Source organism: Gymnoscopelus microlampas (genome assembly GCF_963454915.1).
Source record: "Gymnoscopelus microlampas genome assembly, chromosome: 4".
Classification (NCBI taxonomy): Eukaryota; Metazoa; Chordata; class Actinopteri; order Myctophiformes; family Myctophidae; genus Gymnoscopelus; species Gymnoscopelus microlampas.
In genome coordinates, this window is record NC_139941.1 from 2,008,145 (window position 1) to 2,152,323 (window position 144,179).

Sequence of the window (144,179 nt, forward strand, 5' to 3'; positions counted from 1 at the left end):
GTTATGTTATCAATAAAGTCTTTAGTGTTTTGCTAATTATTTGTGGGTCCCAATTTGAATACACTCATGGCCCACCAGTGGACCCCAGCCCACAGGTTGTGGAATTGCTGATCTAGCAGGTTCCATAGGACTACATTGTAATATTTGACGTGGAGTATCTATAGGCCAGGGGTCTTCAACAGGCCCTCTGGGCCCTTAGAGTTACTACAGGGGGGGCCGATTTTTTTGTGTGTCATATAAACAGTTTTTTTTTTTACTTTAACTAGGCCTCCTTGAATCGTAGCATCCCTATTCTGAGGGGAACATTAGGCGAAAATAGCAGATCTACAAGAGGTTTGGTGTAGAGGGGAAAAAAGGGCAGACCAAGTACAAGTTTTGAGGGTTTAAGTGGTTAACTGTCTGAAAATACACATTAACATGAATCCAACACAACGCTTATGACAGTGTTGTCAAACATGTCTATGAAGCTATCTATGAAATCTATGAGAATGTTTAATCTGCAATACAATTTTATACAATATGTAGTGGGGGGTCCCTGCTTCATCTCTCTCTCAGCTATATACGTTAACTCAAGTAATGGGTAATTTGTTGTACCATTCTATTTCCCATCTTTTCTACCTTAATTGAAGCCAGGCCCCATGCCTGTTGCAAAGGAATTTGTCAAAAGGTGTTACACCACATTTGATTACCTATCGAATTCTGTTTATGTCCGTTGCGTTGCGTCCTGCCATCACTGCAATGACGGCAGGTCACAGAATTGGACGTACACATGCAGTCTATCACCGTACCATCTCCGCGGCCATAACAAAATAATATATACTGGACCACATTTTCGGGCTATACGCATATATGTGCGCGTGAGCGCGTGTGCGTGCATGCGTGGCTCTGCCTGTGTCCGTAAATTTAAACTACATTTAGGAGAGCACGCCACATGCCTTTCTATTAGTAAAGCGGATTTGGGGAGAGCTAATTCATTCACTTCACCTAATGTATGGGGGCCCAGTATTATGTGCAGACTATAGGCTACTTGATTTGATAGGCAATTAAATGTAACTGTCAAATCTTTTGTACCAGTCCAGCCTTTCTGAAAGACAGTCAGTCCCTGACAACACTGGCCACCTTACAGATTGCTACGAAACCTGCATAGCCACTCATTTTGGGGCTATACAATAACTTGAAGGATAAATATAGGTCTGATAATGATGCACTGTACCATGCATGTTAAAATCATGGATACTTTGTAAACAAATGCATATTTAACATTGAGCTGTTCACAATGTGTGTGTGTGTGTGTGTGTGTGTGTGTGTGTGTGTGTGTGTGTGTGTGTGTGTGTGTGTGTGTGTGTGTGTGTGTGTGTGTGTGTGTGTGTGTGTGCGTGTGCGTGCATGCTTGAGTGTGTGTTTTGTCTCTGCGTCAAAAGTGGAGAAAATAACAGATGTACAAGTTCCTGGTTTTCAGGGCCTCAGGGCCATTTCAGCATTTATCGTTTTGGAAGAAACCAGGTCCCTAATATGAAATTGTTTACCTGAGTGTGAATGGTTGAAAGGTTTTCGTTTTTTAATATAAAGTTGCATTGTTGTCAGTTGCCACATTTATATCATAGTTGGCAGAAGGAACCCGATTCAGAAAATGTGAAGGAGTGGGAGAAGGCAAATCTGTCTCCAAATAATCCCCTCAATGTCTGTTCCTACAGGCGAATAATTGGAAACAACAGGTTATTCTAAAATCAGGTTCCTTTGGTTTTCTTCTGCTGAGACAGAAGTGATATGTTGTGGAACCGGCTAGCTGCCTCACTGGTCCACTCCGGGCTAAAGGGGTTACTGTAACCCATTTAGCCTAAAGCGGCCTTATTACAGTCCCGGTTCAGACACATCTGTCTAATATGGTTAAATAATAAAACAGGAATACTCTTTTTGAGAGGTGTAGGGTGCTGTATCATCATTCACTTCCATATAACAATAGGGATATAGGATATACAGTGGACAAAGTAATCAACCCCATTACTTCAAGTCAAAGTATAGATACTCCTGGACAAATATTACTCCACTACAAGTAAAATACAAAAAATGATTTTTTGACAGAATCTGAAGGAAGTAGGAGCAAAAAATGTCATCCTCCTGGTGGCGTTCTAAAAGGCAGATGTGAAGATTTTTTCCTTGGCCTCTAGGGAGTGTGCGTGCAAAGTTTCACGCAGATCAGTGCAGTTAGGTAACAACACGAATCGGCCTGTTATAGCGCCACCTTGAGGCTGATTTGAAAATGTTCAAGTGACATTTCTTCTAGTGGGAATGTGCATTCACAATTTCACGGAATTGCACGCTGCGTTCATGATTTGAGGCATTTTGTCGAACCAATCCTGCAAACTTTGGAAAAAAAAATTGCTGATCTGAAGACGTGTCACACGCGTTGTGAGCTTGTAGATCATTTTCAAAATAATGAAATAGTTAAGACGTACTAATGTTTAAACTGTTCCTCATTTTGTTGGGGACCCCCTGGAACCCACACAATGACCCCCTGGGGGTCCTCGGACCCCACTTAGAGAACCACTGTTCTAATGTTGTGTTGAAATACATTGTGTGAAGAATAATGAACAAAACAATAATTAGAATTTAAAGCTATGTTTTAAATTAGGCTACTCCTGATAAAACAACTTGACCCAAATAAAAGAACTTAATGGATGTACCCTCCAGTCAGTAACTTTATCACAAGTAAGACGTGCAAGCGCGGGAGGCGAACGCAAAAAAAAAAATCGCACCCTGTGTGAAGGAAGCGGTGCCTTTGATGAGTGGCCTCCTGGTGGCGCTATAATAGGGCGGGGCGGGGCTTCAGCAATTAATGCTCGTCCCTATTGGTGGTGTAAGTCCACATACCAAAGTTGGACTTGGTGGCATGCTGCAAACTGGAGTTATAGCTGTTTAAAGCCAGTGGCCTCCTGGTGGCGCTATAATAGGGTGGGGCGGGGCTTCAGCAGTCAATGCTCGTCCCTATTGGTGGTGTAAGTCCACATACCAAATTTGGACTTGCTGGCATGCTGCGATCTGGAGTTATAGCTGTTTAAAGCCCGTGCTCAAACGGACATAACGGACAAACGGACAAACGGACAAACGGACATACGGACATACGGACGGACATAGTCAAGTGTAGAGCGGCTGGCACCGCTAAAAATGAATGAAAAAAAATATATTAAAAAAAAGTAACCAATTAAAAAAAAAAAAAATACAAAGAAATTCCGCGTTAAAAGGAGCATCTTAGAAAAATACAAATTCACAAAAAAAAAACTTTGAATGTTTTTGAACAATTCAACAAAGTGTTTGAGGTGACTGTTTCACCCACTTCCGGGGGGCGGAGCCAAAATCCGAGCCCGAAGTATTTGTTCGTAGACCCCCACTTAGGGGGGGTAGAAAAAGTTTGGGAGCGATTCGGGCACTTTTCATTTAACATGGGGTTTCAATGGGGAGTTTTTAGGAGCCTTCTCCGGGGCGTGGCTTCCGGGGGAAGGGGCGGGCTTAAACACAACCTTGACAGGTGTGTTCAGTTTTCAAAGACCTTTCATTTGATGTATGGTACGTCTATATTGGACATACTTGACTGCACACAGGCAGTGCACACAATAGTGCACACAGAGACACACACAAGCCGAGCACGGTGTCATAGTAAGCAATAAACAGTATGTCCTTTAACCGGTTGTGTGTAGTCCTTTATGCATGTAGTATGTAGTTTGCTGAAAATAAATATAAACTAAATTAATAAACCAAAAAAGACAAGTTTCCGCCATGTTTTACAAACTTTGTGTGGCTGCTGGTGTGGCCATCAACGTCCTTTACCATTGTGGGAAGGGACATTGAGGGGAAAATGTGAAAGCTGAATTAATAATAAACTAGACCATACCTGTCGGGGGATATGAGAACCCAAAGCGTGCAGTTATGCGCTGTGCACACTCACAGACAGTATATCAGGGATGGAAAGTGAGTTTGTACTCTGTACTGTGTACTACAACACACGCATCCCGTCGCCGCGTTGTGGAGCCATAGAGAACACACACAAACACCCGCGCATAAACAGTTCCAACAGTTCACAGTTAGACAGTGTTTCCAAAAAAGGCTAATAAACAGCTTGAATTTGGGTAAAGTGAAAAACAGGCTTCCTCACGGTGGGCATTTGCTAATGTGCAAGTGCAGAGCAACTGCTTCAGCCACTGAGGAAAACCAAGCACTTAGTTTAGTTTAGTTTAGTTTATTGCACATTTAAAAATGACATATGATCAAAACAAAACAAATGGAAAAAAACTATAGTTTTTATATGAAAAGGAAAATAATTAAAATCAAAACATGATGTGCCGGAGAGGCCAAAAAACCCTACAGCAGAGTGGTTAAGATGTGCTACTTACAGTTTTTCACAATTGTTAACACACGTTTCTCAAAACAATAACGGCTTTCTCAAAGCTGCACACACAAAACTGCAAACCTCACACACAAAATGCTAAACCCTACACTCCCTTTGCAAGATGACTCTTTGCCATCAAATCTTTTAACTGTTCACAAAATGGAACTTGTGTTTTCATTTGGTACACACAGCTATTTTCAAATGACACACACATACCATTCATTGACTACACACAACTAAGCATGTGCTGCACACTACCAAACATTTACAGCACACTGCAGGGCAAAATTGAAAACACAATCATAGAAATGGAACACACCATATGAATGACATTGATAATTTCTTTTGTAAAATGACTCAGTGTAGGCCTACTTTTTTCATAGTGAAACATAAAACAAAACACAAATATGCAGCCAAAAAAGTTTTATTTCTCTAAATGATTTAGGCATCATGCCTCCGGTTCATGTCTGGCAAGAGGGCCATCCTGACTTTACTAATCGAGAATCATTTGTTTTGAAAAAAGCGGAAAAGAATCGGAATCGTGACCCCAACAATCGGAATCGAATCGAATCGTGAGATAGCAGAAGATTCACACCCTAACAGTGACGTCGCCAAAAGCCTCCTCCATGGCCTGGAGAAGTGGGACCCGGCTTTGTGGGTTCCGTTCATTTACCTTCCACCTCCAAGCTCAAAAGAACTCCTCAATGGGATTCAGGAAAGGAGAATAAGGTCGAAGGTACAGAACGGAAAAATGTGGGTGGTCCTGGAACCACTCATACACTGGAGCACCGGTGGTGCAAACTGCTCACCAGACCTGAATGTTTAGAGATTTGACTATTTGTGTGTTTTAGGTTGATGCTTTGAGATTTTACGTGAGAAGTGTGTGCAACAACTGAACATGTGTGTAGGGTTTGTACAACAAGGTGTGTTGTAGATTGATGCTTTGAGATTTTATGTGAAAAGTGTGTGCAACAACTGAACATTGTGTGTAGTGTTTGGACAACAAGGTGATAATGTAATTGACATCAGAGTGTAAAGAAGGAAAGTCAGAGTCTAATGCAGATAAGGGAGAGTGAAGTAGTGCCAAATTGGGTGGAGCGATTAGTACATGAAGTTAAGGTTGTGAAAATTGTGCCGAATTTTTGCTTTTTGTGTGTTAACAATTGTGAAAAACTGTAAGTTGGATAATAATAGCTGCAGTGTTTGTCTTATCTCTTGAAAGAGCTAAAGCTAGCACAGTCTCTAATATGAGGCGGCAAGCAATTCCAAAAGTGGGGTCCTCTAAATTTTATGGAGAATTGGGCAGTTGTTGTTCAGAAAAACGTGGAAAGAAGATCATCGGCTGACCTAGTGTTATGACTATGAATTTCATTATTAATGAATTAGGAGTGGAACTGGTGAATTTGTTAGAGAAAGTACTCATTTTGCTAAAACGTTTTTGAAGCAGAAAAATACAATTGAGATTGGTTTTGAAATTGCTTGCCCAAACTATATTGCAATATGAGATGTAAGGATAAATCATTGTATAATATAAATTAATTAGGATTTGTCTTGCCACTAAGTGTCGTATTCTTGTGATGACTCCAATATTTTTCCCTATTTTATTAGAAATGAGTGCTATATGATTTTTCCAGGTGAGTTTTTCATCTATGATTACTCCAAGAAATTTGGTAACAGCAACTCTTTCTAGAATATTATTATCTATTTTTATATTGGGAAGAGTACTTGATTGATGATTATGAGGCATAAACATCATGTATGCGCTTTTCTTTACATTCAAGGATCATTTGTTAGCCTTGAACTTAGGACAGACAGACAGACTGAAATGCCTTAAATTATATGTAGGATAGCCTAAATGAAAACATTTATGCGCATTTGAGCTGACGGAACACTTTCTAGAGGTCCCGGAGCTCCGGCACAAATGAAGCCCATTGGCTTTCAAAAGAATGCTGCATGCTGCAGTTCCCCCTTTGACTTCTATAGAGATCCACACCCAGGGTCATACAGTATAGAAATAAAATAGCTTCATATTCATGCTTGGGAGTGATGTTACATTCATTGGGAACAGAGTAGTTACTACTGCACACCGTAATCACATGCCAAAACACAGTTTTCAAAATACGAATGAAGCATTCTACTTCAAACTGATGGTTCTCTCTTATTATTGACCCCCTCTCTTTGAAAAATGGCTGAGGTACAGCTCAGACTACATATTTTTTAGAAAAGTTGTTAAAATTTGAATAGAAATAGAAATAGAAATTATATATATATTACAGGCAGTGACAACATAGTGACTATAGTACATGAGATTTGTTTTCATGAAAGATGTAACACAAAGGTTTCCTCTGTAAATAACCTAAAGATTTAAAACCACCGTAGAACATAAATTCTAAGGAAATGTTTTATGAAATTCAATAAACGAAATATAGTGCAAGTGTGTAATAAAATGCATAAGATAACTTTCTGTTTACCATTACATACATGAATATCACCATATCATCATTTGACGCTTCTCCGTTCAAAACTAAACCTGGAAACGTTGTTTCCTATGAAGTTGTTGTTGTGCTTTGTATTCACTAGAAGCTCGGCCCTGCTACGCAGGGCCTCGCGTCTAGCCCGCCGCCACGCCCACGTAGCGCCCGCGGCCACTTGGCAGCGCATATAAGTGGCATAGCGTCATGAGGGCCAGTGGGGCCGTGGCTCGGTCAGTGAAGACCCTGTAGCGCGGATGATATGTGGCATAGCGGGGCAGATTTTAAATCTCCAGAGGAAACATCCGTGGGCTACCATTGGTTCAGCGATGTGTGCGGGCGCCCTGCGGGCCCTCCTCCTCCACCAATGTGCAGTATTGAGAGCCCTGACGTCACAACATTTGGAGCGATGGGCACTGCACTCTGGTTGGTTAGGGTACACCTAGGGCCCAGGTAGAACCCAGTTAAAGCCTGCATGGGCAAACCCAGTTAGGACCCGCCTTGGTCCCACATAAACGTGGCTAGTTGGGGCCCACCTAAGGGCCAGGTAGAAGCGACTTATAGCCCGCATGGGCATCGCAGTTAAGACCCACCTCGGCCCCACATAGAATTGCCTAGGTGGGGCCCACCTAAGGGCCAGGTAGAGTCGGTGGGGACCCCCCACAGGGCAATGTGAAAATGGTAGCACTTGTTCCTCAACATAGTGTGAATGTGCGTGCAAAGTTGACCACAATCGGACGCTGCATTCATGATTTGCGGCATTTTGTGCAAACTTTAGATGTGAATCTTAGCCAATCGGGATGGAATATGAAAGATTAAACAGATCCGTCTTGATCACATGACTATAGAGATCATGTGTACCGATTTCCGTGAAATGTAGATAAAATCGGAAGGAGTAATGTAAAGAAATATGTTGTACATAAGGCGGCCTCCTGGTGGAGCTATAAAAGGTAGATGTGAGAAATGCTGGGGAAAGGTTTTTCCTTGACCTCTAGAGAGTGCACATACAAAGTTTTACACAGATTGGTGCAGGTATAGGTAAAAACACAAATCGGACTGTTATAGCGCCACCATGAGGCTGATTAGAAAAATCTCAAGTGGAATTTCTTGCTCGGCATAGTGGGAATGTGGGTGCAAAGTGGCACGGAAAGTGCATGCTGTGTTCATAATTTGAGGCATTTTGGTCAGAACGGAGCAGTCCTGGAAACTTTGGAAGCCATTTTTAGTCAATCAGGATGGAAAATGAAAAATCTGAAAGACCGTGTTTTTTTTAATGACTATAGAAATGCTGTGTATCGATTTGCGTGATGTTAGGACAAAATATGTAGCAGTACTGTGAGAAAATGTGTTTTGCAAAAAGCGGCCTCCTGGTGGCACTATAACAGGGCCATGTGAAAGAAATGGGGCAGAGGTTCTGAATTGGCATCCAGGGAGTGTGTGTGCACAGTTGCGCTGCGATCAAGCCAACGATGCGGGAGATTAACTATCCACAGACCGTCGGACGGACAGGGGGTAAAACATACTCTCGCGCCATCCCTTTCGGCCTGGCGGAGACAATAAAAAAGCTAAAGTAAAGGAAAAGACCATTACTGCAACAAAAGTAGTCAACAAACTATACTATAAAACATTGGCCACATTGTCAAATAATTTTAGAAAGAGGCAAACATGTTGAAAATAGCCGATCTACAAGCTTACAACGCCTCTCAACGTGAGGCGTTGTGAGCTTGTAGATCTGCTATTTTCACAATATTGACTTGTGGAACGGAGTCAAACAAAATTGGGGGGGTCCCCAGTTCAAATATGATTATTTGGGGGGGGGGGTGGGGGGGGGCCCTAATCGGACCGAAATGATCTGAAATTACTACATGACCATAATGCAGCCTAAACGTGCGTTGCACGGGGCGGTCCTGCCATTACGTTAGTTACTGGAGTTGCTGTGGAGCTACACCAGAAGACACACACAACATACACCATCTACAATGGACTAACGGAGCAGCAATAATAACAGTTACCGCACGAACGTGCATTGTTGACAAAGTGATTGCACAGCCGCTGCAGGCATGACAACCACGTTAGCGTTAGCTACATGCCAACTATCACAGCACCCTGTTCGTCGTCGCTGCGACTGACTCTGATGGCTACAGCCATAGATATATAAACAGTACAGCAAGCTCTCTGAGATGCCATTGTCTGGGAACTGCTCTTAGCGTGACACGACCAATGAGAGTGAGCGCTTTCGTTGTTGCTAAGATACGGTGCATGGCACACGGCGTCTCTGCCCCATAGCTTGTAGATCTCTCACACATGATTGGCGTAGGCTGCGTTGCCGTCGACGCTGATTGGCTGCATGTTGCTGTGACGTTGAAATGGGGTGCCAGGTCTGCTTTGTGTGTAAGCGATTTTGGGCTCATTTGGGCGCGCTTTTGGGCTGTTTTCCATAGAGCACGGCAGGGCTTGTTTCTGTCCCGTGACGGATGTGGCAAAGAAGGTGCAAAACGAACCATCCGGAAGTAAAGTGCGAGATGAAATATATAGCACTTTTTGATTATTAGAGAAGGAGACAGATGTGAAGGTGGAAAATGGAATGTAGGAGATTATATAGTTTTTCATGAGCGATTTTTGTAGCAAGTTGTGAGTGAATTGGGCCACTCCTGTGGGCGGGGGGCTGATTAGAACCATTGGGGTTTGGGAAGGAGACGCTCTCTGTTTGAGTGGTAGGATATGGGAACCTAGGACAATTTTAGCTTGGTTGCCAAAACTCTGGTAATTTGCATAATCCGAAATGGCCACTGAACGCCATGGCGAAAATGTACCTTTTGGACCGCTTGTCCTAGAATGATGTGTAATACCTCTTTTTTTCCCCATTTTCATATGTGTAGAATCCATGCCTAAAGCTATTTATATAGTCAAGGTTAAATTTGACCTCCGGGAGAACAACAAATAGAAACAACTTGATAGCATGGGTGCCAGCCTGCTTCGCTACGTTCGGCGGATTTTTTTTTCTCTCTGCGCTTATCAGTCTGGAATGCCCCCGATTGACTCGTCTTGTAGAACTACACTGGAACTACATATGTTACGTTAGGCAACGTCGTTGCTGATTGGATGTTGTTCAAACGAATGACGAATCAAAACGATCACACCGTTTTTTTTGTCCCGCCCCGCACCACAGACCAATCAGAAGCCACGGTAGGTTTCGAACCTTGGCTGCTGTGTCCCGCCCCCTGGAGATAGGAGGCATTCCAGACTGAGAAGCGCAGAGAGAAAAAAAAATCCGCCGAACGTAGCGAAGCAGGCTGGCACCCAGGCTAACAACTTGATGCATGTTGAGTATAACATATATTGGCCTACTGTAAATACAGGTACAAGATGTGCACACAATCTTCTCTGTGAACTGCACAGGACTGTCCCATCCCAATGCTCCATCTCTACTTTACACCGTAGGTCTACCTGATACACCCCAATTCACCATTCAGGACAAGCACATCAGTTTCATCGCTGAGCATGTGTATCACACCCTTTCCAGAGATGCCACCAGGACATATGAAATCATGGTGATGTCTGACCAAATGCAGTATCCACCGTCAACATTAGGTGTACAACATGCTCACCCGCCTCTGCTAAATGTTCTTGCTATTCAGGAGGACAGAGTGGGGGCAATTTAGCTAATGATAGGATTGTTGAGATGAGGGCGGTGGGTGATCTTTCAGTGGGTGAGGAATGAGGATACATCCCAATCTTTTACGACCAAGACACGTGTTTCAACTTCCCCTGTCTCTGCACATTTTGGGGAAGGCGTCAGTCCACTCACTCGCAAGCTCAGCAGACACTGTCTTTTCTGACAGTCTGCTCCCCAAACTGGTGAGTAGAGACGGTGTTGCTTAGCCTTTATGGCATGGAGCACATGCATCTTCAGCAGGTACTGGGTTAGATATCAAGCATACTGCACATGGCCAGCAAGGAAGAAAAACTTCATTATGCTCCATGAGAAGGTGACATGTCACCTTGTCTCTTTGAACATTCAAACTGGTGGATGTGACGTGTAGGAAGAATGACGTTGTCTACACTGTCAGCCAGTAGGATGGCGATGTGCAGTGTACTGCTCTATGTGTTCAACTGCCTTTGGCCCAGTTGACAGAAACCACTTTACAGAGGCTGCTGATACACTCCGAATGGACCTCTTGACTTCACTCAGGACTTACAGTTACCACTGAAGTTGCCTGTCAGCCCCCAATATGCTGCAAACACATGCATTTCCAATGCTGAACCTTACATCTGTTTTTGCAGTGCAGCTGAGGAATGACTGTATAACATGCATCCCAGCGTGATGCACAATGACATTATAGAACTGTATACCGGCTGGTTCCAGCATACCTGCTACACTGTAGGTTACAACAGCTGCATGTCAATGGTGAGGTGAATACTGTACATGTCATTCCCATGTCAACTGGTGATCATCTGCTGCCTGCTTGGACGCCTGCTTGGATGAGGAGGTGCGAGAGAGACCTTGACCTGACCTTTAGCACATAAGATTGACCTGCATAAGAGGAAATGGATTCTATGTGACAGTTGTGTTCATTTTCAAAAAAAAATGTTAATTTGTTGTTTTTGCATAATTTAGTACAATGGAACATCACCTTGGGATGGACGCCATCCTGGATCTGGCAATGAATAATTACATTATTATTCCTTGGGCTCTTAAACCTAGGGTTAGACACCAAAATCACCTTCATAGGTTAAAAATGTATAGTATTATATAGCCATTTTAAGCTTAAGGTTAAGTCGTTTTTTTTTCATATATTGACCCATCTAATTTTCGGGTATTGTTATAAAATAAAATGAATGATAGCACCCATAAATCTACCACTGGTGCAAGACTATCACATATTTTCTAACTCAGTAGCCTAGACATGAATACCTTGACAAAAATAACTATGAGCATTATTCCCCTCACATGATACCAACCAACCCCCCTGGCTCATGGACTATCTGTTGCCAACAAATGTAACATCACTCAATGCATAAATATTAATCCATTTTGGCTGCAGGCCTGGGTTCTCTATAGAAGTCAAATGGGGAATCGCAGCATGTACAGAGGGACACTAGAGGCCGCCGGCCGCCTGGGGACACCAAAAGCGATGAAAATCCACATATTTTGATTTTGAGAAAACATCTGTATCTGCTGTATTAATGTAACTCATGTGTTAAAGATGTTTAAAGAGCTAGTGCCATGTTTTTGCACTTTTTCTGTTTTTCATGTGTCTATGAGGTTGATAGAACTTCATTAAGGCCCCCGCTGGTGGTTTTATGGTGTTTCATGTCTTCTCTGACTATTTGGAGTTTTTTCCTGGAGGCTGAAATCTTGAGGGTCAAACGTGCCAATAGAGAAACAGCCCTTTAGTGACATCACAGAGCCCCCAAAAAACATACCCTCCCCCTCATTATCATAACACAACAGGTGTGGGCATGAGGAGGAGGAGGGACTAGGACAGGTGGGTGGTGCTAAGGTGGTGGAGGAGGTGCTAAGGTGAGAACCAGGCATACTTAATGAACTGGAGGCGTGTCCACATAAACATTTTTTTTTAAACAATTTCTGTACACTTTTTTTTTTTTTTTTAAATCCTTACATAATAATAATACCTTATGATCAGGTTTTAGGGTTGAAAAATATCATGGCACTCCATCTTTAAAGTCAGAATGTGGGGTAGATTGTTAAGCTTATACTGCCACCTTGTGGTCATTTACATTATAGTTTTAAGGGTCTACAGCAGTGTTCCATTGTACTCTGTATATTATTTTTTAACTAGGATGATTATCTTAATATTGATTAATATATTATTCATATTATTCATATCCTTATCATATATGTCAGCATTTATTTTCATTGTTTAAGCCTAACACTTGGCATAAATCAATTACATTTGTATCTGTGATCCTGATTTGTGTTGTCAGAGAGTAGCTCTAGAGAGCTAATCCCATAGCTAACAAACATTGGCCAAATTTTCAAATATTATAAGAAAGAGGCAAACATTGTGAAAATATCCAATTTAAAAGCTCACAACGCCTCACGTGTCTTGCAAAGGTTTGGACATTTCTGTATCATGAAAGCCCACACCTTTTCCTGTAGAATACAAACATTTACAAATCCATATCCATATATTGCAACAGTGGAAAAAATATCTATAAGTGAAAAGAAAAACATGATTAGCCGACTGTAATCTGAATAGATGTACATACACAGGTAGCTTCAATCATGGGCAAAACAAAAAAAAGTTACAAAAAGTGATTGATTGGGAAGTCCTCATTCATGCCTTTAATAGTATGTACAGGTATGTATAGACGCACTGATAAGAGCCAGTATGCACACGCAGAAACCCCCCCCCCCCGACCGCATATGTAATGGAAAAGTGGAGGAAGGAGGCAAAGAGTATAGCCTATTTATTTCAAGAGCACATTAAAATGTGATCGCCCCTCTTGAAATAAATAGGCTATACTCTTTGTTTTGTGTTGTGTGTTAACAATAATATAGGCTCTATGCACAGCTGCCATATTGGGAATGAATTGGGCCCCTTCCTTCCTTCCTTCACAGGTGTTACCAATGATACTAATTAAGGCTCTGTTCCATTTAGTGTGGCATAGTGGTTGTCTTATTTTGATGGACCCCCATAACTCACTCAGAGTTACACACTCACCATAAGGGGCCATTTGGGAACGAAAATGGAGTGTTTCTAGTGAGCCAACATGCACAATATCAGTTCGCTGACCAGAATGGAACGGCGCCTTCATTAGCATCATTGTAACACCTGTAAGAAGTAAGAAGAGGCCCAATTTCTTCCCAATATGGCTGCTATGCATAGAGCCTATTCTCTAGCCAAATTCCAATACCGAAAATCTCGGCCACTCGCTCACTCCCACTTGGTCACTCCGACTTCGAACCGGAAGTAGTCGCGGTCCAATTGTTCATGTGCTTCTTGGAGGAGGCGAGTGGAGTCGAGTGGAGGAGGCGAGGAGGCTCTCCACTTCCGCATTGAGCGAGTGTACATCGAGTGTATGCTCGACCACTCTCAACAGCTCCTCCGTGGCAGACTTCCGCATCACGTGTACACTTTTTTTTGTTTTTTTCCCCTTCTCCCGTGACGTATACATGGTCCTCCTCCTCCACATGTGCCGAAAACACCGGCCCTGTCTGCTCGGCCTGATTTCAATCAGCTGCAGCCCCGATCAAGTCAAATTTGTGCTCCGTCGCGCAAAGGTGTCGGCCGAGAATAGCAGACCTCCAAGCTCACAATGGTTGCATCAGTGACGCTTTGTGAGCTTGTATGTCAGTTATCCTCGTGCGACGAAATATGACTCGCTAGGGTGCGCCTGCGTCCAGCCAAAACAACAGATGTGGGGATCTGTTGGGAATTAATTACATGAAACCGGCACCTGCACGACACGTGCAGTCTTTGTAATGTTTGTAAACAAATAATCTCTCAAAAAATAGGTCTATATTGTCCTCTCTTAAATGTGATGTGTTTCATGTAGGACTTCATGAAGTGTCATTTATATCAGTGGTTCTCAAAGTGGGGTCCTTGGGGGAATAACCCTGGGAATAACCCTGATTCTACAAGCTCACAACACGTTAAATTGCAACGTGCTGGGAGCTTGTAGATCTGCTATTTTTCAAATAAAGTAAATAAGAGTAAAACTTATGTTGGTTTTGCTTCCCTCAGACAATGCAGCAGCATAAGTAATAACAATAGAATAATGATAGAAAACGTAAAAAGATTTTAAGAAAGAGTGCAAAAAGAGAAAAAAAAGAGCATCATCAAATCAATGTACATGTGCATAAAAATAAAGAAAAAACTTGGTATGTTGCATACACCACCAGCATTTTTTCTTTAGTAGCTGCCACCTAACTTTGTGTAAACAACTTCACAGTATATTCTGTGAACATGTGCGAACATATATATACTATTAAATTATGAAATTATTATGAAAATCATGATTAAACAGTGGCTAACCACTGTAAAGATATTCACTGAAATGTCTCTGTTTCATTTAAAGCCATCAGTATTAATTGTGCCCAATTACATCCAGAAGAGGCGATAGACAGAACGTACTTAAAGCAGAGACGGTGGATTTACAACCTCTACAATTTTATTCAACAATTTTTTTATTTTAAGAAGAGTGCCATGGACTTTCTTCATCGTTACTGCATTTCCCCCATAAATTCCCCAAAGAGTATCTTAACATGACATGAACTATTAAATGATATAAATTCAATATGAACTGAAACATATTTGTATTAAAGATTTTATTATAGATCAGATCCAGAATGCCCCTCACATGAAGCACCACAATAAAAGTATGAAAAACAACCTCAAGCCCATCATGATAATGCCAGATAATGAATATCCTGGGCAGAAAACAAATATATACTGGATAAGAACAAGTTGAATTATCTTGGAAATGAAAAGAGGAACATGCCAATGATGTATAAGAACCCTGAAAGAATCATGGCCATACATTATATTGTATTAATACAATGTTTGGCCTAAAATGAATTTAAATCACAATTACAGGTTCTTCAGCTCCTTGAGAAGAAACATCTCATGTTCCTCCAGACCTTGGAGGAAAGCATCTTTGGCATCGTTGGTTTGCAGGTGTTTATATAATTCCCTCATCATGTCGAATTCAGTGGTGTGAGCCCTCACTTTATCGTAGGCCTCCTGAGTGATGGCTCCCTCAGCAACGAGCATATCCAGGATACCAGAAACATTCTTCACTCTCTTTTTCAGTTGAACCTGGTGTTTGTCGACAAAGTGTTTTGCTGAAGAAAAAGGGAATGACATTTTTGTTGTAGGTGAAACATTTCCTGAACATTAAATGTTTTAGTGGAAAGTGGAAAGCCTATGCATACTATCTCAGTTTGGGGAATGTGATAAGCTATAGACCTTTAGCAGCCCTAATTGAAAAGCCTTCCAGTGTAAAAAAATCGCACCCTGTGTGAAGGAAGCGGTGCCTTTGGTGAGTGGCCTCCTGGTGGCGCCATAATAGGGCGGGGCGGGGCTTCAGCAATTAATGCTCGTCCCTATTGGTGGTCTAAGTCCACATACCAAATTTGGACTTGGTGGCATGCTGCAAACTGGAGTTGTAGCTGTTTAAAGCCAGTGGCCTCTTGGTGGCGCTATAATAGGGCGGGGCGGGGCTTCAGCAGTCAATGCTCGTCCCTATTGGTGGTCTAAGTCCACATACCAAATTTGGACTTGCTGGCATGCTGCGAACTGGAGTTATAGCTGTTTAAAGCCCGTGCTCAAACGGACATCCAGGCTCAAACGGACAAACGGACATCCAGGCTCAAACGGACATACGGACGGACATAGTCAAGTGTAGAGCGGCTGGCACCGCTAAAAAATCGCACCCTGTGTGAAGGAAGCGGTGCCTTTGGTGAGTGGCCTCCTGGTGGCGCTATAATAGGGCGGGGCGGGGCTTCAGCAATTAATGCTCGTCCCTATTGGTGGTTTAAGTCCACATACCAAATTTGGACTTGGTGGCATGCTGCAAACTGGAGTTATAGCTGTTTAAAGGCAGTGGCCTCCTGGTGGCGCTATAATAGGGCGGGGCGGGGCTTCAGCAGTCAATGCTCGTCCCTATTGGTGGTCTAAGTCCACATACCAAATTTGGACTTGCTGGCATGCTGCGAACTGGAGTTATAGCTGTTTAAAGCCCGTGCTCAAACGGACATCCAGGCTCAAACGGACAAACGGACATACGGACGGACATAGAAAGCCAGTGGCCTCCTGGTGGCGCTATAATAGGGGGGGCGGGGCTTCAGCAAGCAATGCTCGTCCCCATTGGTGGTCTAAGTCCACATACCAAATTTGGACTTGCTGGCATGCTGCGAACTGGAGTTATAGCTGTTTAAAGCCCGTGCTCAAACGGACATCCGGGCTCAAACGGACAAACGGACATACGGACGGACATAGTCAAGTGTAGAGCGGCTGGCACCGCTAATAAATTGATGCCATTTGGTAATATATATAAGTAATATAAAAATGGAATCTTAAATGTATTGGAGTAGTAAGCTGTAAGACAGTACATACCATGTTTTTGAATATGAACTAATCTAGTTACAGTCAATATGTGAAACACTTGATTAACTGATATTAAGCAACAGCTTATAAATCAATAAAACATACAAAGGAGACTATGATGGAGAATGGATAACCAACTTTGAACAGTACTCATGTGCGACAGATGCAGCCGTTCCTTCGTATAAAACAGAAAAAAAGATCAAATAAATAAAACAATGTTCAAATGAACTATGTGACATCATGCTATATAAGAGCATTTCTTATAACCCATCTAGGGGTGGTTCAATAGTATTTGCCTTATATGCAATTCTTTACACTTCTCTGTTTCCGGCAGAACAATTTTGTCGCGGGGGGGGGCGCCTAGGTTAACATTTCCAGCGCCGAGGCTAGTGTTTTCATCACACACGTGTCCAGTGCACCCTCACAGGTGGAGAGTGTGTTGCGTGCACCAGGGCTTTAAAGTCAATATCAAAATATTAGATTAGATTGTTTTAACCATTTCGCAAAATGTAACAATATATAATCTACAGTATATTGTTACATTTTGCGCCTATCTACGCTACACTGCGCTCCATGCAGCATCAGCCTCCCCCCCCCCCCCCCCCCTCTTTTTTACCTTGGTGGAAAGCCTAGTGATGTGAGGCTAGACTTCAGCAAAAAGCAGCCAGTGCCATGTACCTCACGATAATAGCTTGTTTTAAAGAAATAGTTCACCCAAAAAACTACTTATTTTCTATCAATTACACACCCCATGAAGCCTTGAATTCATGGAGATGTTTTAGTTTTGTCACATTCCTAAGCCAATGCACAAATCTACCGTATGTGCATTGGCTTATATATCGCTTTGGATAAAAGCGCTATATAAATGCACCATTTACCATTTTACCATTTTCCAATAATTTGATGACCGTGTGTATTTCCGGTAGCCAAGTTCCTGTTTCTACACAAAAAAGGTGGTGGTGCCCCCAGAGGCAAAAACAAAGGGGGAAAAGCCAATCAAGTCAACCAATAGGGAGTTGTAGTTTTCTTTCAGAGAGCCAACAATGTAAGTCAGACGAACTACACACCAGAAAACTAACACTCAAGCTGCCACTGCCCACCACTTGCAAGACATTATGGGACATTGACACAGCTGAAGTCTCAGCTTGCATGGGCAACAACGCGTAGGCTATGAAGCTTTGTTAAAAATGGTAATACAGAACACAAAACATTAACACATTTTCTCTGCGTTTCCTAGGTGCCTCAGTGGCCATTTGATCATTGTCTGTTTTGCAAAAATTGGAACACTGGTATCTCTCAAACGAAACATGTCTTTCAGATTTTTCAGATTCCATCCTGATTGTTGTGGCCTCCAAGTGCTCCATTTTGAACATAGAGACATAATCTCTATAATCAAGTGATCAAGACTGATCCATCTGATTTTTGATATTCCATCCTTATTGCCGAATTCCCAACATTGCTGGCCCACAATAACCTACCTGACCTGGCGGATACCGAAGCACTTTTCTAGTTGATTGATGTTTAATTTTTTTAATTGCCACTAAAACTATGATGGAGAATTGAATGAAAACAACGTTAAATGGCATTTGACAGTAAGTAACGCTAGTAAGTCTTCTATGGGCATTAATTTAAGCCCAATAGTCTCAACTGAAATTAATTGGATCTACTGTTTAGTCATCTTACTCACTTGGATCAGATGCAGCCGCTCCTTTGGGTGGAGCTGCAAGAAATAAACCAATGTTCAAATGAATTTAACATGAAAACATGTGAGTTAATATGGACTTTTAAAGATGGAAACAATCTGTCAAGTCAACCTTACTTAGCACTCACCTGAGACAGTTGCAGCTGCTCCTTTGGATTGTACTGCAATAAATAACAGTGTGCAAATGAATTTAACAAGCAAACATGTGAGATAATAGTAAAGGTGGAAATGAACTGTTAAAGGTCGGGTGCAATAGCTTTTTTGGTCTCAACCAATCAGAAGGTCCCATCCCTTCAGGCTATGGGACGCTGGAATCTCAATCACTGCAGCCGTGTCCAGCAGGGCGAGTATTTGTTTACAAGGGAGAGAGACAGCCAGCTCAGCATGTTTGCGTGGCTTATTTCTAACCTTAGTAACCTATAATGTCATCTTGAATGAGATTCAAAACAGAGTTAGCTCTGTAATTAAAATCAGCTGTGTTTGGAGGAACGTGCAGCTATGGGAATCAAACAGGTGAATGAAATCAAGAATAATTTATATTCATGAAAGTGTATCTATGTTTTCGTTTACAGGAAGTAATTAAGATTGGCTTTTTAGGGACTTTTGATTGGGACAAAAGTTGTTTTTTTTAAACATTCTTTTTTTTACATCTATTGTTGGGCATGCCCATATGATGACCATGGCTATGCTTTAAAAGTGTGAAAAACATATTTTTCATTTCACCAGACCTTTAAGTGACAGTCATGATAGCTAAAAGCATCAAAAAAGTGTTTTATTTTTTTTCTTCTTTTTCGCCAAAAATTAAAGTATGTTGAAAATGTACACATATAGCCTATTTATATGTATGTTGAACATTCTCCAGCCTACTTTTCTTTACCTAGGCCAAGGCCCATAGAATATAGCCTATATGATAATAAATCCCATGCTCTACAGTACAAATGTGTAATCAATTGAATGTTTCTAAGTCATCAACTTAGCTGAAACATAGTTGCCTGGTTCTTTAGATCCAAAACGTTAATGGACGTCATGCCTCTTTCATTTAATAAATGAAGTATATTTACAGTTCAAATTGAACAGACAGTCATACCAGACATACACACAAAAACTGTACACTCTCTATATGTACCGTATGTCCTCTGCTCTGTCTAATTCATTCCTAAACTATGATAATGTTTGCCTGCATTGTGTCAGTGCTACAGTTAACTAGTCTTAATAGAAAGTCAACCAGTTTCAATAATTAAAATACATTATTTTCTTATTGTCAACAGAGTTCTTCAGAAGAGTGATACTGACTGTGAAATTAAGTTACAAAAAGGAACACTTGGATGTACGACTAGGAATCTATTGTAGGCTAATTAATTAGACGTTTGAGTTCATCTGCAGTTTGCAACTAATGATTTTGCCATGTTAAATGATCACTTCGTCAAGACAAGTAGATCGGAGGGGCTTATTGTCGCTATCAGGCCAATGAGGTTGCCTATCCCCCTTTAAATGTGCTAGACCCCTTTGAGATTGCTGTGTTGGAGCACAACACCTACCATCAGCTCCTACATGTCTTAGTTACCCACACCTTTGTACTCATACACTGAGTTGGTGGTGCCCAGAATCAAACCCAATAGTGATTCAAAGGCGAGCAGTCTACCGACTGAGCTACCCAGACATAACTGCACTAAATATAGTTCATTAAAGTTATCAGACATTTCCATATGACAACACTTCTCTCAAGAAGGTTTAACTATTACGACTGTTTTGTCATTATGTATTGTATAATTATTAAAATAATGCACAAAACCATCAGGTTTTATACTATTTACACTGTTAAAGGAGTTGTGAACACATCACACGATGACAAAGGCTGCACTAGACCTATTAACCCCCACCACACGACACCGGGAGCTGCCAGTGAAGCAGCAAGTGTCAGGTGTCTATGGGGTATGTGTTGTACCCCAGATACCCCATGTACCCCCAGATTACCATGTCTAGTGGTGTAATGGTGATTTTTTTGAATGGTATTTTAATGACGTCACATGCCCGCGAGCGCACGTTGCGCACACGTGCATGCACTTTGGTGGAGGCATTCCCGTTGAGTGTAGACAGGATACCACAACAGCAGAACTGAAGTAATGCTGTGTTGCTTTTATACCGTGTATGAGGACTCTCACCGCCACCGGTAAACCTGTTATGCATACAGTAGTAGCCATTTGGGTAGCCTACTTGGCTGGTGATTGAATCTAGGGGGGGTGCGTTCTAGCCCCCCATGCGCATGCACAAGGTACTTGTTGGTGGGCGTGTAAAATTTACCGGTGGAACGCCGTGGTACTCCGTGTGGCCCCCATGACACCACTGACCATGACGGAAGCTCAAAACAGTCCTTTCTATATTAGTAATATGTAAACATTAAACCCTCCTTTCACTTACTGTTTTGAAATGGCTTCTGTAGATCTTTCCTGTCAATCTCCCCGAGAATATTCACCATGATCTGATATACATGATTGGGATATGCCTGCAGAATCAGATCGATGGTGTCGTTGGTGTCTGCGTTCTTCACTGCAGCCTTTCCAAGTGACTGTTGTCCATCAAGGTTGTCAGCAACTAGCAGTTCCCTCTTGAAGTTCTTGAACTCGTTGTCATCCAGATCCTTAAGAGCGGCTTTCATCATAGTACGCTGCATGGTTTATGTCTGGAACAGAGAGAAGTTAACGTGTCAACTTCATTCTTTTAATGTTTTGCGTGTGAAGAGACTGAATATAAGCTCTAGTCACATTATATACATCAGGAAATACATTAATGAAGATTTCTATATTCTATTAGTTTTGTACCACTATTTTGGATTAATTAAACTATCCTACTATAATTCTAGTAACCTCTGTAGTGGTAGGTGAAGCTACCCGGTTCTCCTCAGTGGCTGGACCAATTGCTCTGATTTTGCACACAGCCATTGACCATTACCATCTGAACTTAACTGTGAAGCCCGTTTTTCAATTTCATCAAATCTCAGCTTCTTATTAGCGTTTATGTGTCAAACAATGTTGCCTCCCGGGTTGCCAGATCATGTGCGCATATCCCCCACGGATGCGTCGACCGGGTATGGTCTAGTTCATATAATTCATATGACTTTCTCTGACACACAGGTCAGTGAAAGCAAATCTATATAGTTTAAACACTGTTACTGTATGTGTGTAGAATGATACAATAGGTGGGACATACACGCTAAAATTGAAGATGGGTTATACAATCATGTATGGCAACATCCTAATGTAGCATCCTAATGTAGTAACATCCTAATGTAGCATTAGTAGTTACTTTGTAGATTCTGATTATTATTACAAAACATAAATTACCCACTTCAGCCCTATATACATTCCGGCCATTTGAAAATAGCAGATCTACAAGCTTACAATGCGTCGCGATGCTACGCATTGTAAGCTTGTAGATCTGCTATTTTCAAAAGATATATATACTTTTTTTTTTACAATTTATAGATTTGAAAACTTGTGAAATGGGACATGAGTACTTTCTACTTTGGTACTTAAGTACATTTACCAGTACTTTTGTACTTTTACTGAAGTACATTTTTAATTCCGGACTTTTACTTATAACAGAGTATTTTTACATCGTAGTATTGATACTTTTAGTCAAGTCAATAAAATGTAGTACTTTTTCCACTACTGCGGTCTGCAGTGGACCATGCACCAACGCATGGCTGCATAGTGGAGTGTGAGTGTTCAGGGTTCACACTTCACAGTCCATCATATTTATATATTCATATTCAAATGCTAAAAAATAGTTGATGCTCGACTCTTCAGCAACACTTTTAAGCTGTTAGTAGCCAAATCTCCTCCAGCATTGAGTGTTGTTTGCATGCATACCTGCTGTTGCACAACTTTTAAAAGAAACACATTCCATATGCATGTTTGGGGTATGATCTATGACACAATTAGAACATTAACCCATAATATAAAATGATAATAATGTGTAACTGAGGGGGTGCCGATGACCTAGCGGTTAAGGCGCAACCACATATACTAGGCTCTAATGCCTATATGACAGCGTCATGATGCAGGTTCGATTCCCGATGACCTTTGCTGCGTGTCATTCCCTCTCTCTCTCTCTCTCCCTGATCCTGTCACTCTCCCCTACTACTATTCAAATAAAGGCAGAAAAGCCCAAAACAAATCTTTAAAAGAAGATAATAATAATATTATCTTCTTGAGATGTGAGGGCCGCTTCGCTCCGAGGTTGGTCCAGACAGCACTGGCCTAGTCACTCTGCACACACGTCATGCGTGTAACTCTAATGCAGCCTGACAGTGTGTCGCATGTTCGATTCCCGAGCCCGATGACCTTTGCTGCGTGTCATAATAAAGGGGTTACAGGAAGGAGTGCCACTCCTTCCTGTAACCCCTTTAGCCAGAACTGGCAGCTAGCCAGTTCGACAACATATCACATCTGTCTCAGCAGAAGAAAACCAAAGGAACATGATTTCAGAATAACCTGTTGTTTCCAATTATTCGCCTGTAGGAACAGACATTGAGGGGATTATTTGGAGACAGATTTGCCTTCTCCCACTCCTTCTCATTTTCTGAATCAGGTTCCTTCTGGCAACTATGATATAAATGTGGCAACTGACAACAATGCAACTTTATATTAAAAACAAAACACTTTCAACCATCCACACTTTCATATTAGGGACCTACTGTATTAGGCTATTAGGTTTCTTCCAAAACGATAAATGCTGAATTGTCCCTGAGGCCCTGAAAACCAGGATCTTTGAACACACGTCACGACACGTTGTGACAACTAGCTTGTACATCTGTTATTTTCTCCACTTTTGACACAGAGACAAACCCCCCACCCACACACACACACGCACACGCACACGCACACGCACGCACACACACACACACACACACACACACACACACACACACACACACACACACACACACACACACACACACACACACACACACACGAGAGGGAGACAGTGAGACATCTGAGGGAGATAGAAAGAGAGGGTAAGACAAGCACGCACGCACGCACACACACTCACTATAGCATATTATTTCTATGCTTGTGGCCCTGCCCATTTTCTCATGGGCCCATTTCTCCCACCAACCCCCAAGCCCCGTTCTTTTGACTAGCATTGACAACCCCCTTCCTTTGACTCTCACCCCCGCCCCCCCCCCCCCCCCCAATTGTTTTTCTGACTCTGTACATATAGTGTTTCTTCTGTATTTTGGGATGATATTGAACTGTTTGGTGCTTCTTTATATGTGTATATGAATATATGAATGAATACCAAGGACCTCAATGGAAACCAGACCGCAAGGACTTTTTTGGACAGACGTTTTAGACAAAGTGTTTTAACTGTAGGCTACTTGTGCTGTTTTTACATTTCTGCCTAATAAAATATTCAATCAATCAATGTATTAAAGGTGCTTATTGATTGATTGAATACTTTATTAGACAGAAATAATGTAAACAGCATGAGGTACAGTCAGACATTTGATCTAAAAGGATAACACAAACAAACCAATTCTTGTCCTATATTATAAAATAAGTGTTAAATAGCTCTGTAGTTTCTCTGTGATTGTAATCATTGCTATAGAGTATAGAGTGTTTGTTCAGTAACAGTGTTAGATAGCTCTATATTGTGATAGTAATCATTGCTATATAGTGTTTTTCAGTAACAGGGGTAAACAGAATATACATTTTCAGGTCAGATATCAAAATGAATAAATGAGCAGACAAAATTGGAACTAGAACACTGTAAAATTGAAGCTGATGAATGGACTCTCTCCTGATTGTATGAAACTGCAACCCACCTGACGATGTATTTTCAGTTTATGTATGATATTATCATAATTTGACAAAGACTCAAACTAAGGACATTTTCTCTGTGATTTTTGCTACTTTTGAAAAGGCAAATACAGTTTCAGTTACAGTAGTTACTGTGTTTTGTTTTTGTAAAGCCTGGTTTTGCTTTTTATTTAAAGGAATTTCACTTTAAAAAAAATAATTGGGTCATTTTATCGTCTACTCAGGCTTTTGGGAGCACCTAGGACAGTTTTCAAGTTGCTTAATTTGGTATTTAGATATTTGATATTCATTTTATCAGAAACGCACCCTTCCTATACAAACCCATTATAACTTCAAACTCCATTTTAACCATGTTAGATTCATTAAAAACACCTGTCCTTGGTTCTGGTGACTCATCCTGCCCTCCTTAAAGGTGAGGGGGTCGTCTTTTTTCGATTGCTTTTTTCATTTATTTTATAAATTTGAATAGTTTCCCCAACAATATATTTATAAAAAATGTAAAATGAAAAAATACCGTCTCCTTGCGTACTAAAAGGACAATATCAGTCACCAGAACATGTTAAAAATGGAGTTTGAAGTTATAATGGGTTTGTATCGGAAGGGTGCGTGTCTGATAAAATGAATTTCAAATATCTAAATAATGAATCAAGCAACTTAAAACTGTGTGTGTGTGTGTGTGGGGGGGGGTCACAAAAGCCTGAGTTTTTAAAGGGAAATATCCCTTTAAGTTAACTAAAACAACCTTGCTGCTGATCCATATTTCCCAATTAATAATAACTCCCTCTAAATGACTAAATAGAACCTCAAGTCTTACCTGTGTTTTAGTGGGTGCAGTCTGAATGCTCTGTGCAGGTATGGTCCAGTTTGGTCAAGTATGGTCCAGTAGTTGACAAGTGGGAACCTGCTGTCTTTATATGCTGTAGCTCTGAGAGGAGTCCCTGTCAAAAAAAGACAGCATATTCTCAGATTGTGATTGGCTCAGAGCAATGGTGAGGTGTGTCAAAAGCATTCGGGTATTCATGATGTAGAGAAAACCTGTTTTAAAAAAACCTTGAGGCAAGGAGCGAGTATTGGGGAGGTGGTCTTGAGGCGAGGCATCAAAACATATACTTGCAGTATCAAAGTAAATGTACTCAAATTCTTCAAAATGTGTCAAACTCTTTTTCAAAAATAGCTTGAGCTTGAATGTCAAAAATCGACCTACAAGCTCACTTGCAGATCGACTATTTTTAAATAGCCCAAGTATAAAATAGGGCTTAAGTGATTAATGTTGGTACAGTACAGTTACAAGCTCATAACATGTATTTTTTTTAAATGTTTTTACCTATACTGTATGTCTTTGATTTATTATTATCTTTAAAGAAATTATGAAATCCTATTGAAAATGTTCTGATATATATATATATTTATTTAAGTAAATTATTTTGGTATTTTTACTTTTTCAGTAGGCCTATTTACAATTTTCAATACTTTTACTTCTACCCCACTACATCTCAGACGAAAATATTGTACTTTTACTCCACAAAAATTATTTGAAAACTTTACTTACTAGTTACTTTGTAGATTTTGATTATTATTATATAACACACTAACCACTTCAGCCCTATATATTCTCGTCATTTGAAAATAGCAGATCTACAAGCTCACAATACGACATATTGTGAGTTTCGAGATCGGCTATTTTCTAAATATTGTTTACACATTTTCAACTTTGAAATGGGAGACTCTGCACAGTGAGCACCGATACTTTTGTACTTTTACTCAAGTACATTTTTAATACGGGACATCTACTTGTAACTGAGTATATCTACATTGCAGTATTGATACTTTTACTTAAGTAAAACATGTGAGCACTTCTTCCATTACTGGGTATTGACCTGCACTTTTTCTGGAAACGCTGTTGTAAAGGTGCTATAATATAAATGCACCGTTTGCCATTTTGTGTGAAGAGAGAGAGGTCGTGGGTCAAACTGGACAAACTGGTCGGATGTTCTTTCTTTTTTTTATCTCGTCTTACTCACCTTTACACGCTCTAACACTGTAGAGTGGAGACAACCCAAACCTGAGGACACTGTCACATTTCACATTCTCTATCGAACAGGTTAGGGCGTGTGTGTGTGTGTGTGCGTGCGTGCGTGCGTGCGTGCGTGCGTGCGTGCGTGTGTGTGTCGTTCTACAGGAAAGTCTGTTCATTCAGTTGTTGGTTTCAGTGAGTTACAACATTAGTTCTCAACCTTTTATGGAGCAGGGCTCACACAATATCAACAGTCTAAATACTGAATTAAGCAACTTAAAAACTGTCTGGGGGGCTCACAAAAGCCTGAGTAGACGATAAAATGACCCAATTTTCTTTTTTTAAAGTGAAATATCCCTTTAAGATGGCCTATCGGCTGCCATGTTAAAGGGATTTCACCATCAAACATGTTTGGGGTCATTTTAACGTCTACTCAGGCTTTTGTGAGCATAGACGTTTTTAAGTTGCTTGATTTAGTATTTAGATATTTGATATAAATGTTATCTGACACGCCCCCTTCCTATATAAACCCATTGTAACTTCAAACTACATTTTGTAGTCATTGAATACACCCGTCCTTGATTGGTTCTGGTGACTGATATTGTCCTTCTAATGCGTGAGAGGAGCCCTGTTTTTCAATTACTTTATCCATTTATTTTTGAGCGGTGCAACCGCTCCTACTGTATAAGAGGGTTTAGGACCCATCCGTGGTGAAAGTTTTTCTTTCCGTCGTGAAAATGTGTCGTTTCGCTGTGACGCCATGCTGTGGAAAACACGCCCATAGGCTAAGCCTCGCAGGACGTACTGTGATTGGCTAGCGAGACGCATGATGAAATTATTATTATAAAATATCACATGGCCATAAGTATTCAGACCCTTTGCCGTGACACTCGTATATTTAACTCAGATGCTGTCCATTTCTTCTGATCATCCTTGAGATGGTTCTACACCCTCATTGGAATCCAGCTGTGTTTAATTGTATTGATTGGACTTGATTGGGAAAGGCACACACCTGTCTATATAAGACCGTATAGCTCACAGTGCATGTCAGAGCAAATGAGAATCATGATATCGAAGGAACTGCCCGAAGAGCTCAGAGACAGAATTGTGGCAAGGCACAGATCTGGCCAAGGTTACAAAAGAATTTGCACTGCACTTAAGGTTCCTAAGAGCACAGTGGCCTCCATAATCCTTAAATGGAAGACGTTTGGGACAACCAGGACTCTTCCTAGAACTGGCCGTCCGGCCAAACTGAGCAATCGGGGGAGACGAGCCTTGGTGAGAGCGGTAAAGAAGAACCCATGCCGTGGAAAACATGCCCATTGGCTAAGCTTCGCAGGACGTACTGTGACTGGCTAGCGAGACGCATGATGAAATTAATAACTCATAAATAGCACCGCTCACTTCACACTGGGTGTGATTTTTAGCGGCGCTAGCCGAGCGGATATTAGCCCTCTATACCTGGCTTTTGCGTCAACGTTCTGATTGGTCAGGCTCGCCAAGGTTCTGATTGGTCAGGTCCGTCAACGTTCTGATTGGTCAGGTCCGTCAACGTTCTGATTGGTCAGGTCCGTCAACGTTCTGATTGGTCACTATTCATGACATCACTATGTTACTATTCATGACATCACTATGATGTCATGAATATAGAATTAGATGTGGCTATAAACACATTATAAACACTTATTGATGACAAAATGTATCAAAGGCGCTGCTACCTTCACACAGGTGTGATTTTTTATACATATATATAAATATTTATTTCTTTTTTGGGAGGGGGGGGAAATTAAAAACGCATTATTCAAGGTTTTAAAGAAAAAATCACACCCTGTGTGAAGAGAGTGGTGCCTTTGATGAGCCCCGTATTGATGTTATCATCAATGTTTGTTTTTCGGACACACACCCGGACACACAGTCAAAGTCAGATATAGGAGTGGTTGGCACCACTCAAAAATACAGTGACTTTTTTTTTTTTTTACAGTATTTCGTTATATTAATGTTATGTTATCAATAAAGTATTTAGTGTTATGCAAATTATTTGGGGGTCCCAATTCTAATATACTCATGGCCCATCAGTGGACCCCAGCCCACAGGTTGGGAATTGCTGATCTAGCAGGTTCCATAGGACTACATTATGTAATGTAATGTTTGTAATATTTGACGTGGATAGGCCAGGGGTCTTCAACAGGGTGTCCTCGGAGTTACTACAGGGGGAGGCAAATCTGTGTGTGATATAAAATAACTTTACAACTTTAAATTAACTAGGCCTACTTGAATCCTAGCTTCCCTATTCTGAGGGGAACAATAGCAGATCTACAAGCTCACAACTTACAAGGCGTTGTGAGCTCGTAGATCGGCTATTTTCGTCAAAGAGGTTTGGTGCAGAGGGGAAAAATGGCAGACCAAGTACAAGTTTTGAGGGTTTAAGTGGTTAACTGTCTGAAATGTATACACATTAACACGAATCAAACACAACGCTACACAATGACAGTGCTGTCAAACATGTCTATGAAGCTATCTATGAAATCTATGAGAAAGTTTAATCTGCAACAACATTTTATACAATATGTAGTGGGGGTCCCTGCTTCATCTCTCTCTCAGCTAGGGGGTCCTTGACCTGAAAAACACTGCTATAGGTGTGGTGGAGGTTATCCACTAACTTGATATTATATATTATTTAAAGGAATCTGAAGGTTCCGGTTCTGTTGTGGACTGTCACAAGTGTAAGTGGGAGCCGAGAGTCAAATATCACCGACCTAAATCCGTCCTAGAGCTACATTTTCAATGGTCATTATTCTTAAATAAAGTTTAAATCTGTCCAAGCATACTTGGATCCTTAGGGTACATTTATTGGATAGTACTTGTAGTGATAGCCATACATATCAGTATAACTGTATAAACAAAGCTACAAAGACATTTGTACTGCAGTGTTTAATTAAATGTTCTTTCTAGTTTGTTTTAACATATTATTTTCTACTCTTTAACTGCCAGAGTATTTACACAATCTACCCCCTTCCCTGCCAGAGAATAACATTGCAAAAATAGGTAAACTGTGAATTTTGTCTCTGTTTATTTTTTAACATTGAAGTGAATGGAGCAGAAAATCTTCGCATCGCGTTATCTCCTGCTTCCTTTGTGATAAACAAAAAAATTAAAAAGCAAAAAAATAAATAAATAAATATATATATATTTTTTTTAATTTTTAATTTTTTCAAAAATCTCGTCAATCTTGTCGACGGCTGGCTGAGCCATGCGGAGAAAAACGAGAAATCTCGTCAATGGCAGGGAAAGAGTTTATGTTAGTTGAAAACCAAGCCACAAAGCAATTCATACTGATGTGAACACATGTGTTAATATATACTGTTTCCTGTTTATTTACACATTCATGTTAATGTGTGTTTTTAGACATTTAAACAATTGAGCAATTTTTTTTTGTACTTTGTCTACAGTTTATTTCATCTGATCTTTGCTCTGTGCATTTTCTGTTTACACTAATCTGTATATTACAGCAATTAAAATCTAAATTTCTATAAAACATTCTAATGTTCATTTATCCTTCCCAGGGGACAGGCCAAAAAGGCGGAGGCCGCAGCCTTCAGAGAGAGCTTCTCGAAGTTGGGAGATTTGAGATCGATCGTCAAGGAGGGTCAGTATATATATATATAAAACGACAACAAATGTAATATTTTCATAACCACTTGAACCCTACTATTCCTATTCTGTGACTAACATTTAGTGTAAACAGCAGATCTACACTCTCACAGCTCATGTGCTCTGAGCTGAAAGATTGGCTTTTTTAATAGTAGAAATGTATTGAGACAGTATGATTATGATAGAATAGGAAATGGTTATTTATACAGCAGGGGTAGTTCATGAATTTAAACCAGTTGTGAGTAAAAAAAAATGATTTTTTTTTCTAAACAAATTTGTGTTACAATACAAGCTAACATTAGTGCATTTGTTTGTCTTTTCAGGTACACCTGTGTTGGCACTGACTGCATCAGCTGATATTGCTTCCAGAGCCAGGGTGAAGAAACAGCTGCTCATGGACAATGTCAATACGAAAACTGTGACAGTTAGCCCCAACCGGACAAACATCAGACTTGGACTGATGTCAGTTTCTGACGAAACGCTGGAATGCCTGGACTGGGTTGTGAGGGAGGTTAAAGAGAAGGGGCTTTCCATGTCTCACATCCTTATTTACTGCCGCTCCTTAAAGACTGTTGGTAGAGTTTTTAATTATTTCAAAGGAGAGCTAGATGAAGATGCGTGGGTTGAAAGGGACCCTGAACAAAAGTCAGAAAACCTGCTGATAGGAATGTTTCACAGCCACACACATGCAGAAGACAAAAGCCGATTGCTATCATCTCTAGGTGGAGAGGGGAGTTGCAGAGTTGTTGTTGCAGCTCTTAGGTTGGGCTTAAATTTTTGAAATGTATCTCATGTGATAATGTATGGGGTACCAGATGATGTTGAATCAAATGTTCAGCAGGCAGGCCGGGCAGGCAGAGATGGCTCACAGTCACATGCTGCATTGTATGTTGTTAAACAGCATAGAAGGACTGATGAGGGAGTTAAAGAGTTGCTACACCAATGCAAAATTTGCTGTTTTCGAAAGGCCCTATACAGTAACTTTGAAGAACATACAATAAGGGTTGAGCCAGGACATCTCTGTTGCACCTATTGCCACTCTTTGTGTTCTTGCACCACTGAAGGTTGTGGAGAGTTGACACCTAATTTTGAGTTGTTGCAAGACAAGGTTTCTACTAGATGTAGGCAGGTACTACCAGAACATAAATGGTTAATCAGGGAGAAGCTGAAGGTATATGTTTGGTGCCTGAAAATGCACATCTGCTCACCACGAGAAAGGTAGCACTGGATTTGGCATAGAACTTATTGATGCTGTTGTAGAACACAGTCACAATATATTTGACTTGGCATACAGTACATAAAGCGCAATATCCCAGTATTCTTTCAGCGCCATGCTATTATAATTATGAAAGTTATTGGTGAGGTATTTCAGGACATTGACGGCTTGGAGACCAGTCACTTGGAGTCGGAGATCAGAGACTCTTCTTGTTTTGACCAGCCAGACATGTATTACACTGGTCACTTTGATGCACCAGATGATGTTGACCAGTTGCAAACACCACTCAGCAGCTCAGAATCTGCAATGTCTGTAATGTCAGGATTGGCATCACTGCATTCCTCTGACTGAAATTTATTTTGGCATATTGTTAGTGTCAGACCAAAGTATTGTTCCCAGATTTGTTCATAGCTATCGTGCAGAATGTTACTTGAAATTGTATTACTTCAGTATATAAACATGCAAGTTATAGATTTCTTTTAGCAAAAACATGGATAACTATCTAAAAAAATGTATCACCTGTATCGCCAAAACATAAATAAAGTTGACCAAATGTTTGAAAATTCATTGATTTCAGTCATTAGCATGTTTTCTATGGAAGTGTATTATGGCAGTGGTTCTCAAAGTGGGGTCTGGGGACACCCAGCTAAACGAGGACCCATAGGTCTGTAACTCTTGTGTGTAAATGGAACCAAATGGTCCATTTGGTTCCATTTATACACTCAGAGTTAAATTGAAGCAGCTTTTACTGTGTAAATTGGGGTTCCAAATATCAAAAATGTTATCAAATAAGGGTTTGTGTAATGCATGTCAAACGGAGAGTCCTGAGGGTTTTAAATGGTTCAGAATCACTGCTCTAGCTTTAAAATGGGGGTCCCCTTCCTGCCGCTCACCTCCAGACAATGTTGTTCAATGATCAACGCTGCTTCACAAGTCACATTAGTAAGTAAGTAAGTACATTTTATTTATAAAGCACATTTCAAAACAAGGTTACAAAGTGCTGTACAATGGAGCATGATTAAACAAAATTAACACGATAACAACAGAGTATAAATTGGGAGTAGGCCAAACAAAACTGTTTAGTCTTGAGATTTCATTTTGGTTTTATCATATTATGGACCACAAGCTGCTTATTTATGAGACATTACAAGCTAAATCTAAAACCATGACTATACTATGACTTTACTAAAGTCCATGTTTACATACAGGCATGAATCTGGCTGTTTTCATCTCTGAGGTAATCAGATACACTATGTTAATCTTGACCAATTGTCTAAAAAAGAAATGGCTGATAGCTTAGAGCACAGGGGTGTAAATTGTAATGAGAATTTTATTGTTCACTTGGAGACAGTCTGATCAGATAGTGGCCTCTTGGTCACGCGAACAGCTTATTTACCCACGGTCTCGGTAGCCCCGCCCTGTACTGGGCGGTGCTTCTTTCGCTCTACATTAGAAGAGTTGGGAACGTTGGGGGTTGTCACATTCTAATACAGCCAAAATACCCTCTCTCAGCACCGGCCTTAGTGGCGCACCTCGCTAGTCATTAGACTTTCAATCCACTAGCATTGGGAGTCTAGGTTCAACTCCCGCTTGAGACAATATTTTTTCAAACAACCGCGGACTACTTTTTCCTCCGATAAAGTATAGTTTTGGACCATGACGGAGGCGCGCCGACTCAGCAGACCTTGAGGCCGAGGAGTCGCGCCCGAGCCCCTCCAGGCGCGAGTGCCCGCGACGACCGGCCGATGGTCTGCTAGTCGACTAAGCGCCGTCCCGAGTTATGTACCGATAGGCACAGAATCGTAAATTATGTTGTGGGGACTGCGTTTTCCCCAACTCGTTTCACTCAACTCGCCTGTCTCTCCCCGCACCTGCCCCGCCCCCCCGCTACTGAGACCGGGGGGGAAAAGACCGGTCGCAGCAACGCCTTGGTCACACCAGCAGGATGCAGGAATGCAGGAATGCAGGAAGCAGCCAGTGAGACATTACCATGTATGTACAAACATTGATGAACGGACAGGACATCTTCCAGGGTGACCCCAACCCTCATGGAACCTCTTATTCTAATGTGAAAGACCGTATACACAACATATAAGAACTAGAAAATGTGTATAAAAGTTAAATTTAAGGTGTGGATTAAAAATCCTGTATTTTCTATTGACATGTGTAATCCATGTTTAACCATCTCATTAAACAACAACAATGAAGTTATAATGATTCCAATATAAGCCTAGCAAAAATGCATTTAAAGGAGCCAAGGGTGAACTCAGAATATCATTAATATATGATTAGGGCATGTGACTACAAAGTAACCCTAAATACAGTTATGCTATATAAACTAAATTTGAGTGAATTTATTACAGCCGTTTTTTTGATCTGTTGAAGAACAATGACTACATTAAATGCCTTAAAATTTAAATGAGGAATCCAATGTTGCATCACGATTATTATGCATGGAATTAATACATTCAGGGAATTTAATCAAGGAGGTTTTATTAATCTTGTCTTTGACAAGGTACAAAAGCTTATAATTTAACATCATTTTTCAAAATCGCAATGTTAATTAAGGTATACATGTAATGAAGAGCAGCAGCCTTCGATGTGCAAAGGTGGCTTGGCATGGCCAGATATTCAGACACTATAACATTTTTGGTTTAGTGCAAAGAGTAAAATATATATAAGAGCAGCAAATGTGCAATAGTCAACAAACACAATTGCAGCAATATTATGTGAAAATTGCAATGTTGAATCAACATAAGGTGCATGCTGAAAACTGAAACTCAGAAGACGTGTATGTCTCTCCTCTCACAGCCCTAGGTATAATATCTGTCTACCACATATTTACATTACATCCACAGTACAGTTTAAATCTGGAGTTTCCTCCACTCTCTAAGCTTGTTCCTCATCCACTGACAATAGTCATCATAGTGAAGATTTGAGAACAAATCCCTACTGAACTTTGGGAATGCAAGGAGCTGTCTTCCGTTTTGAGGTCTGAATAACTCTGCCTCCCTAAAAACATTAACCAGGGTCAGAACATCTTCTGTCTGTCTAACTGCATGGTGAATGCCAGTTGGCCTGGACAACTTTAGCTCTCTGTCCGTGTTGTCCATCATCTCCTTGAGGACACCTACAGTATGGACTGGCTGATCCTTGATGCTGACTGCTCTGAAATATTAGGCCCCAGACCCTTTAAAAAAGACTTTAGAAAATTGTTCAGGTGTTCTAGGTGCAAGTCAAGAGAGATGTTTTTCCCGTTGCCCCCCCTACCATTCCAGAATCTGTTCCATGTCAGACTGTGAGCCAAGCGGGGTGCAAGTGTGGCTTTGAGCTGTACAGTCATAAGAAATGTAGGCCTACTCTACGCATACTGTGTGTGTCCATATGCCTTGTACAACTTCAGTGCCAGTAGGCACTGAAAACCCAAAGCTAAGTCTTGCTTCAGTTTGCTCCGTTTTGTGGTCCCGTTGGGGCGGTTGAGCGGGGGTCATCGTTGAACTTGACGAATCGGTCTACAACGTCAGCTACCATGTCAGAGCCACGTCCTCTGCTCCTCTCGAGTTCCAGCAAGAACCGCAGGTGGAATGAAATCAGCTGGGATTTCTGTTGAAATATTAAAGAAATGGTTGACAAAAACAACAGTGTTATTTACAAAATATAAGCATCACAAAAGGTCTAATACATATTGAAAACAAATATTAAATCTACCATAGTTGCACTTATGTTACTGCTGAGAGATTGTATAGTATAGTGTCTAATATACCTGTTACATCTGCCCACCCAAGGTGTTCCATTGCAGCTGCCAGGAACAGTGCAGTTGTGTCTTTAGAAACACATTCTTTGTAGGCATTGTATGCCTTGTGTGGTCCCTGCTTAGTAGTGATGCGCGGGTCGGGTTTTTTCATGACCCGCCCCGCCCCGCCCCGCCCCGCAACGGAACCTAACCCGCCTCAACTCGTCCCGCGACCCAATTAATAAATCTATGGCTCAACCCGCCCCGCGATGGAAAAAAAACAGATAATCATCATCATAATAGCTCAGATTTATATAGCGCTCTTTTAAAGGGTCTACACCATGAATTTTAACTTTTTCTTCATTTTTGTGTGTTTTTGGTCTCCCCCACCTCTCTTCTGTTCCAACAAATACCCGACTTCGAGCATGCAGGCTTTCATAGGCTAGTTCAAGTTCAAGTTCAAGTATTTATTTGCCATTTCAAAACAAGTTTGATAGGAAATTGTCTTGGTGCTTCCTCTCACATACAAGACAACACAATAAACAACAGCACAAAGACAAGAACAAAAAGAGACACAAGAAACAGAACCAAACCAGGGCCAAGCTGCAGCTTTGGCTCATGTATACAGTACAGACAGTAGAAGAAACACGGCTATCTGTGGTTTTTATGTAAATTGGTCTGAAAACAGTCCGTCAGATTTGTTCCCCCACCCTACGTCACGTCTGGGACCAATTCCTCCCGTTTTTCAGTTCTAACCAAAAAAAAAAATCCAAAAAAAAAAAAAAAAAAAAGTTTTTCATTTTTTTTTTTTTTTAAATGTTTTCTTATTTTTTTTTTTTTACTTTTTCCACACAGAACCAGGACATAACATGCATACAAACTGGCTCAATAGCGCCCCGTGTCAAACAGGACAATGTGGTATTGCAGGTGAAAGTGCTTTATAAGCCAGAGAGAAGTTAGTTGGAATGAGTATCTGAGGCTTGATTTAGGCTCAAACCTTTTGAAAAACGTTTGAGGGACATAAGCAATATGATATCAAATATTATTATTATTTTTTAAATTCATGGTGTAGCTCCTTTAAGTACCCAAAGTGGCTTTAAATGTCTACAGTAGCACAATATTGTCATGGGTTAAATAAACAAGCATGTTGTTCAAAATAGGGTTTTTTATTTTTTATTGACAGCAAAAAGACATATATGACTCGTCTCTCTTTTTGAGAATCCGTTAGTTCTCTCTAGCCTAAACATATAGCTGTGTTTCTGAGAAATATATATAAATAAAAAAAAGCTGTCTCTGATTATGTATTCTTAAACAATCTAGCTACAAATGAAATTATCAAAAGGCCTCTATAGCATTAGGTCAGGGTACGCATAGAACATGAATCGATACCTAGAACATGAATAGGCGTATTAAGCATGCGATAAAGCAACGCGGCCTAATTATTTAATAAACAATTATTTTTCAGCAAGAATTAAAGCATCAACCTGCATGAATGAGGCAAACCAAATTAATAGCCAACGTATTTTTGGATTGTTGTGTGTGTGTGTGTGTGTGTGTGTGTGTGTGTGTGTGTGTGTGTGTGTGTGTGTGTGTGTGTGTGTGTGTGTGTGTGTGTGTGTGTGTGTGTGTGTGGCGCTCTCTCTCGCGCTTACGGACGCATGCACACAAATAATACACCCATTCTTTTACATCTCTTAACCCTGATTTCACTCAATAGTAATATATAACCCTAACCTATGTTGCAGGTAGGCTATACATGCATATACACCATATTACTGTGTACTTGATCATGGCTGGCTGCGCTGTGTAGAAAAATAATGGAATCCACAGTTCCCGGATTCAATCTATTTCGACGTGCTTCGAGCACGCGACCAGCTGAGCTGAAAGCGCGCTCACTAGATGCGCTTGTTGCTGGAACACACAGCACCACTCTAGCCAGCATGGAGAGGAGCGGGAATGTGAAACGCTGCTCCTTCCAGAACTCAAGGAGGACCTCATCCTGACACTGGTCCACGGTGAAGTGAGCCTGCAGGTAACGCTCTACTTCATCTGGCTCGATCAGGTCTGGGGTGTCCTCCCACTCGGCCACTCCATGAACAACCTCCGTCTTTTCACTGCAAGCTCTGGTATTAAAAAGAAATACACTTAACTGGCCGTCATCACAAATGACCTGGACGACATGTTACTTTAGATAACTTTATATCACAACCTGGATTTAAGACTCATATCAGCGTCTATTTCAGGAACATACTGTTTATGAACTTCAATAGCCTAAATTAATTTATAAAAAATGCAAGATGCGTGATGCATTTACCTTCCGACAGAGTCTCCTCGTCCACCGGGGTGCTTGAAGCGACTGGGTCACCCATTAGTTCTACAAAACGTAATACGAAATTAATTAACAGTTGGCCTAGTCATGACAAACGAAGGGCAGCACAACTTCTTGCTTTAAAGTTTAACACAAAGCTCCAACATCAGTGGTGGTGCTGACGATGCCAGAAAGGCCACAATGTGTTCATTTTGACTGCGTTTTTTTTGCGTGTTTTAACTGCATGTTAATACTTTTTCGATAGTGTTTTATATTATAATATATTGTTTAAACATTTTTGGAGACCTTTCCCCTGACAAATAGCCCATAGCAATTAAAAACTAACTTATAGCTGATCAAAAATAAAAAGCATTTTCAAAATGAAAATAATAATAATAATAATAATAATACTTATGTTTATTTATAACACTTTACATTCTCAGCTACAGATTAAAAGCATGGCATAAAAACAGCATCGGCAACAAAACAATTTCAGGGGACCCAACTATAGGATAAAGTAAAACTCGTTAAGAAAAGCAAACAGATGTCCATGAAAATAAAATAAAAAACAACTAAACTAAACTACCAAACAGACTTAAAATCTAAAATCTTAAAATGTAAAACATAATGAAAAAGAAATGAAAAAAAGCAGTTTAAAAGGAGAAAAAAAAATATCAGTGGCTCTAATAAAAAAAAGCAATTATAACAGAACACAGCTGCGCATAACTTTATAAAATCAACAATTCATTGAACACATGCAAGCTCAGATCGATTAGGAGGATGGCTATAGGCAATCAGACATCATTACATTTTATTCATCTCACCATTCATCTCACCTTCTGTGCCAATTTGCTCAGCCTGTGCCTGCAGGGTTGGTACCAGCGCTGCTACCAGTCTTCGGACCTCTGCATGGACTACACACCTTTCGGTTGGCAGGAGCATTTTCAACGCCTTGAAACGTGGAGATAGGAAGGTGGAGATTTTATGTGTGGAGGTGATGAGAAACTTCTGTTTTAATAGCCGTTCTGCACGGCTGCGGATGTGTTGCATATAGCACGGATCCCCGCTCCGAGGTGCACAATGCGATTTCATCTTGTGGAACCACAGCAGGACGCTGTTGATTGTTGGGTAACGGTCACCCTCCATATCTTCTGATGCATCTTTGAAGACGGATAAGAACTCTCCGATTGTGTCAAGCACCTCCACCTCGATGCCCTCCATCCGCTGCTCTTGTTCTTTTCCCTGAAGCAATTTCAGGATCTCCTTGTGTTGTTTGGCAACTGACTTAAGCATTGCGGCCTTGCTGTTCCACCTCGTCTCGCTTTCTTGTAAAACAGCATATGGGAGGTTGAGCGTGCTACCGGACTTCTTCAGGTAAGCAACCAGGCTTTTGCACTTAACTATTTGGTCAGTCACCTCAGCCATGAAATCTGGCGCATCCTTCTCCTCAAATGTATGCTTCAGGATCGTATTGATTACATGCGCAGCACAAGGTATCCACGAATGGTTCTTGAGCGCAGCTTTGATATTGGGACCCTGATCACTTACGAACACAACTTTTGACAAGTCTTCAGCTGATATGCCAATGTGTAAAAGCTCCCTGCTGATTTGGTCATGTATGTTCACCGCAGTTTTCCTCAAAGTAGAATCAAACTCCAGAGTGGAAAGCACTCGACTCGCTAGCCCCCACTCTTCAGTGATGAAGTGACATGTCAGCACTGTGTATGATCTCATTTGAAAGCTGTCTGTCCACATATCGGTTGTGATCCCAATCCCGTAGTCCAGTGCTTTGTTGACAGCCTGATAGAGAATAGTCTTTTCTTTTTTTGCTTCTTCATTTGCTCTGGCGGAGATGGTAGTCCTGTGTGGAATGACAGAGTCTGCGTCCACTGCTCCATAACGTGCCCCAATGTTTATTAGACCTTGTGCAACACTATTGAATCCCTTACCAGACACCACATCAAATGGGCGCAGGTCAGCGCAGCAGAAGTCCACAAACTCATCCACAAGCTTTGATTTCGCTGCAAGTGGAACCTTGCTCTTCATGAATGTGGACACCAAGGGCTGATTTGATGGCACTCTTTTTTGGGGCTTCTGGTTAGGATCTTCGGGGCATGAATGCCGTTTCAGGTTAGATGTTCCCGATTTGTGGCTCTCAAATTTGTACAGCGCCTCGCATTTTAAACAAATCGCGTAATCTGAAATTGTGTCATCAGGCATGACAACCTGCCCAAACCTTTTCCACACGTCACTTTTACCATCGGTTCTTTTTTAAATTCTAGCATCTCCAGCTTGCAATTTCGCTCTGATGTCTTCCATGTTGTTTACAGTTTTTTATTTTTTTCTGATTCTCTTTGTGATCTCGCGCCAAATGACGTGAGCGGAACTAGAACAGATCATACCACTATAGAAATAACACAGGTGACAGGTCCAGTACCGAAGTCTACTAGACAACCTTTAGCCTGCCTCCTATAATTCTGTAAAATCATGAAGGTTAGAAAATAATCTTCAAGTATACACCCAAAGGGGAGGCATGCGTTAATCCGACAGACCTTTTCTCCGACTATGTGGCATCCGCGTGCGGTTAGGGTTAGGGTGCGGGTTTGGTTCGGGTTTACTGTTTAATGTCGGAGCACTGCGCTGTCGGAGGAATGCGCTGTCGGACTAACGTATTGCACCCCACCCAAAGTATTCAAACTGTTTTATTGTTATTATTCTTATTCTTATTTGGAATAAGGACAAAGGGGATTCAAATTGCCCTAAACTTTAGGGCAATTTGAATCCCCTCCCCCTGGTAATCGCGGACATTGCAGCCAATTTCAGACTGAAGTTTCGGGCCACTATGCGGACCGAACGCCTATGTCGCACTGTCGATCCGACCGATATGTGTCTCAGGGGATACATAGGATACATCGAATACATATTTATGATACACCATCTACAATATCGATACAAGTCCTAAAAAAGTATACATATATCTAATAAAATCTATTTTACACTAAAACACATCTCAGGAACCACGATAACTAATGCATGAAACATGAAAGTTATATATTATTCATAACATTTCATTTGGACAAAACACTATAGCACCCCACACACACACACACACACACACACACACACACACACACACACACACACACACACACACACACACACACACACACACACACACACACACACACACACACACACACTATTCAATGACACTCCAGCTGTCATAGAAAATAATGACATTTAGTTTCGTTCCTATTCAGCTCGGGTTTGTAGACACAGCGTCAGTGGAATGTTATTCAGGTTTAAAGATTATAAAAAGCATGAAAATGCATAAGGTTGTTCATCCTGCTAATTTGATCTTACTGGTCCCTTTTTAATGCTTTTTACAAAACAGACAATTACTGTAGGAACACAGGGGGGATACATAATATAGTATCTGCTGCTATTTTAACGTCTATACCACACACCTTAACATACACCTTACATTCCACACTGCCCAAATATGTGACCTGTTTGTTTGTTTATCTATCTCTTTCCACCTTTCTTGAAACGACAATCATGGCAGGTTGTACAATGAAGAATTTCATCCAGTTACTATTATTATTTTTTACATCTGTAAACCTAATGACAATAAAGCTGATTTGAGCAGCTTGGATATCATTTAAATAATTAAAAATAAAATATGTAATGCACACTTTGCAAAGAGGGGATGAGACAAAGAACATTTTACCATGAGAACATATTGTATGGCTATAAGGCTTATTATTACTCCTAAAACCAAGTTTGCTTAAAGTCAGAATGTTGTGTACATTGTGTTAGCCTACACTGCCACCTTGTGGTAATTTACATTATAGTTTTAAGCGTGTGCAGTGTACCATACTGTATTATTATTATTGTCTCCGCCAGGAGAGTTTGTTTTCACTTTCTGAAACTGGGACTAACATTGGTCAAGCCTCACGTGACAAATGACAATACGGTGAAATAGTGTGATCTGATTGGCTAGTGACGTGTATAGCGGCCTATAAATACATGTGTCACTTTGAAAGAGTCTGTGCCTCTTTCAAAGTGAGGTAAGACGGGAATAATCACGAAATGGCTGAGAAATGGCGGATACTGTAACAATTGGATAGGACACTTACACAGACAGGACGGATAGGACACTTACATAGACAGGACGGATAGGACACTTATACAGACAGGACGGATAGGACACTTATACAGACAGGACGGATAGGACACTTATACAGACAGGACGGATAGGACAGTTATACAGACGGATAGGACACTTGTGTCATGTTACTATGACACAGTAACATGTTCTATTTTTTGTAAGAATTAGAACATAAGAATTAGAACATTCCCAACATTCCCAACACAAGTCTGCTGGCGGAGACTTGTGCTCCGAGGAGCACTTTTTCTAGTTATTACGGGGCCAGAGCTCAGCTCTGGACCTGTTTTGTTATTGGCAGTATTCTGTCACTTCTTCTTCTTCTTCTGCCACTTTTCGCAGTTCTGGCTGAACCGTGCAGTCGCTTTTTACGAAACTCGGCCATATGGTAGATGGTCATGAAAAACGATCAAAAAATAATTCTCACAATCTTTCGTCCAAAGGTGGCGCTATAGCACTCAATTGAAAATGCCAACTTTGAACAGGTACAACTCATGCCCTGTTTGACCTACAGCCATGAAACTTGGATACACATATGCGTCTCCTCATGCTGAACAACTTTCACACTCTGACGTTTGACCTCTGACCTTTAGATCTCCCACCATTTTGAATTATATGAAAAACAGTCATTGGCTCCTAACTTCTGCATTTTTTCACTTATGGAAAATCCGTTGGAAATTTTTGTAGGCAGAGGTCCAAAGTTGAAGTGTTAAACGTTTCGTGCAGATTGCTCAAAAATCCCAGGAGGAGATAGATTTGAACTATTACAGTTTTATGAAAATTATTCATCTGCACCTAAAACATACATGCAGACTCACATTTCTTTGAAACTTTGCAGAAATGTACAGGGTCATTCCAAATATCACTGAAACTAATCTCACTCCAATTGGCCAAAGGGGGGCGCTATAGCAATTTTTTGAAAATGCAAACTTTAAACAGGCAAAAGTCATGCCTCGTTTGGCCGAAAGTCGTGAAACTTGCTTACACTTGTGACCAGTAAGCTCCGCCCTTAGATTGTCCGCAATTTTGAGCAGTTTGAAAAACACTTAAACCCAGGATTTTTCAGCTATTTGCGTGAAACTGTATCATCTGTGTGGTTTCCTTTATCACAGTTCCTTGTCTGTTGGTCCAATGGCGTCTCCCTTAAATGAGTGCCTCACAATCTCAAGGTCGTCAGTTCAAGCCTCACTTGATGCAGACTTCATTTAAGTTGAATTGCAAACAACATGACTGTATCAATGAATGCATGTGCAAATGGTAAAGATAACCTGAAATGCTTATTTGAGAGTACGCTTTTTCAATGTATGACATACTTCATTCTGAAAATAGCCGATCTACAATCTCAAAACTTTTCAGATAGCAACGTGTTTCTGAGCTTGTAGATCAGCTGCTTTCACTGTTTTCGCTTGCGAGGAGACATACAATTTCTCTATTGGTAAATGGTTTGTGAACGAGTGATCTTAGTGTTGGCTTGGTTCATGACAGAAGGCAAGAGTTTATGATCTTCAACAGATAACATCAGCCTGGACAAAGCTATAGCACTATAGGTAATGTTGAAGCCTATTAGTCCGAAGGTTGAGAATTCGATTCCTGTCAATGGCAATAGGTTGAGATGTCTAATCAATCCATTCTGTTTCCATCTCTCTCTCTCTCATCAATCTATTCCGTTTCCATGTCTCTTTTCAATCTATTCCGTTTCCATGTCTCTCTCTCTCTCTCTCTCTCTCTCTCTCTCTCTCTCTCTCTCTCTCTCTCTCTCTCTCTCTCTCAATTCAATTCAATTCAATTCAATTCGCTTTATTGGCATGAATGTAACAATTACAATATTGCCAAAGCATCAAGTGCAGTAAATGCTGAAAAAAGAATACAGCAGAAAACAATATCAAATATACAAATAAAACATGAACTTATATACGGTAATACAAAATGCAAATACTGTCATAATGGTCCAAATGTACAGCGTCAAACTGTGTGTGTGTGTGTCAAGATATAGTCAGTGTCAAGATAATAGTCACATTGAGTGTTGTTTGCTTATGTGTCCCTCAGTTTGTGACATGCAGTCACATATTGTGCAGCTAAGTGTGCTGCAGGTCCCTCTCCTAATAGAATGTGTTGTTTGTCATTGTCGTCTAGCTCTGTAAAATTTGGAATTAACAACCCACATTTCTTAAAGTATTCTGCTCTTATGTTATTATATTTGTCACATTTTAATAGAAAGTGCATCTCAGTCTCTACCTCAGCTGTGGTACAGTGACCACACACTCTTTGTTCTGGAGGCAGATAGGACTTCTTGTGTCGTCCTTTCTCTATGGCCAGACTGTGGTCACTCAGTCTGTATTTAGTCAGGATCTGTCTCTGCTTTTTATCTTTGACCGTAAAGAGATACTCTGCCAGATTATATTCATGCTTTAGTGCCAGATAGCAATTAAGTTTGTGTTGAGTTTTGGTTTGATTGGTCCAATGTTTCAGATAGGCATCTTTTGTTAGTTTATCAATTTGGTTTACTCTAATTAGTGGCTGCAAAGCAGTGCTGGTCTGAGGTTGAGGTTGGATACTGTTGGGTGTTAAGTGATCAATAAGTCTCAGGACAAGTTGACAGAAGGGACTCTTTTGAGGCTTCCTCTCCTGGGCTTGCAAGGCCTGGAAACTCAGGGTGTCTTGGGGGCTTGATTTAAGATGTAACCAAAATTTAAGTGTTCTTTTTCTAATGTTAATAATTAATGGGTAACAGCCTAATTCTGCCCTGCATGCATTGGTTGGGGTTTTCCTTTGGATGTTTAATATGGATCTACAGAATTCTGCATGCAGGGTCTCTGTGGGATGTTTGTCCCATCTAGAGTAGTCCTGATGACTGAGTGGACCCCAAACTTCACTGCCATAGAGGGCGATTGGTTGAATTATACTGTCAAATATTTTTATCCAAATTCTAACTGGTATATCAATTTTGTAAAATTTTCTTTTAATAGCATAAAACGCTCTACATGCTTTCTCTTTCAGTGCATTCACTGCCAGACCGAAATTACCTGAGGCACTGATTTTTAGTCCCAGGTAATCATAATACAGGGTGTGATCTAGATGTGTGTTTCCTAGTTTGAATTGATATTTGGTTTCCTGAGATCTGGGTTTCTTTTGGAAAATCATGACTTTTGATTTGTTCAAATTGACTGTCAGGGCCCAGTCCTGACAGTACTGCTCCAGCAAGTCCAGGTGCTGCTGCAGTCCTTGTTGTGTGGGAGACAGCAACACCAGGTCATCAGCATAAAGCAGGAATTTGACTTCCTTATTGTTAAGGGTTAGGCCAGGGGTTCCAGACTGCTCCAATAATAATGCTAAATCATTAATGTAAATGTTAAATAGTGTTGGAGACAAACTGTTGCCCTGAAAAACACCTCTCCCTTGAGTGAAGAGATCTGTAGATTTGTCACCAATTTTAACTCCACATTTGTTATTGACATACATTGATTTAATAATGTCATACATTTTTCCTCCTACACCAATTTGCAGAATTTTGTAATACAATCCCTCTTGCCAAATAGAATCAAATGCCTTTTTAAAATCAATAAAACATGCAAAAATTTTACCCTTGCTTTTTTGGTGTACATGATTATTAATTAGAGTATGTAGAGTGTAAATATGGTCAGTAGTGCGGTGCTTTGGTAAAAAGCCAATTTGCCCTTTGCTCAGGACATTGTGTTCCGTAAGGAAGGCCAGCATCCGGGCATTCATAATGCTGCAAAACACCTTCCCCAGGTTACTGCTCACACATATGCTTCTGTAATTGTTAGGATCCCATTTGTCTCCACTCTTATATATTGGGGATATAAGCCCTCGGCTCCAGATCTCAGGAAAGCAACCTGATTGAAGGACGAGATTGAACAACTTGAGCAGGGCCTGTTTGAGCTCAGGGCTACTGTATTTTAACATCTCTGACCTGATGCCGTCAGGGCCACATGCTTTGCCAGATTTAAGCTTTTTTATGTTGTCTTCTATATCTTTCATTGAAATTAGATAGTCGAGGGGATTCTGATTAGTTTTTATTGTTGATTCTAGGATTGCCAATGTGTCTCTAATTTCTTTTTGTTGACGATTGAGATTGTTGGGTGATATTTGTTCATACAGTTTTTCAAAATGGTCTTTCCAAATGTGACCATTTTGTAATGCTGGGTTTTCTTTTTTGCTCTTTAAGTTGTTCCATCTTTCCCAGAATTGGTTTTGATTAATGGACTCCTCAATTTCTCTTAGTTTATGATCATAATATTGTTTTTTCTTATGTCTTATTAAATGTTTATATTCTCTCAACATAATTTTGACGCAGGTCTGTGTCTTTTGGTTGCCGGTGTTTTAGGTTGGACTGCTGTCGTAATGTTTTTCTGATATCTTTGCAGTCTTTGTCATACCACTCTTCCTTTTTCAGTCTCTGTTTGGATGCAGAACTGTTCTTCGTAAGTTCTGCTTTAATGGCTGATTTATTATAGATTGTGTTTATTTGATTAACAGCCATGGTTAATTGATTTGGTTGAAACTGTTGAGAGAGGAATGTGTTAATTAGATCAGAGATTTCAGGTGAGGTAATTGCATTTTTAAATGTAACTTCACCATCGGGAGTCCATTTGTATTTATTATTTATTTTATGTAATTTGCAGGGCTCTGGTTGTGTTGTGATCTTATGCACAGCTGGCTTTATATATACATTGATTTGACAGTGGTCTGATAGAGGGGTCTGTGGTCTGACAGTGAATGCACTGATGAGGGAGGGGTCCATGTCAGTGATGGCATAGTCGACTACACTTGTCCCAAGAGTTGAACAATAGGTGAACCTTCCCAAAGAGTCCCCTTTCATCCTGCCGTTAAGCATATATATACCTAATGAGCGACACAGATGTAAAAGCTCTTTCCCCAATTTGTTGACAACATGGTCTAGATTGTGTCTGTGTCTAGTGGTGGGGCTGAGGTGTAGAGAGGACTGTCCAAAGATGTGACTGTTACCAGCAGGATCCACTATGTCAGGCTCACATTCGGTTCTAGCGTTTAAATCTCCAACCAGTAGGACATTACCCTGGGCCTGGTAATGCCCCAGCTCTGTGTGGAGATCCTCAAAAAAGTTATCATTATAATATGGCGACTCAAGCGGAGGCGTGTATGCCGCATATATATATAAATCATTATCACATATGGCAATATTTTTGTTTAGCTTAAGCCAGACATGTGTTGTTGCTTTTTTAATTATATTTAGATGAGATGATAAGTCCTCTTTATACCACACAATAACTCCACCCGAATCTCTACCATGACGTATGTGTTTGTGTTTGAGGGATGGTAGTAGAATTTCTCTATAGTTTGGGGGACAGCCGGTGTATGTGTCATCACGACACCATGTTTCTAATAATATGACAATATCTTGACCTTTGATGCTAGAGATGAATTCTGGGTCTGTACTCTTCAGTCCAAAGGCCGAGGAGCACAGACCCTGAATGTTCCATGAACTAATAGATATAGATTGCATTAATAATCAATTACAAACAGATCAAATACAGTGGCAAGTAAAATGTGTGAAAATCAAAATTCTAAAGTAAAAGTTTCAATACAATACACAAAGTACAGCATTTGGGAACTAAGGAGCAGGCAACAGCCTGTATTATTATCATTATCATTTTTCAAAAATGTTTTTACCCAAGAATCCTAAATATTAGTTGTAGCAGCTGTTTCACCTCTCCGATGTTTGAATTGTTGGCTACTACCTGTGCGTAGGTAGGCTGCATCCCGGGGTGTGGCACGGTTTGAATCGTGTCAGGCTGTGCTTCTGCATATGCTGCTCCAGATAAGTGCTCTCGAGGGCTGGCACTATTGCCTGCCTGATGTCTAGTGGGTGGCACTCTGCTGGGTTGGTCTCCTGTTGACTGGGTTCTTGTAGGCTTGGTTCTGGTAGGATGTTCTCTAGTAGGATGTTCTCTGGTAGGCTGTTCTCTGGTAGGCTTCTTCTTTCGTGTGTCATCATCAGATGTCCAGTTCAGTAGTGTACAGCCACGCCCTCGTCTCGGGTCCCACATCGAAGAGGCCGGCCTCCGAGGGTGGTTTATACAGGGGACAGACTGTGATTATGTGCTCAGCGGTCTGCTCCGGCTCCCCACACTCGCATGCTGCTCCGTCCGCCAGGCCCCACTTCCTCATGGATGTTTTGAAGCGTCCGACCCCGGTTCGCAGGCGGTTCAGCAGGGTCCATTGCCGGCGTGGCAGTTCCTCTCCTTTAATGCCGCCTCCCGGGTCCTGGATGTAGCGGTGGATGCGTGTGGGCCCGGCCAACTCCCACTCCTGCTTCCAGGCTGCCGCCAGCCATGCCTCTGTAGACAGGTCCTCAGGGATGGACCTGAGCAGCTCTTGTACCGCCTTGTTGTACGGGTGGCGGGACTTGAGCCTATCTAGAGGCAACACTGTTGTGGTGGTGTTGTGCAGGATATGCCAGTCATGTCTACAGGCTTTCCTTGCAAGGGCGAGGGTAGCAGCCTCTCGTCGGAGGCCGGCCGGGGCAATTCCCGCTAGCACTGGCAGGTGGAATACAGGGGTGGGCTTCAGGCAGCCAGTTATGGTCCGAAGAGCGTTGTTTATGGCAACGTCGACCTTCCTGGCATGTGGGCTTCTGCACCAGGCTGGGGCACAGTACTCAGCTGCAGAGAAGACCAGGGCTTGCGTGGAGATTCGGAGCACCTTGGCAGATGCACCCCAGCTGGTACCGGCGAGACGTCGGATTAGTGAGACCCTTGATGACACTTTGGCTGTCACTTCTTCCAGGTGTTGTTTGAAGGAAAGTGTCCTGTCCAGACGTACACCAAGGTACCGCGGGGCTTGCTGGAACTCCAGGCGCTTGTTGTTGACGAATACTTCCAGTTCCCTTCCTGCTTCGCGGTTGTTGAGGTGGTAAGCAGCTGACACTGTCTTGCCAATGCTGAGCTGTAGGCGCCACTTGCGCAGATAGGCTTCAAGGATACCCATATCCTGGTTCAGGCCGACTTCCATCGCCTCCCATGTTGGTCGTCGCATCATGATGGCCAGGTCGTCAGCGTAGCCATATTTCCGGGATGTTGTCTCCGGTGGATCGTGGATGTATATGTTGAACAACATCGGTGCGAGGACAGACCCCTGCGGAACGCCATTCCTCAGCCTCCTGAGCCTACTGCATTGTCCATCACTGGTCTTTAAGGTGAAGCTGCGGTTCGTCAGCATCTCCATGATGAACTTGACCATGTGCCTGTCGGGGATGGTCTTCAGTAGCTTCAGGTGGAGTCCACGGTGCCAGACGGTGTCATAGGCAGCTGTAAGATCCAGCAACACTACTCCAGCCTTCTGTTTTAGCTGAAAGCTGTCCTCAATATCCTGAGTGAGCAGTGTCACCTGGTCGACCGTTGACCGTCCGCGACGGAAACCGGCCTGTTCCCGTGGGAGTTGTGGGTCCACTACTGGCTCGATGCGGCTGTGAATCATCCTCTCCAAGATCTTGAATGGGACGCAGAGCAGTGAGATGGGTCTGTAGGATTTAGGGTCCTCAGCAGGTTTGTTTGGCTTTGGAAGGGCTATGACCGCAGCACGGCGCCAGATCTTTGGGAGCCTGGACCTCCGGAAGCATGCTGAGTAGAACGAGCAGAGCCATGCAGATGTGTTTGCACTCTGGTGGGTCACAAACTCGGGGTGGATGTAATCGTGGCCTGGTGCCTTCCCTTGTTTGAGTTTGTCCATGGCCGCCTGGAGCTCAGCTGTTGTGAAGTCTCCTGACATGTTAGCATCCACACTGGCTGCCCTACATAAGGAGGATACCTCGTGTGATGTTGTGCGGGCAAAGTTTTTATCTGCATCCGGGAAGCAGCCGTTTTTAAGGAGCTGGGACGCGATGGCATTGGCTGTTATTGGGCACTTGGGGGCCGATGGTGTTCTGCCTGTCAGTTGGTTAATTGTCCGCCACGCCTTGCGGCTAGAGTGGGTGAAGTCAATTGACTCCACAACTTCGGTCCACCTTGATCTTCGGGTGGCGTCCAGCTTCTGCAGGAGGGCCGTTGCAGACTCATCCACTTCTTCCCTGGAGCTTGCCTGCTGGTGGACATGCAGGAGGTGGCTACACTCTTCATCCCAGCCTGGGATGTAGTTTGCGTTAAAGCCACGGGGGATGGTTTTCTTTGCTGCCCCAAGGAGTACTTTGCAGTAGGCTGAATACCCGGCATCCACATCGGAAGTGTCTGGGTCTGGGAGGCAGACTGATTTTCTTTCTGTCTCCTCAGTGAATGACTGCCAGTTTGCCTTCCGAAAGTTCCATCTTCTGACGGGTTTCCCTGCTACAGGCTGCACCAGAGACGGAACTTTTATAATGGATGGCCGATGGTGTGAGCGGGGGAACCTTTCCAGAACTCGTCTCTCCGGCTTTTGGGCCGTGTGGCACACAGCAAAGGCCAGGTCCGGGTTGGTATGGGTATTCCAGCGTGCGGAAAAGAAGCTTGGGGGTTCTTTCGGGTCAAACAGCAGCAGTGCATTGGCGCTGGAGGCCCATTGGCTTAATGTCTCTCCATTTGGTGATGTATGGCTGTAACCCCAATCTGTGTGTTGGCAGTTGAAGTCCCCTGCATAGATGGCGGGTGCAGGTGCCAGCGGGAGTGATGCCATGGTCAGCGTTGATGGTGGGGGCTTGTAGACATTGACTACCGATGTGGCCTGCACTTTAGTAGACAGCCACTCGATGCTCGAGCCTGGTGGAGATTGGCCGGTGGCTGTCCAACCAAGGTCATTCCTAACAAAGGTTGCAAGTCCATGCTGTTTGCTGTGGGTGGACCCAGCAAGTTGGAATCCGGGCAGTTTGAGGATGTTATCGCTGTCACAGTGTGTCTCCTGAAGGAGGACAGCTGCTACTTTGTGGGAGTCAGCGAGGTGGTGAGTGACTTCCAGTTTGGCGGTGGTGAGGCCCTCTACGTTGATCTGGAGCACTGACAGAACCTGGCGCTCGATGGTCGGGATGGCCACCCGTCCTGATGTGGACGTGCGGTGTCCCTCCGGCCTCTTGCAACCCGGTCTGCCAGCTGGGTGATGACTGGTTGTCGACATTAGTTTCGCAAGCTGGTCTTGCACCATTTCTTGCTACTCACAGAGGAGGCCACGTGAAGGCTGTCGTCATCTCCTCCACCATCTCCATCTGGTAGGCTGTTCTCTGGTAGGATGTTCTCTGGTAGGATGTTCTCTTGTAGACTGGACTCTGGTAGGTTGGACTCTGGTAGGCTGGACTCTGGTGAGCTGGGATGATGTCAGGCTCCTCTCCTTTGGCCAGTGTGGTGCGCGCTGGTGTCTCTGGCTGAGCCGTGGTGGTCCTGTGGTGGGGTGTGTGGCTGAGGGCTCTTCACCAGCTGCTGTCCTTCCCAGGTCCTCAGCAAACATCCAGACATGCTCCCGGTCCAGGTGAACGTGGTCATATAGGTGTTCAGATGTCAGAGTGGGGTGATGGGAAACGCTGACATTGTTTAGTGTTGCACATCCAGAGGTGATCAGCCTGTTTATGTTGTGGATCAGGTCCCAGGGGAAGTCATTCCGTGGCAGCAGAGTGGAGATAGTGATTTTGGCCTTAGGAAACACCCTGCACGCTTTCTGAGCCATTTTGATGACAGCCTCTGACACACTCTCTCCCTTATGGTGCAGGTCATTGGTTCCAGTGTGGATGATGATGTTGTCAGGGTCACGAAGGTGATTGTGACAAAGGAGTTGGAGGGCTTTGTCAGTGTGAGGACACCAAAACTTTCTCACTATGTGGCGAGGGAACATCTTCTTGTGCTCCATAAATTTGCTTTTGGAGTCTATGAGGATTGCCGTTTTAGGGGGCTGGTGACCGAATGGTCCCTGTTCCTCTGTGATTGTCTCTACTCTGGCAGGGAGAGGAGCTGAGTGCACGGCTGGAGGGGCTGTGTTGTTTTGTAGACGGCTGGGTCGTATGGACTCTGCTGCTTGACTGCTGGGGCCGATCTGTGGAGGACTGGACTCTGCTGCTTGGCTACTGGGGTCAGTCTGTGGAGGACTGGACTCTGCTACTTGGCTACTGGGGTCAGTCTGTGGAGGACTGGACTCTGCTACTTGGCTGCTGGGGTCAGTCTGTGGAGGACTGGACTCTGCTACTTGGCTGCTGGGGACAGTCTGTGGAGGACTGGACCCTGCTGCTTGGCTGCTGGGGCCAGTCTGTGTTACATGGCTGCTGGAGCTCGTCTGTGAACCTGTGTCTATAGTGTGAGTTGGAGGGTGTTGCTCTGTTGCTTCCATCCTAAGCAGCTTCTCCTCCAGACTGACAAGGTGTGTGTCTCTCTGTTCCATCTCTTTTTTCACCTCATACAGTTCATGTCTGAGAGTTTGATTTATTCTGTGAAGCTCATTTATATTTTCTCTCAGCTGCCCAACAGCAAAATTGGTTTCCTCTTTTAACAGTTTCATGTCTTCTTTCATCCGTTGAATTGTGTCAGACTCCGACTGCTTGTTTTCTTTGAATTCTATGATCTCTACCTCGAGGAGGGAAAGACACTCCTGAATGCGCTGCATGGACACTGCCGGTGTCCTGGGAGTGTGAGGACTGATGGAGCAGGCAGGTGTAGAAGGGACCTGGGAGGTTGGAGCAGGTCTGGGAGTTGAAGGCTGGGGGAGGGTGAGTCTGGTGGAGCTGTAGATGCTGTTCTTAGGGGCACAGCATCTTTCTTCTCACCAGCCAGAGTTCTCAGTCTGCTGAAGTCTTTTTCAAACTCCTCCAGTTTTGTCTGGGACCCTTGAATCATCACTATGCCTGTGTTGTGGAAGTTGACGTTGAATTTTGGTACAGTATCTGTGTATAGCTGTCGGATGGATTTGTTGCCAATCATTTTAAGGTCATTATATTGTTCACGGAGTGTGGAGTGCCAAACTTCTGGGTCCTCTGTATAGAACAACATGTCTGTGATGACTGCCTGGTCACATTGCATTTTATAATCTGCTCTGAGTGTTTCAGGATGTTCTCTGAGCAGCTTACCTCTGTATTTATTTCTCCCTGTTTCAGAGTTAATGTCCTCTGGGTATTGAATCACCATATTATATAGACTGCATCCATCTGCTTTCAGTAGTTTTGGATCCATTTTTTTTTTTTTTTTTAAGAAAAAAAAAAAAGTTACTTAACTTCTTCCACAGTTTGTTGACAATTCTGTGATTAATCCTTCTTATTCTCTTTTCCTGGTGTTTTACCTTCTCTCTTGCATTCTTTTAGTAGTTTTGTCCTATTTTGTTTCACTGTGTTGTGTGCCTGGAATCTCCATTCAGTTGGTTCTGTGTTGTTCTGTAGCAGTTGTTAGCTGAAAGTTGGAAGTGCTGTTAGCTAGCTAGGTAGCTAGCTTCTTTGTTGACTGATTTTAGAAGACCAGTTTCTTCAATCAACTTGTAACTTTACCAACTTGTTCCCAAGATCTTTATCTTTAATTTAACATAAAACTTGCCACTAAATTCGATCCAAAAGTAATCAAAGTAATTAAATCATTTGCTGAAGCAGGAGCTCATGCTTTCTGCCTCTCTCTCTCTCTCTCTCTCTCTCTCTCTCTCTCTCTCTCTCTCTCTCTCTCTCCAGTTTCCATGTCTGTCTGTCTCTCTCTCACTGGCCCCGTATTATCGCTGCTTGCAGCTATATTTTTTATTCTTCCGCCGATTTTGGCAGTTCTGGCCTAACCGCGTGGTCACTTTTTATGAAATTCGGCAATATGGTAGAGGGCTATGCCAAACGGCGAAGACCCGAAACTCACAACCATTGGCCAAAGGGTGGCGCTGTAGCACTCAATTGAACATGCCAACTTTGAACAGGTACAACTCATGCCCTGTTTGACCTACAGCCATGAAACTTCGATGCACACATGCGTCTCCTCATGCCTAACAACTTTCACTGTTTGACTTTTGACCTCTGACCTTTAGATCTCCCACCATTTCGAATTCTATGAAAAGCAGTAAAAAGCAGTAAAAGTCCATAGCTTTCTGGGATCTTTGAGCAATCTGCACGAAACTGTCTACACATGAACTTTGGACCAATGCCGACAAACGTGAGCAAGCGGATTTTCCATAAGTGAAAACGTTAAGCTCATCACCAATCACACCTGCCACATGCACAGTACAATTTTTAGGTACTTTTACTTTACTACTCTACTCTACTACAATTACAGCAGATGACAGCTTTAGTTACTTGTTACTTTGCAGATGTAATTATTAATACAACACCTACAGTAACCACATACAGCCGATCTACAATGTGACGCGTTATGAGCTTGTATGTATATAATAAGCAACCCATGCTGTATGATAACTTACCACATATGAAATCCAATTCTGTCTATCCAATGGCTCAGTCTGTACTGTGGCCATAGCTGAGTGGTTAGTGAGCCCACCTAGGGAGCCAGAGGCCCTGTTTGCCCCAGGTACGATTCCAGGCCAGGCCAGCAAATGTGTCGATGAAATGAAATTTGTCCCTGAGCAAGACTCTTAACCCCTAATTGCTCACAGGCCCTCATTGGAAACAAGACTGCAAGGACTTTCATGAACGGACCTGGAATTATCCTTATCCTTTACACTGTCTACCCACAAGTCTATAGGTCCCTGGTTCAAAGCCCAATTTAACCGGTCCAAATATAATTTACTGAACAAAAATCATGACTTTGTTAATTAATGCATGTTCACTTCTTCTCTCTCTCTCTCTCTCTCTCTTACTGCCTCTCTTTCTCACTGCCTCTCTCTCTCTCTCTCTCTCTCTCTCCCTCTCTCTCTCTCTCCCTCTCTCTCTCTCTTTCTTTTCTCTCCCTCTCTCCCTCTCCCTCTCTCTCTCTCTCTCTCTCTCTCTCTCTCTCTCTCTCTCTCTCTCTCTCTCTCTCTCTCTCTCTCTCTCTCTCTCTCTCTCTTTCTCTCTCTCTCTCTGCCACTCTGTCACTGTCTGTCTGTCTGCCAGTCTGCCACTCTGTCACTGTCTGTCTGTCTGTCTGCCACTCTGTCACTGTCTGTCTGTCTGCCAGTCTGCCACTCTGTCACTGTCTGTCTGTCTGTCTGCCAGTCTGCCAGTCTGCCACTCTGTCACTCTGTCACAGTCTGTCTGTCTGCCAGTCTGCCACTCTGTCACTGTCTGTTTGTCTGCCAGTCTGCCATTCTGTCACTGTCTGTCTGTCTGTCTGTCTGTCTGTCTGTCTGTCTGCCAGTCTGCCACTCTGTCACAGTCTGTCTGTCTGTCTGTCTGCCAGTCTGCCAGTCTGTCACTGTCTGTCTGTCTGTCTGCCAGTATGCCAGTCTGCCACAGTCTGTCTGTCTGCCAGTCTGCCACTCTGTCACTGTCTGTCTGCCAGTCTGCCACTCTGCCACTCTGCCACTCTGTCACAGTCTGTCTGTCTGTCTGTCTGTCTGTCTGTCTGTCTGTCTGTCTGTCTGTCTGTCTGTCTGTCTGCCACTCTGTCACAGTCTGCCAGTCTGCCAGTCTGCCACTCTGTCACAGTCTGCCAGTCTGCCACTCTGTCACAGTCTGCCAGTCTGCCACTCTGTCACAGTCTGCCAGTCTGCCAGTCTGCCAGTCTGCCAGTCTGCCAGTCTGCCACTCTGTCACAGTCTGCCAGTCTGCCAGTCTGCCAGTCTGCCACTCTGTCACTCTGTCACTCTGTCACAGTCTGCCAGTCTGCCAGTCTGCCACTCTGTCACTGTCTGTCTGTCTGTCTGCCAGTCTGCCACTCTGTCACAGTCTGTCTGTCTGCCAGTCTGCCACTCTGTCACAGTCTGCCAGTCTGCCACAGTCTGCCAGTCTGCCAGTCTGCCACTCTGTCACAGTCTGCCAGTCTGCCACTCTGTCACAGTCTGCCAGTCTGCCACAGTCTGCCAGTCTGCCACTCTGTCACAGTCTGCCACTCTGCCAGTCTGTCACAGTCTGCCAGTCTGCCACTTTGTCACAGTCTGCCAGTCTGCCAGTCTGTCACAGTCTGTCCGCCAGTCTGTCAGTGTCTGTCTGCCACTCTGTCACTGTCTGTCTGTCACTCTGTCACTGTCCAGTCTGCCACTCTGCCAGTCTGCCAGTCTGCCACTCTGCCTGTCTGCCAGTCTGTCTGCCACTCTGTGTCTCTCTCTCTCTCTCTCTCTCTCTCTCTCTCTCTCTCTCTCTCTCTCTCTCTCTCTCTCTCTCTCTCTCTCTCTCTCTCTCTCTCTCTCTCTCTCTCTCTCTCTCTTATTCTCGAAACCGCTCATTGCTGCTTGCAGCTATATTTATTATTATTATTATTATTATTATTATTATTATTATTATTATTATTATTATTATTATTATTATTATTATTATTGTATTTATATGTATAACTAGGATAATGATTATCTTAATATGAATGAATACATTGTATTATTCATATCTTTATTATGTAGGTATTGGGAATGAGGTCTTGCCCCAAGTGATCTTGTATCTGGTATCTCAGGATCTATCACAGGAATAGAGCTGAGCCAGAAGGCAAAGCTCTCAATACACCGGTCTTCGTACCTACTCTCACCTACAGTATGATCATGAAGTGTGCCAAAAGAGCAAGGGGTTGGCGAAAGGGCCTACTCTGTGTGGAGTTTGCATGTTCTCCCCGTGTCTCCTAGGGTAGTTAATACCCTCACAAAAACATGTAGTAATCCTGGTCACTATACTGCCTCCCCCTGGTCAGCCGGGGCGCCTGATGGAGCAAGCGCCATCTTGGTCTCCAGCTACTCATGACTCTGATGGAGGGGAAGGGAACTGGTTGGAATAACGTGTTCCTTCCACGCGCTACGTCCAACCAGGGAAACTCCCCCCTGTCGGGTGACAAGAAGGTCAGTTGGCTCTCATGCATTGAAGGAGGCATGAGCTCGGCCCTGGCCTCCCTAGGCTGGTGGGGGGAGTGTAGTGCCCAGGATCACTTAGCAAATTGGCACCGGGTGAAAAAAGGGTTACAAAATCGTGGGACAAAAATTATAATAAAAAAAAAAAAAAAAAGAGCAAGATTGCGGAAACTCGCAGAGAAAAAGTGTTTTCTCCCATTGATAGGATGAGAAGTTCAGTCATGGGAGAGACGCAGAGTAGAACCACAGCTCTTTCACATGGAAAGGAGCCAGTTAAGGTGGTTCGGGCATCGATGCTTTGTGGGCGTCTCCATAGGGAGGTCCTCTGGGCATGTCCCACATGGGAGAAGGCCCCGGGGCAGACCAAGGAAGGGGATTATATCTCCACTCTGGCCTTGGAACACCTCGGGATGAAGTGGCTAATGTGACCCGAGAAAGGGAAGTCTGGAACTCTCTGCTGGAACTGTTGCCCCTGCAACCCGACTCCGGATAAGTGGATGGAGATGGATGAATGGATGGATCACATTTTTGCATTTGTATCTATAGTTGCTGATGGCAGCTTTCATCTTCCTTGTTTAAGCCTCAATAAATACATTTTATTCAGCAAAAATGGGAATTCATCCCAGAGTTAAATTAACACTCTCTAAGACTGAAAATAGTATATTTTAAAAACTATTTTACTGTAAAGCTTGGACACTCCAGCTGAAAACACAATTGCATTTCATCAGATGACAGTCATCACTGCTGTGTCTGTGTCTGTGTCTGTCACTTTGTCACATATCTTATAATACTCTCTAGGCTGTATGAATTCTGCCCAACTCCATAGACCATGAAGTCTAAATAAAATACTGTACATGCACAGTTGTAGTCTAGAGCATAGTTTCAACATGGACCTTCCAGCATACAACACTCATCAATGCTGTGTCTGTGTCTGTCAATTTGAAGTAATGCAAACACACACAACCCAGACCATCAGTAAGGCTCACATTCTAATACATTGTGTGTGCATCTTTAGGAGACACACATTTAATGAATCTTCAATATCTGAAACAATACAAATAAGTTTGATTCTCAAAACCTATTGCATAGGCTTTAAGGTGTTTCAGATGTTTTAAGATGTTCAAAAGTATCCCATATGCAGCAAAATGATCTTCTATCTATATATATCTATATCTATCAACAGTATCTTTCTACTGTATTTATTCTTCTCATTTTGTAATGAAACCTTTTTTTCTTCTTTTTTTTGTCAGTTCATTGTGTATTCCTTAGCAGGCCCAATGGGCTGAGAGTTTATTTGTCTTCTAACATGTTTTAGAGCTATGCTATTCTCAAGTCATAATAGCATCTTTTATTCATGATAACCGCATCCACAGTGGTTTGCCAACTGGAACGGCATGGCCGTTCGTCACGGGCTCTCACAACTCTTGCGCGCTCATGAGCCTCCAGGCCTCGCTGTCGGCCTGCCTACCTTGTTCTCAAGTCTCAAATTATTTTAAAAGTCATGCATTTGTTGTAAAACCTTGCACATACACAGGACATTAAGTGAACCAAAACAACCCTTAGGCGCCATCCCAGCCCGTAGGACTCGTTGGTACAGTGACTGAAATGGCCCCCTCTGTCCGGCTTCCCTCCAGTGAACACTGCTGAATGTGTTTGTATTTGAGACAATATTCTAGTATAAGTATCTGTGAATCAGTTTATATCAGTTACATTTAGCTTTTTGAGTGGTGCCAACCACTCCTACATTTGACTTTGTCCGTGTGTCCGTATGTCCGTGTGTCCATATGTCCGTCCGTCCGTATGTTTGAGCACGGCTGATTGGTCAAGCTTCACGTGACACGTGACAATATGTTGTCACGTGTTACGTGAAAACATATTGTTGCTGATTGCAACACAAGGATTCAACCAGTTACACTTTCAAAGGCACCACTCTCTTCACACTGGGTGTGATTTTTTATTTATACTTGGACGGTGGATTTACAACCTATGGTTCACTGTATAATAATGACTCGATATAAATATACCGTCCTTGTTTCATTTTTGTAAATGTTTATGATTGGTGCACTGTTATATTTGGACTGTCAGTGGTTTGATGCAGGCTGATCGCCAGAGAACATGTTGTTACTGTATGCTGCACAGAACAGTGTACAGTGATATTTTTTAGCCCAAAAAACCTTCACATGCATCGTCTACAAGGCTTTAGATGTGGACCATGTTAAGATTTTGCATTTTTAACAACATTTCTAACCATTTGACTGTCACATATTGGCAAGGTTTCCTGGATTACTTATACTAGTCCATACCCGGTGAAGTGCGCAGACATCTCTCGACATCTCCCTTCACTCGGAGGTTCGCTACTATCGCTAGTAGTAGCCAGCTAGTTGGTGCTCTTTCAGCAGTGTTTCACCAAAGTGGGAATGAATTGTATGAAAGTTGTATGAAAAACTGTTCCACGGCTTCTCGCCATCGACGAGGTGAGAATAAAGGGGCTAAAATGGACAATGGACTAACTTTTCACCACATTCCCAAATGGAAGCCAGCCAGGTCTCCCGATGTAACAAAGAGACGATGCATGGCATGGTTGTCTGACAGCCCAGATGACAGAAAAAGACGTGGAAGAAACACACAAGATAGCACACCTCAGTATCCATGTAGAGAGGGTTATAGGCACTATACGCAAAAAGTACCATAATAATCGTCGGTGTCCAGCCGGGACCAGCTAACTCCATTTTCAGTTTTTTTTTTTTTTTTCATAAATCAATGCTATTGAACCCCCTTTACATCTGTGTAAAGTTTTTTTTTATAATAACCTATGAAAAGTATTAAAAAGCGCCTCTGACGAAAACTCCCAACTCCATTGGATCCTCAAACTGTCCGTCAAAAACAAACAACTCCCCCCTCCTCTCATGCTCTCCACTGCTCCATACTATATATACAGGGTTTTTGCCAATTGTCAAATATAAATACTACAGATTTAAAAAAACGTAATTCAGACTTTTTTTTTTACCAATTGTCAGATATAAATTTGGACAGTTTTCACTGTGTAATTTCAGCGTTAAACCAATATGCAGGATGTGACTGAATATCATCATGTCAGACTGCATTCATGCTTTACCCTCCACCTTTAGCAGAGACTTTAAGTGAACAGTCATTTGCTCTCGGCTCTGGTCACCGTTTTGCGGGGTGTTTTCACCAACCCAGTGACTGGAAGGTTTAGGCAACACACAACACACAATAGTGTAATAATAAAATGTTGATGGATAGGTAAATGCAACTGTGGTTGTTATTGTTAGTGCAGTAGGCTACAGATTTGATAGGCTACAGATTCTATTATTCATGAATGTATTTTTTTTATTGATATGCCATTTATTTATTGTTGGTGTGCCATGATTGCTTTTGTTAAATACATTTAGTATTGAGTATTGAGGCAGAATTGTTTGTTGTACTCAACTGTAGAAGAACAACAGTGGTAACAGTTAGATCCATGGATGTTTCCAATGCATGTTAAAATAAAAGTTGTTTAAGTACAGTATTCAGCTTGATCTATACTTAGTATATGAGGATGGCGCACACCATAAATAGCTGATCTCCAAGCTCACAATGTGTTGTGATGTGTTGTGAGCTTTGAGATTCATTGTCAGCTGTTCTTATCAATGATGTACAAAACCTCCTAACTCCACTCAATGATGGACAAAACCTCCTAACTCCACTTGAGCTGGATTTGGGTAAAGTGGTGATAATATAATGACACATGCAAGTATCTGATAATATATAAAGTCACAATACCAAGTTTGATGAGGCAGTATTGCTTTGTTTTACAAATATAAGGTTTTCTTCATTTTCTGAAAAATGTATATTTTGTTTTTCATTTCCTGAACAATTACCATTTTGGAGTTAGCTGGTTCCGGCCGGACAGCAGAGATATATTAAATGGTAGGGTACCCATCACTCTGATGCATAAACCTAGCCTGGTTCCAAACAGGCTGATAATCAGGCTAGCATAAACCAGGAGTGGGCAGGACATGACAATCCTTGACAAAGTTGTCCGAGCGTGCTGTGATCTGACTACTCGTTATGCACCAGTGTGGTTCTGAAACTGGATGATGAGTAACCTTTTTTTTTATTTTATTTTTAATAGTACCCTTCTGCATAGTAAAAGCAGACATGAGGTTATGCTCTGTAGATAAATTAGATATGTTCCTTTTGTATGTACATAGTAACCTGTACAAGTTTTCAAATAAAAGACAGTCTTTCTACATAAAACGATTATATGCAAATAGAACCGCATTCTTTCACATATTGCTAAAATGCATAGGCCATTCTATCATTATGCAGTGCTTTCATTCAATGCAAATATAACCGAATCCTGATGATGATGGCTCAGGTCACCAGTTGCCTCACCTGTTAATGATCACATTATAATATGGATGGGCAGAGACCATTTTACTCCTCTTTGAGCTTGATGAGGTTCCTTTTTTATACACATAGTAACCTGTAAATGTACCTTGTTTTCAAATAAAAGATAACTTCATGTGACGTTGACTTACAGTGGTTACTTTCTAGATTTTGATTATTATTACAAAACATACAGTAACCACTTCAGCCATTTGAAAATAGCCGATCTACTTTATAAGCATTGTGAGCTTGTAGATCTGCTATTTTCAAATGATTATACATTTTATATACATTTTATACATTTGAAAGTTTGTTTTTGCAGTTGGCTTTTTAACATTATTGATGTAATTATTTGGATGTGCCGCTGTGTGTACAAGCTATATAGTAGTGTACCCTGTTAGATGGGTCTGTAGACTGGTAGTGACCCAACCAACATGGTAAATCTTGGCCACGCCCCCCAAATAACTCCCCCACCCAAGCAAACTTTGCCAGCTCTATTATAGGAGGATAACTGCAGCAATCACTGCACAGTTTTTCAAAAGTTTAATTCTGGATAAGAATTATCCTGATATTGTAATCACCATTTTTACAATCCAGGATCAGAATGGTCTTGCTGATTTTGTGTCAGTTTTTTATCATTGTCAGATAGGATAATTCTGATCCAGATACCACAGTCTCTCGGGTAGCAGATATATATTTCCTTAGTTGATGGAATTGATGGGTCTGCCCACGTGTGACTACCAGAGGCGGCGCTAGGTCTGTAGTAGGTTCGTGGCTTAGTCCCCCAGGCATGGGAGGGACATCCCATGCCTGGGGATTTGTTTTTGTTTTTGTTTGATTCATCGGCCGTCTTTTTTTAATTTTTTATTGATGGTCGTTTCACACTTACTGAAACTCACTCAGTCTAATCAGCAGCTTGTTGATGTCACTGTTCAGATTATGATGCATTAGTCATAACTCCACTGGAATACATAAAAACAGGTTTCTAATGATAAACTATTACAATTCTGTAACATCTGGTCACCAATTCTCCACTCCTGGCTCCTGGCTTCGGCGGCTATAGCCAATAATGTTTTACCCATTTTTTGTATTTGTCTTGTTGGCTTTGGATAAAAAATTGGTGGCTATGGCCAACGAAGCCCCCACGTAACACCGCCCATGGTGACTACCACAAGCTCAAGATGACATCTGGATTTTCATTATTTGGACAAATAATATTAGACTATAATAAATCAGGGCTTAAACTTTTTAGGAATGTCAATATAGAAAAACATAAAGTACAGAGTCGATTATGTGAAAAATTACACTTGCGTTCAGAACGTATGGGAACATAACACATCCGTTCTGAACGGGGCAGTGTACCTGTTCCCTTAGCCCTTTGTTCCCTTAAAATGAACACCAACCCCAACCCTAAGCCTAACTGAGGGAACATAGGAGTTAGGTGCTATAGAGCTGAGGGCACATCGATCCCCTGAAGGGTAGTATAACCAGATTTGAGGAGATTCGTGAGTCAGCTGATTATTTGTTCTAGTCCTTTAATAGTGAACTGTTTTTAAACGGTTATTGGTTAAACCCTGATGAAGACCATGTGTTGCTGAAATATGTTGATAGTTCTTTAATTGGTTCCATATAAAGTTACTAACTCTATATAGGCTTTTATATCAACAAGAATATTGCCATGGACATTCATAATCATAATCATCATAATTATTGCAAACCTGCACCCAAAACTTTGACAAACTGTCATTGAATAATATATATTAAGATTATGAACTGAAATCATTTTATTAAAGAAAACAAGATTATCACAGTCACAAGTAGACTTTTTTCTCTCTTTAGGATCACCTCACATTCACCTCATGTAACGTTATCATCACAATAAAAAACAAAACAACTACATGACCCTCATGATAATACAGCATAATGAAAGTACTGCATAAAAAAATATTGCTATTTGTAAGAATTAGAAATACAGAGCTCTTGGAAATAGAAGGAGGATGAATGAGAATGCTGCATACTGGAACGGCCTGTAAAGGAACATTCTATTGTACTAATAGAATGTTTGGCCTATTTTCTTATTTTTATTTAAATGAGAATTACTCTGGATTATTCAGATCATCCATTAGATATGACTCATTTTCCTCAAGACCTTTGTAGAAAACACGTTTGGCTTTAGCCCCACGGCTATCCAGGAGTACAAAGAGTCCCCTTATCTTTCCCTGACTGGTTTTCTCAGCCCTGAGATTACTGTAGTCCTCATTCTTCATGACCCCCTCATCAACCAGTAGATCCAGGATGGGTTCCACCGCGGTCACTCTCTGAATCAGGAAACGCTTGTGTTTATTGACAAAGTCAACCTCTGTGGACAAAACATATTTAAACGTGTACAGTACAGTGGTTAGCACTTGAGAATGGCAGTAATACCATCTGAGTGCCTCTGTGGTGCCACAGAGGCGCCACTACTACTTGGTGGTGCCGCATTTGACACCTTTTTTTAAGGTGTAGTGTGGCTGAACGGCCACCATGTGGCACATGTGAGTCCATGAACTCTACAGTACAGTATTAGCAACAGGGGAAGGGTGAATGCATTTAAAGTTAATGTTATTTTTATTTTTTGTAAACATAGAAAATAAGGGAATGAGTCCTTAGGATGAATTGAAAGTAGCAATTATTTCTTTAAACACAACTGTGTTTCATGGTGGAAGAAGTGCACAGACATTTTACTTAAGTAAAAGTAGCAATACCACAATATAAAAATACTCTATTTTATATTTACTTATTTTTAAATATACTTACCAAAAGCTAATGTTTGAAAGTAGCCGATCTAGCTTGTAGATCGGCTATTTTCAAATGGCTGTGGTATAACATAGGGCTAAAGTGGTTAATATGTATGTTTTATTATATAACAATTTATATCTGCAGAGTAACTAAAGTTTTCAAATAATTGTAGTAGTGGAGTAAAAGTACACTATTTGCCTTTGCAGGTGTAGTGGAGTAGAAGTGAAAGTGCACTAATACTCCAGTACAGTAAAAAGAAAACACTTCATCATTTTCCCCAAGATTCTATGGAACCCAAGCAGGATTCGTACCCGGTCCTCTCACCTTTGAGAAACATCTTCTGTTTCTTTAAACACAACTGTGTTTCATGGTGGAAGAAGTACACAGACATTTTACCTAAGTAAAAGTAGCAATACCACAATATAAAAATACTCTATTACAACTAAAAGGCCTGTGTTCAAAATGTTACTTAGCCTAAGTAGCCTAACTAGTAACTAAAGTTTTCAAATAATTGTAGTGGAGTAAAAGTACAATATTTGCCTCTGCAGATGTAGTGGAGTAGAAGTAAAAGTACAGTAATACTCCAGTAAAGTAAAAAACACCTCAACATTATTCATTAATTTCTAGGCGCCCCAACCTGGAATCAAACTCTACTCTGTAAATTATAAGGCCAACCTCTACTCCACTACACTACTGGTTCAGTGATAAGTTTGTGGGGTTAGGACGTGTGTCGTTCTCTATGTTCTGTGCACTACTCCTTGGAAAGTCAGAGATAAAAAGCTTGCAGCTCCCAAAGCTGCTACTGTCTGAGAGCAGTAACTAGTAACTATAGTAGTCAACTAAAAGCATTATAAACTACTGTCCGGCACAATTATATTGTTTTAGAATGTGAAACAGAGTTAAATGAACAGGAGAGTATAATGTACTAACTAACTAAGGACCCCAATTTAAACAAGCCATATGGCTTTCTTATTCCTATTTAGCAGCCAGCTTCCTATTTAGTCGACCTTGGATTTGAACTGTACTTTCATGTGCTCTTTGTCTGCAAACTTCTAAATAAAGTATTCAATCAATCAAAACACTTTTCATGGTTGGAAAAACAGAGAGAGAATGAGAGTTTTCATCTGAAGAATTGCTGGGATCCACAGAAAATCTCTGCTATCAGTCTGTCTGTCAACGACATGCAAATTAACTGGTTTAGCACCTTGGCCAGGGTCTTTTGTTCGTCTCTAGCCACACTTCATTGTCATCACAATAGACTTAGAGCCCAGGAGTTTGCCCTCCCCCCACACACACACACACACACACACAAGCACACTTTTTCAATTGCAGTTTGTTTTCATTTGATTTTAAGTGGATTTGCTAGTTTCGTTTTTAGTTTGTGAAAAGGCTTAGTTTTAGTTGAGTTTTTAAATTATTTTCAGTGTTAATTTTAGTTGTATTATTGTAAGGGTAGTCAGGGGCAATATTCAACAAGCTCAGAATAGTGAAAATGGCAGATCTACAAGCTCACAACACGTTGCATTGCTACAACTGCTGTTGTCATCGGCTGTGTGGAGACAGAAATGAAAACTGATTCAGATTTTTTGCTTAATAATTCTGAATCAGCTTTGCTTAATCATTCATCAAAAGTTATGAAAGCTCTAATGAAGGAACGGGACTCAACTGACGTTGACAGAGAAGCATCAGAAAGATTCATCAGATTTACAAACATCCCATCAGAGAGAATTTGATGCATTTGGGGTTGACCTTAAAAATGCAGTCGATGCCCAGTTAGTAGGCCTACTGAAGACAGAGAGAAAAACTCTAAAAATGTAATGAAAACAAAGTGCAATTGAAAACATGTAGTCAAACAAAAATACAAATGTGTGCGTGTGTGAGGATAAAATCTCTGTTGATTTATCTCTGAGAGGGTAGCCTAAAAATGTATGTATCCACTAGTAAAGTTACTCTGGTTTGGTAACAAAATGTAAAGTGCGTTATAAATAAAATCCATTATTATTATTATTATTACTCTCAGAAAGTAGCAGCTTTGGGAGCTGCAAGCTTTTTATCTGACTTTCCAAGGAGTAGTGCACAGAACATAGAGAACGAGGCACGTCCTGACCCCACAGACATATCACTGTTCCAGTAGTGTAGCGGTGTAGAGAGTGGTCTTTCAAGTTACAGAGCAGGGTTTGATTCCAGATTAGGGTGCCTAGAACTTACATGTGCATAATGTTGAAGTGTTTTTTTTACTTTACTGGACTGTACTTTTACTTCTACTCCACTACATCTGCAGAGGCAAATATTGTACTTTCACTCCACTACAATTATTTGAAATCTTTAGTTACTTTGCAGATATAAATTGTTATATAATAAAACATACATATTAACCACTTTAGCCCTATTTTATACCACAGCCATTTGAAAATAGCCGTTCTACAAGGTAGATCGGCTACTTTAAAACATTTTAGTACTTTTGGTACTTTAAGTATATTTTGATGCCAATACCGTTGTACTTTTACTCAAGTAACATTGCACTGTTACAGCTGGAAGTGTAACTACACCTGCAAAGGCAAATAGTGTACTTTTACTCCACTACTACAATTATTTGAAAACTTCAGTTACTTTGCAGATATAAATTGTTATATAATAAAACATACATATTAACCACTTTAGCCCTATTTTATGCCACAGCCATTTGAAAATAGCCGATCTACAAGCTAGATCGGCTACTTTCAAACATTGTAGAACTTTAGCTTTTGGTAAGTATATTTAAAAATAAGTAAATATAAAAATAGAGTATTTTTATATTGTGGTATAGCTACTTTTACTTAAGTAAAATGTCTGTGCACTTCTTCCACCATGAAACACAGTTGTGTTTAAAGAAATAATTGCTACTTTCAAAGCCCACTGAGTGCAATTTACCAAAATACATCTTGATAATATAACCCATACAATTATTTGTTTCACTTCTCAACAAGTTCAGCTTCAATTGCAGCCTCTGTTGACTGGAAGCAGCCCTGTCTCAAATAGACACAACATGCCTGTGTCTGGGCATTAGTTGCTCTCTACCGCCATCTAGTGGCACCACAGAGAAAAAAGCGGTACCGCAAAAGTAGGTGGTACCAGAGAGGCGCCAGAGGGGTGCCACCCCTGACATTCTGAAGGTACAACCACTGTATATTTTGCATCCCTCAATTTCTAGAATATTAACAAGTGCGTGTATGATCTATCTCAGTTTTTTTGGAATTTCATATAACAGCCTGCTAGAAGTTGGAACAAGTTTCATAATCATTGGAATAATAAACAAGCCTTTTGTTTCACTATGCTGTAGTCGGACATGTACAGTACATGGCTCTGTTTTGAATAAGAACCAACTAGGCCACAATCAGTATGTGAAGCACTTAATGATTAAAGTGCATAATTAATCATATCTATTTACTTAACTAAACTCAATTAACTTTAATCAGCACTCACTTGGGTCAGATGAAGCTGCTCCTTTGGGTGTTCCTGACAGAAATAAAACAGTGTTCAAATAGGTTTAAAATGCAATCATGTGAGTTCATATGGACCAGTAAAGTTGGCAATGAACAGTTAAGTTGTTGAGTCAAACTACTTTAAACAGCACTCACCTGGGACAGATGCAGCTGCAACTTTGGATTGTAAATGCAAGAAATAAAACAAGGTTTACATTAATTAAATGTAATATGGACTAGTACAGTTGGACAAATATGTTAAGTCAACCTTACTTAGCACGTACCTGGGCCAGATCCAGCTGCTCCGTTGGATTGTGCTGCAAGAAATAAAACAGTGTTCAAATTCATTTAACATGCAAACATGTGAGCTAATGAGCTGTTACGTTGAGTCACTTAACACAATGACATCAGTGACAATCATAGCTAAAGCATTAATAAAGGACTTTTTCGTTTAGTTTTTAGGTTTTGTTTTGTGTTTGCCAAAAGTGAAAGTGTGTTGAAAATTGTAGCCAGCGTATCTTTCTTAATGAACTACGCATTGGCCCATAGAATATAGCCTATATTAAATCCCTGATTCTATAGGTCACATTTTATGTCATCGTTAATGGACGTTATGCCTCTTTCATTTACTTAATGTAAGTAATCAAGTATTCAGAACAGACAGTCATACACACATACTGTATAGTATGAGCTCTGTCTAATGCATTCATAAACGTTATTATAAATGATAATGTGTGTCTACATTGTGTCAGTGTTACAGTTAGCTAGTCTTAATAGAAAGTCGACAGGTTTCAATAATTGATAAAATAAGGGCGTATCACAGATCTGTTTGAATCACTGGCTGTAAAATGGTAAATGGTGCACTTTTATCCAAAGCGCTTTACATAGATTGTGCATTACATTCACCCATTCACACACACACACACACACACACACACACATTCACACACACATTCATACACCGATGGCAGAGGAAACCATGCAAGGCACCAACCTGCTCATCGGGAGCAATTAGGGCTTCAGCGTCGAACTGGAAACCTTGCGGTTCCCATCCGGCCGCTCTACCGGCCACTACCCCTAAGCCACTGCCACCCCGTAAATAGAAGTATATAGATTTTAGGAGCCCACTGTCTCCAGTTTCATTGCTATTCACACCACTTGCTGTAAAATGTAATACTGTACATGTGTTTAATACACATGCACCCCTTCCCCATTCCCTTAATGTACTGTAACCAACAAGTGAAGTCTCATCAGATTTCTGGGGAGGAAATAACCTTTGTTATTGTCAACAAAAACCTTCAGAATGTTAAATTATTACTTCATTGAGAAATAAGTAGGTCGGAATGGATTATTGTCAGCATCAGGCCAAGAGGGTGTATATTCCCTTTTCAATGTGCTATACAGTACGATTGCTGTGGTGGAGCATACAGTAACGCCTATATCAGCTCCCAGCAATTAACACACGTCTTTGATACCCAAGCCGTGCTACTCATATACTGAGTCGGCAGTGCCCACTTCATTATTTGCACTAAATATAATTCATTAAAGTAATCACCAAAGCACAAAACACGTTGGACTGACATTTCCATATGGCTACACTTCTCTAAAGAAGGTGTGGCTAATACGACCCTTATTTCATGATATATTTTAAAAATATCAGAAAAAAATCAGATCTATTCTATTATACTGAAGCCGAACACACATACTGTACGCACGCACGCACACACTCACACGCACACACACAGACAGTCATAAATATATAACCTATCTTCACCTACCGTTGTCTAGTAACTCTTTCTGCAGATCTTTCCTGTTAATCTCCTCTAGAATTTTTGCCACGATCTGAACTGCAGTATTGGGGTATGTCTGCAGAATCAGATCGGTGGTTTGGTTCCTGTCTTTGTTCTCTAGAGCGGATCTTACAAGCGGCTCTTGGCCGTCAAAGTGGTCAGCCTCTTCCAGTTCCCTCTGGAACTCTGTGAAGTAATCGCTACTCAGCTTCTCCAGAATCTTTTTGATCACTCTCCGTGTCATGGTTGATGTCTGGAACAAAGAGAGAATGTCAACATCTCAACTTCATTCTCTTAATGTTTTGGAGAGACATAACCCAAGCTTTAGTTGATGTTATACATACTGTACACCAGAAGAAGAAGAAAATGGTTCTAAAACTATTTGGATTAATATAGTATAACTCATAAAGACCCAAAGGTCAGTGAAAGCAAATGCATATAAGGCTACTGATTAAACACTGTTAGTGTATGTTTGTAGAACGTTACATTAGATGAGGCATAATGCACACACAATAACTGAGGAAACTTTTATTAAGAGGATCTGTACAATCATTTATGTCAACATCCAAATGTAGGATCATGTGGAAAATATGATTTGCAAAAATAACCAATTGCCTACAGTCTTTCTACTTACAGTGAATATCTACCATGTTTCAACACATTCATCACTGACCTTCAGTTAGTTTAGACCCAGTGTCCACTAGATGGCGAGCATTAACCACCAGAGAGAAAGACAGAGGATGATAGAGAGGAAGAAACGAAAAGAAAGAAAGAAAGAAAAAAAAACATATTTATATAAAAGTATGTTTGTTCACTGGAGAAAATCCTGAAACATTAGAACGCTGTACACAATGGGGGCAATGTCTTTCTTACAATGTTCTGGCTGTTATTCTTATTTAGTGGCCTTAATCACATGTAAAACAAGGAAAGGAAAAAATAAACCAAGGTCAGACTGCAGCTTTCTAACAACTATACAACAATACAGTAATCTGTATCTGTGTGCATATCTGGGGAAAAAAACACATTTCAACACATGCGACATAGAGACACACGGGCGGAAACGGAAGGCCTACAAATTCACGCCCACTTTTGAGACAGCGCTGCTACTCGGGGTCCGTTAGAAAGATGAACTGCAGCTCTCAATGCAATCTCTATGAGAGGCATTGTAAAATACCGTCATTTCATTGGTTAACTACTGAGGCTGTAGCGACTTTTTTGGTGTTCTAATAAAGTGTCCCATTTGTTTGATTTGTCCTTTTCATGAATATTTAGGTGGCTCCGGTGTTGCCAGATCATGTGAGTGAAACACTAACCGCTGCTACTCGGGGTCCGTTAGAAAGATGAACTGCAGCTCTCAATGCAATCTCTATGAGAGGCATTGTAAAATACCGTCATTTCATTGGTTAACTACTGAGGCTGTAGCGACTTTTTTGGTGTTCTAATAAAGTGTCCCATTTGTTTGATTTGTCCTTTTTAATGTCCCATATCTGTCATCTCGATATACTACCCACAATATACTATAATATACTCCATCAGTATGTCAAAACCGCTAGCATCGGAGATCTAGACTTTAAGTGGTCGCATGGTATATACGTCACGGACGCATCCCTTGAGGTTTTCAATACCCAGAAAACTGGTGAAAGTGGACGTTTTCAATATGTTTTGGTCATTATCTCTGGAACAGAAGGTCCAATCTGCTCAGTTCAAAGCTTGTTGGGTGCGTGACTTTGAGGACATAAAGCACGCAATGACACATTTTCGGGTTATTTGTTTTTTTTTAGGGGAGGCGAGATCTTAGTTGGGCAGGCGACCGCCTGTCCTGCCTCTACAGTGTGGGTACACCACTGGTCGGCGCTCGGAGCTCGTAAAGACAGTGATGTCACTGAAATGCGACAACTTGTCTGTCTGCCGTCTACCCTCTGCTGTGTTAACATTATGGGTAACTCGTTAAAGTGGCAAATTAAATGTGAAACAAATCAACTATTAAGAAAACAAGAAGATATGTTTACAAAGACACTCCATACATTTGGAAACATGTTTTTATTTAAATCAATATCGTCTCCAGTTAATGCAGGATAATCTTAAAAGTAGGCTAATTCTCATATCCTCTCATAGGGAATGCATTGAGAGCTGCAGTTCGTCGTTCTAACGGACCTCGAGTAGCGGCGCTATCTCAAAAGTGGGCGTGAATTTGTAGGCCTTCCGTTTCCGCCCGTGTGTCTCTATGGATATAAGGGGCTTCAACACACACACACACACACACACACACACACACACACACACGCACGTACGCACGCGCACGCACGCACGCGACCTTGCGTTTGGGAGGTAGGGGCAAATAAATGAGTGGGGGACACATTGCAATTTCACGCACTTCCGGTGGTTGGATTCACTGGGGCCACTACTTTGTGTAGCATAGTGTTTCTAGTGGTTCCAGTAGTGATTGCAAATTGCAATTAACTGTGCATAACTGATTGTATTTCATGTTTAACAAGGGATTGAAGCTCCACTAACCTCACTAACACATTGTTTTAGGCTGTAGCCAAATCTCCTCCAGCATTGAGTGTTGTGTGCCTATACCTGCTGTTGCACAACTTTTGAAATTAACCAATACCACAGGGAAGGGTGTTTGTATGAATTTATCAGGGTTTGATCTATGACATAATTAGAAGAATGTTTGACCCATGATATAAAATTATCATAGCTACATATTAGTATTTTAAAAAGTAAGTATGGTGACACAATAATACATTATCAGTTTTGAATTCCAGAATAGTTTTGAATGGAGATTGGTAGGGTATAAGTATATTTCTAATGTATCTATTATAACAATTGCGAAGGTGCGCGTGTCGTGTAATATCGGGCCCTGTGCTTATGAAATATGAAAATATTATTAATACATTATAACCCAGAAACCGTCAAAATGTTTCATAACAGGCAGAGACCAAAACTAGCAAAGTTTGGGTCAGTCTGTGGCAAAAAGCTGCAGTTGAGTTAATTACCTTCAACCATCCTGTCCTATTGTCTGGAGTGTGAATCTATGACACCACACCCGGCCGAATTCTTTTGTTTGCTCAGAGAGAGCCTAATTATATGCAGGAGAGCCTGCCAGTTGTCTCTCCCAAATCATCAGACTGACAAGAATCAAGTAGTATAAGCCTATACAAAGTGTACTAGTCTTTTCTAATTATACAGATGGATAGAACTAAGTTTTAGTAAAATAAAGATCGTTCTGTGTCTAAGCCAAGGTTAAGACGACATCATTGTGTAAGGGATTTTGATTCTTTCTCCAGAGGAGCTGAGCTGGAGAAAAGCGTTTCTTTTAAAGTAACTTTAATCATCTAAATAATTCATACAACGTCAGACATGTCAATGTTTAGATTCATTTCGAAGCTAATAAAATGTTGAATAATAATGTTATAATGTGAGCATGGGTGAAGGTACAGTTTGATAGATAAATGTTAAAACTAAGGCAGATCGTAACCCATTGTGTGACTTTTAGGCCCACCCCAAGAAATCCATTGTTCTTAGCAACCTGTATTGTGAATGGTCAGAAAGAGGGCCCGTGGCTTGCATATAATGTGATGTATTTGTGAGAAACGGGGCTCTGTGATTTGGATCTACGCAGAGGCCATGGCCTACAGAATAAAGGAAATTCTATGGGCCGCGCCATATATTGAATTGACTTGGATGTATGGATTGCTGAGAACTTTGACAATAAAGTGAATTGTTGAGAATGTAAACTCGGACTCTGAGCGTTGGCTTATTCTCCGCCGCCGGATATGGATTCTTATTTCTACCGGTCCGCTATGTTCAGACACCACACGCGCATGCACAGCGGTAGGGGTTTGGTAGGGGTTAGGGTGGCGGGTGGCCGGTCCTGGATCATGTGCTTGAAACAAGCACCGGTGTTGCCAGATCCATGAAACAAGCGGACCATGAATATTTAGGTGGCTCCGGTGTTGCCAGATCATGTGAGTGAAACACTAACCCTGTGAGGCATTCACTGGAGTCCGACCTGCCTCCTTTCTGTGAATCACAACATGGCCATAAGGTGGACTGACATAAGGTAGACCAGTAATTCTACAGCTAATGTGACACCAACTGATAACCCCTGTCACATCAAAGTTTCAACGAGATGCAGTCACATTACTCATACCAATATCAAATATCTCCATTATGCAACTATAAGTACAATGTTATATACATTGTTTAGAGTTGTACTCGAGACCACCTAAAGCGAGTCCAAGTCAAGACCAAGTCCGAGGGGGGGTGAGTCCCAGTGGCGTAGCGCAGAATCGCGGGGCCTCCCCGCGGGAGTTTCACGTGAGGCCCACGCACATGCACGTGCGCATGTTTGCGCACTCGCGCGAAAAGAAATCGGGTCTAATTCGGGTCTAATTCGGTTCTATTTGACCAATGTAAATCAACTTTTTTCTTTTTTTTTGCTGTAAAAATATTTGTATCAGCGCAGGCGGGGCCCCCCCTGCTGGTGGCCCCCCCACACTCGCTTGCTACCCCTCCGCTACGCCACTGGCGAGTCCGAGTCAAGAGGGGGCCAGGGAGGGGGTCGAGTCCGAGACCGACAGGAGGTGATGGTCGAGTGGACTCGGTGGGGGTAGAGTCCCCGGTCCCTTAGTCCGAGACCGAGTCAAGACCGAGTAAAATCATGGGCGAGACCGAGACGAGACCGAGTAAATCAAAATGTGGACTCGAGACCGGTCTCAAGTACTACAACCCGAAGTCATTGTTGGTTAGTAATGGATAAATGTTTCTTCGTTTCTTCAACATTTAACACACAATTTGACATATATTGTGGGTGGTTGGTATATGGTATTGAATATGTTGGAAGGGGTCCTTGGGGCCAAAAAGGACTGTTGCTGTACAGCACATAACCCAAAGTCTGTTAATACTTTGACTATACTCATGACAACAGGGATCAGAGAGAGAGAGAGAGAGAGAGAGAGAGAGAGAGAGAGAGAGAGAGAGAGAGAGAGAGAGAGAGAGAGAGAGAGAGAGAGAGAGTTAAATTGTGGCAAAGAGAAAAAGGGACTTCCTCACGGTGTGCATCTGCTAATGATCAATGGCCATGTGCAAGTGCAGAGAAATTCCGTAAGCCACTGAGGAGAACCGACCACTTCAGACAGACTGACATTCCTAAAATGATATGTAGGATAATAATAATGTACTTGTATTAGACAGGTTCCTGACAGCCAGTGAGTGAACTGGAGATGAAATCACGTCAAACTGTCCTGATATGAACTGTAGTGTTACCTGTTAGAACAAGACTATAGCCTCAAATGGCTACATGCCAATACAATGTACATGACATTACTAGAATACATGTAACTAAAATGCAGGAAGCTGCCGTTCAGCATTCAGTCAACATCAACCTAAAAATATGAATGTTCAGAGAGAGAGAGAGAGAGAGAGAGAGAGAGAGAGAGAGAGAGAGAGAGAGAGAGAGAGAGAGAGAGAGAGAGAGAGAGAGTCGTCTTTCTTTATTATGCCAGGAAATTAAGTACATTGGCCACATTTTCACTGATTATCTCCATGATGATAGAGATAACTCTAGAAAGTGCCGCAAACTTTATGCCAAGGCTAATATGATGCTTTGCAGGTTCAGTATGTGTTCAGGTTTGTTCAAGTGTGCACTATTTAAAGCATTTTGCACTCCCATGCAGCATACAAGAAAGGTAGCATGCGGAGGCTTAAAGTGGCCTACAATGGTGCCCTGAGGATTCTGCTTAGATGGCATACTGTAGTTCCAGTCACCTGTTTGTAACATGTGGAATCCGTACATGTGAGGGTCTCTATGTATGGATTCAAGTCTCGCCTTAATGAGTCCCGGAAAAGTCTTATTGAGGATATAGTCAATAGTCAAAGTTTGAATTGATCAATCAATCAGTGTAGGAGCCAGTTCCTTATATTCAATAATATTATTTATTTATTTATTGGCCTTGTATTGTGGTGTGTGGCTACTAATGGCTGTTGTAGCCTATGCTCAACCACCCGGCAGGTCTCCCTTATAAGGGCATGTGTGCGTCATGCTAGGGGCGTGACAGACTGAGAAGCACACAGTCTTTAGACCTTGTTTGTGTGCGGGAAATTTATTTCATCTATTATTTTATTCTACAGCAAGCTTTTCATGTTTGCATCTCTGTAAAGGAAGAAAATAAACATATTTAATTTGAAACCTAACCAAACCTGGAGTGGACATTCTATTCTTCAACCTGCAACAAGCGTCTATTATTAGGCTACAGGGACAGAGCTCTCAGCTCTGTACCTGTTTTAATATTGGCAGTATTCTGTCACTTCTTCTTCTTCTTCTTCTTCTGCCACTTTTCGCAGTTCTGGCTGAACCGTGCTGTCGCTTTTTACGAAACTCGGCCATATGGTAGATGGTCATGAAAAACGATCAAAAAATAATTCTCACAATCTTTCGTCCAAAGGTGGCGCTATAGCACTCAATTGAAAATGCCAACTTTGAACAGGTACAACTCATGCCCTGTTTGACCTACAGCCATGACACTTGGATACATGTATGCGTCTCCTCATGCTGAACAACTTTCACACTCTGACTTTTGACCTCTGACCTTTAGATCTCCCACCATTTTGAATTATATGAAAAACAGTCATTGGCTCCTAACTTCTGCATTTTTTCACTTATGGAAATTCCGCCGCCTAGAAGTTGTCGGCAGAGGTCCAAAGTTCAAGTGTTAAACGTTTCGTGCAGATTTCTCCAAAATCCTAGGATTCCATAGATTTTAACTATTGCAGTTTTATGAAAATTATTCATCTGCGCCTAAAACATACATGCAGACTCACATTTCTTTGAAACTTTGCAGAAATGTACAGGGTCATTCCAAATATCACTGAAACCAATCTTACTCCAATTGGCCAAAGGGGGGCGCTATAGCAATTTTTTGAAAATGCAGACTTTAAACAGGCATAAGTCATGCCTCGTTTGGCCGAAAGTCGTGAAACTTGCTTACACATGTGCCTTGACTCATGAGGAACACACGTATCGATTTGACCATTAAGCTCCGCCCTTAGATTTTCTGCAATTTTGAGCAGTTTGAAAAATACTTGTTTTTGCCAGTTCTGGCTTAACCGTGCATACGCTTTTTACGAAACTCGGCCATATGGTAGATGCTCATGAAAAACTACCAAGAAATAATTCTCACACTCATTCGTCAAAGGGTGGCGCTATAGCACTCAATTGAAAGTGCCAACTTTGAACAGGTACAACTCATGCCCTGTTTGACCTACAACCATGAAACCTCCATACACACATGCGTCTCTTCATGCCCGACAACTTTTGTGGTCTGACTTTTGACCTCTGACCTTTAGATCGCCCACCATTTTGAATTATATGAAAAACAGCCATTGGCTCCTAACTTCTGCATTTTTTCCCTTCTGGAAAATCCGCTCCCATCATTATGTCGGCAGAGGTCCAAAGTTCAAGTGTTAAACGTTTCGTGCAGATTACTCCAAAATCCCAGGATTCCATAGATTTTAACTATTGCAGTTTTATGAAAATTATTCATCTGCCCCTTACACATACATGCAAGACTCACATTTCTTTGAAACGTTGCAGTAATGTAGAGAGTCATTCCAAATATCACTGAAACCAATCTCACTCCAATTGGCCAAAGGGGGGCGCTATAGCAATTTTTTGAAAATGCAAACTTTAAACAGGCAAAAGTCATGCCTCGTTTGGCCGAAAGTCGTGAAACTTGCTTACACTTGTGCCTTGACTCATGAGGAACACATCTATCGCTTTGACCAGTAAGCTCCGCGCTTAGATTGTCCGCAATTTTGAGCAGTTTGAAAAACACTTAAACCCAGGATTTTTCAGCTATTTGCGTGAAACTGTATCATCTGTGTGATCTCCTTTTTCACAGTTCCTTGTCTGTTGGTCCAATGGCGTCTCCCTTAAATGAGTGCCTCACAATCTCAAGGCCGTCAGTTCAAGCCTCACTTGCAGACTTCATTTAAGTTGAATTGCAAACAACATGACTGTATCAATGAATACATGTGCAAATGGTGAAGATAACCTGAAATGCATTATTTGAGAGTACGTTTTTCAACGTATGACATACTTCATTCTGAAAATAGCCGATCTACAATCTCAAAACCTTTCAGATAGCAACGTGTTTCTGAGCTTGTAGATCGGCTGCTTTCACTGTTTTCGGTTGCGAGGAGACATACAATTTCTCTATTGGTAAATGGTTTGTGAACGAGTGATCTTAGTGTTGGCTTGCTTCATGACAGAAGGCAAGAGTTTATGATCTTCAACAGACAACATCAGCCTGGACAAAACTATAGCACTAGGTAGTGTTGCAGCCTATTAGTCCGAAGGTTAAGAGTTCGATTCCTGTTAATGGCAATAGGTTGAGATGTCCAATCAATCCATTCTGTTGTCATCTCTCTCTCTCATCAATCTATTCCGTTTCCACTTTCCATGTCTCTCTTCAATCTATTCCGTTTCCATGGCGCTCTCTCTCTCTCTCTCTCTCTCTCTCTCTCTCTCTCTCTCATCAATCTATTCCGTTTCCATGTCTGTCTCTCTCTCTCTCTCTCTCTCTCTCTCTCTCTCTCTCTCTCTCTCTCTCTCTCTCTCTCTCTCTCTCTCTCTCTCATCTATTCCGTTTCTATCTCTCTCTCTCTCTCTCTCTCTCTCTCTCTCTCTCTCTCTCTCTCTCTCTCTCTCTCTCTCTCTCTCCAGTTTCCATCTCTCTCTCTCTCTCTCTCTCTCTCTCTCTCTCTCTCTCTCTCTCTCTCTCTCTCTCTCTCTCTCTCTCTCTCTCTCTCTCTCTCTCTCTCTCTCTCTCTCCAGTATCCATGTCTCTCTCTCTCTCCAGTCTCTCTCTCTCTCTCTCTCTCTCTCTCTCTCTCTCTCTCTCTCTCTCTCTCTCTCTCTCTCTCTCTCTCTCTCTCTCCAGTATCTCTCTCTCTCTCTCTCTCTCTCTCTCTCTCTCTCTCTCTCTCTCTCTCTCTCTCTCTCTCTCTCTCTCTCTCTCTCTCTCTCTCTCTCTCTCTCTCTAGTTTCCATGTCTGGCCCTGTATTATCGCTGCTTGCAGCTATATTCTTATCTTATTATTGTCTGTCCATGAGTGACTCACACAAGTGGAAAAAGTAGTTTTTTAACAAGAGGCAGTTTTGGTCGCCAGCAGCAGGATGTTGACTTCCTTTCCAAGATCTTTTTTCATATTAAGTATTATAACACATTGTTTTAAGCTGTAGACAAATCTCCTCTAGCATTGAGTGCTGTGTGCCTGCATACTTTCTGTTGTAACAGACTTTTGAAAGAAACCAATACCACAGGGACGGGTGTGTTTGTGAATTCTTGGGGAATGATCCATGCATAATTAGAACAATATGTGACTGTTGTTGAATAGAGCTGAGTCGTCTAGCATTTTTGTTTTTCCCCCTTTTTTTCATCAGAGCTCACATGAGGGAAGGGGATTTCCAATACATGAATGCATCTGTAGAGTTACAGTAACTCAAAAGTAGAATATTTACCGATGAGATGTAGTGGAGTTGAAGTGGGAACTGGGAAAATGGACACACAATGGAGTAAAGTGAGTGCAGTATGCAAAAAGGACCGAATGGACCCGGTACTAAGAGAGAGAGAGGGAGAGAGAGAGAGAGAGAGAGAGAGAGAGAGAGAGAGAGAGAGAGAGAGAGAGAGAGGTGTCTTCCTCATGAGTTTAACACAGTATTTACAGTTTGTGTTTTATAAGTTAATGCACACTATTACAAAATAATGTGCATTAATCAAAACCAGAAGTAAGATGAAGTCTTAATTTCACTCATTGTTTTCTAGATTTAGTCAAACTAATATAGAAACCAAAAGCAACAAGTTCTCCTTGTGATGATCATAAAAAGATAATAGTACTGCGTAACTACTTAACTACTGCTTAAGTACTTAACGCACGCACGCACGCACGCACGCACGCACGCACGCACGCACGCACGCACGCACGCACGCACGCACGCACGCACGCACGCACGCACGCACACACACACACACACACACACACACACACACACACACACACAAACACACGTGAGGAATTAAGTCTTACCAATGAGTTCAGATTGATGTTTAGAAAAAGGTGGGGAAAAAAGATTATTTCCAAAGTGTATAGCGTAAACTCTTCAGTGTAATATGTCTGGTACCAGGGAAAAGAATGATTCTATCTGGAACTTCAAACTGCTTTCATACTCCTATACTGTAGCTGAAACTCCACCCATAGAGGATGGGACTATTGCCTTCCAAACGGTATTAAAAATGAAAATGACAATGGTTGTCCTTTTTGATAAATGTATTGCATTATTATTATTATTATTATTATTATTACCCTTATTATTATTACCCTTATTATTATTATTATTATTATTATTATTATTATTATTATTATTATTATTATTATTATTATTACCCTTATTAATAGGATACTAGGATCATGATTATCTTAATATGAATAAATATATTGTATTATTCATATCTTTATTATAGGTATAAGGAATGAGGTCTTGCCCCAAGTGATCTTGTATCTGGTATCTTGTTCTCGAGTGAGGGGAGGACGGAGCGGGAGATCAGACAGAGAATCGGAGCAGCAGGAAGGAGCAGTGCTGCGTTTGCTGTACCGCTCTGTTGTGAAAGAGAGCTGAGCCAGAAGGCAAAGCTCTCAATAAACTTCATACATACTCTCACCTATGGTCATGAAGTGTGGCTTGTGCCGAAAGAGCAAGATTGCGGAAACTAGCAGAGAAAATGTGTTTTCTCCCTTAGGGATAGTATGAGAAGTTCAGTCATGGGAGAGACTCGGAGTAGAACCACTGCTCTTTCACATGGAAAGGAGCCAGTTATGGTGGTTCGGGCATCTAGTATGGATGCTTCCTGGGCGTCTCAATAGGGAGGTCCTCTGAGCTCGTCCCACATGGGAGAAGGCCAGGAAGGGGTTTATCTCCACTCGCCTTGGAACCAGTGGTGTACAATAACTAAGTACATTTACTCTAGTACTTAAGTATAATGTTGAGGTACTTTTAGTTTTATTTCCAATTGTCTGTACTTTTACTTCTACTCCACTACATCTCAGACATCTCTTATATACTTTTACTCCACAACAATTATTTGAAAACTTTAGTTACTAGTTACTTTGCCAATATAAATGATTACATTATAAAACATACATTAACCATTTAGCCCTATTTCATACATAGGCTATTTAAAATAGGCTATCTACAAGCTCACAACGCGTTGCATCACAACGTCTTGTGAGCTTGTTGATCTGCTATTTTCAAACATTTCAGTACTTTTACTTTTGGTACTTTAAGTACATTTTGATACCAATACTTTTGTACGTCCGTCCGTCCTTCTGTCTGCGAGCAGCTAATCTCCACCACCGTTGGCCCTGTCGCTGTGAAACTGCACACACACTCCCTGGATGCCACAGCAGAACCTCTGCCCAACATTTTTCAGATCAGCCTGTCATAGTGCCACCATGAGGCCGACTTTTGCAAAACACATTTTTGGATATTACTCCTACAGATTTTGTCCAAACAACACACAAATCGGTACACAGTATCTCTATAGTCATGTGATCAACACAGATATGTTTCCATATTCCATCCTGATTGGCTAAGATTGGCTTCCAAAGTATGCAGGATTGGTTTGTTTTGAACAAAATGCCTCAAATCATGAACGCAGCATGCGATTTCCGTGAAATTATCCACGTAGATTCCCACTTGGCCCAGGAAGAAATGCCACTAGAAAACGTTCACATCAGCCTCATGGTGGTGCTATAACAGGCCGATTCACGTTTTTACATATAACTGCACCGATCTGCGTGAAACTTTCCACGCACACTCCCTAGAGGCCAAGGAAAAACCTTTGTCCTGCATTTTTCACATCTGCCTGTTAGAGCGCCACCAGGAGGCTGACTTTTGTAAAACCATTGTTTTCCTCTTACTCCTTCAGATTATGTCCAAAAAACATGCAAATCGGTACACAGTATCTCTATAGTCATGTGATCAAGATGGATTTCTCAGATATTTCATATTCCATCCTACTTGCCTAACATTGGCTTTCAAAGTTTGCAGAATAGGTCCGTTTTGAACAAAATTCCTCAAATCATGAACGCAGTGTGCGATTTCCGTGAAATTTTGTACGCACATTCCCACTAGGCCGAGGAAAAAATGCCCCCTTTTCCCATTGGCCTATTATAGCGCCACCAGGAGGCCATAATAACCTACCTGACCTGGCGGAGACTTGTGCTCCGAGGAGCACTTTTTCTAGTTTCATTTAATTTAATTTCAAACCTTTATTTATTCTCGAAAGACATTGAGGTTGCCCTCATTTGCAGTGTCGTCGAGATACATCACAGTACAATTTCATTTTTCATGTTCACATCAATATTCATATCAAAAACAAGACAAAACAGAACCAAATAAAACAACCTTTCTCTATCGTGTGATAGAACACACATTTAAAAGCAATTGCAGACCCTTGTGGGTAGGCCTGCAATCAAGGATTTAAATTGACCGTATGTTATGGGAGAACAGATTCTAAACTTAAGCTGTAGGTCATTCCAGGTGGCATTAAAACAAAAAGCTATTTTCCCCAGTTCAGTCTTTACTTTAATTCTGGACTTTTACTTGTAACAGAGTACTTCTACATTGCTGTATTGATACCTGTAGCGAACCCTTGCCAGAGAATGGTGAAGCGTACTGATGTTTCCAGAAGTTTTTATTTATGCACAGCCTTAGACCTTGTTTGAACATAAAGTAGTTTTCTTTTCCTTCGGTTGTAGAAACACCTTATTTTCTGGACAGACACCGTAAGAACTATAGGACAGATACAGTACAGTCCAACAGACAATGAATGAATGAATCCCCCGGTCGCTCTCTCTCTCTTCTTCTCTCCTTCCCTCTCTAGCTTTTCCCTCGCGGAAACTCTCATACTGAGCAGTGGTTATTTCTTATAACCTAACAATACTCCATGGCTGCATTTCACTCTTACACTATCTACCATACATGTGCAAATGCATTATTATCAAAATGTTTACTGACATAACAATATAACCTTTGGCACCCCAATATGAAACCCATTAATCATTAACATCACATTACAGCCATTCATTCAAACCTGAATGTTTACATGACGCAATAGTTTCAAACACCTTCTTCACCTTGTTAATATGAACTACACAGAATCTTGAGAACATAAAACCTTGTTCCTTACCTTGTTGTTAGCTGGGTGCAAAATGAGTTAACGCACAGCAACCACCCAAACTATGCAACAGAAATGGGCCAGTCAGCTATTCTATCCTGTTTTGGACACACTTCTGGGCGAGTGTCATTTTCCCCGCAGTCATTGGCCATTTCTAAAAGTGTTGATGCTGTGTTCAAATGTGATTAGGAAGGTGCAGAGAGCCTGATCAGCCAGTATGCAAACTTACTCTCCATCAACCCCAAACTCGCAGTGACTGAAATGACAATGATGTCAACACAAATCAAAAACGGATCCACTGACAACATCAGAAGGGGACTAGAAAAAGTGCTCCTCTGAGCACAAGTCTCCACCAGGTCAGGTAGATTATTGTGGCCTCCTGGTGGCGCTATAATCGGCCAATGTGAAAAGGGTGCAATTTCTTCTTAGGCCTTGCACGACAATCGGACACTGCATACATGATGTGAGGCATTTTGTTCCAAAAATGTGGTTTGCTAAATTAGACCTGCTGGTGGCGCTATAACAGGCCAATGTGAAAAGGGTGGCATTTCTTCCTCGGCCTAGTGGGAATGTGCGTGAAAAAAATCATGGAAATCGCACACTGCGTTCATGATTTGAGGAATTTTGTTCAAAAGGGACCTATCCTGCAAACTTTGGAAGCCAATGTTAGCCAAGTAGGATGGAATATGAAATATCGGACACATCTGTCTTGATCACATTACTATAGAGATACTGGCCCTCATTTATCAACGCAGCGTATAAACCGGCGTATATTTTTCCATATACTCGGCCGTGCACCAACGTCGAAGTCACATTTATCAAAGGATCCTAAACAGCTGATCCGAGCGTACATCAGGTCGGGGTTTTGATAAATCTCACGTCTGAAAACGAGCGTCATTTAAATAACACGCACTTAAATATTCTCAAAACGCCCCGATTTTACGACATGAAGACGAACCAGAATACGACCAAAGACATGAAAAGCCAAAAAGAAATAGCTTCCCCCGATCGCCTCGTCACACACGCACACGCCCCTCTCTCTCTCACACACACACTCACACATTTCATGTAATCCGCAGCGGTATCTTTGTCACTTAGGCTTGTAGCCTATATGAATAACATTATGATAACAATCACATCGCCATGAATGGAATACGTTTGTATATTAATTTATTTACCCCATACCGAGCAGTGCGCGTTCAAATTAAAATAAAGCAGTCAGACTCGGCCAGGCTGCAGTGATTCCGTGCCGCCACGTTAATAAGAGATTGGAGCGTCGGGTTTATATCCTTAACCCAGCCAGGTCGTAGTCTTCATAACTCTCTATGACTTAACGCCATAACATAGGACAAGCTACTGTAAGTTTGTAGTCCATGAAATGATCGTCGGGAGTCCCGAAAATGCGCTCGCATGAATCGCTGTATATTTTGAAAATAGCCAATGCAACCGAATGACTGTTAAAGCAGTTTGTTTAAATTACTTTATAAAATGTTATATTTTCACAGGGATTATTTATTAGTGTAGATATACATTTTGGAGTGGATATATGTGTCCAGATGCCTGTCAGACCGTCAGACAATGCTGCTCCGCAGGTCTAGAATGGAATAAACGGGCGCAGCCAACGTCAACAACTGGTCTCGACCAGATGTGAGATCTCAGCGTAAAGTAGGATGAAGCCCACGTCAGGATATATAGATAAATGCAGTCTTACTAATACCAAGAAAGTGGAGCATATCACTCCAGCCTGTTCCTCAAAAGGGAATTAGAGCTTAAGCCTGGCTTTAACACCTATCCTGGCTTAATTTAGCCAGGATTAGGGCTGAATCGGTTCCTCAAAAGCTGAATTAGCTTGAAGATTAGTTTAGCCAGTTCACCCTGGCTAAGTTTAGCCATGACCCGATTCCTCAAAAGAGAATTGAAGCAAGCCTACCTTAGTTACCATGGCAATTTAGCTGTGAAGTTAGCCTGGTCAGGAGCAGGCTAACAGCCAAGCTTACTTAATCCAGTGCCTTGTTCTTCAAGTTTTTCCACAGTTAATTCAACACATGTTCAACCCCCCCATCCCGTCGCGCGTGCACGCGTGCGCGCACACACACACACACACACACACACACACACACACACACACACACACACACACACACACACACACACACACACACACACACACACACACACTCTGTGTGTGCTTGCAATACTTTGCCACGCTTTCTCCCTGGATCTATTTATTGCGGTCGCGTTTCCTTTCTCGCTTATAATACATTTTACTTCCTTGTATGATTTCATGAGCTGCTGCAATGCTGCTGTTCAGCCACAGAGAGGAACGCCGCTCTGGTGTTGGACTCCATGATTGGTCAAGTTCAAGGATTCTGCTATCGACTTTCATGGTCTTTTATAGAAATACGTGAAGCCTGGCTTCATTATCCTGGCTGGACATAGCCTGGCTTGACAAGGCCTAGCTCGACAAAGTCGCTCCTTTTCAGCCTGGCTTTGCTTCGAGGAACGGAATAAACAAGGCTTATATGGACCCGACTTTGTCAAGTCTGGATTTGGCTTAAGTCCAGGCTTAGTTTATTCACCTTTTGAGGAACAGGCCCCAGTTCTTAAATCCTGACACTGGCTCCCGGTGTGTCAAATCATTTATTTCAAAATACTACTGTTGGTCTATAAAGCTTTGAATGGTTTAGGGCCATAAAACATTTCTTATCTTGTGCGATATCTTGAACCATCCAGATCTCTCAGGTCATCTGGGAAAGGTCTGTCCCTAAAACCAAAAAAGAAACATGGGGAAGCAGCATTTATTATTTATTCACCACATACCTGCATAGGCGGATTATGAGAAAAAAGTCTGCTGGGCACATAAACGCAAAAGCCCCCCCCGCCCGCCCCCCCGCCCCCCCCCTCTTGTGCGTGCACGTGCACCTCTTCTTTTGTGTGCGTGCCAAACTTCTATTAACCAAATAATAAAAGGCAGTGAGAAGGTCCTGGGTTAGATTCCCGCCGGGGGCGCTGTGGGCGTGTCTTCTCCTCCACGTCATCAGCGCCCATACCCTAGGTGGGGTTGGTGAAAGGGCCTACTCTGTGTGAAGTTTGCATGTTGTCCCCGTGTCGCGTTGAGAGCTTGTAGATCTGCTATTTTCGGCTAATGTTCCCCTCAGAAAAGGAATTCTAGGGTTCAAGTGGTTCATGTAAAAAAACTAAATCCTATCACACAAAGATTTGGCGGACCCCTTATAGTATAGCTCTGAGGACCCCCTAGGGGTCCCGGACCCCCTGTTGAAGACCCCTGGTGTATGTTGTTTTTTTTTTTTTTACTTTAAATTTTTGTCCCACGATTTTGTAACCCACATTTCTTTCACCCAGTGCCAATTGCCTATGTAATCCTGGGCACTACCTACCCTCTGCCAGCCTAGGGAGAGCCCAAGCTGAAGCTCATGCCTCCTTCAATGCATGAGGAGCAAGCAGGCCGCTTCTTATCACCCGACAGGGGGGAGTTTCCCTGGTTGGACATAGCGCGTGGAAGGAACACGTTATTCCAACCAGTTCCCTTCTCCTCCATCAGGCGCCCCGGCTGACCAGGGGGAGGCAGTATAGTGACCAGGATTACTACATGTTTTTGTGAGGGTATTAACTACCCTAGGAGACACGGGGAGAACATGCAAACTCCACACAGAGTAGGCCATTTCACCAACCCCACCTAGGGTATGGGCGCCGATAGTGGAGGAGAGAACACGCCCCCAGCGCCCACAGCGTCCCTGGCGGGAATCGAACCCAGGACCTTCTAGCTGTGAGGCGACAGCGCTACCGACTGCGCCACCGTGCCCCTGCCTGGTGTATGTTGTTGCGAGACCCGAAACATCCTATGACCCCAGGCTACAACACTGATGATACGTCCCAGGTGCATCCATGTGATGTTTTCTTTATAGTTGGAGTAGATAACATAATGACTTTATGTTATCTACATAATGACGTTATGTTCTCTACCCCCGATTTATCTCATTGTTGTAATGCATGGACATTAGAACATCTAATTGATGTTATTAATTAATTAATGTTATTGTCTCCGCCAGGCCGAAGGGCATGGCGAGAGAGTGTGTTTTACCCCCTGTCCGTCCGTCCATGTGTCCGTCCGTGTGTCCGTCCGTGTGTCCTGTCCGTGTGCGAACAGCTAATCTCAGGCACTGTCGGCCCGGTCGCTGCGAAACTGTGCACACACACTCCCTGGATGCCAATTCAGAACTTCTGGCCCAAATTTTTCACATGGGCCTGTTGCAAAACCCATTTTTTGACATTACTCCTACAGATTGTATCCAAATGTCATGCAAATCGGCACACAGTATCTCTATAGTTATGTGATCAACAAGGATCTGTCAGATGTCCCATATTCCTTCCTGATTGGCTAAGGTTGGCTTCCAAAGTTTGCAGGATTGGTCCGTTTTGAACAAAATAACTCAAACTATGCACGCAGCTTGCGATTTCCGTGAAATTTCACACGCACATTCCCACTAGGCCAAGGAAGAAATGCCACCCTTTTCACATTGGCCTGTTATAGCGCCACCAGCAGGTGTAATTTAGCAAAACACATTTTTGGAACAAAATGTATCAAATCATGAATGCAGTGTTCGATTGCCGTGAAAGGCCTAAGAATAAATGGCACCCTTTTCACATTGGCCTATTATAGCGCCACCAGGAGGCCACAATAACGTACCTGACCTGGCGTAGACCTGTGCCCTTTTTCTAGTTGTTGTTGTTTTGCACTTAGAACAACATTAAGTACAGAGTTGAATATGAGAAGAACGTATTGGTGGCGGGGGGGGGGGGGGCACTAACCTGACTCCATCTGGGATCGGCAGCTACGGGCAAGACCGGATGTGACGCCATCGAGAAGCGCCTGTTACATTGTAGTTCTTTCACTATTCATCATGGTTGAATGGTATACAAAAGAACTCCGCCAGCAGGAACGTCAATATGATTGGTTGGACTTAGCACACCACGGTCCCATCCAATCACCTGCCAGGTAGCTTGAAATAAGGGATCGCCCTCTTCAGCGTTTGGGCTACCGAGATTCCAGATGGAAGTAGGTTGTGAAACAAGTGTGAAGCAAGCTTCTTCCATCTGGCGGAGTCCGGATAGGGCGACACTGAATGGGGCACCCCAACCCTAACCCCTACCCCCATGCCTAACCTTAAACTGAGGGAACATAGGGCTGAGAGTTTCTGGAACATAGGCACAATCTCCTGAAGGGGAGTATAACTACAGTAGATATATTAGAGATTTGCGTGTCAGCTGATTTGTTGTTCTAGAATTTTAAAAGTGAACAGTTTTTCACTGTTACACTGATGCAGGCCATGTGTGGCTGAAACATGTTGATGCGTCTTTACTTGGTTCTATATCAAATAATTGTAACCCCCCCACCCAAAAGTGCACCTTCATCTGACATCAACTACTGAATAATATTCAAAACTTAAGAACTGAAATAAATCAGATTAATCACAGCTTAAAAAAATAATTAATCATGATTAATCACCATTTGAACTATGTCCAAAATATGGTTGCAAGTAGGCCTAACCAAGTACATTTACTCAAGTACTGTACTTAAGTACACTTTTGAGGAATTACTTTACTGGAGTATTTCCCATTTCCAATTTCCAAAGCACTTTGAGCTTATAGATCTGCTATTTTCAAAAGATTTTTTAATACATTTTGAACTTGTGAAATGGGACATTCTGCACGATGAGTATTTTTTACTTTTGGTACTTTAAGTAGGCCTATATTTTATGCCAATACTTTTGTACTTTTACTCAAGTAAATTTTGATTACCGGACATTTACTTGTAAGAGTATTTCTACACTGCAGTATTGATACTTTTACTAAGTAAAAAAATGTGAGTACCTTTTGGTCTCGGGTCTGAGAGTCTCAAACCCAAGTCTCATCAAATGGTGGTCCGTGGCTCAAATTCCGAACAAATAATGGACCTTGATATGAAAAAGGTTGAAAACAACAACATTTCGGGACGTTTCCCACACACCCGGGGTAGTGCAGGCTGCGCAGCCTCTCGTCTGTAGTAAAAAAATAAAAATACACTTTCGCTACTCACCAAAACAAAGAGGGCAGGGTTTTAAGATGTTGAAAGTCAACTCTATACTTGGTTGGAAAACTCAGCCCACCTCACATCTAAAATACACTTTTTGTCCAGAAAAGAAAATATTTCACTGGAAGGAAAACATGTTTTAGTTACTCCACTGTGCCCCCTTCAGATCCGGTCAATGGAACTTTTCTATTGACAACATGTTTTCCTTCCGGTAAAATATTTTATTTGCTGGCCAAAAAGTGTATATTAAGAAACACTTTTTACACAATTAATTCCAAAAATGTATTACCGCCGTTAATACTAGTGATCATTTTGACAGCATTAAAATACATTTATTAAACAAGACAAGATTATCACAGTCACAAGCAGACCTTGTTTTTCTCTTGAAGATCACCTATCATATTCACCTAACGTAAAGTCATCACCACAATAAAAACAAAAAAACAACTACATCACCCTCAACTGTACATCACCCTCATGATTATACTGGATAATGAAAGTCCTGTGTAAAAAACAAATTGCTATTTGTAAGAATTAGAAATACACTCGAAGTTAAATGTGTAGCTCTTGGAAATAGAAAGAGGATGATACATAATAACATCGGAAAGCATCATGGTCTTAAAAGGTATATTTTATTGTACTAATACAATGTTTGGCCCAAACATGAATTTAAAGGACAATTACAGATTACACATTCAGATCCAGATCTTCGAGAAGACATGGTTCATGTTCCTGAAGACCTTTGTAGAAAACACGTTTGGCTTTAGCTCCATGTTTATCCAGGATCTCCATGAGTTCCCTCATCTTTCCCTGACTGGTGCGTTCAGCCCTCACATTACTGTAGGCTTCATTCTTCATGATACCCTGATCAATGAGGTAATCCAGGATGGGTGCCACCATGGACACTCTCTGAATCAGGGCACCCCGGTGTTTAGTGACAAAGTCAACCTCTGTGGACAACACATATTTAATGTTTCTTTGCGTTCATCAGTTAGTTAGGAATATTAACAATAATAGTTTAAATAGGCCTGTTTCAGTTTTTGGAATTTGATAGGATATAGGACTATTAGCCTGCTAGTTGCTGGTTGCTATAAGTTTCATAATCAATAGACAACAAGACTTCCATTAATATATGTGTCAGTTGTAACATTTTCTTATAAAGTTCATCTTAGATCTGTCTCAGTATGCTGTAGGACATGTACATGACTGTGTTCTGAAGGAACTATCTAGGTCACAGTCAGTATTTGAGGCACTTAATGAGGAAAGTGCATAATGAATTGAAAATAAGACAGAACAGCCGTATCCACATACAAAGGAGACTATGATGGAGATTGCTATGGAACAATTTGAATGGGATTCAAGGTTTAAGTCTCAATAAAATGTCTCTATTTTCTGTGGAGTCTACTGTACCTACTTTGAACAGTTACAGTAGCTCACCTGGGCCAGATCCAGCTGCTCCTTTGGATTGTGCTGCAACAAATAAAGCAGTGTTCAAATTCATTTAACATGCAAACATGTGAGCTAATGAGCTGTAAAGTCACTTAACACAATGATTGACATCAGTCACAGTCATAGCTTAAAGCATTAACAAAGGACTTTTTTGTTTAGTTTTTGCCAATAGATAAAGTATGTTGAAAATATTTGCCCTAGGCCCATAGAATATAGCCTATATGATATGAAAGCCCTTGTTCTATAGATCAAATTTGTCATCGGTCATCGCTAATGGACGTTATGCCTCTTTCATTGAATTTGTAAGTAATCAAGTGAACAGACAGTCATACAGACATACTGTACAGACACAGTATGACCTTTGTCTAATTCATTCATAAACTATGATAATGTGTGTCTTCATTGTGTCAGTGTTAGTTAACTAGTCTTAATAGAAAGTCAACAGGTTTCAATAATTAAAATAGAATAAGGGCTTATCACAGATCTGTTTGAATCACTGGCTGTAAATTGAAGAATATAGATTGTAGGAGCCCATTGTCTCCAGTTTCATTACTATCACCCCATTGGCTGTTAAACTCTATTACTTCATTATTACTTCATTGAGAAATAAGTACTGTAGGTCGGAATGGCTTATTGTCGGCATCAGGCCAAGAGGGTGTCTATCCCCTTTTCAATGCGCTATACAGTATGATTTTTGTGGTGGAACATACAGTAACACGGAGCATACAGTAACGCCTACCATCAGCATACAGTAACGCCTACCATCAGCTTCCAGCAATTAACACACTGGCTAATATGACCCTTATTAAGTTATATATTCTAAAACTATCAGATGTATTCTATTATACTGTCAAAGGAGTTGTGAACACATCAAAAGATAACAAATGCGGCACTAGACTTAGCTACTTAAATACTGATCAAGGCTCATGTTCTCAAAGGCAGCGCAAGTAGTCCAGTACCTTAACCCTATTTTTTAACATTAACGATACAAAGCTGATAAAAGCACCACATTTTGCATGAGGCTCCGTTAGGCCCTACTAATGGATTCTAGCCTTGGGATCCAAACTTTATTGGCGAGAGAGTATGTTTTTCCCCCTGTCCGTCCGTCCGTGTGTGTGTCCGTGTCTCCGTGTGTCCGTTTGTCCGCGTGTCCGTGTGTCCGTCCGTCTGTGACCAGCTAATCTCCGGCACCGTTGGCTTGATCACAGCGAAACTGTGCAAACACACTCCCTAGATGCCAAACCAGAACCTCTGCCCACATTGGCCTGTGATAGCACCAGCAGGTCTAACTTAGCAAAACAAATGTTTTTAACAAAACATTTGTTAAAATCACACCCTGTGTGAAGGAAGCGGTGCCTTTGGGGCGGGGCTTAACTCATTTCAGTTCGTCCCTATTGGTGGTCTGAGTCCACTTACCAAATTTGTACTTGGTAGCATGCTGCAAACTGGAATGCTGGCTGTTTAAAGCCCAGCCAATGGGCAGACGGAGGGGGCGGGGCTTAAGTAATTACAGTTCGTCCCTATTGCTGGCTTTAGTCCATGTACAAAATTTGTACTCCATAGCATGCTGCGAACTTGAGTTATGGCTGTTTGAAGGCCAGCCAATGGGAAGACAGAGGGGGCGGGGCTTCAGCAATTCATGCTGGTCCCTATTGGTGGTCTAAGTCCACATACCAAATGTGGAGTTGGTGGCATGCTGCAAACTGGAGTTATAGCTGTTTAAAATCCCGTGCTCATCCCGTGCTCATACGGGCGCTGGGGGTCCCTGGACCCCTCTTTGATAACTTCATCAATTCATGCTCGTGCCTATTGGTGGTCTAAGTCCACATACCAAATGTGGACTTGGTGGCATGCTGCAAACTGGAGTTATAGCTGTTTAAAATCCCGTGCTCATCCCGTGCTTAAACGGGCGGACGGACATAACATACGCTGGGGGTCCCTGGACCCCTCTTTGATATGCACTGGCACGTGTGGCCAATGAGAGGAGAGATGGCAGAGGCAAGCTCCAAGTCTGTGTGTGTGTGTGTGTGTGTGTGTGTGTGTGTGTGTGTGTGTGTGTGTGTGTGTGTGTGTGTGTGTGTGTGTGTGTGCGCGCGTGTGTTTGTATGTGTTGCTTCTTTGCCGTGCTCATCCCGTGTTGAAACCGCCGGACGGACGGACGGACGGACGGACGGACGGACGGACGGACGGACGGACGGACGGACGGACATACAAAAGTCAAAAGTCAAGTGTAGAGCGGTTGGCACCGCTAAAAACATGTGTCATATGTGTCCGATTGTCGTGCAAGGCCTAAAAAGAAATGGCACCATTTTCACATTGGCCTATTATAGCGACACAATAGCCTACCTGACCTGGCTATTGTATAAAAGTGCTCTGAGGAGCACTTTTTCTAGTTTTGAATATTTTCCATACAATTAGCCATATCAATAGCCATAAAAAAACTGGCCAATTCACTTTTTGGCCTATAACTCTTGAACCGTAGGTCATAACACCAAAAATATTTTTCCCTGGACTCCGAACCAATCCTGCAAACTTTGGAAGCCAATCAGGATGGAATATGGAAAATCGGACAGATCCGTGTTGAAAAACGTTTTTGAGGGCAAAAAGTTGTGCAACTTTGGACATACATCACAACTGGCGAAAAATTACGTATTTCATTGGTCTTGAAAGGGGCGGGGCCTAAATAGCACCCCCTACAATAATGTCAAGTTTGAAGCCCCACAGTACGGTTTGACGTTAATGTATGAAAATTGGTACACACTAGGCCTGTCCCCGACAGGCCTAGTCAATAGGCCGAGGAAAAAAGGCCACTTGAAATCTTTCAAATCAGCCTCATAGTGGCGCTATAACAGGCCGATTCCTGTTTTTACCTATAACTGCACCGATCTGACAAAAACTTTGTATGTGCACTCCCTAGAGGTCAAGGAAAAACCTTTGCCCTGCATTTTTCACATCTGCCTTTTATAGCGCCACCTAGAAGCCGACTTGGCCTACATTTTTCGATATTACTCCTTCAGATTTTATCCAAATTTCACTATTATCCAAATAAATCGGTACACATGGGACAGATATAGATATATATGGGACATCTACATTCATGTGATCAAGACGAATCTGTTTGAATTCTCATATTCCATCCTGATTAGCTAAGATTGACATCTAAAGTTTGTAGGAGTGGCCTGTTTTTAACAAAATGCCGCAAATCATGAACACAGCATCCGATAAGATAGGCCTATACAGACAGTTGCTAATATTCCAGTAACTGAGGGATGCAAAGAAACATGTTTAAATATGTTTTGTCCACAGAGGTTGACTTTGTCACTAGACACAAGCGTGTCCTGATTCAGAGAGTGACCATGGTGACATCCTGGACCTACTGCTTGATGAGGGGGTCTTGAAGAATGAGGACTACAGTAATGCCAGGGCTGAACGAGCCAGTCTGGCATAGATGAGGGAACTCTTTGTACTCCTGGATAGCCGTGCGGCTGATGTCTGGGATTGTGATAAAGTGATATGCCATAAATTATGTCTTTACATGGTTTAAATAAGTTCAGCCTACTTTAAGTTGCCACACATTTTTCAAACGTTCTGCAAAAGAAATTGCATATATCACAATATGATATTATGGACTTTCATTAACTGTTATTAACATGTTATCTTGTTTTTTGTTATGGTTTACTTGCAAAATTGTCTTAATTCTTTAATAAAACGATGTCCCGTTTATAATCTGAATCTGAATATATATTATTCAATAGATGAATTCAAAGATGCACTTTGGAAAAACTTGGGCGTGGGGACAATAATTATGATGAAAGACCAATGGTGACCAATTATTGGAATTAAAAAGTATTTAATATAAGGCTAGTAACTTTATATGAAACCACCAACCAGGTTGTTTTTGTTTTACTTCTTGTTTTTAATTGCAGCTTAGTTCTGGCAGATTTGCTAGATTACTTTACTTTTCATTTTCATTTTAAAAGAAAGTTGTGGTTTAGTTTGTATTAGTTTTACAGTATGACTGTAGTTCTAACATGAATATTAATATAAGAAAATATTTGCTTCTGTACAAATAAAATGTAGCCTACATTCATTCAACACGGTGCTTGTCGACAAAGTGTTTTGCTGAAGATGAGGGGAATGCAAATGTAGATGTAGGTGTAGGTGACACTCTCTCTGTGGGTGAAACATTTTCTAAAACATGTTGGGGGATTAGATGTAGGTAGGCTATAGGCTAAGCAGCCTATACAATCTTAGATGTGTTTCAATAAGCTGTAGGAAATGTACAGTACATGACCATGTTTTGAATGTGAAGCAGTTAATGAGAACATTCATTCATGCCTAAACCTAAATGAATTGTCTCTATTTACTGTAGAGTCAAACCTACTTTAAACAGCACTCACCTTTTCCAGATGCAGTCGCTCCTTTGGATGTTGCTGCCAGAAATAAAACAGCGTTCAAATTAGTTTAAAATGTCACACACAATTTTTGCTTAAAATGCAAAAGTGAGCTAATGTGTACTAGTAAATTTGGAAATTAACTGTTAAGTTGTTGAGTCGACCAATGTTAAACAGTACTCACCCGGTTCAGATCCACCTGCTCCTTTGGATTGTGCTGCAAGAAATAAAACAGTATTCAAATTAATTTAAAATGCAAAGTGAGCTAATATAATGTTGCAAATTAGATGTTAAGTTCAGTCAAGTGAAATGATGTTGAAAATGCACACCTATAGCCTGTATTTCTGAACCCATATGTAATGGATGGTGAAGATTTTAGCAGCCTACCCTTCCTAATGAACTAGGCATAGGCCCATACTGCATACCTATATGACATTGAAGGGATATTTCACTTTCAAACATGTTTGGGGACTTTTTAATGTCTACTCAGGCTTTTGTGTTCACCCCAGACAGTTTTTAAGTTGCTTGATTCGGTATTTAGATATTTGATATTAATTGTATCAGACACACCCCCTTCCTATACAAAACCATTTTCTAGTTCTAATGGGTATGTATGTAGTAGTGCATTTGTAGCTCACACAAACTTCTACTGTATTTATTGAAATATGACAATAATACAAAAGCAATTATATAAAATCAGGTGCTGACCTATTCATTGCAGATATATTATTATACATTTAACTAAGAGATTATTCATTATTATACTTTATCTGTTATAAATAGAGCAGGCCCTGGTTGAGTTGAGCCCCTATAAATTGCTACAACTAGTTTTTAAGTTTATGCAAGAATCTCACTTGTCCCCGTTAAGGCCTAACACTAACACATTATTTAAAGGAACATGATGTTCTAATGTGTGAACATTAGAACATCTAATGTTGTTGTTTTGGGGGGCCCGGAGCCTGAGCCTCTGCGTTGTTTTTACTGGCCGCGTTTCCCAAAAAGCTTCGTAGAGATGCTTCGTAGAGATGCTGCGCAGGTCCTACGACGGGTCTAACGTGTGTCGTCACATGCTGCGCAGTACCATAGCAGGCACGTAGATTTCAGGTCATGCATGGCCTACGCAGCTTGCGTAAGAGCCTGCTACACAGCTGGGGCTCGGCCAAACCTACGCTCTACCCTCATTAGTAGCAGGTGGTTGTGCCCGTGCGTGCCATCTAAACTGGCTACGTGTGTGGTAAAACTACATTCGGGCAACAGCATGCACGCAGCCTACTCCCCGCCTACTCCTGGGAGAGGCATAGCCATGAGTGCTGTCCTACGCAGCAGTTTGTTACGAGCGCCCTGGGGCACTCGTAACACCCATCGTAGCAAAATAGTTCTATGAAAAACTAGTTCACACACACACACACACACACACACACGCACACACACACACACACACACACACACACACACACACACACACACACACACACACACACATACACACACATTTTATATATATATATATATATATATATATATATATATATATATATATATATATATATATATATATATATATATATATATTACGGCCGGGCCTTTGCGTAACGTGCCCAAAAAAAACAGACATACAAGCTGTCAACGCACTGCAACATGCCGTGTCGATAGCTTGCAGATCTGTTCTTTTGGGTAGGGCGAGCGGCTACGGTGCTTCGTCCTCTATGCATGAACCCGAAGTTTACAAATCGTACTCTCACGGATGATCCGATCATCTAATAAAAATATTAAGCATATGCCAAGTTAACTAAAGGTATATAAATGATGCTGAGCTAAACATGTTTCCTTAATTTCGAAGTTTTATAGTTAAACGTTATGATGAAAGTCCCCAGTTCCTCTCTCGAAGTGACAGCTGTTGCGCTCGCCATGTTTATGAATGGTTAAAACATCTTTTGAAAATAGCAGATTTACAAGCTCACAACGCGTCACAAGCTTGTAGATCTGCTATTTTCAAAACATTTTATGCATAGTAGACTTTGGAAACGGGATATTCTGGGATCGAACCCGAAGCTCCCACTCACTAGTCCGACGTGTTATCAGTCATGCCAATAAAACTGCCCGATAGCCAGGTCTATTGCACGCGATTTCTTGCTAATTTGACTCTGGGGGCTACACATAGAACCAGCGCAGCAGTTATATATCTATATCTATATCTATATCTATATCTATATCTATATCTATATCTATATCTATCTATATCTATATCTATATCTACAGTATATATATATCGATATCGATATCGATATAGATATAGAGATAGAGATAGAGATAGAGATAGATATATTCCTAAACTTTCCTAAAGTAAATTCCCCCCATTGGTGCTAAAAGCTGTCAATCATGCAGGGGGACGCCCCCTCTATCCTCTGAATTTTTTTGAACGGCGGCTGCCTGTGTTCATTTAAGAGCATTGAAATGTCACCTTAAAATGCATTTTAATACATTACAGAATGTACCTAAAAAGATGTAAGTGTCCAATAAATATAAAGGTAATTTAGATAAAGGTCCGACTTTATTTTTGTATATATACAAAAATCTGTATATATATATATATGTATGCAAAGGGTGTTTAAACTATAGTAGGACAGCACTACGTAGTTTACGTAGGCTTTACGTAAGCTTCGTCCAGGAGGTCTTTACATGCATGCTGTCTTACGGATGTAGTTTTAGCACAGACGTAGCGGAACCTACGACGATGGTGTCTCCAGAAGCCTGTTTAGATGCGACGTTGGGCACACACAGCTGCTACTAACGAAGATAGTGCGCAGCGGGGTTTCTACTGCGCAGCTGCGTGGAGGCTCCTACGCAGGTTCTAGGCTACGCATGAGCTGAAATTCGTTTGGGAAATTTGGCCATTGGCTTTGCACTTCTTGTGCCTCTTTGTGCTTTTTCTCTCATGTCGTTGGCGGGGGCCCGGGTGTCCTGGACTACCGTGGTGCTTATCGGAAGTTTGGCCCCTCGGTTTATCTTAAAGCAGAATTTTGGACTAAAGTTTTATTACCTTTTCTATGATGTTATGATATCTTAGGATGAATGGTACAGTAGAAAAATATCATAACTCCACCCCTGAGCCGCCACAGCTTAAAAAGGTGCGCGGATTGGCCTTAGGTTAGATCACATATTTTAATAGCTTTTTTTTTTTTTTTTTTTGAGAGATCTGACGTTCATAGTGACAGAACACTGTCCAAAAAAAAACAAAAAAAAACAGAAGTCTCGCTAGACGAGATTGAAATCTCAAGATTTCAATCTCGTCTAGCGAGACTTCTGTTTTTTTAGTTTTTTTTGCATAGTGTTCTGTCACTATGAACATCAGATCTCACCAAAAAAAAAAAAAAAAAAACTATTAAAATATGTGATCTAACCTAAGGCCAATCCGCTTCAACTGTAAGTGAGATTCCCCATTCAAGTGAATGAGGCAGCTTAGAGGGCTTTTAAGCTCTGGCGGACCAGGGGTGGAATTATGTTTTTTTTTCTACTGTACCATTCATCCTAAGATATCATAACATCATAGAAAAGGTAATAAAACTTTAGTCCAAAATTCTCCTTTAAGAGGACTTCAGAGGGCCTCTGGGATTCCTATGGATGAGCTGGGGGGCTGAACACTTGACATGTGTCGTGGTGGTTTGGGATTTTTGTGTCTTTGTTGTTCACATGGGGGTTGGGCCAATTGGCTGACAAGAGGCGCAAGGTTGGTGGCAGTCAGGCTGGGTCCACTAGGCCTGTTCAGTAATCCTCCCCTACTAGACTAAAGATTAACACCCAACACACCACACGAGAGCTACCGCTGAAGCAGCAAGTGCCATGTGAGTAGATGTAAAGGAAACAAAACCTACGAAATCTGTTATTATTGCAAGCGATGTGTGGAAAATGCAATGTCACACACAAGCACTGAGTGGAATAAGGACAATGTGGTAGAAAATCACATGATGACGAATGGCAGAACTAGGCTACGTACTTAATGTTACAACATAATGTTGTGTATGTTTGTAAGTCCTACAAGATTCTAGAAGTGTTACACGATCATTTTGTTTTTCAGTCAGAATTTCTTACTGGAACAACAATTAAATACTTGTACAAGTTCTTCATTTTTGGGACGCATACTGCTTTTTCACTGAGGTGCCAACATGCGCCACAAATAGTGACAGCTGAAATGGGAGAAACGTTAGCTTGTGTTGTAAGTGATTTTCGTCGGGATACAAATTTTATCCAATCAAGAGAGAGAACACATGCAGGATAAAGGATAAACAGGTGAAGATTGAAGTGATGAATCAAATAAATGAAAAGTCAATTTTAGAACTGGAACACTTTAACATTTTATATGACAAAGTGGTACTCTCTCCTGATTGGATGAAACGACCGCAATGACGGTTCTGTTTACTGGCTATAAATGCTCTCTCAACACGCTCAACTAGGTGCCAGACCACATAGACTGTAAAGTGCCAGACAAGCTATAGTACACAAATTGTTGATCTTTCTATGCTGGTTGTAACTGTATATGTGAAAGGAGCAGATGCCCTCGGGAATCGGGCTGCAAGAAAGTGCTATGATTAGACTGACCTGGGATCAGATTACCGCAGTGCAATATACAGGGGAACAAAGTTGAGCTGCGCTCTGACAGAAAAGTGCACAGTGGCGTGTGCAATAATAGATTCCTTGTGAAAACATAACATTTTGTATTGTCTCTTATTGTAGGCTGCTACAGGCTAGACACCACTAATGCTAATTGATTATCCCTTGATTAACAGCTCAACACTCCAAGTGTACACATTTGCATAAATTACCAAATGCTCATTACAATCTTTTAATATAGCCTAGCAATAACTCTACCTTTTTCTTCATACTGCTTTTGTAGAACTGTCTTGTGAATCTTGCCCAGAATATTGGCCATAATCTGATCTACATTATTGGGGTACGTCTGCAGAATCACAGTGGCTGTTTCCATCCTGTTTTTGTTCTCCAGGAGGGCTCTTCCAATTGGTTTTTGTCCATCAAGGTTGGTAGGCTCTAGCAGGAACCCCTGGAACGTCTTGAACTCCTCTGCTACCAGCTCGTTCAGAGTTGTATAGATGCACTCCATGTCCGTACTCTCCATGTCTAATACAAACAGAGCATGTTAACATCTCAGCTTCATTCTCTTTTGGGGTTTTTGAGTTGCAGTTATTTCATGTACATGAGAAAATACATTAACGTACATTTCTTTCTTTTTTTTCTTCTTTCTTCTTTTTATTTAGAGTAGCCAATTATTTTTTACCCTTCTTCTACTTAGTGCATATCTACACATTCAGCACTGCCCTTCAATTAGTATAGATTGAGATATTCCACCCAGTGTCCAGTAGAGGGCGAACATTAACCACCAGAGAGCAAAAGAGAGCACAACAGATAGAGACAGAGGACAGGAGTATAGACATATGTAAATGGATGCCTCATTGGCCACACTTCAACACCACCCCCCATATTAACATTACTGTTGAAAGTAGGGTAAGTGATCTTTTTGGGTTAAGGTTAAAGCACTATATTCTGATAGTAATCATTGCTATAGTGTTCTCTCCAGCTCTTTAATAAACAGAAAATAAATGTTCACATGGGTTGAACATTTTCAACCAATCAGGAGATAGTACCCATTTATTACATTACATTACAGTCATTTAGCAGACGCTTTTTTTTTTTTTTTGTTTAAATTGTATAGTGTTACAGACAGTTCCAATTTTGTCTTCTAATTTCTTCACCTCCAATTTCCGTTTTCTGTTTTACATAAAGGTAGGGTAAGTGATATTTTTTGGTTAAAACAAAAAGTATTTTGTTAAAAGGTTAAAATACTATATTCGGATAGTAATCATTGCTATAGAGTGTTTTGTCAGTAACAGATGTCTCCCTGTCTCTCCAGCTCTTTATTAAACAGAAAATACATTTTTCGGTAGGTGTCAAAATCCCAGCCAATCAGGAGAAAGTACCCATTTTAAGCTTAATTTGTATAGTGTTCCCGTTCCAATTTTGTCTGCTCATTTCTTAGTGCCACCACTTCCAATTTCTTGTTTAATCTGTATCCTGATTGAGTTCTCTGTCCTTGTTGGATAAAATTGGAAACTGAAACTGAAACGAAAATGCATTTTCTGTTTAATAAAGAGGTGGAGAGACAAGGAGACTCCTAATGCTGAACAAACACTTTATAGCAAAAAACTCCTGAAATATTGAATACTGAAACTTTAAGTAGTGTATAGTAACTCAGTACATTTACTCAAGTACTGTACTTATGTACAATTTTTTGGTACATTTACTTTACTGGAGTATTTCCAATTTGAATACTTTTACTTCTACTCCACTACATCTCAGAGGCAAATATTGTACTTTTATTCCACTACAATTCTTTGAAAACTTCAGTTACTAGTTACTTTGTAGATTTTGATTATTATTTCAAAACATACAGTAACCATTTCACTTTGTAGATTTTGATTATTATTACAAAACATACAGTAACTATTTCAGCCCCTTATAATCCTATTTGATATTTTTTTTCATATTGAAAAATTAGCAGATCTACAAGCTCACAATGCATCACGATGCGACACATTGTGAGCTTGTAGATCTGCTATTTCTAAAATATTTGTCTACATATTATACATTTGAAAACTTGCGAAATGGGACATTGTGCATAATGAGTACTTTCTACTTTTGGCACTATACTCAAGTACATTTTTAATTCCGGACTTTTACTTGTAAGGGCGCTGTCCCACCGCACTTTTATTTTACCTATGGGGTGGAATCTGCCAATGCTAAATGCGTGGATTCATGGTCTTGCTTATCTTTCCGCATGGCTCTTATTGCTGTAATTCTTATTTAGTGTCCTTAATCACAATAGAGCACCGAAGTCTGACATCACGGTCGCTATCCCATGGGTCCCAGTTATTTCATACATTGGAAATTCCATAGGGGAATCTTACATTTCGTCATATAAGAAGAAATAAAAAAAGAATCAGGCAGGCGATTTTACTCATATGGATATGAAGCATCAATTGAGGGTGAAAAAGTACTAATTTATCCAAAGAGTAAGAAAAAAATATTTATGTTTATTTTAGGATCACAGTTCTTAAATGACATGATCTAAGATTTGCCAATGGGAATTTAATTTCTGTATCCGTAAGAATGACTCCGAACCCAACAAAGAGTCCTGAGACACAAACAAAGACACATGCAGCTCAGGATGACATGAAGTGCAAGTGGGGTTCAACTGACACGCACGCACACACACACACGCACAAACACACACACACACACACACACACACACACACACACACACACACACACACACACACACACACACACACACACACACACACACACACACACACTGAATTTCACTCATCATATCAAAAACGGTATTTATTATCTTATCTAAAAAATAACACTTAAAAAAAACACTAATACATGTGAGCGTCTCTAACTCTCTATGTATGGATTCAAGTCTCGCCTAAATGAGTCCCGGAACAGTATTATTGAGGATATAGTCAATCCTGGGAAGAGCTGTCTCTGCTGCTCATCCACTGGAGAGTCAGCCTCTATGTATATGATACTATGGTTTTTTATTTTATGTGTGTAATATTTGTATGTAGGCTACCCTATGACCCCCTGAATGTCTGCAATAAAGCTTGAATTGAACTGAATTGAATTGAATTGAATTGAATTGAATTGAATTGAATTGAATTGAATTGAATTGAATTGAATTGAATTGAATTGAATTGAATAGTTGAGTTGAGTTGAGTTGAGTTGAGTTGAGTTGAGTTGAGTTGAAATGAATGAATGAATGAATGAATGAATCAATGAATCAATCAATGAATCAATCAATCAATCAATCAATCAATCAATCAATCAACCAACCAACCAATCAACCAATCAAACTCTCTCTCTCTCTCTCTCTCTCTCTCTCTCTCTCTCTCTCTCTCTCTCTCTCTCTCTCTCTCTCTCTCTCTCTCTCTCTTTGCAAAACTTGTCCGAACATTACTGTTGTGGTCTACTTCTAGCCAACTACAGTAGCTTGCAATATATTGTAAAAGTAATATTTCTATTTAAAATGAACTAATGTAATATTTAATTGTTTTTCTGCTTCCCCGGTCTTAATTTGTGCTGTGGTATCCCACCCTGCTATACACGGCCTGGCACCTCTTGAAACAAAATTTGACAGATTATTGCCCTGTGTGAAACAAAAGGATTTATAATGAAGGTCAGTCTTTCATGTGTTTATCTATGTTTATCAATCGGTTGGAAGTTGGAGGTGGGATTACAATATATTGAAACCATTGTGCCTCTGATGCTGAGAAGCCATTTGGTAGCATGTGTATACTATAAGCAGTCAGTGTGAGCTTTGAGTTCAACTGAGGTTGTTTTTCAATGCGATTCTGTGCTGCTGAATTGTAAGTTCTGAACTCCTTTTGATATCAAAATATAATCACTCATTCTTCTAAACTATGACCTGTTGTCTATAACACACTGTTTTAAGCTGTAGACAAATCTCCTCCAGCATTGAGTGTTGTTGTGTGCATACTTTTGAAAGAAACCACAGGGAAGGGTGTGTTTGTGAATTTTTGGGGAATGATCTATAATTAGAACAATATGTGACTGATGTTGAATAGAGCTGAGTTGTCTAGCATTTCTTTCCTTTTTTCCCTTTTGTCATTTCATATGAAGCAGGGGGAGGTATCAGAGGTCACATGAGGGAAGGGGGTTTCCATTAAATGAATGAATCTGTAGAGAGTTAACTCAAGAGTATAATATTCGTCGATGAGATGTAACCTCAAAATTGTACTTAAGTACTCTACTACTTGAGTAAAGTGCAGTGTGCAAATTTGCACACTAATGGGTCTAACTAGAGTACATGTACATGTACTTACTTGCCATATTATGTTGCTATTCTTTTGTGTCCCGACAGGCTGTCCCGTAAGACCTCCAATCCTCACCAATCTTGGCACAAACACTGTTCAAGGGTCTGCCATCAGAATAGCTACACCAGGAAATAGCTACACCAGTGTGTGTTCGGGGGCCACGTTCGGGCCTGCAGTTATAGCGGCCTGCAAATCTAGTTATTTGAATCAGGGCTTAAGTGGTTCATTCATACTGTACTTTTCCCCTTCCTTTAAATGTAGTGGAGTCAAAAGTACAATATTTGTCTTTTAAATCCTAAAATCGATTTAAGCTCTGACATTTAAGTGAAATGTAGCCTGGTATTACTAGATTGCTACTGTGGCTTTAACACATTTTAGACCAATAGAAAATTCAACTGAGTTTTTTCTCTTCTGCTGAAAAAGGAGATTCTCCGTGAAAACTCAACCTGGAGTACGGCTAGTCACATATGTTTGACCCATAATATAAAATGATCATAGTTACATATTATTAAAATAATAATAATAAGGGTAATAATAATAATAATGGTAATAATAATAATAATAACTAGAAAAAGTGCTCCTCGGAGCACAACTCTCCGCTGTTGGGAATGTTGGGAATGTTCTATCTGTATAAGTGTCCTATCCGTCCTGTCTGTATAAGTGTCCTATCCCTCCTGTCTGTATAAGTGTCCTATCCGTCCTGTCTATGTAAGTGTCCTATCCGTCCTGTCTGTGTAAGTGTCCTATCCGTCCTGTCTGTGTAAGTGTCCTATCCAATTGTTACAGTATCCGCCATTTCTCAACCATTTTGTGATTGTTCCTGTCTTACCTCACTCTTACCAGACTTGTGTTGGGAATGTTGGGAATGTTCTAATTCTTATGTTCTAACTGTCCTATCCATCCTGTCTGTATAAGTGTCCGATCCGTCCTGTCTGTATAAGTGTCCTATCCGTCTTGTCTGTATAAGTGTCCTATCCGTCCTGTCTATGTAAGTGTCCTATCCCTCCTGTCTGTGTAAGTGTCCTATCCCTCCTGTCTGTATAAGTGTCCTATCCGTCCTGTCTGTATACTGTAAGTGTCCTATCCGTCCTGTCTGTATACTGTAAGTGTCCTATCCGTCCTGTCTGTGTAAGTGTCATATCCCTCCTGTCTATGTAAGTGTCCTATCCGTCCTGTCTGTGTAAGTGTCCTATCCGTCCTGTCTGTATAAGTGTCCTATCCGTCCTGTCTGTATAAGTGTCCTATCCGTCCTGTCTGTATAAGTGTCAATTATGTATCAGCCATGCAGCCATTTCGTGATGGTTCCTGTCCTACCTCACTTTGACAGTGACAAAGACACTGTCAAAGTGACGCCATGTATTTATACAGTATTTCACCGTATTGTCACGTGTCACGTGAGGCTTGACCAATCGGTGTGTCATATTTAGAAAGTGAAAACAATACTCTCCTGCGGAGAGTAATAATAATAATATTATTATTATTTGTAATATAATAATAATTGTAACTAGAAAAAGTGCTCCTCGGAGCACAACTCTCCGCTGTTGGGAATGTTGGGAATGTTCTATCTGTATAAGTGTCCTATCCGTCCTGTCTGTATAAGTGTCCTATCCCTCCTGTCTGTATCAGTGTCCTATCCGTCCTGTCTATGTAAGTGTCCTATCCGTCCTGTCTGTGTAAGTGTCCTATCCGTCCTGTCTGTGTAAGTGTCCTATCCAATTGTTACAGTATCCGCCATTTCTCAACCATTTCGTGATTGTTCCTGTCTTACCTCACTCTTACCAGACTTGTGTTGGGAATGTTGGGAATGTTCTAATTCGTATGTTCTAACTGTCCTATCCATCCTGTCTGTATAAGTGTCCGATCCGTCCTGTCTGTATAAGTGTCCTATCCGTCTGTATAAGTGTCCTATCCGTCTTGTCTGTATAAGTGTCCTATCCGTCAAAGTGACGCCATGTATTTATACAGTATTTCACCGTATTGTCACGTGTCACGTGAGGCTTGACCAATCGGTGTGTCATATTTAGAAAGTGAAAACAATACTCTCCTGCGGAGAGTAATAATAATAATATTTTGCCTCCATCCAAATGAGACCCTAAGTTCTCTCATGGACTTTTTCTCCAACCCCAAATTACTCCATCATTTTAAAGTACACATACAGTACGTTCTTTGGTGACTTATCAGTTTTCAGTTTCCAGAGTTTCTAGTTTTGAATTCCAGAATAGTTATGAATGGATATTGGCAGGGTTAAGTAGTAGGCCTATAATTATAATGCATTTGTTATAAGACAGGTATCTGACAGCCAGTCAGAGTGAACTGGAGATGAAATCACCTCAAAATGTGCTGACATTAACTGTTGCTTGTTAGGCCTAACAAAACTAGCCTGAACCAATCAAATGGCTACATGTAAAAAAAAATCTACATGAGAAAATGTTATACTGCTGTTCAGCATTAAGTGAAAATCAAACCAATTATCAAATCAATTATCAAACAAATGCAGATAAGTAATGGTATATGTTTATCAATCGGTTGGAAGTTGGAGGTGGGATTACAATATATTGAAACCATTGTGCCTCTGATGCTGAGAAGCCATTTGGTAGCATGTGTATACTATAAGCAGTCAGTGTGAGCTTTGAGTTCAACTGAGGTTGTTTTCCAATGCGATTCTGTGCTGCTGTATTGTAAGTTCTGAACTCCTTTTGATATCAAAATATAATCACTCATTCTTCTAAACTATGACCTGTTGTCTATAACACACTGTTTTAAGCTGTAGACAAATCTCCTCCAGCATTGAGTGTTGTTGTGTGCATACTTTGGAAAGAAACCACAGGGAAGGGTGTGTTTGTGAATTCTTGGGGAATGTATATAATCTCACCACTCAAACAGAGAGCGTCTCCTTTCAAACCCCAATGGTTCTATTGAGCCCCCCGCCCACAGGAGTGGCCCAATTCTCTCACAACTTGCTACAAAAATCGCTCATGAAAAACTATATAATCTCCTACCTTTCATTTTCCACCTTCACATGTGTCTCCTTTTCTAATAATCAAAAAGTGCTATATATTTCATCTCGCAATTTACTTCCGGATGGTTCGTTTTGCACCTTTTTCGCCACATCGGTCACGGGAAAGAAATAAGCGCTGCCGTGGTCTATGGAAACGAGCCCACAAGTGCACCCAAATGAGCCCAAAATCGCTTACACACAAAGCAGACCTGGCACCCCATTTCAACGTCACAGCAACATGCAGCCAATCAGCGTCGACGGCAACGCAGCCTACGTCAATCATGTGTGAGAGATCTACAAGCTATGGGGCAGAGACGCCGTGTGCCATGCACCGTATCTTAGCAACAACAAAAGCGCTCACTCTCATTGGTCGTGTCACGCTAAGAGCAGTTCCCAGACAATGGCATCTCAGAGAGCTTGCTGTAGTGTTTATATATCTATGGCTGTAGCCATCAGAGTCAGTCGCAGCGACGACGCACAGGGCGCTGTGATAGTTGGCATGTAGCTAACGCTAACGTGGTTGTCATGCCTGCAGCGGCTGTGCAATCACTTTGTCAACAATGCACGTTCGTGCGGTAACTGTTATTATTGCTGCTCCGTTAGTCCATTGTAGATGGTGTATGTTGTGTGTGTCTTCTGGTGTAGCTCCACAGCAACTGCAGTAACTAACGTAATGACAGGACCGCCCCGTGCAACGCACGTTTAGGCTGCATTATGGTCATGTAGTAATTTCACATAATTTCGGTCCGATTAGGGCAGTGGCTACTGCTACTACCAAATAATCATATTTGAACTGGGGACCCCCCCAATTTTGTTTGACTCCGTTCCACAAGTCAATATTGTGAAAATAGCATATCTACAAGCTCACAACGCCTCACGTTGAGAGGCATTGTAAGCTTGTAGATCGGCTATTTTCAACATGTTTGCCTCTTTCTTAAATTATTTGACAATGTGGCCAATGTTTCATAGTATAGTTTGTTGACCACTTCTGTTGCAGTAATGGTCTTCTCCTTTACTTTAGCTTTTTTATTGTCTCCGCCAGGCCGAAAGGGATGGCACGAGAGTATGTTTTACCCCCTGTCCGTCCGACGGTCTGTGGATAGCTAATCTCCCGCATCGTTGGCTTGATCGCAGCGCAACTGTGCACACACACTCCCTGGATGCCAATTCAGAACCTCTGCCCCATTTCTTTCACATGGCCCTGTTATAGTGCCACCAGGAGGCCGCTTTTTGCAAAACACATTTTCTCACAGTACTGCTACATATTTTGTCCTAACATCACGCAAATCGATACACAGTATCTCTATAGTCATTAAAAAAAACACTCTCTTTCAGATTTTTCATTTTCCATCCTGATTGACTAAAAATGGCTTCCAAAGTTTCCAGGACTGCTCCGTTTTGACCAAAATGCCTCAAATTATGAACACAGCATGCACTTTCCCTGCAACTTTGCACCCACATTCCCACTATGCCGAGCAAGAAATTCCACTTGAGATTTTTCTAATCAGCCTCATGGTGGCGCTATAACAGTCCGATTTGTGTTTTTACCTATACCTGCACCAATCTGTGTAAAACTTTGTATGTGCACTCTCTAGAGTTCAAGGAAAAACCTTTCCCCTGCATTTCTCACATCTACCTTTTATAGCTCCACCCGGAGGCCGCCTTATGTACAACATATTTCTTTACATTACTCCTTCCGATTTTATCTACATTTCACGCAAATCGGTACACATGATCTCTATAGTCATGTGATCAAGACGGATCTGTTTCATCTTTCATATTCCATCCCGATTGGCTAAGATTCACATCTAAAGTTTGCACAAAATGCCGCAAATCATGAATGCAGCGTCCGATTGTGGTCAACTTTGCACGCACATTCACACTATGTTGAGGAACAAGTGCTACCATTTTAACATTGGCCTGTGGGGGGTCCCCACCGACTCTACCTGCCCCTTAGGTGGGCCCCACCTAGGCAATTCTATGTGGGGCCGAGGTGGGTCTTAACTGCGATGCCCATGCGGGCTATAAGTCGCTTCCACCTGGCCCTTAGGTGGGCCCCAACTAGCCACGTTTATGTGGGACCAAGGCGGGTCTTAACTGGGTTTGCCCATGCAGGCTTTAACTGGGTTCTACCTGGGCCCTAGGTGTACCCTAACCAACCAGAGTGCAGTGCCCATCGCTCCAAATGTTGTGACGTCAGGGCTCTCAATACTGCACATTGGTGGAGGAGGAGGGCCCGCAGGGCGCCCGCACACATCGCTGAACCAATGGTAGCCCACGGATGTTTCCTCTGGAGATTTAAAATCTGCCCCGCTATGCCACATATCATCCGCGCTACAGGCTCTTCACTGACCGAGCCACGGCCCCACTGGCCCTCATGACGCTATGCCACTTATATGCGCTGCCAAGTGGCGGCGGGCGCTACGTGGGCGTGGCGGCGGGCTAGACGCGAGGCCCTGCGTAGCAGGGCCGAGCTTCTAGTTAGAACAATATGTGACTAGTGCGCTCGCTGGCCTAGCGGTCCAGGCGCATAACATACTGTATATGCTGGTAATCCAGCTTGTCAGCGTGTCGCGGGTTCGACTCCCGATCCCAATGACCTTAGCTGTGTGTCACCCCCCCATCTCTCCCCATTTCCTGTCAGCCCAATATCCTATCATTAAAGGCAGAAAAAAAAAACCAAAAATATCTTTAAAAAAGAACAATATGTGACTGATGTTGAATAGAGCTGAGTTGTCTAGCATTTATTTCCTTTTTTCCCTTTTTTCATTTCATATGAAGCAGGGGGAGGTATCAGAGGTCACATGAGGGAAGGGGGTTTCTGACAGCCAGTCAGAGTGAACTGGAGATGAAATCACCTCAAAATGTGCCGGCATGAACTGTTGCTTGTTAGGCCTAACAAAACTAGCCTGAACCAATCAAATGGCTACATGTAAAAACAAATCTACATACTGCCGTTCAGCATTAAGTGAAAATCAAACCAACTAGAAAAAGTGCTCCTCGGAGCACAGGTCTCCGCCAGGTCAGGTAGGTTCTTGTGGCCTCCTGGTGACGCTATAATAGGCCAATGTGAAAAGGGTGGTATTTCTTCTTAGGCCTTTCAATGGGACACTGCATTCATGATTTGAAGCATTTTGTTCCAAAAATGTGTTTTGCTAAATTAGACCTGCTGGTGGCGCTATAAAGGCCAATGTGAATGTGAAAAGGGGGGCATTTCTTCCTCGGCCTAGTGGGAATCTGCATGCAAACTTTCACGGAAATTGCACACTGCATTCATGTTTTGAGGCATTTTGTTTAAAACTGACCAATCCTGCAAACTTTGGAAGCCACTGTAAGCCAAATAGGATGGAATATGAAATATCGGACAGTTCCATCAGAATCACATGACTATGGAGATGCAGTGTACCAATTTGCGTGTTTTTTGGACAGAATCTGAAGGAATAATCTCCAAAAATGTATTTTACATAAATGGGCCTCCTGGTGGCGCTGTAAAAAGCAGATGTGAATGATGGGAATGTGCGTGTGCAATTTTATGGAAATGGCAAGCTGCTTTCATGATTGGAGGCAGTTTGTTCAAAACGGACCAATCCTGCAAACTTTGGAAGCCAACCTTAGCCAAATCGGCCTCCTGGTGGCGCTATAACAGGACCATGTGAAAAATGTGGGGCAGAGGTTCTGAATTGGCATCCAGAGAGTCTGTGTGCACAGTTTGGCAGCGACCGGGCCAACGGTGCCGGAGATTAGCTGGTAACACACAGACAGGACACACGGACGGACGGACGGACGGAAGGACGGACGGAGGGTAAAACATACTCTCTCGCCATGCCTTTCGGCCTGGCGGAGACAATTATCAAATCAATTATCTTATCATACAAATGCAGATAAGTAATATGGCTCTCATTTTGAGAGAGAGAGAGAGAGAGAGAGAGAGAGAGAGAGAGAGAGAGAGAGAGAGAGAGAGAGAGAGAGAGAGTTAAATTGTGGCGAAGAGAAAAAAGGGACTTCCTCACGGTGTGCATCTGCTAATGATCAATGGCCATGTGCAAGTGCAAAGAAATTCCTTAAGCCACTGAGGAGAACCGACCACTTCAGACAGACTGACATTCCTAAAATGATATGTAGGATAATAATAATGTACTTGTATTAGACAGGTTCTGCCAGTGAGTGAACTGGAGATGAAATCACGTCAAACTGTCCTGATATGAACTGTAGTGTTGCCTGTTAGAACAAGACTATAGCCTCAAATGGCTACATGCCAATACAATGTACATGACATTACTAGAATACATGTAACTAAAATGCAAGAAGCTGCCGTTCAGCATTCAGTCAACATCAACCTAAAAATATGAATGTTCATAGAGAGAGAGAGAGAGAGAGAGAGAGAGAGAGAGAGAGAGAGAGAGAGAGAGAGAGATGTCTTTCTTTATTATGCCAGGAAATTAAGTACATTGGCCACATTTTCACTGATGATCTCCATGATGATAGAGATTTATCTAGAAAGTGCCGCAAACTTTATGCCAAGGCTAATATGCTGCTTAGTAGGTTCAGTATGTGTTCAGGTCCTGTCAAGTGTGCACTATTTAAAGCATTTTGCACTCCCATGTATACAGCTTACTTGTGGTGCACATACTGTATAAGAGAGGTAGCATGCAGAGGCTTAAACTGGCCTGCAATGGTGCCCTGAGGATTCTACTTAGATGGCATTAGACTCAGGGCCGGTGGAGGGCTGATCGCCGCTCTAGGCGAGATTCATTTGATGCGCCCCCGAAGCACGCGCGGTTCTGGGAGGATTATGATACTTTTTTTTGTGTCACATGAGGGAAGGGGGTTTCGATTAAATGAATGAATCTGTAGAGAGTTACAGTAACTCAAAAGTACAATATTCACGGATGAGATGTAGTGGAGTTGAAGAGGGAACTGGGAAAATGGACACACTTAAACCTCAAAATTGTACTTAAGTAGTTGAGTAAAGTGAGATTAACACAGTATTTACAGGTTGTCTTTGGTTAACTTTATTTCGGTTTTAGGGTTAGGTTAGGGTTGTGTTATATAAATCTGATTTTACTAGGGCCGGGACTTTATCGCGTCAATTTCGATCAATTAATTACAGAAAGATTATCGCGTTAAAAAAATTAACGCATTTTAATCGCACCTATGGGAGGGGGGTGCACGATGCGGTGCGGGTCACATGTGCGCAATTTTTATTAATAATTAATTAAACGACTATAAAACAACAGTAACAACAACACACTCTACCAGCCTCCAGTGGTGGAAAATAGCAGATCTACAAGCTCACAATGCCTTGTGCTTGTAGATCTGCTATGTTCACATGGTTACTGTTTTACAATAATAATCGAAATCTACAAAGTAACTTGAAATTATTTCTAAAGTTTTCAAATAATTGTAGAGTAAAAGTAAAATATTTGCCTCTGAGATATAGTGGAGTTACTGGAGTAGAGTATTATAAATTGGAAATACTCGAGAGTCAAGTGCAAATTTGAGTACTGTTCCATGTACTTAAAGACGTATGCCAAAATCCATTTGAAAAAATTGCTTTTGACTGTTCTCAGGTCAAATATTGATACGCGATTAAAATGCGATTAATTGCGATTAATTAATTACAAAGCCTCTAATTAATTAGATTATTTTTAATAATCGAGTCCCAGCCCTAGATTTTACCGATTTATTATCATTATATATATTTTTTCCAGACTTTTTTTTCCGCCTCTCCTAACTGCCGCTCTAGGCGGCCGCCTAGGTGGACGCGCCGGCCCTGATTAGACTGTAGTTCCAGTCACCTGTTTGTAACATGTGGAATCCATAGATGTGAGGGTCTATATGTATGGATTCTAGTCTCGCCTAAATGAGTCCCGGAACAGTATTATTGAGGATATAGTCAATCCTGGGAAGAGCTGTCTCTGCTACTCATCCTCTATGTATGATTCTATAGTTTTTAGCTGTTTAATTTATTTTATGTGTGTAATATGTGTATGTACCCTATGACCCCCTGAGTGTCTGGAATAACGTTTGAATCAATCAATCAATCAATCAATCAATCAATCAATCAATCAATCAATCAGTGTAGGAGCCAGTTCTTTATATTCAATGATATTATTTATTTATTTATTGGCCTTGTATTGTGGTGTGGGGCTATACCATAGACTGTATAAATGAGATGGACAAACCCACTCCGCTGCTTTCTACAGACCGAAAATGAAGCCGATTGTGCCAAGACTGTAGGTCCGCCATCTTTCAATACGTGTCAGAATGAGACCAGACCATTATTGGTTGGGTAGCTTGTCAATCAAGAGCGGGGGGCGGGGAATGAATGCTATTGGTTGTGTAGCTTGTCAATCAAATCATCCCGCCCCTCCTAGAGAATAGCCTACTTTATCGTCAATTTTATAATAAATAGGACCATAATTTAGCAAAACGCATATCCTGATAATTGAAAGGAGACTTTAAACTAGCGACTGGAAGCATATAGAATTTATGACAATTTTTATTACAGTAAGAAAATCTAGTCTAAAGTTTGTCAAAAAACCCATTCACTTGCGTTAAAATAAATTCATTCTGACACCGCAGGTCGGCGCAGGGTAAAACAGCGCCACTCTGGCCATTTTGTCGGCCTCATCGTAAATATCTAAGACTTGCCCCTTGGGCTATACTAATGGCTATTGTGTGCTCAACCACCCGGCAGGTCTCGCTTATAAGGACATGTGCGTCATGCTAGGGGCGTGACAGACTGAGAAGCACACAGTCTTTAGACCTTGTTTGTGTGCGGGAAATTTATTTCATCTATTATTTTATTGTACAGCAAGTTTAGTTTTCTTTTCATGTTTGCATCTCTGTAAAGGAATACAATAAACATATTTAATTTGAAACCTAACCAAACCTGGAGTGGACATTCTATTCTTCAACCTGCAACAAGCGTCTATTATCTTATCTTATTATTGCCTGTCCATGAGTGACTCACACCAGTGGAAAAAGTAGTTTTTTAACTAGAGGAAGTTTCAGCAAGGTCGCCAGCAGCATCAGGGAGCAGAGATGGCTCCAGCAGCAGGATGTTGACTTCCTTTCCAAGATCTTTTTTTCATATTAAGTATTATAACACATTGTTTTAAGCTGTAGACAAATCTCCTCTAGCATTGAGTGCTGTGTGCCTGCATACTTTCTGTTGTAACAGACTTTTGAAAGAAACCAATACCACAGGGAAGGGCGGTGTGTTTGTGAATTCTTGCGTAATGATCTATGCATAATTAGAACAATATGTGACTGATGTTGAATAGAGCCGTCTAGCATTTTTGTTTTTCCCCCTTTTTTTCATCAGAGGTCACATGAGGGAAGGGGGTTTCCATTAAATGAATGAATCTGTAGGGAGTTACAGTAACTCAAAAGTATAATATTTACCGATGAGATGTAGTGGAGTTGAAGTGGGAACTGGGAAAATGGACACACTCAAACCGCAAAATAGTACCTAAGTACTTGAGAGAGAGAGAGAGAGAGAGAGAGAGAGAGAGAGAGAGAGAGAGAGAGAGAGAGAGAGAGAGAGAGAGAGAGAGAGAGAGAGCTGTACACAGTATTTACAGGTTGTGTTTTATAAGTTAAGTTAATGCACACAATTACAAAATAATGTGCATGAATCAAAACCAGAAGTAAGATGAAGTCTACATTTCACTAATTGTTTTCTGGATTTAGTCAGACTAATATAAAAAAAACAAAAGCAACAAGTTCTCCTTGTGATGATCATACAAAGATAATAGTACTGCTTAACTACTTAACGCACACGCGCGCGCACACACACACACACACACACACACACACACACACACACACACACACACACACACACACACACACACACACACACACACACACACACACACACGTGAGGAATTAAGTCTTACCAATGAGTTCAGATTGATGTGTAGAAAAAGGTGGGGAAAAAAGATTATTTCCAAAGTATATAGTGTAAACTCTTCAGTGTGTGATATGTCTGGTGCCAGGGAAAAGAAAGAACTTCAAACTGCTTTCATACTCCTGTACTGTAGCTGAAACTCCACCCATAGAGGATGGGACTATTGAATTCCAAATGGTATTAAAAATGAAAATGACAATGGTTGTCCTTTTTGATAAATGTATTGCATCAACTCATTTCAATTTCAATTCATTAGGTGGTTTCAGAGAGTTACAAGGTTCTATAAATGCATTGTGGAAACAATACAGCAATGTGTTGATAATTCATATTTTACTTGTAGTGGATTATATTTGTCCAGGAGTAGCCTATCTATACTTTGGCTTGAAGTAATGAGGTTGATTACTTTGTCCACTGCATAACCTCCCATTGTTATATGGAAGGGAATGATGATACAGGTAGCGTCGCCAGGCTCTCTCCCCCCACCCCCCGCTACTGAGACCGGGGATAAAAAGGCTGGTCGCGTCTGTGTATCCAGTCTGTCGCTGTCCACTGTGGGCTCTGACAGCTGTGATGTCTTAGTAAACGGGGAGGGGCTACTGGCAGCGTGATGAGAAAAAATAACAGATCTGCAAGGCAACAACGTGTCGACGCGCGAGACGCTGTTAGCTTGTAGATCTGTTGTCCAAAACATCTTGACGATTTTGACGTTGCAGCACATGCGGAAGTGATTCGGAAGTATTGGGTAATAACCAGTGTTGGGCTATATTACTTAGGAGAGTAATATGTTACGTATTACTTATTACTCCTTTGAAAAGTAATAATATTATATTACTTGGAAACAAGGGTAATATAATATTATATATTACTTTATATTACTTTCCCCGCGCCCCCCGCAAAAGAAAAGACGTGTACAGTTTTTAGCCTTTTAGAACTGAATCCAATTTAATGGAACAATAGAAAACAGTCAACAGTCTTTATCTTTCAAAGTATTTTGCTGCTGGAAATTCCATATTTGGAATTGGAACAATAATTATCCTTACAGGAACAACATCAATCTGAACTGCACACACTGGCTGCAGCCTCTCAAAAAACTGTATTGTATATACATAACAAACAATAAAGTAAACATTTCTTAATCTTTTCAACATATCTCTGCTGTCCAGTGCGAAACTGCTAACTCCAAAACGCTCATTGTTCAGGAAACGAAAAAACAAAATATAAGTTTTTCAGAAAATGAAGAAAACCTTATATTTTTAAAACAAAGCAATACTGCCTCATCAAAGTTGGCATAGTGACTTTATATACAGTGTTGGGTAACGTTACTTTTTAAAGTAACTCGTTAAGTTACAAGTTACTGCCATTAAAAAATAATCCGTTACGTTACTGGATTACCCCCTGACAAAAGTAACTCGTTACTCGTTAGAATACTTTTCCGTTACTGACAATTAATTAAAACCCATGTTTTAATTGCATTTTAAGTTGCGCAAGTTTAAATTGTTACATTGTATTACTGGCTGCCCACCGTCATTGCGTGGCCTTATCTACGGCCCATATTAATTAACTCCATCTATGGTTAAAAACAAGAATGATAAACAATAGACAATATCCCCTTTACAGCTCTTTCTTAGTTTATTTTAACGAATATAATTCGCCACAATTGCCAGCCTACATGTAGGACCGGACAGAAGAGGACATATACAGTAGGCTCCAACATAAGCTACTGTATGCAACAAATCAGGCACATTTCAATTTAACTGTAAAATAAAACAATTTGAATTCAAAGTGCATTATACAGAAACGAAGGTAGGTCTCCCGACAACACTCTTGTGCACGATCTGACAGCAATCAGCGCTGCGCTGAGTCGCTGACGCTGACTCAGAGCCAGAGGTATATATTTTAACAGCTGCCTCTATGAAAATAAAACACGGGCTTATACATTAAACGTACAGGAACACTTTTCCTTTGATTTGAAACAAGCCCTCAGGGCGTACGTACTGTACCTCTGTACTATTTGCAAACTGTTAATAAAGTACATTCAATCAATCAAAAAAACAAACAAATGAATCAGTGCTTAGGCTTACAATAAAATACAAGTAGCCTTACTTCTCAAAGTGCCTATAAATAAGATGCACAGGAAACAAAACAATGAAAACATGCCCACATAAGGCTATGAATCACTGTGATATATCTTTAACAAAGTGCAGAGGCTTCAAACTTCACAGCATGCCTGGCTACATTCAGAACAGCAGCATACAATGCACAGTATAAAGGTCAAACAAGGTGCATAGTTTTTTCTAAACACACAAAAACGTAGGCTACACTACAAACTATTAAAGTGTATATGCTTCTCAAAACATGGCCAAAGTTGCCTACAGGCACAGAGTGACTCACCAAACCAATGCGTAGCAACAGTTACTCGTTTAATCCAAAGTGGTGATTGTAACGCAGGAGGAGAAGTTTTTCAAAATGTGAGTGAGTCGGATAGTCTATTCCTCTTGGGCGTGAGGACGAGACTCCCGACTCCCGAGGCTGAAAAGCCTCTCCACGGGGGCACTGGATGGTGTTGGGGTATTGAGCCGAAGAAAGATCTTCTTGATCCTGGGGAAATTGTTCAATACATCCAATTCGAAACCTGACTTGAGTCCGCTATTTCACTGTCTGCCGTCAACGCGCCGGCATGGCTTTCTTCTGCAAAACCAAAGAAATCATCATCACCCTCGTCTTCTCCGATGACAGGTGCAGGCGGCGGTAGTTCTTGCGGTGCTTCCCCAACAGAGACAGCACGACACTCGGCAGCGAGAAGCGTCTTCGTGCGGTCCTTTTGCGCCTCGTCCTTCATCCAACGCAGCTTGAATTTAGGAAGGGTCGCGGCAGCCAGTAAGGCCTCCTTACTGTCCAACGTGGATGCGAAACGTTTCTTGACGGCCTGCAAGACATATATAACAAAATGTTATTAAAAACACGTTATTTGTGTTACATTTTTTAATTATTTAATAAAAAATAATATAATATTTTAATAATAATAGACATAATTAATTATAATAATCATTTTAATCATAATAACAAGTCAAGGACAGTGCACTACACTACAGACAGTGCACATATGGCAATTTTGGATAAAGTGCTATGAGCATGAACATAATTTTTACCTCGACTATGGCATCGGGCAGGCCAGATGTAGCACGGGAGAGGTTATCCTTTAACCGCAGGGTTCTAGCCATCAGGGCCTCGAGTGTTGGCAGGATGGTGCCGTGAAAGCAGTTGTCTTCCCCTTGAAGTTTATCCAAGGCCACTGTGAGGGGCTTCACAATCATACAGTACTCTTTTAGGAACTGGTACTCTCTCTCTGTAATGCATCTGATGCCTAGTTCGGTGCAAAGTTTATTCAGGGTCACAATAGGACTGTCAATGACTCGGCACACTGCATCATAGAAGGGGTTCCACCTTGTTTTACAAGGAACCATGAGCTTTCTCTTGCAAATCTCCTCCACGCTCTCTGATGCCACAGTTGACCTGCTAGCTTTGTTCCACAGGCCAGAACATTTGGCAGTGGCGCTCCTGTACACCGCCTTGGCTTCAGTGTTTGACACCAGCCACTTCTCTATGTCATTGGCTATGAGATTCAGCGTGTGCGACGCACATGTATGGTGTGGAGGGAGAGCAAAGGCATTGTCGTCGTCCTCGTCAGCAAGCACTGTGTGTAGATCTGCAAAGGTAACCTCATCGCTTGCGTCCTCCTCTGCTTCAGAGTCGGACCCAGAATTGGAGCCAGTTTCCAGGCCCTGTCCCTGGTAAACCTGGAACGCTTTAACAAAGTTCAAACCATTGTCGGTGACGGTGGCTGTCACTTTCCCACTAAGGCCATAGGATGTGTGAATCTGCTCAATTTCAGAGGCGATCACGTTTAAAGTGTGCCTTCCTTTCACTCGCCTACAAGCAATCGCAGCTTTCTTGCGCTGCAAAGTAGAGGGATGGATCCAGTGGTCTGTCATCCCCATAAAACTCTTATTGTGTGCTGTCCACAGGTCAGCGGTGGTGGAAACGTACTGTAAGCCCTCAAACGTTGATTTCAGTTCTTTCTCCATATCACAGTAAGCTTTGTCGAGGTAGTTGGCAAATGTTTTCCTGTCAGGCACTGTTCCCTCCTTGTTGCGCGTCATAGGAATTTTATTAATGATCTTACGGAATGATGGAGACTCTACGGTTGAAATAGGAAGCATCTCCTCCACCACGTAACCAGCTACAAGCTCATTGATTTCCTTTTGAGTGACGGTTACACTCAAATCTAATCGTTGCTGTTTCGGAGCTGGTCCGGCATTGTTGTTTACATCGTCGTCGCCCCCAGCCACTAAGGCTGTGTTGCGGTGTGTCTTAGCAAGATGCTTCTTTAAATTGGATGTAGACTCCTTCGAAGCAGACAGGCACTTCTTACCCGGACACAGCTTACATCTGACAGTATAGTTTTTATCATCCTTGTCCTCGACAAAATCAAAATAATGCTTAAACTTCCAATTGGTAAAGGCTGAGCCTGCCGCTGAGCTCTCGTTCTCTGCCATTTCGCTTGAAAGAGCGGGGCTGCAGCATGGCTTTTCTGCACATGCGCAGAGCCACACACACACACACACACACACACACACACACACACACACACACACACACACACACACACACACACACACACACACACACACACACACACACACACACACACACACACACACCTTTCGGTAGCCTACATGTATTCGTGTTGGCAAAATAATGAGGAAATGACTCAGGGTTTTCTTTTTTATATCTGTGCCAACAAAATGAGGGACATCTTTTTAAAAACTAACGGATTACTTATTTGAAAACGTAACTAGTAACGGAGTACTCCAATTGCGAATCTAACGCGTTACGTTACTCCGTTACCCAAAAAAGTATTCCGTTACAGTAACGGCGGTAGTTGTACCGCCGTTACCCCCAACTCTGTTTATATATTGTCAGATACTTGCATGTGTCATTATATTATCAACGCTTTAACCAAATCGCGGGTAAATCAACACTTTACCCGGCGCAAGTGGAGTTAGTAGTTTCAGACGAGCAGAAATCAAGCTGAAATTGAGTTAGGTGTCCAAACAACAATAGCTCCACTCGCTGCTGAGGGAGAGGTTTCAAAAGGGTACAAATTCTCAAAAGCTAACAATGGATCTCCAAGCTCACAATGCATCACAACAACGTGTGAATTAATGCCCTGATGCTTCATGACACTTATTATATAGGCCTACAATAATAAACAGGACTTTCAGTATTACAATAACTTCTGTAAAGAGGTAGTAGCTAGCGCGACAGAAATGCTATGAACCCCTTTCTTCTTGTCACATTGCTCTCCTCATTAAACACTTCATAGATATTAGAAATATAATTACTTGTTTTCATAACATTAGCGTCAGTGCTAAGTTTGATAAACAGGTACACTGCATAGTTTTAACAGGTCTAGGAGTTTGTTTACGTGATCCTCCTCCTCGTTCACTGTGCAACGCGCTCTACTCATGCTGTTAAAAGGCAGCGCTGTAGTGGAGAGGGGGGAGTTGTTTGTTTTTGACGGACAGTTTGAGGATCCAATGGAGTTGGGAATTTTCGTCAGAGGCGCTTTTTAATACTTTTCATTGGTTCAAATGTTTTGATTTTTTACACAGACCTAAAGGGTGTTCAATAGCGTTGATTTATGAAAAAAAAAAAAAAGATGAAAATGGAGTTCGCTGGTTCGTCCTGGACACCGACGATATCTTACACCAGTCAATAAATAATTAGCCAAAGTGCAAAACTGTAAACAAGTCAAACAAATAAATACAAAATAAAGCAGCAGTCTCTCTGACTTTTTAAACTTCTTTTTTTTAAACAGTTGATAGGGTAACATCTCCTCTACAATATACCCAGGCACGAGCTTCTTCAGGTCGTCTACTCCTAATTTAGTGGCATCTGCACTGAAATCCAGTTTCTGTTGTTTTGGGTCTGAGGGGCCATCAGTTTCATCCTCTGGTGTTTCGGTCAGCGTAACATTCTTGTGCATTGTTTCGATATGCTTCAACAGGTTAGACGTTGTATTTTTTGCTGTGGAAAGTATTTTTCTGCCCACGCAAAGTTTACAACGGACATTAATATTCTTGGGATCTTTGACACCCACATATTCAAAATAATGTTGATATTTCCAGCCGTGAAAAGTGTAAACACCATCCGCCGCAGAGCCGGCGCGCCCTATTAGGCAGAGTAGGCAGTTGCCTAGGGCGCCACTAGGGGGGGGGGCGCAAAAAAAAAAAAAAAAAACTTTTTTTTTTTTTTTTTTTTTCAGAATCTAGGTGGCGCTGTGGCAGAAAACGGTGGCGGTGCGGGGGGGGGGGGGGGGCGCCAGGAAAAATATTGCCTAGGGCGCCAAATTACCTAGCACCGGCACTGATCCGCCGCCATGCTGTTTGTGTTTGTGTTTGTGTGTTCTTCTTTCTGTGTGTTACCCGGCGCCGCTCGCATACGGGTCATGCGCTACATAACTGTGCGCAGGCTGCGTGCTAAAAAGAACTGATCTGCAAGCTATGTAGCATCTCTGTTGACGTAGGTTGATAGCTTGTAGATCTACTCTATTTTTGCATGCTGCTAAACTTGCCTCTACGAGAGACGGAGAGAGAGTACATATTAAATGAATGAATGAGAAAAAAAATGACGCTCGTCATCAGTAACGAGTAACGAGGCCTTTTTTGACCGAGTAATATGGTATTATATTACTGTTTTGGCAGACTAATACCTTACTTTACTCGTTACTGGAGAAAGTAATAATATTACAGTAATATATTATTTTTAATTTGTTACTGCCCAACACTGGTAATAATTAGTTTCATATTAACTGTCCATCGTGCAAGTACAGTAACGTTTTGGAAAGCAATAGCCAGAACATTAAGTAATATTTGTGCAAAAGTGTGGAGTTATAGCATGCATCTGCTGTTTTACCGTGGTGGATACTGACTCCACACTCCATGGGTGTTGTCCTTGATTAGTCTAGCAAGATAATCCAAATAGTCTCCATAGTCTAAAACTGAGAGAAAAGTGGCTTAAATGTTTTTCCCCCTACTGGATGCAGGAATGCATGATTATTTCTATAGAGAAACACACATTTTGTTGTCTCAGTTTGGAGACAAGGTTATCAATGTGAAATTTAAAAGACAGTTTCTCATCAAGCCAGATGCCAAGGTCATTGTATTCCGAAACCCTCTCTATTGTAGAGCCACTTGCAGAGGTTATGGATATATTGCTAAGGTTGGTGGTTCTAGCCCTTGTGAACAACACAAATTTGGTTTTGCTTGCATTTAAAACAAGCCTATAAGCTCAACCAGGGCAACCTGGAGAGCATTAAAAGCAAGCTGCAGATTCCTGGTGGCAAGCTGTGCTGCGTGATGGTTCCTGTTGTTGGAATGGTAGGCTGTTATAAAAGCTGAGAGTGTGGGCCCAGTTCAGAAGAACCTATAATTATAGAGACCTCTCCCTGGTGAGTCCTGTTGCCTCTAACCATCTTTTTGTCCCATCACTGCAAGACTTGACTTTTAACAACTGGGAGGGGAAGGGTATTAAATGGTTTAAGGATTTATTTTTAGATGGGTATTTTGCCTCCTTTGATCAACTTTCAAGAAAATACAACCTACCAAGGTCACACTTCTACAGATATTTGTAGGCCAGACGTGTTACGTTGCTTTCCCGAAGAGCCCAATATTAATCCAATTGATCAATTCCTCTCTTTTGACCCGATGGCCAAAGGCGCTATATCAACACTATATGACATAATTTCCAATTTGAGGCCTGCACCCTTGGTTAAGATAAAAGCTGACTGGGAACATGATTTGGGGATCACGCTGTCCGCTGAAAAGTGGGACTCTATTTTCTCCTCCATACATAAGTCCTCACTCTGTGCAAGGCATTGTTTAATTCAGTTTAAAATAGTTCACAGAGCTCCCATGTCTAATGCCAAACTTGCAAGTATATACCCCCTAACTCCTACCTGCGACAAGTGCAAGAATACCGACGCAACCCTCATTCACCAATACTGGATGTGTACGCAATTACAACCATTTTGGGAGGGTGTCTTCAATACCCTATCTCAGTGGTTCTCAACCTGTGGTACGCGTACCACCGGTGGTACTTGAGCCCCCCCCTGGTGGTACGCGGAAGAATCTTCCCAAAAATGAAAAAAGTGGGGGGGAAATGAAAAAAAAAAAAAAAAATTATATATATGAAAATATAATAAAACTATCGAAATACTACTTTGAATGGAAATAACATTACCATAATATCACCCAAATTTAATTTAAAAAAGTTTTTGTTGAACACTTTGTCAGCGTGGGAACAGCGCATTTCCTGGCTGTTACTTTCAATGCGCCAGTACTGGTAGCCACGATCAAAACAAACACGGTGAAGGGTGAACTGATGGCTGGCGCCTGGCGCGATTTTAAACAGAACAGATAACTACTGTAACAGTCACAATGATGCAGTCGTGGCTGAAAACGGGAACGTTAAAGAAGAGAAGAGAACAGGAGAATTTGAGCAGCGTGGATTTAGAGGAGGAGGATCTGCACGTGAACCAGGGGCAGGGCGAGCAGGAGCCGGTACCTGAACCGAGCACAGCGGGCCCCGCGAGCGGCAGCAATGAGGGCGGCCCCCGCTGCAGCAAAAGCAGCAAAGTCAGCAAACCCAAGAGGAAATATGACCCGTGCTACATTACATTTGGATTCACTTGGAGTGGGACAGAGGCAGACCCCATACCACAGTGTGTATTGTGTAGTAACACTCTTAGCAATGAGTGTATGAAGCCCGCGCATCTCAAACGGCATCTCCAAACCAAACACGCAGAGCACGTAAACAAACCACTTGAATTCTTTCAAAGAAAGCTAGTGTCACTGAAGAAGGCCAAGTCCACTATACACTCAGCTGCTACACCTGTAGCTAAAGCACAAGAATGCTCATTTCGTGCAAGCCTCCGCATTGCTAAAGCAGGTAAACCACACACAATTGGTGAAGAATTGTGCCTGCCAATAGCGAAAGAGATGACACGCATAATGTGTGGGGAGAAGATGGCCAAAAGGTTAAATATGATTCCACTTTCCAACGACACGTGTCGAGGAGAGTAGAGGCCATGGCAGATAATGTTAAAAACACACTGGTAGACCGCATAAAAAGTAGCCGCTACTATTCCATCCAGCTGGACGAGTCAACTGATGTCGCAGATTTGGCCAATTTGATGGTGTATGTTAGATATGAATATGATGGTGCAGCTCAGGAGGACTTTCTGTTCTGCAAACCACTAGAAACCAGAACTACAGCTGAGGACATATTCAATCTGCTTAACGCTTTTTTCCAAGATAATGGGCTTGACTGGAAAATGTGTTGTGGAGTGTGTACAGACGGCGCACGGGCTATGACAGGTCGCCACAAGGGAGTTGCAGCGCGGATACGTGAGGTGGCACCGGGGATGCAATGGACCCACTGCAGCATACATCGTCAGGCCCTGGCGGTGAAGAAGATGCCAGGAGAACTTAAGGCTGTTTTGGACACGGCTGTGAAAACTGTCAATTTCATTAAAGCCCGACCTATGCATTCTCGCCTATTTCATGTGCTCTGTGATGAAATGGGCAGCGAGCATGTTCAACTGTTGCTCCATACAGAAGTACGGTGGCTATCAAGAGGGAAGGTACTTACAAGGCTTTTCGAATTGCACAGAGAGGTACAAACATTCTTACAGGACAAAAGCTTCCCCTTATCTGGTGTTTTCGACGACCATGTGTGGCTCAGTCAACTGGCATATTTGTCGGATATATTCTCTCGTTTTAACGACCTGAATTTGGGGCTACAGGGGCTCTCCGTCAATATCTTTGATGTGCAAGATAAAATTAATGCCATTGTGAAAAAGATGGAGCTGTTTGAAATCAAAGCCAAGGCAGGAGATGTTTCATCTTTCCCCACATTGGAGACCTTTCTGTCAGACAACGACCTGACCCTCGATAACGGAGTGAGGGACAGCATCGTTGCGCACATTGTCTCACTCAGGCAACAGTTCCGTGAATATTTTCCAGTGAAAGCTGAAGATAATAACTGGATGAGAACCCCGTTCAGCATTGAAACCTCTGAAATGCCCAAGAACTTCACTGCTGATGAGCAGGAGAGTTTATTAGAATTGTCTTGCGATGAAACACTGAAGTCTGCGTTCAGAGGACAATCACTGATAAACTTTTGGATACAACAACGCAGTGAATACCCCGCTCTTTCGGACAAGGTAGTACGCGTTCTCCTTCCCTTTGCGACGTCATATCTCTGCGAGAAAGGCTTCTCTTCACTCGCCTACATAAAAACTAAGTACAGAAATAGGCTGGATGCAGAGCCAAACCTCCGACTGAAGCTGACCTCCATTGACCCAGACTTCAAAGGACTGTGTGCGGAGAGACAAGCACAGCCGTCTCATTAGGCTTCGGTAAGTTGTCAAACGTTGCTTTTTGTGATTGTTAAGTATATTTGGATGGATGGATGTATGGCGGGTTGTTTCAAGTGCAGTCGTTAATGTTATCTATTTCTCTCTCTCTGTGTGTGTGTGTGTGTGTGTGTGTGTGTTCAGAAGACAGTCGTTGTTGGACCCAACGCGCGTGTGTCTGCTTTCAGAAGACTGTTATTGTTGGACCCTTGTTGTTGGACCGAACACAGTGAATACCCTGCTTTTTCAGCACTTTCTCCGTTATACATTGTCACTAATATGCTGGCTACCTTTTCAAATTGTTTGTATTTAGCATGGCCTTCAAAAATGGCAACAGGTTGTTGTAAAAATAGTTAACGTTCAACTTCTCACTAGGTGTGTGTGTGTGTGTGTGTGTGTGTGTGTGTGTGTGTGTGTGTGTGTGTGTGTGTGTGTGTGTGTGTGTGTGTGTGTGTGTGTGTGTGTGTGTGGTTGGTTATTGTTTTCACTTGCTGTGTGTTTGCAGTACTACAGTTATTGTTTTCACACGCTGTGTGTTTGCAGTACTACAGTTATTGTTTTCACTGTGTGTGTGTGTGTGTGTGTGTGTGTGTGTGTGTGTGTGTGTGTGTGTGTGTGTGTGTGTGTGTGTGTGTGTGTGTGTGTGTGTGGTTATTGTTGAGAATGTGTGAAAATGTAATCTTTGTTCACAAAGTGTACAACTAAAGGGCTTTTTGCCTGTATGGCTCCTCATTGTAACAGTTAAAGTGCCCGTTTTGTACAGCATGATTGTGGCTGACTTCTGTGAAAAATAATAAATATTCTTATTAGGAATAAATTTGCCTCCTGTGTGAACTGTGCATAGCTCACTGAATAAGGGGTAGGGTGGTAGGCAGGAAGTCTGTGCTACTGTATTTTAACATTAGTTATAATGGTGGTCATATTGTCATTATCATTTTCATAACAGTGTATAAGTGCAAAATGAGTTAATAGCGTCACAATCATTTTTAACCACTTAGCTTTGGCTATTCAAAAATAGCAGGTACGGCACCGCGCTATGAGCTTGTAGATCTGCTATTTTTGGAAAAACCTTGAAAAAGTGTTGCATATCTTTGAATATTTATATTTTTTTAAAGCGAAAATGAAATGATATCTTTGCTTCTGGGGGTCCCTGGCACAAAACATTTTCAAATGGGGGTCCACGGCCGAATGTTTATCAATTTAGGGGTCCATGGCATGATAAAGGTTGAAAACCACTGCCCTAAATCCATCCTAAACCCGCCCAAAAAGCATCAATAACCGCTAATAACCGCGGTTATTACCGCGGTTATTGATTTGCGCGCGCGCAAAATATCGCGCGCGTGCTTCGCGCGCGCACAATGCCAAACGTTTGGCGGTAATGGTACCTGGAATGACAGATAAAATCTGAGGTGGTACTTGTTGTAAAAAGGTTGAGAACCACTGCCCTATCTAATATTTTACAGCGAACTCTAGACCCGGATCCCCTAATAGCGCTGCTCGGCACTGCTGGAGGGGAGGATTTCCAATTGACGCGTACAGAGTGCCGTATGGTCGACTTTGCCTTATTGCTCACTAGACGTGCTCTTCTGCTCAGATGGAAGGATGCTGCCCCGCCCGTGCTCACTCAGTGGCTTCATGATATAAGGTCTTGCCTTAAACTGGAGCTCCTAGAAAAAAATCTATAAGACCTGGGGTCCGTTTATGACATTCTACCACAACACACAGGCTGCATAGTGTGGCGTATTCCTGCTGCGACTGCAACACCAAAACCACAGCAAACCTAAAAAGTGATTTTTTTTTAAATATCTGTTTTATTCTATCTGCTCTGATTATTTTTCGTGCCTTTTGTTTTTCCTCTTTTTTCATTTTTTTTGAGTGGTGCCAACCACTCACAAGGACTGACTTTGTGTGTGTGTGTGTGTGTGTGTGTGTCTGTATGTTTGCGGACGGCCTCAACATGTTTGTGTCTGGCCTCAACAGCTGCAGCTGATTCCAACACAAAGATGCAACCAGTTACACTAATTAAACACAAACAGGAGTGCAACACATGCGCATAATGAACTCATCAAAGACACCATTCACTTCAATTCAATTCAATTCAATTTGATTAAAGTGTCAAATCACAACAAGGTGTCTCAAGACACTTTACATGTAGAGAAGAGTTCACACTAGTTGTGATTTTTATCTTGTGATTGTGCCCTACAACTGTCCTGGGGATTTAGTCCGGGAGCCAGGCCCAGCCCTCAGGATGTTCTCTGCTAAAAAAAATTCACTATGATTTCCTGTTAGCATATACCTTGGGCCATCACAAGTTCATACTGACCACCCCCAACTCGGGACCGTTTGGTGTCAGGGGCCCCAATTTTGCCAGAAAAGGGGTTTTCTGGCAAAATTATGTAAATGGACATATTCATTTACTAAAATTACATAAATTGTCATACATGTCTGAAATGTGGTATGGAGTATCCTGCCACATAGAGGTAAGTAGGAAAATTGAATTATGGTGCTTGCTACCATTGGATTTCAAAATATCACCCACAACATCCCCAGAAACACAACAAAATTACTGTCCGCTTGACAAATTCTCATCAAATATGATTATTTCCCAACACTGTATGGTGAATATAGCTACCTCTCTTGTATATAGAAAACTTCCCACATTCATAAGCTTCAATTTGAGTCCAAGATGACCTCCCAATCTTGAAAATTACTCTTTCTGTGGCCAAAAGTCTGCACTATACCTCAAATTGGAGAAAATTGCATTTTTAGTCACTAGCTTCCCAGAAGCCTAGAATCTAACAATGGGTTCACAAGTACCGCTATTTGAAGTTATAAACATGAAAAGTCAATACTACGCAGGAAAACAAATGCCTTTTAATGGTATTCAATATATATGTTTTAAGTTGGATATGCACAGATAGCTTGTTGCAATTCATATCGATAGTTATAAATAATGTACAGTATAGAAAATCAAATCAAACAATTTAACAACAGACCAAATAAAAAACAAAACATACAGACAAAGGGAGAGACAACAGAGTCTTTGTTTTCTTCCTTTTCCCCCATTCTTCATCATTTGGCATACAGACAAAATAACTCTTAAGCGACGCCTAACTGTACACCTTAAATTCGCTACCCCTTACATCATGTCAACTACTTTAGGTTTAATCATCACCGTGTTCCTCTTCTTCCTCCTCCTCATCATCATCGTCATCATCACCATTATTCATACTTGTATGGATTTCTTCCAGGTCATCCTCATCTGTCCCCTCTTCAGACAATACATCAACGAGGGCTTTGGGGATGACGTCACCTTCAAACCATAGAGGCTCGAGTTTTCCATTTTCTGAGTCCAGATGAAACCCATGGTCAAGCGGTGATGGCATTTCTGGGTAGTGTTCATGAGCCCTCTTCCAGATGCATGCCTGGAAGTTGACTCTTTTGATGTGCTGCAAAAGGACCCTCTTGCATGGTGGAAAATTTGAAAGGTCAATGGAGACACCTAGACGAAGCTCGAGGCTTGAGCCACACATCTTCTTCACCTTTATCTCCCTTGCTTCATTCACATGCTTCACTCGGGGACCAAAGCCATAGAGGCGGCAGGTGAACTCTTCAATGCCAGTTAGCACAAGCTCATCAAGTTCCCAAGAGTTCCCCACTGCAGCAAAGATCTGCATGAACTTCGAATGCTGTTTCAGAAGTTTGATGGGTCGCACCTTTCCTTTGCCTTTGAATGCAGAGGTGCAGTCAGCACCAGTGAAGGCATGCAAGGCCAGCAGAGCTGAAATATGCTCTTGTGAATAATCTTCAGCCAGCTGGTTGATGTTAATCAGTTTATCTCCCATGTCAAAGACTACGTCTACTGTGAAGGATTTGGCATAATAGAGGAGAATGAAGAAAATGTCAGAGTCTTTTGCTCTGACTCTGACAGTTTTGATGTGAGGCATTTTGCTTTGGATATGATTGATGTAGATGATCAACCTCACATCAGTTTCTTCATGTTTTGAACCGAGCTCATGTAGAAGTGCTTTTGAAATGACTCCAGCTTGAGCTTCTATCTTGAAAGCTTGACCAGCCTCTATGAAGATGACAGGCCTTCGGAGTATCTCTTCCATCATATCTGGAGAGCTCCAGTGCTCGAGGAGTAGATGTATGAATGACTTCTTGTTGTCATCATTTGTGAGGAAACCTTTCCAATCTGCAGGTCGGTGAACATTCAGACCATTAACTATGAACCGTTCACCACAACCTCTACGATCCCTCTCAGCCGATTTTGGTGACTGAAGTCTTTAATCATGTAGTTCATCCCTTGTGCTTTGTTGGTTTTTGCAAAGAAGCCATCAACTGTCGAGATGCAATACGGTGTCAGAGTCAATGGGTAAGACATCAGGTCAGAGATGCTGATTTGTGACCTTATTGTCTCCGCCAGGCCGAAGGCATGGCGAGAGAGTATGTTTTACCCTCCGTCCGTCCGTCCGTCCGTGTGTCCGTGTGTCCGTCCTTCTGTCTGCGACCAGCTAATCTCCGCCACCGTTGTCCCGGTCGCTGTGAAACTGCACACACACACTCCCTCGATGCCACAGCAGAACCTCTGCCCCAAATTTTTCACATGGGTCTGTTATAGCGCCACCAGGAGGCCGATTTGTGCAAAACACATTTTTTGGACATTACTCCTACAGATTTTATCCAAACGTCACGCAAATCGGTACACAATATCTCTATAGTCATGTGATCAAGACGGATCTGTCCGATATTTCATATTCCATCCTGATTGGCTAAGGTTGGCTTCCAAAGTTGGCAGGATTGGTCCGTTTTGAACAAAATGTCTCAAATCATGAACGCAGTGTGTGATTTCCGTGAAAATGTGCACGCACATTCCCACTAGGCCAAGGAAGAAATCCCCCCCTTTTCACATTGGCCTGTTATAGCGCCACCAGCAGGTCTAATTTAGCAAAACACATTTTTGCAACAAAATGCCTCAAATCATGAATGCACACTCATTCCCACTAGGCCGAGGAAGAAATGCCACCCTTTTCACATTGGCCTATTATAGCGCCACCAGGAGGCCACAATAACAACGTGACCTGGCGGAGACCTGTGCTCCGAGGAGCACTTTTTCTAGTTAGTTGTGATTTCATGAAGATCTGAAAGATGAATCCACTTGTCGCCTTATACTGGATCACTTTCTTGTTCGATGCCACAAACTGCCTTTTAGGTGTGGTGGAAGACATTGTTTTGAATTTGTTCCTCTTGATTGGTTCGAAAAAAATGACTTTTTTTTCAAGAAGTCGATCGCTGATGAACTTTTCTTTTTGAGTTTGGCCATTCTTTAAGGCGTTCAGTACATCATATCGCACCTCTTCTGGCATAGCTGCTCCTGAAGACAAACTTGTCAATGGCTGATTAGTGTCAAGGTGAAATGGGTTGGTGAAACTCTGAAATGCTTCTACTGTTCGCTGCACTTGCTCCTCAGACCTAGTGATCTCACGTGGTCTAAGGTCTCTTTGCTGGTTTTCTGAATGCTTACTTCGGCCGGCAATCATATTCCACATCTCCTCTACAAACTCTCCTTTAGCATGGGCAGTCAGGATGTGACGTTGGGTTGCTTCATAATTAGTGGTGATTCCACAAATTCCAGCAGAAGTCCCAGAACCAGATTTGGACTTCAGCCATTTCATTGCCGTCTCCTCTATCGTTTTGTCAGTGTGGCAGCGGTTGCCTGGGACATGTGATCTGGCTACACTGATTGCTCCAGCACGCAAAAGGTTCTCTGAACCAGGATGTGTTTCCTCAACGTGCTCAAGAAAGTAACCAAAGTATGTGAGGAATCTGGCATAATTCTGCTGATCTGAGCAGAAAAAGAGGTCTGGCATGCTATTTATGGCAGCTTTGTACCCATCAAAATCATTCATTTTGATTGCATTGTTCATTGACAGGACAAGCCAGATGCGATCCATGTATTCCATCCAAAACCGGGGAGTTTCTCCTAGCTCTCCATTTCTCACAGTTTCCCTGAATGAAAGATATTCCGCTATATGTGGTTGGATACATCAGCTGATGATACAACTTCAGTGAGAGTAGATTCACTCAGGTTAAGTTTCCCCAGAAAATCAGTACCTTCAGGAGAGAGTGGTTCATGAGTTTCCAGATACTTTTCATACAAGAGTCTCTCAAGAGCTTCGAGCATGGACTTGTGTGTGTTCATAGCTCTGTCCCAATTCTTCCCATCAGTGACTCCATTCACAGAGCCTGTTGTGATCAGTTTAGCTTCTAAAGCCACTTCTACCCATCCACTACCCTGACAGTATCTTTTGCCTATGCCTTTCAAGTATGCTCCACAGCAATGGAATGTGCCTATGAGGATTATGTGTTTTTTGTATTTTTCAGGTTCATTCCATATTAGAGGGTAGGCTTTCATGCAAACCCCTAGGTCAAATGTACCGATGGTGTACTCTTGTCCAGCTTCAGAAGATGCAGCTTGGCTGCATCTAAAGCATTCTTGAATGGTTGACAAGTCGGTTATGGGAGCATTGATCATGGGATAATACCCAATTGTGGTGAGGCATTTTGGAGAACGGCCGGTAACCGACACCCAGCCTGACAAACCAGGGACGTGCTGATCCCCGGAATTGATTTTACGAGCAATGACCCAAATGAGATCAGTATCTGATTGTTTTGAGTGGCTGCATGTGGATGAAGTATTTGAATTTGGTCCCGGCAAGACTGGTTCAGATCGTTTCCGGTTGTAGTAAGTTGGCAAATCTTGAGCAGGACTTTTAAATGACCGTAGTTTCTTAGTAGGTCGAGTGTTAGGATTCCACTCTTGTGTAGGCTGTGTTGAGGTAAGGGCTGCTGTACCTATGCAAGAACCGAGATCTTGCATGTAGATTCCTACTGCGGTATGAATGGACCCTGCCCCATACACATTTGACACTAGCTGATCAAAATTGTCCCAATCACTATTGAAGACTGCTCCATCAGGTTGGCTCTGGACAATATCAGACTTGATCAATGAAGAACTTTCCACAATTGAATTTGCCAGAGCTGTTTCAAGTTCAATTGAGTATGTGTATGACTCACAGTGGCCAAGGTTATTGATCAGAGTGGTGATGCTCTTGGATCTGAAGAGATGGCGTAGTGTCATACATAGCAAGATGTGTTTTTTCATCTTCCATTGTCCTGATGTAACTGCTCTGCAGATGTCTTGAGAAATGGAGGTTGCAAGACTTTCCTCCCGATAGGATGGCTTTCTCTCACCAGAGATTAGGTTTAGAACAAATTGTAGAACCTCAGACGGAATCTCCTGATTTGGATCATGAGCTGTAGGGGGCCATGGGATAGTTTCAGAGTTTTTGAATGCTTTAGTGATCTTCTTGTGAAGGTCATGGCTGACCTCTTTACTCCAATCAGTAATTCCCATCTCATAAGCTGAACGAACTGTCGTCTTCATTGATTCTTGTGATTTACTAAACACTAATGTGTCTTTGTATGGGCAAGATGCAAAGTCAATACTATCTTGGAGATTAGGGCAGCATTCCATTTTTTGTCTCAGGTTATGGCTTGTTATCTGAGAAGCAGCACCTTCTCCAATTTGTTTCAACGTATCATTATACAAAACTGCAAGATAAGCAAGTTTGACAACTTGACCTTTTTGTATAAGTTCCGTTTTTATATAATCACACACCTGAGTGAAAGCTTCACTGATCATTGCTTTCTTGATAGTGAATTCAGATGCTGCATCTGTACTGACAGGCTGAGGTGCTCGCTTTACTAAGTACTGCTGGCGACAGCAATCATGAAATTGGGCCTGCTTAGCAAAAAGATCAACTCCCCTGATTTTCCGTAACAAATCTTCAACACCTAGTTCAATAGCTTTTGGCTCAATAGATTTGGATGCATTTGATTGGAATGTCTTCAAGCTATATCTATTGCCAGAAGCTTTCTTCACTGTGCCACTTTTGCAGAAGATGCAATAATTGCCAAACAAACGAGAAGAATCCACATGCTCACGTTTTGGTCTAGTAGAGTCACTTTCTGCTTGGCATGTTCTTGCTAAAGCATGACTAGCAGAACGGAAAAATGTGCTTCGACAGTTTTCATGATACCCACAATCTGAAGACAATTCATCAGGAATTGATTCACAAACATCTTGCATACCACCACAGTCTGATATTTGTGTCAAGAGTTTGTTTTTTGTATCTTGGATTTCATTAAATATAGTTAGTGGATCAGCCTTGGAAGAAAAAGCTACAAAGTTATCAATGACTTTCCCCTTGCAACCATGCAAAATGCAATTTTCCAGAGGTGACTGGGGTGGTGGCTGATTCTTCTGCTTTGATGAACTCTTGCAAGGTGTCCAGTCTTCATCGTCTGGTCGTCTCTTTGGCATCTTGACTGCTTTATATACTGTAGCAATGCAACCATCTGAAAATCAGTATATTCATTGCAACAAGAGGGTATTATTCACTGTGCCAATGCACATTATTTCCAATATGTTCTACATTTCATTGGTTTCTCTTTTATCACCTCAAATCTGCAGACTGAGGAATTCTCTGCTGTAGCGGCAATCATTACATCCTCATACTCTTAGTCCTGCAAAAGAAACATGCACAATGCTCATATTTGTTTCACTTCCAGTCACAGATGAAGACATCCAGGAGTTTAAGACGATTTAGCTTACCTTTATAAAATAATAGTTTAAAAGGCTTGCAGAATTTCTTGTAGGAAAGCATGTATGTTCAATGTGGTCAATCTGAAACATTAGAAGGTTTTAAAGCACATTCAACAAAGCCACACACAGTATGAAAAGATAAACATGAAAATGGTATTACAGTTACAGATTACAGCTTTAAGTAATACATACTGTACCTTAAATCTGTGATTGTCAGGAATGAGTATGGAGGACCCCAAAGCACGCCACAGGAGGCAGAACAGATGAACTTAAAGTGTTGTTTATTAACGAAACCAAGGTTCTTCCAAATATGGGCAAACGAAGGCAGATAAAAACTGCCTCAAAAACTCTTAGATACATATACAGGTACAGACTCACTGTACAGGGAACTATGAACCGACACGAGCAGAATCAAACACAGGGCTTAAATAGACAGGACACAGGTGAACTCAACAGACAATCAACACTAGGATAGGTTGGGGGACTAAGAGGACACAGGTGGACTGAAAAAACTGACAAATGACAAGATGTTTGTGTGTGTGTGTGTGTGTGTGTGTGTGTGTGTGTGTGTGTGTGTGTGTGTGTGTGTGTGTGTGTGTGTGTGTACACAATAAATAACATTTATTTCCCTGCCGTAGTATTGACTTTTCATGTTTATAACTTCAAATAGCGGTACTTGTGAACCCATTGTTAGATTCTAGGCTTCTGGGAAGCTAGTGACTAAAAATGCAATTTTCTCCAATTTGAGGTATAGTGCAGACTTTTGGCCACAGAAAAAGTAATTTTCAAGATTGGGAGGTCATCTTGGGCTCAAATTGAAGCTTATGAATGTGGGAAGTTTTCTATATACAAGAGAGGTAGCTATATTCACCATACAGTGTTGGGAAATAATCATATTTGATGAGAATTTGTCAAGCGGACAGTAATTTTGTTGTGTTTCTGGGGATGATGTGGGTGATATTTTGAAATCCAATGGTAGCAAGCACCATAATTCAATTTTCCTACTTACCTCTATGTGTCAGGATACTCCATACCACATTTCAGACATGTATGACAATTTATGTAATTTTAGTAAATTAATATGTCCATTTACATAATTTTGCCAGAGACATGTACCAAAAAAGGGGTTTTGGGGCCCCTGACACCAAACGGCCCCGAGTTGGGGGTGGTCAGTATGAACTTGTGATGGCCCAAGGTATATGCTAATAGGAAATCATAGTGAAAAAAATTTAGCAGAGAACATCCTGAGGGCTTGGCCTGGCTCCCGGACTAATTGACTGTGGGGGGAGAGTGGTATAGAGGAATGTGGTATATATGTTACAGGTAGATTGGAATTCCAGGTAAATTAGAAAAGAAGCGCTTGTTTTCACCGCCCCCCAGGCAATTCTGTAGAACCAACGCCAGAGGGCAATGCAAGCCAGACATGAGTTCCACACCACACACGCACGCATGCACACGCGCACAACGCACAAACAAGCACGCACACACGATGCACGCACACGTACGCGCGCACACACACACACACACACACACACACACACACACACACACACACACACACACACACACACACACCCGCGAACAGCCTTATTCCATGCAGTTGAAGCAGAAGGAGGCGAGCCTGAGGAGGCAGGGCTGGCGGGCTATGTTAGTGCATTGAGTGGCAGTTGGGGCAAACGCAGTCCCCACAACATCATTTACGATTCTGTGCCTATCGGTACATAACTCGGACGGCGCTTAGTCGATTAGCAGACCATCGGCCGGTCGTCGCAGGCACTCGCACCTAGGCGCTCGGGCGCGCCTCCTTGGCCTCAAGGTCTGCTGAGTCGGCGCGCCTCCGTCAGGGTCCAAAGCTATACTTTATACTTTAAAAAAAGTAGTCCGCGGTTGTTTGAAAAAGTAATGTCCCAAGCGGGAGTCAAACCCAGGATTCGGCAGGATTTTAACTTAAGTGAATTTATTCAAGCCACAAAATAATAACTACCATTACAAAATGGCCAAACAAATAATACACTCAGGGCCTTAAATCACTTCTGTCCCTATCTCTTTCCCTATTAAACAAAACAAACACACAAATCAACTACCCTAATGTTTCTCTCACAAACCCCTCACATCACAGATTCACCCGTGAACAATAAACAACTCACAACACAGGTAGATTCGCTAAAGCAGTCCGTTACTTGCTTTACATGACAATAACAAACCGCCCCACGTTATGGTCCGAGCGGCCTTTTTACACATAATGATCTAAAGAGGACATAATCCTCTTTAGATCATTTAATGTAATCTGAAGAACCCTCATCATCTGACATCATAATAATAACTCAACCACAACTGTCTTCTCATGAAAACAAAATAATAGATAATTAAAACATCTTAGTAAACCACCAACACACCGCATTGGAGCATTTAACTGGGGTCCGGGGACCTCCGGGGGTCCTTGAGGGGGTTGCAGGGGGACCCCAGCCAGATGATTGACAGTTAGGAACCAAATTGACCCTTATGGGTCTGTAACTCAGATTGGTTCAATCTGTACACTCTCAGAGTTAAATTAACACGGATAATACTACAGTGTAGATGGGAGTCCCGAGATTAAAATGGTATCTAATGTATATCAAACTGGGGGTCCTTGACATTAAAATGGTTGAGAATCACTGTAGTTTAAAAAAATCTTCTCTTATTGGCGTCCCTGCGGCGTATATTTTCAGATGGGGGTCTGATATATGTCAATTTGGGGGTCCTTGACAAGAAAATGTTTGAGAACAACTGATTTAACTGATGCGTGATTGTGGCTGGAATGTCATCTTTAAGTCCCATGTGTGACACTACTTCACTTGCTTAGTTGCTTTGAACTCTAACTCAAAACTTGTAAAAAGCAAAGACAAATAAAACCCACACATTGTATGCATGCCAAGTTGCCAATGCATAGTTAATAATCTAAATGATTGTTTAATTGAATTTTTCCAACGTGTCATACTGCATGAATGAATCATTCCCACTCTGCAAGTCTGAATGTGAAAGCAGCTCAGCTGCTTCCTCTTTCACTGACATGCTTCCTGTTTTGAAGAAATGTTGCTATTATTACATAATATCTCTTGTGCATTGCCCAAAGTGACCTTTACATCGGTCAGTGTTCAGTTGTTTAGACCAATTCAGTCACAGTTGATCTGTGGTGTCTGAAAGGATGCAATTGAATTCAAGCATGTTTGTAGTATGTTCTGCAACCTACAGTATGTTCATGTTGTACAGATTACATCATCATGTCCGCCTCAGCAATTCACACACACATCACATAGACCTTCAATCTGTATTCAACCAGCCAAAATGTTCACGTCTGCCCCCTTCTCCGCTCCCTCCATTGGCTCCCAGTTGCTGCCCACACAGAGTACAACACACTGATGTTGGCCTTACAAAGCTCCTGGCTCCCAAACTGTGGAACACAATATGTTGACACCAAACAATCTGTACATTTGCAAGGAGGGGGTGAGGCATACAGTATTTCCCCATTAGAACAAATAGCATGAAAATAAAAAAGGCTTGATATTTCTCCTAAAACTAAGTTAGTGTGAAGTCAGAATGTGGTGTACATTGTGTTAGCCTATACTGCCACCTTCAGGCCATTTACATTAGGTTTGTTTTAAGAGTGTGCAGCAGCATACCATTTGTACCGTGCATTTTTTTAATTATTATTTTTTAATTTGGATCATGCTTATAGCGTTCATGTTCCTTGTTTAAGTCTTAAGTCTACTTGGCTTAAAGTGATTTGATTCTTATTTATGAGCTTGCTTTCTGTACTTTGTGTGTGGGCTCTCCAATTCTGATTCAAGGGAGTCCTTTAGCTCTGCAGATTTTCTATCCTGGAGGGCAGATAAATACATTCAAATGATGATCCATGCAAGGGCCACGGATACAGGTCCAGTGGGCAGCGAAACATTGTGGCCAGCTTGTGGCCATGTTAAATAGGCATTTGCTTCCAAAGTGTAAACACAATGAAGTATAATATACAAAATGTGGGAAAGAATGTAAAGTATCCATGATTTTAACATGCATGGTACATCATTATCAGACCTATATTTATCCTTCAAGATGTTGTTTAGCCCCAAAATGAGTGGATATACAGGTTTTGTAGCAATCTGTAAGGTGGCCAGTGTTGTCAGGGACTGCCTGTCTTTCAGCAAGGCTGGACTGGTACAAAATCATTGACAGTCACTCTTAATTGCCTATCAAATCAAGTATAGTCTGCACATATACTGGACCCCTGAATATACATTAGGTGAAGTGAACGAATGTCTCTCCCCAAATCCGCTTTACTAATAAAAAGGCATGTGGCGTGCTCTCCTAAATGTAGTTTAAATTTACTGAGAGGCAGCCAGCCAGTCACGCACACACACGCACGCACACACACACACACACACACACACACACACACACACACACACACACACACACACACACACACACACACACACACACACACACACACACACACACACACACACACACACACACACACACACACATACACTTCCTCTTTCTCTTCCTTCGTTCCTCCTAGTTACATTTAACCAGCAATATTTAAACAGCCACATTAACACACTCACAAAGTCACTATCACCTAAAACATAGGCTCTTGAAAAACGTGTCCATGCATTCATCTTGACTTGACTACTCTGTAACAGTGTCTTTAGGTCTCCCTAAAACATCCATCAGACGACTGCAGTTGATTCAGAACGCTGCGGCTTCACTCCTTACTAATACCAAGAAAGTGGAGCATATCACTCCAGTTCTTAAATCATCAAACTGGCTCCCTGTGCGTCAAATAATTGATTTCAAAATACTACTGTTGGTCTATAAAGCTTTGAATGGTTTAGGGCTCAAATACATTTCTGATCTTGTACGATATCATGAACCATCCAGATCTCTCAGGTCATCTGGGAAAGGTCTGCTTTCTGTCCCTAAAACCAAAGATAAAGGTGGGGAAGCAGCATTTAGTTTTTATTCTTACTTTTCTTTTTTCTCTTTTCTTTTCTCTTCTGCACTGTAACTGTATCTGTTATTTTTAAACTGTGTTTGTTTTGTGTCATTGTATTTCCTTTGCTTGATGTTCTGTGTAAAGCACATTGAAATGCCTTGTTGAAATTGTTGAAATGTGCTATATAAATAAAACTGCCTTGCCTTGCCTAGTTGCTAGACCAGTGATCCAGCCCCGGGAAGAAGAAAAAACTTAATAGCGTTGTTGTATCCTTAAAAATAGACCAGGGATGCCATTGTATTATTATTTAGGCTACTGTTAAACAACAGCTACAGTTAGTTATATATTGAAACAAACTTTAACTGGGTCTCATTATTGATCACAAACAGCAATCAAATCTGAAAATTTGATGCAGGTACCAAACAAGAAGCATTCTTATTAATGGTTCCACTTTGATGTTGTTGTAACAGTCCCACGGCCCATCTTTGTCCTGATGATGGTGGTAGAGTGACCTGATGCTGCAGATGCTGGAGTGCCTCTGGTGTTAATTAATGGACATACAGTACAGTAAGCAGGGATGGATGTTTATAACGGTTCAGTCTGCTGTGAAGAACTCTGAATGTTCTACCAGAAGGTCAGAGCTGGAACTCTGGATGGCGAATGTGAGTTGGGTCAGACACTATGTTGTGCGTGTGTGTCTGGTAATAGACTGTTCATAGAGTTACAGACTGCTATGATCAAACAGTGATTTCAACTGTACAAACATGTTACGATATAGACTCTTATCCCATTTTTTTTTTGTTGTCAGTTCATTGTGTATTCTTTAGCAGGCCCACTGGGCTGAGAGTTTATTAATTTTTCTAAAATGTTAGAGCTTGGCTATTCTCAAGCCAAAAAACTGCAAAACCCCATGCACCCCCAATCTTGTCAGCTGATTGCACTTTTTTATTTTATTACTCTCCGCCAGGAGAGTATTGTTATCACTGCGTTTTCACTTTCTAAACATGACACACCGATTGGTCAAGCCTCACGTGACACGTGAAATACTGTGATCTGATTGGCTAGTGACGCCACCGGGCCTATATATACATGGCATCACTCTGACAGTGTCTCTGCCACTGTCAGAGTGAGGTAAGACGGGAACCATGAAATGGCTGCATGGCTGATACATAATTGGCAGATAGGACAGATAGGACATTTATATAGACAGGAGGGATATGACATAGGACACTTATACAGACAGGAGGGATAGGACACTCACACAGACAGAACGGAAGAGGACACTTACCCAGACAGGTTGGATAGGACACTTACATATACAAGAGGGATAGCGACCTATAAATACATGTGTCACTGTGATAAGCCAGATTCCAATACCGAAAATCCGGCCACTAGCTCACTCCCAGACCTTCGAACCGGAAGTAGTCAAGTAGTCGCGGTCCAATTGTTCCTATCTGTCTTATTGGACAGATAGGACAGATAGGACACTTATATAGACAGGAGGGATATGACACTTACATAGACAGGACGGATAGGACAGGAGGGATAGGACACTTACACAGAATGAACGGAAGAGGACACTTACCCAGACAGGATGGATAGGACACTTACATATACAAGAGGGATAGCGACCTTCGCGACCTTCGAACCAACACAAGTCTTCTGGCAGAGAGTTGTGCTCCGAGGAGCACTTTTTCTAGTTTCTTTTCTTTTTATTCATGATAACCTCTTCCATCCACAATGCTTTGCCAACTGGGCCGGCATGGGTAACCGTCAGGGGAACTCACGGCTTGCTTGGACGCCTCAGGGCCTCGCTGTCAATGTAAACACACCCGTGATGTCTTGACATATCATATTAATAATAAACAGAATTTACCTGTCAAATTATACTGATTTTGGCTGCAAACAGTGAAGTGACCAGGTGGGGTTTGTGCCAGGTTAATAAGGAGTTCATACTAGAGTCAACATTTTTAAATGTATCTATTTGAGACCATATTCTAGTTTAGTAGCTTTGAATCAGAAAACAATTAACACTAAATAGACAAAACAAAGATAGGCCTACTACATGCACATTATCTAAATTGTCATTACATAGAGCACCTCCATCTCACATCAAATAATATTCCAAAATTATTAACTGAAATATTTTTTATTAAAGAAGACAAATTGGAAGTAATCAGAATCCAAAACACAATTATTTCTCTTGAACATCAACTCTAAACATCAAACAAAAACAACACAATTTAAGTGTGGAGCTCATGGAAATAGAAAGAGGATAATGCAAATGATGCATATGTAGGGAAGAATGGGGTTATTTCACCCAGTAGGTAAGTTGACCAACCCCCTGTATATAGAAAACTACATAATTATGTGTTGTCATGTGACCTTAAATTTAGTAAGCATGCATCATTTCTAGCTGGCTGTGAAATTGGGAAACTATTATTATGGATTTTTATCTTTCTGTATTGCTACTCAAGTTATGCTTATTGACCTTTAATTTGGATGAATACCCTCATTTACCCTAATTTATTGTTTTACCACAGGTTCTGAATATCAACAGCATCATTGCCACATTCTCTTGTACTAAATCAACATGCATAACTCAGATCATTGAGAAGAAATTTGTCATTTTCCTCAAGACCTTCAAAGAAAAGGTGTTTTGCTGCATCCCCCTTGTTATTCAGGATGACAAAGAGTTTCTTCTTCTCCTGATTTGTACGCTCAGACGTCAGATCACTGTAGGCTTCAGGTGTGAGGACTTCCTTATTGTAGAGAAGATCAAGGATGGGTCCGACCATGGTCACTCTCTGAATCAGGACAGTCTGGTGTTGTTTGAGAAAGGCAATCTCTGTGGGCGAAACATATTTAAACATTCTATGAATAGTCTATATATTTCAAATGGAAATCCCTCATTTACTGAAATATTGCCTATCTCATGTTACGGAATTGATGTCAAGTATTGGAAATATCTATCTATCTATCTATCTATCTATCTATCTATCTATCTATCTATCTATCTATCTATCCATCTATCCATCTATCCATCTATCTATCTATCTATCTATATTTTGTTGCTGTTTTGTTTTGCAGGATTATTTTTATTACAGCATTACTATCATTATTTCAGTTAATTCAAGTTCTTGTTAATGCTTTTATTTTGAAGGTACTGGGCCAATGGGGAGCACAGGTGAATCTACTTATACTGTAGTAGGGCCCGGTCACATATCTGCTGCATAGACATAAATAGGTAGACGCCTTATTGGCAAGTCAGCACAACCCCATATCAAGCTGTCCTGTTTGCCATAACTCCACTGCAAGAAATATGACTGAGTTGTTTATACTGTACGTAAGTACCTGAGACTACAAGTATTTTTTCGGTTTTATAACCAGTAATGTTACCATCTATGTAAGATAAAGTGTTTTCGTATAAAAAAAACATTTTTTTTTTTAACATATTGAAGTGAAAGGGGACGCTTCAGACGATGTGTAATCTCTCAAGACAGATTCTGCTGTTAGCAGCTCCACTGCCTAAACATGTAATGTTGTTGTTACACTCCTGTGTAAGTCAGACAAACTACCCACCAGAAAACCTGCACACATGCTGGCACTGCCCACAACCATTATGGGACATTGACACAGCTGAAGTCTCATCTTGCATTGGCAACAACGCGTAGGCTATGAAGCTTTGTTAAAAATGATAATACAGAACACGAAACATTAACACATTTTCTCTGCCTCAGTGGCCATTTGATCATTGTCTCCGCAAAATTGGAACACTGGTATCTCTTTAGTCATCAAAGGAAACAGGTCTTTCAGATTTTTCAGATATCCTCCTGATTGGCTAAGATTGGCCTCCAAAGTGCTCCATTTTGAACATAGAGACAAAGGGCCTCATGCAGCAATAAGTTCCTAATGTTTCCTCTTACATTTCTTCCTAAGTGAATTATGAGTTACTATGATTATTTGCTGTATATGAATTGTTTTTTAAATTGACTATTTTCTTTACTTTATATGATCTTTTATTACTTTTAGTAGGATCGGTTTATATGTATTATATGTAAATTGTGTACTAATTTTATGGTATATCAATTTGTATTAAAACATATTGTTTTACAATAGGTTATTTGTCATGGTAAGAAGGGGGCCGGACTAGATAAGCATTTGCTTCTTTCTGTCCCTTCTTGAACAAATGTTTTGAAATTGTGATGATGATGTATGGAGTTTTCTGTACTTTTAAATTGTTCAAGATAAATAAAGATCAAATCAAAAAAAAAAAAAAATCCTAAGAGAAGTTGAGTCAGATTCATGAAACGTTCTTAAAGGGCAGAATTGTTCCTAACTATGTTCTTGATGATGATGAATCCCAATCCTCGTAACTTGAAGGGGTGTGCCAGTTCATCCTAATTACCATAGGGAGCCGCCCCACCAATCCCCATATAAGGCATGACTGCATGGCTCTGCCTGCAGTCACACCTGTGTGTGATTGCTGCACACAGATATCACAGGAAATCACACGCAGAAATAAAATTGAGAGAATGAAGTAAAGAATACCTAAACTATAAGTCTACAGATGGTGGAACACCAGACTCCAAACATAAAATAAATAAATTAATAGTTATGTGGAGGTACTTCTGAAGTGAACAGCAAATTATTTTATTTAATGAATGAATGTATTTTATTATTTCTCTCACATTAATCAACATATCACCACTAGACATCAATGTACATTTGCTGAAATTAGCTGTTAAATTGTCTGGGTGGGGGGTTATGGGGTAGGTATGGGGCTTGGGCTTCAACTCAACCGGGTCCGTTTGGGTTAGATTGTAATTTCAGACCCGTCTCAAACATTTTCATGTCAAGGACCCCCAAATTGACATGCATTTGGCTGCAGACCCCCACCTGAAAATATTTTCTGCCAGGGAAGATTTATCAAAATGTCTCGAAAATAGCCGATCTACAAGCTCAAAATGGCCAGTAATGGGACGTGTTGTGAGCTTGTAGATCGGCTATTTTCAAACAAAGTATAAAATAGGGTTAAAGTGATTTAACTGTTCTTCGTTTGCTGTGGACCCCCTGAAACTCCCTGAAGGACCCCTGGGGGTCCCCAGACCACACTTTGAGAACCACTGCTCTCCACAGAAACTTCGAGAATTCATTATTCTTGCACAAATATGTCACACTTAAGAACTCAAAGGCTCTAAGAGTGCTCATCAGTGTGTGTAGATTCTGATTATGGTATACTCCAATGTTTTCTTAGGTGTGATCTGTTCTTAGGTAAGAACAGAATCTACGAACACTTTCTTAAGAGGACATTTTTTCTTAGACCCACTTAAGAAGTTTTTAAGAAGATTTTGGTATACTCCAATGTTTTCTTAGGTGTGATCTGTTCTCAGGTAAGAACAGAATCTACACACACTGAAGAGCACTCACTTAGGGTGTCCTTTGAGTTCTTAAGTGTGCAAAAATAATGAATTCTCAAAGTTTCTTCAATTCTACAGTTGTATAATATAGCCTAGGATTTAAATTACAATAATATTTTGATCATATCTTTAGAGCAAAACATGTTCTCAAAAGTGTGGTCAGGGGACCCCCAGGGGTCCTTGAGGCAGTTCCAGGGGGTCCACAGAAAACGACCAACAGTTTAATCACTTTAACCCTATTTTATACTTTGTTTGAAAATAGCCGATCTACAAGCTCACAACACGTCCCATTACTGGCCATTTTGAGCTTGTAGATCGGCTATTTTCGAAGCATTTTGATAAATCTTGAACCCACCCCATAATCCCCACCCAACCCACCATCATCGCCCCCCCCCCCATACCCCCACCCCATATCCCCGACATTCACCACACCCCCATTTCCCCGTCCCCTTCCTACCTGAAAGCCCCCCTATACCCACCCGTCACACCCATCCCCATATCCCCCACACAGCCCCCTACACCCCTCCTTGCACCACCATATCACCCACCACACCCCTATTGCCACCCCATTACATACCAAGCAGCTGCTACCTTAAAGGCCCTCCATATCCCCCCACCAGCTTTCAGTAATAAAATGTTTTATATCCACTACTAACTCTACTCCTGAACATGACATATGGATAACATTTTTAACAGCTAATTTCAGCAAATGTACATTGATGTCTAGTGGTGATATATGTTGATTAATGTGAGAGAAATAATAAAATACATTAATTAAATAAAATAATTTGCTGTTTATAATTTCACTTCAGAAGTACCTCTACAGAACT

At 41.5% G+C, this 144,179-nt stretch overlaps 1 protein-coding gene across 6 annotated transcripts; it reads right to left on the bottom strand.

Annotated features, from left to right (window-relative positions):
* Positions 1-15,136: 15,136 nt before the first annotated feature.
* LOC311044424 (apoptosis-associated speck-like protein containing a CARD) lies at positions 15,137-113,893 on the bottom strand. 6 transcript variants are annotated; one of them, XM_084055985.1, is made up of 7 exons: positions 78,894-78,975; positions 69,472-69,498; positions 68,787-69,051; positions 67,293-67,325; positions 67,165-67,185; positions 67,010-67,042; positions 62,371-63,128 (listed from the first exon to the last, which is right to left on the bottom strand). In XM_084055985.1, exons 3-7 carry the CDS (start codon positions 69,040-69,042, stop codon positions 62,866-62,868), a joined length of 606 nt encoding a protein of 201 aa, XP_083912111.1. In that variant the 5' UTR covers positions 69,043-69,051; positions 69,472-69,498; positions 78,894-78,975; the 3' UTR covers positions 62,371-62,865. The 6 variants fall into 6 exon arrangements, with proteins under 6 accessions (XP_083912114.1, XP_083912112.1, XP_083912113.1 ...); XM_084055988.1 differs by lacking the exons at positions 62,371-63,128; positions 67,010-67,042; positions 67,165-67,185; ... (2 more) ...; positions 69,472-69,498; positions 78,894-78,975 and adding exons at positions 15,137-15,667; positions 18,619-18,651; positions 18,762-18,794; ... (1 more) ...; positions 25,270-25,380; positions 113,796-113,875; XM_084055986.1 differs by lacking the exons at positions 62,371-63,128; positions 67,010-67,042; positions 67,165-67,185; ... (2 more) ...; positions 69,472-69,498; positions 78,894-78,975 and adding exons at positions 15,137-15,667; positions 18,619-18,651; positions 18,762-18,794; ... (1 more) ...; positions 25,270-25,393; positions 113,796-113,875.
* Between the last annotated feature and the right edge of the window lie 30,286 nt (positions 113,894-144,179).

What these genes read in the sequence shown, in the direction of transcription:
- LOC311044424 (XM_084055984.1), bottom strand. Translation starts at nt 99,107, where the DNA reads ATGGAGAGTACGGACATGGAGTGCATCTATACAACTCTGAACGAGCTG. An exon ending in AAAGCAGTATGAAGAAAAAG is followed by an intron (nt 94,194 to 98,842) that starts GTAGAGTTATTG and finishes TATTTCTTGCAG; the next exon opens with CACAATCCAAAGGAGCAGGT. An exon ending in AGCAGCTGGATCTGGCCCAG is followed by an intron (nt 89,084 to 89,570) that starts GTGAGCTACTGT and finishes TGTTGTCCACAG; the next exon opens with AGGTTGACTTTGTCACTAAA.